This window comes from Diceros bicornis, chromosome 21 (genome assembly GCF_020826845.1).
Source record: "Diceros bicornis minor isolate mBicDic1 chromosome 21, mDicBic1.mat.cur, whole genome shotgun sequence".
Classification (NCBI taxonomy): domain Eukaryota; kingdom Metazoa; phylum Chordata; class Mammalia; order Perissodactyla; family Rhinocerotidae; genus Diceros; species Diceros bicornis.
The window spans coordinates 26,904,735-27,048,913 of NC_080760.1; the positions used below are offsets into that span (position 1 = coordinate 26,904,735).

The 144,179-nt window shown below is 40.9% G+C and overlaps 1 protein-coding gene across 4 annotated transcripts; it reads right to left on the reverse strand.

The window, feature by feature from the left end:
- Positions 1 to 537: 537 nt before the first annotated feature.
- On the reverse strand, positions 538 to 107,602 carry SYBU (syntabulin). Of its 4 annotated transcripts, none has more exons than XM_058564807.1 (8): positions 107,565 to 107,602; positions 68,688 to 68,768; positions 66,776 to 66,980; positions 45,265 to 45,462; positions 12,091 to 12,193; positions 5,406 to 5,609; positions 3,815 to 3,964; positions 538 to 2,376 (listed from the first exon to the last, which is right to left on the reverse strand). In XM_058564807.1, the coding sequence occupies exons 2-8, from the start codon at positions 68,709 to 68,711 to the stop codon at positions 1,272 to 1,274; spliced, it is 1,989 nt and encodes a 662-aa protein (XP_058420790.1). In that variant the 5' UTR covers positions 68,712 to 68,768; positions 107,565 to 107,602; the 3' UTR covers positions 538 to 1,271. The 4 variants fall into 4 exon arrangements, with proteins under 4 accessions (XP_058420790.1, XP_058420789.1, XP_058420788.1 ...); XM_058564806.1 differs by lacking the exon at positions 107,565 to 107,602 and adding an exon at positions 69,290 to 69,311 and having other exon boundaries at positions 66,776 to 66,977; XM_058564805.1 differs by lacking the exon at positions 107,565 to 107,602 and adding an exon at positions 69,290 to 69,311.
- Positions 107,603 to 144,179: the final 36,577 nt, after the last annotated feature.

Sequence of the window (144,179 nt, forward strand, 5' to 3'; positions counted from 1 at the left end):
GAAAATCAACTCAACTTTCCTGAAAATTACTCAACACATCCTTACTGAATAAATATAGGGACAAACAAGTGTATGGGTAATTTTCAAAGCAAACAATCAAAGCTACTTTTATTCAGAAACAATGCTTTTTAAAAGACAGAGAAGGAAATCCTTGACTTTAATAATTATTTTTCCCTCTTGCTCATTTCTTTTTTTTTTTTTTGTGAGGAGGACCAGCCCTGAGCTAACATCCAATGCCAATCCTCCTCTTTTTTGCTGAGGAAGACTGGCCCTGGGCTAACATCCATGCCCATCTTCCTCCACTTTATATGGGACGCCGCCACAGCATGGCTTAACAAGCAGTGCGTTGGTGCGCAACTGGGATCCGAACCCCGGGCCGCCGCAGCGGAACGTGCGCGCTTAACCGCTTGCACCACCGGGCTGGCCCCATCTTGCTCATTTCTTAATTCCATTCTTACAGACCTCTATTGATAATGATGCAAGTATCTGTCATCCATTTAGTCTTTCTTATCACATATAGAAATAAAACCACAGAGATTATTTCATTGGAGGATAAAACATTTATTTAAATGGAGACACTAATCTTTATTTTCATCATGCTGAAGTGTGTGGTTACAAACAATTTCCAATGAAACACTATATATAATAAGCAAAAAATAAGTTAATACATTGTAAACTTACATACAGTTTCATCAATTAACAGGTTTAAGAACAAACAAGCCATTTTAAGACTTTGGAGCTACATTTAGTAAAAATTGCAAACACTCAAACCTTATCAATCCCAAGTAAGACATTAAAGAGCTAGTCAAGACTTCTTCAAACCAATGACACAAATACGTTTTTATTTTTGGTTACAGTCCCCTGCGATGCACAAGACCACTGGAATGCTGGAACAATTACACGTTTTAAAACGGCACAAAGCAAAGCAAGGAGATAACATGCCAGCCTTACAGAAGCTGTCTGGAAAGTGCAAACCTTGCATTTTCTCTTCCTGAACCACTAGGATAAGAACGGGTACCTCAGACGACACGGCAGGGTCACGAGCATGCTTTCTATACCACACTGCTGGGACATTTACTTGAACCAGGTCTCCATGCCTTTGAAGATACCTCCGGTTTTAAACAGTGAACAGGCTTCAACTAAATATAGTGCAAATCAAATACCGAGGAGCAAAACGACAGAATAGAGACCGCCATAGGTTGACCTGCTGTTTCTCCACCTGGCACAACGCCACACGGGACAGATTGGCACACGGAAACAACAACTTCTATTTAGGTTTTGATGTGGAAGGCGGTGCGGCGGAGCGAATGCAGGGCGACCACACAGCAGCCCCGGAGCAAGGCTCCGATGTTGTAGACGGGATCTGTGCCCCCTCTCTGAGTACTGAACGCCCACAGAACGGTGGGGACCACAGGGGCAGCCACAGCCAGGAGATCCACCAGGAAACTGCTGCTCCAGTACTGCCTCCCGACGGCCCCCCGGGACAGCCGGATGATGCCATCCAACCTTTCTTCCGTGGAGACTGCGAAATCCAGCTCTCTCATGAGGCGGTTTTCTTGAGCTTCCGTATCCACCGTGGTGTGTGGGGTCTCCACAGGAGACAAAAGGATGGCTGAGTTTGGATTCCTTGGAGTTAAATCAACCACTAATGCAGAGATGGGTTCCGGGAAGCTTTCTGTCGAGTCAGCCACAGACTCATCAGGGGATGCTGAGCTCGAGGGACAGGGCTCCTGGAGCTTGAGCACATACTGAATGAGCTCCGAGACTGCAGGGCTGTAGGGTACCACGTCGGTCTGCACGGCTTGCTCCACCACCACACTGCCCTCCTCCTGACCCACCGCCATGGGGAGCATCTCAAGGACCTTTGCCCCAGGGGTGGAATGAAGGAGCTCCAGGTCACCAGCCCCTGTGGTGGTGGCTGTCACCATCTCATCAAACAAACCTGTGCCGTCGGCCAAGCCATCTCCCACCAGCAGCTCGCTGTCGGCCCCTTCCTCTACGCTCTGCTCTTCCAGAGACAGCCCATCTGCCATCTTACCAAAAGGGGTGTTTAGGGTTAAGCTTTTTTCGGGGGAATCACACGGAAAGTCTAAACACAATTCATCCCTCAGAGAGCCACTGTGTGCCATCTCCATGCTCTGAAGTAGAGACTCCAACTTCTTGTTTTGAATGTTTATGTCCACAAAATATTTCTGAATGCCTTTATCTTTATCAGCCAAGTTGGTCCTCATAGTTTCGATGACCTGTTTGAGCTGTTTAATCTCTTTCCTGGCTTCCTTGAGGGCCAGCTGGGCCTCCACCCGGTGGCACTCTTCCTCAATCCAGTCTTCTCTCATGCGGGCCAGCTGGGACTTCAGCTCCACAATTTCCGTTTCCCTAGAGTGAGAAGACAAGCGCGGTTAAGAAAAACGTTGACTCTGAACCAGGCAGCAAGCAATTCTGACACACGGCCAGGAGCCCACGCTTTTCCACTTGAAACAGAGACGTTAAATCAGCTTTGAAATTCTCTTCCTGGGCAGGTATTAGCCACGAACCTCCCCCCCCTTGACTGTAAAATAGCTAAACTAATGATAGTAACTAGAATCAGAACAAAAAACGCTATGCTGTTTTTTTCTTTTTGAGTGCTCACTATCTGTCGGACATTGCACTAAGTACTTTACAAGCGTTATCCTCTACTCAATACTTAATATTTGAAATTTTATTATCAGAACACATTAGAGTCTTTTAGCCTGCTTTTATCTCCATAGCCTACCCTTTTGTATGTCTACAGTTTGTGGAAGGAAAGTCCATCTCACTTTTAAATACCTATCAAAGACAGAAGGTAGACTGATAAATTTTACCCTGGCAAAATTGTTCTGGTCATATTCCAATGATAATTAAAAACACTTTTTAATCATAACAATGCTACATGTTTCAAGGACTTTGTGAAAAGTTGATCATGCTATCTCCTCTCAGAGATGATGATATTGGATCCATCACACACTGAAGAGAATCTCATTTTCTCAGTGGATATGAAGTTCAGGTAGGATCCTGATATGTGTGAAGAGATGTTGTTAGTATGGCTTCTTTACTTAGGCTCGAATATTCTCCAGTTTCCCTGCCTCCCCAAACCTCCCTCCCATGACTGCTCAAACCCTCCCATAGACTCCTCAAATCAGACTTCCAGAAAGTAGGGTCTGACTCACCCTCACAGCCACCCTAGTCAGAGCTCTGCTTGTCTATCTCAAAATGTTCCAGGGGAAAACCATCAAGCAGAAAATCTGGCTGGCCGCAAGACGTCAAAGGTCTTTTCTCTCTGAGATAAGATCTCTTGAGCATGGGCTGTTCTGTTTTGTTTTGTTTTGTTTTTTTACCTTAACACTTGGCCAAGAATAACGAACCTCTTCCTTCAGCACAGAAATAGCCCGCGGGAATCACAATGCACACGGCCATCCACTCTCTCCCAGAGATAAACAGGGCTTAATCGAGGCCCAGTGTGTGTGACCCATTCTGCTGGGAGTACAGGATTGTTCCTGCAAGTGTTCTTGAGATTTAAAAATAGTGACACACACACTCAACTCTTCATGTCAAAGCTGTACACACTCAGAAAAAGCAGAGGGTCTCCCTGTAACCTCAGAGGGTCCCCTGAACTCCTGAAACAGCCAAATCACGTGGGATTATGAAATGGCTCTTTTCAGAGGCTGATTTAAGGAATCTGACAAAAATTAAGTGAAATCATGTTTCTTCTTTTCTATTTTTCTATAACGTGGGTTCATATTTCACTTATGGAGAAAGAAACCGTCCTAAACCACAGCGTGCAGGGAAGGCGCTCCACCTTTCATGAAGTCGGCGCTCAGACTCCTTCAGCTTGGTCTTCAGGTGTCTCACGGTCACCTCTTTCTGCTGCAGAGGAGTCAAATACTGCTCTGGATTTGGGGGTTTGACACCATGGTTTTCACCACAGGACATGTACCTTCCAGACCGCCTGAAACAATCCAAGTAATGAATTGTTACTCTCTCTATAAAAAGAAAAGCTAAGGCACAGCTAACAGCTTGAGAAGGAAGGGCAGCTGTGTGTTGGGGTCTTAAACCTCAATAATGTGACCTCACTTCGGAAGGGGGACTGTAACATAGCTGCTGATCTCAGGACTGTTCATTACTTGGAAGACTGGCAAGGCGGGGTGTTTGTGGAGGGGGTGGGGACAGTGGGGAGGGAGGATTTTCTACGGCTTAGGAGTGATCTCACACAAAATAATGCCCAATTGTCCACGGGCTGCCTGTCAGTCCAGAGCCACATGCTGTTATATTAAACAACAATGAGTGGGGGCAGGCGGGAGGGAAGGGTGGGAGTGAGATGACCTAACTTTCCACACAAGGCGCTACTGCCTCAAGATCCTGATTGTTATTAGCTGAAGCCAAACTGTTCTGAAATCAATCCTTGGCGTGAGTGTGCTGATCTGGTGGAAAATTGCCTCCTTCTGAAGAGAAAAGGGCTACTCTACCCTCACCAGAGCATGTTTTGTGAGAGAGGCGCCCAGTGTTCTCCAAAACTTTCCCAGCTGGAATCCTGGCCCCTCTCTGGCCCGGCCAGGAGCTGGGCATCCCCGCTGTAAGAGAGCTGACTAAGGAGAACAGGACGCCCAGAAGGAAGAAGACTGAAGGAGGAGGGCTGGTAGCTCCTTCCCCAACTCTGGACCAATCCAAGCCACTATGCTCGCCCTGCTCCCCTTGAGCCTGCACTCCATCCAGGACGGCCTATGTCCAGTTTCCAACCCTCCAGACCCCCTGTCGTGGCCCGTTTGGATGTGTATTTCTTCTTTCTACCCCCCTTAACCCCACTGGGACTACTTAATTCCTTCAGATCTCATTTCAATTTCACTTCGTCAGGGAGGCCTCCTCTGATCCCTCCAGACTGAGCTGGAGCCTCTCCCGACCTTTTACAAACACATATAGCAACAGGTACTTGCAGCATAATCTTAACATGTTTTTGTCATTAGATGACTAACGTGTTTCTTCTCTGGGCGGGAAGCACAGGGACCATGTCTGCTGTTCACGCTCTATTCCCAGCGCTTTCCCTAGTCCCTGGCACAATGTGCCAATAAACATCTGGTGTCTGAATGAATGAATGAACACATGAACGCTTCTTCCCTGTTCGGAGGGAAAGGCGGAGGACCCTCCGACTGCCGCTGTGCCATTTTCCTCCCTATCCACTCACTACGTGGCTTGCTGCACCTTAATAGAAATTGTGGCTCACATTCCCTCTACAGCCCTTGAAGGATTAGCTTAGTGTGGGAAAGGAAAGAGAAATGTCTTATTGCAGAATAAGGCAGGGGATCAAGAGGTGCGTAACTTGTTTTTGTTTTTTAAAGAAAGGCTTACAAAGTAGTACAAACTAAACCACAAATTGGGAGATGACCAGCACTCACCTCATGATTGGGCTGCAGTCACTTCCCTTGTAGGAGCCCGAGTTGCTGCTACTTGGGGAAGAAGGTGCATAACTGGGATGGACGTTCACGGGACTCAGCTGATTTCTGCACAGCATGGACAGAAGGTCCTTTTCCCGGGGGGACGGTGGACTGTTGCCAGACTTGTATGAGGAAGCTCCATTACTCCGCCCATGGGGACCTCGACTGGGAGAAAAGCAAGGAAAATGTTAAAATCTTAGGGCTACCGGCATCCAAATGCTAATGCTTTATTCCTTTATAAAGCTACTTACTACTAAGGAAATCTAATTTACAGAGTTGAAAGGGGCAAAATAATTATTAGTGCAAACTGTCCTTCTGAGCAGCCTTCTTCCCGCCTGCCCGATATTTTCTCTCCTCGTGTCATCAGCACAGGCAACCTCTTCCTCTGCTGTTCTTTCAGACTGTTTCTGACCATAAGGCTTGTTTTGGATTAAACCCAACTGCCTGCTAAGAACACAACCCATGTAAAATATTGATCTGGTTTAGGTTCATTTTGAAGATGTGGTTTTTGTTCCAGTACACCTGTTTCAGTTTAAAAATACTTGGGTTTGGTTTATGTTGGGATAAGAAAATTAGGGTGTTTCATTTGGAGGATGGGGGAGAAGGAGGTGGCCCATGAAGAATGAGGAGAAAATAGGACAGATAAACATAGTGCACATAATGTATCAATCTATAATTTTAACCACCTGTTTTTTTCTTTTCTTTCTATCCCCAATGACTCAGCACAACCTTTATCCCTTAACTGCTGAAATGTTCTAACAGCCCCCTCTTCATTTCCCAGCCTCTTATTTTGTCCCCTCCAGCAAGGAGGCTGACCCTGTGGCTGGAGTGGTCTTTCTAAAATGGAATTTGAATATCACCGCCCTCCTCAAAGCCATTCAATGACTCCCCACTGCCTCCAGAATAAAGGCCAGACTCCTTCACATGGCCCACAGGTCCAATCCCACTACCTGGTCCAACCCGTCCTCTGCCACCCCTCCCACTTCCCTCCAAATGCCAGCATTCCAAACGACTTACAGTTTCCTGACGATCCATGCTCTCCATCATCTTTATACTTTTGAATTTATCATTTTCTCTGCCTAGAATGTTCTCCTTCTGCTCGCTACCCTAAGACGCAGGATACTTCCTACTTCGAGACTGATGGGAACCAACTCCAATAAGCCTTCTCTGGATTCTTCCTTCCCTAGGCCGATGTAGGTGCCGCTCCTTGGTTCTCCCTAATACTCTGTGCAAACTTCCATCCTGGGACTTTTCACACCGCATCACAGCTGTATACGTCTTTCCTGCTAGACTACGGCATTCTGAGGGCAGGAACACAGCCTGTTCTTTTACATCCCCACGACTTCCTGGCACATGCCAGGTTTTCCCTAAATGAGTGCAAAATGAACAAACTGGGTTTGGGTCCTGGCACTGCCACTGACTTGAACTTAGGCAAGTAAGCCATTTAATATGTGAGGATATATAATAACCTTTCCTGCCTCCTTCCTCACAGGGTTGATGAGAAAATCAAACCCAAGAATGCAGGTGAGTGCATTTGATAAGCTGTTAAGGGCAATTCAACTGCAGAGTATAATTACAGGATAAACTTGTTTGGATTTCCCTGTTAATCTAGTTCCAGAGATTTGACACCCACTAGTGTAAGGAAGCATCTTGAGAATGTTGAAATTACTTAAATAGGATAACAGTCCTATGTCAGGAGTATTTCTTGACGACATTACAAGAAAACAAAAGGGAACAAGATACCTTTCATACAGCAGTACTGCTTTTTGACAATCCTCTCTTTACAATTTTATTTTATTTTTTTGTGAGGAAGATCAGCCCTGTTCTAACATCTGCCAATCCTCCTATTTTCTTTTTTTTTTGTGCTGAGGAAGACTGGCCCTGGGCTACCATCCGTGCCCATCTTCCTCCACTTTACATGGGACGCCGCCACAGCATGGCTTGCCAAGCCGTGCGTCAGTGTGTGCCCGGGATCCGAACTGGCGAACCCCGGGCTGCTGCAGCAGAGCGCACGCACTTAACCACTTGCGCCACCAGGCTAGCCCCTGCAATTTTAATTATAGCTGTATCCAACCAACACATCTCGACGAGAAACATGTGTAAATGTAAATGTGAGCATGCGTGTGGGTAGACTTGGCTCCAAAATCATAGTTACTTATTTAAAATCAAATACAATTTCAGCTAGCTGTCAACCCAGTAAATCACACATAAATGAAACATCATCAAATTCTAAAGTTAAAAAGTTCTTTTCTTTTGAAATCATCCAAATAGATTCTGCTTCCTTTTCCTGAGAAGGGGACACTTTATACGGAACAGATGGGCTGATGGCTTTGTGACAAACCAGCTTCCGCAGCCCAGTGGTGGGGAGGACTCCACGAGAACTGAAAAGAACATGTACTCTGGCTTGGATTCACTTCTCCATGCTTCACTTCTAAGTCTGGCACCAACCGGCCTGACTATTTCTTAATGTGACTATGAGAAATATGGAGGATTAACCATTACAAGTTAGGAGAGAAAGTAAAGAGCTATCCTAACTCTGACCTGGTTAGAGTTAACCTTCACTGAGGACCATCTGTGACCCTACCTCTGTTCCAGATGCCTTATGACCCTTGTTTCACTTAATTATGACCATCATGCTATAAAGCTGGTAGAATTATTACCTCCCTTTCACATTATGTGAAGTACATAAAGTACTCAGTAAAGTACTCAGTGAAGTGAAGTAACTGAGGCTCAGGGGAAAAAACTGGTCCCAGAACACACAGCTAAAGTGGGATTTAAATCCAGGTCTTTTATCTCTCCAAAAACGTCTCCTACTTCACATAAACGGAATATACTGTTTTAGGCTTGTAAACAGGTATGTTAGGTACCGGTTATGTATGTGGTTATTACCTTGTGAATTCACCACCGACTTCTTCAGTGTGGTACATGCACTAAGATACAGATTAAGTTAGATGAGGATTTTGTAAGGACTCATCTGCTATACAAAATAAACACTTTTCAAGCTATTAAACATTACTAAAGTACAATCAAGTCTTCAAATATATTTCAGGAAATGAGTTATTAGACTACTTGTAATAGCTAACTTTAAAAAAAATAAACTACATGCTTAAAAGTATCAGTTCTGTTCCTTATATTTAGTTTAGTTTAAATGCTAACATATATGGATACAAAATCATCATGGATAAACCATTTTCAAAGGAGAAGCCAGAATTCCATGTTGGTCATGGACGTGAACAGGCAAACCCGATGCTCCCCTCCTCAGCCCACCCCAAATCCCTAGATCTGGTGGACAAGAAGAATGCAGTGCTCAGAGGAGACAGAATTCTGCTGACCCCGCCCGCTTCCGCACACCTGAAGACAGTAAATGGAAAGCGAGAGAAAGACGTGAAGAAGGGAATCTCACAAGGGCCCACGTGAATTCCTATTCCCCAGCCACTGCCCTTTACTTCAGGTCACATTACTGTCACCATCATCATCAGCATCATCAGCATCACCATGATTATTGTTATGGGCTGAACCGTGTCTCCCTAAATTCATACGTTGAAGCTCTAACCCTCAGTACTTAAGAATGTGACTCTATTTGGAAACAGGACTTTAAAAAAGGTATTTAAGTTAAAATGAGACATTAGGGTAGGCCCTAATCCAATTTGACTACTGTCTTTCAAGAAGAGAAATCTGGACACAGACAAGCACAGGGAAAAGTCTAAACGGAAAAACAGGGACAAGACAGCCACCTACAAGGAGAGGAGAGAGACCTCAGAGAAGCCAATCCTGCCGACACCTTGATCTCGGACTAATAGCCTCTAGAAGTGTGAGAAAGCAAATTTCTGTTGTTTAAGCCACCCAGTGGTAAGTCTGTGGTACTTTGTTATGGCAGCCTGAGCCAACTAATATGATGATGATTACCACATTCATCACCACCACCACCACCACCATCACCAGCAGCAGCAGCAGCATGCCCAATAGTACTACTTTCACCACTACTGACTAAAACAACCATTTATTGACCCTTTTACTAAGTTCTGGGCACTGTGTTAAGCACTCATATATATCAGCTCATTTAACTCAGTGAAGTAGATGCCATTATTACCCCATTTTCCAGAACAGGAAACTGAGGCTCGGGGCGCCGGGTCTTGCACCTAGTAAATGATGGAAGCTACCTCAAGCCCAAGTCTGTCTGACTCCAAATCCCATGCATATTTTTTCTTCTCACTTCTATCTGCCTCCGATCAGATTAGGGTTTTAATTTAAGTAAGAGAATTCCTCAGAAATATCAGCAGAGTTGGCCTTTCTATAAGAAGAGATCATTGGTAAATCTTTAAAGTTTTATTTTTAAAATCACCTGTCAAAAATATTCTCACCAACTCCACCTGTCCCTCATTTCTCCCACCCCTTCACCAAATGTTCCCGCTAGCCTTCCTCCCAGGAGCTAATTCTCCACTGAGAAAACTCCTTTATTACAGGAGAAACGAGCCAACGAAAAGGATCACAAATTATTACAGTTAGCTGTGGATACCTGGCCCATCTAGAGTCGTCCTCAATGCATGGTCCTGTAGAACACACAGATTACGTGAAATGCCCAAGATATTCCAACACCGCAATCTACTGATGGTACTCTGTGCCTGGGTCAGATAAAAAAGACTGAGGGAAACGGATAAAACATGGCCAATTTCAGTTTTCCATCTATTAAGCATATATCTGATTTGCACAGAATTATATTGAGCTACTTTACGTTTAACATATCAATTTTCAATCACTTAGAGAAAGCATGGATTCCAGACTAGGATATTTTCTCTAAGTCACTCAGTATTCTTGACATTACCTTGGAATTTAAACACAAACACAAATTTCTTTGAAATGCTTCATAAAATTGGCTTGCTCGTCAGGCCATTTCTTTTTTCTTTTACCTCTCTGTTCTTGGATACCTGGTACCATGGGTATGTGCTAATTTCTTGAATGGGTTAGATAAATGGTTTATTCTCAGAGCAAGCCACATCTGATTTATAGTCATGTATAATTATACATATTTATATATACATATAGGACTGTGTATAGTCAGAGTCTTGTAGAGAATGTTTATAGTCACGTCCTCTGATCCCAGAGGCACTTTATTTCCAAAATAGATGGTGTTTGGGGATAAAACAATTTTGCTCTTTCACTGTGGACTTCACGCTTTTGTTACAGGTTTGTCTGGCTTCAGCTTTGTTTATAACAATAAAACTGCATTGGGGGTCTGTCTCAGGTCCCCTTCTAAACATCAGCCAAACCTCCTGCTCATCCAAGAGAAATGGGAAATAGTTGCTTGCTGAGTCCTGGAAATGTAAGTTTCAGAAATGCCAGTTTTCATTTTTAAGAAACTGAACAGGTTTTCTTTAGGCAAGGACCTTAAAAATCATGTAGTCCAACCCCCTTTTTATAGATGTGGACACTGTGGCCCAGGACAGTCCAGTGACTTGCCAGAGTCTAGAGACAAATCGTCCCCAGGCATCTGTGTGGCCCACTCCATTGCTCTGTTCAGGCTGGCTCAGAGCTCACCTCATCAGAGAGGCTTCCCAGAACCAGCCCATCTAAAATACACCACACATCCCATCACTCTCTACATTCTTTCCCTGTGTGTTTTTAAAATAATTATATTATTTATATATTATTGTCTTTCTTTCCCTGCGAAAATGAATATAACTTTCCCAGAGTTTTGTTTACGGCCATATCTCCAGAACCTGCCTCATAGTAGATGCTCAATAAATACTTGTTGAATGAATAAATAAAGCCACTGATGGTAGCAGAGAATCCTGTGGCATACAACCAGTCCCACCAAACGTGAACAGTGGCTCCATTTCCCCACAGTCCTGCTCTCCCCCAATCCAAACAGCATCAATGGCGAACATTTGTTGGTGCTTGCTATCTCCCAGCACTGACCCCACACTTTACCTGTATTAACTAATTTAATCCTAACAATAAACCCTACGAGGTGGGTATGACTATAGCCCTATTTTACAGATGAGGAAACTGAGGTATAGAGAAGTTACTATTAACCAACTTGCTCTGGACCACACAGCCTGTTGGGGGTGGAGCTGGCATCCAAACCAAGGCAGCCTGGCTCCAGAGCCCACATACTTAGCTATTCTGCTCTACTGCCACTTTCCGTGGCGGCCACCCATGCCTATAACTTTATACTTTCTTCACTCCTTCCTTAAGCGAGCACTGGGGCGGGGGTGGGGCACAGGGTCACTACGCTTCTTTCACAAGGACAAAAAAGAGGAAGCTCAGGTAGAGGAGAGAAAGGGTGCAGTCAGAGTCTCCACGGCTCAGAGATGATGGACGTGAAAGGGAGGCAGCGGGGGAAGTGGGAGACTACTAGCTCCATATCCAGGTGAGTGCATACGCGAGTGAGGGAACGAGACGGAGGAGTGGACACAGGGCCAGGGACTGGATGGACGCAGCCATGGCTGGACAAACAGGCCAAGCCACGTGACCACAGCAGGGAAAAGTACCAATTTCAAATCACTGTAAACAAGAAACAAAATCCACTCGCTAACAATAAAATACGAACAGACAGTCATCCAGGGGGTTCTAGAGAAACAGAAAGCACAGGTGAGTCACCTGTGTAAAGCATCTGAACAATTCCAGAGCAGGAGACAGTGCCTACTTGCGTGAAAAAGAGGAGCGCTTGCTTCCCGCAGCAGACATATGGACCTCAGGAGCGGAAATGCTGCCCGTGCTGCTCGAGGAGCTAAAATCGGCTTCACTACCTGAAAAACAACAGGGGAGAGAGAAGCGTGAGGGAAAGGAAACCTGAGAACACGCTGGCCAGCCCCTGCCTTGCGAGGTCCCTGGCGCCTGCGTTTGCACACACGCCGTAACTCAGCAAGTGGCGAGATTCCAGCGCTTCCAGGCTCTCAGTGTTTTCCTCCAAGCAGACAGAGGAGGCGCAAACACAAGCACATCACTTCATAAACACAGCTTAGGAGCACAGCAAGGCTGGTTTCCTAAAGGTGCCGGTTTTCCAGCAGACTATCAACAGGGACCCAGGCGAGGGGAGAAATGCACGCCTCTCCCCGTGTCAGGCGCGCCCTCAACATGGGCGTGCTGGCCCCAAGTTTAAGCAGCATGAAAAGCATACTTGTCAGTCCAAAAGTAGTTTTTCCAAGACAGTTTATCTTTGGGCTTTTGTAGTCCGCTAGCCATACTTGAATTGGGCACGTTAGCGTCTGGAGATAATCAACCAGCCAGAAGCATCAGGAAGAAAGCCTGGGCTCCAGATAAATGCTGGAACCGGCACTATCTGATTATTGACTCTCTCGGACTGCAGCTACCGTTATTCTATAAAGAACAGAACCTTAACAAAAAGCAGGAAGTGAACACTTCCAAACAGAATGAAACAAGTTTGCGGTGACAGTGATGGAACCTGTGAATTATACTGAAATTTGGAATTTGAGTTTTGGGGGGGGTGGAAGGATTACCCATTAGTTTACAGAGATCACAGTACATTTTGAGTAGAGGCTAGAGTTCAGTATGTAATTAGAAACATGCTGCGTGGTACAGTAATTAATACAAATTTATTTTTAACAAAAAACCCATAGTTCTGAAAGAGTAATAATGGAAATATTTCATGGGTTGCCTGGGGAAGTGAAAGAGAGTGGAAGAGGCAAGAAAGAACAATGGGATGAAGAAAAAGAGGATCTTTTTTTTAAAAAGATGAAATTCTATATGCTTTTGGAAAATAAATCTATGTATACGATTTTATTTGACCTTGTCTCTCAACTACTACAACACAATTTGTGACTCTTCTGGTCTAGAACCCCGAGTCAGCTCACATTTCTGAGTTGAGGAAAATAAGAATGATCTAAATTTCTTGAGTTTCTAACAAGCAGTGAACAATAATTATCATCATCATCATCATAACTATTTATTGAGTGCCTACTGCATTCCAGGCCCTGCAGGAGACACCTTCTATTCTTTTGTTAATCTTGACAACTTTGTAAGGCAGATATTAATCTCACTATTCTACTATTGAGGAAACCAAAGCCGATCTGCCCAAAGCCTGTGGGCAATGAATCCCATCCAGAACCAAATCCCTAGGCTACTTCTACGATACCACATGGCGTCCTCAGGAAGGCAGTGGGTTCCAGAAGAGGTTCCTGAATAAACTATACACTACCATCTCCCTCTCAGTCAAGATGAGCCACAGGTACAAGATGCGGCCAGACCTGCCCACTGGTGAACAGATCTTCTCACTCATGGGTCATATTAGTTTGGCTAGAGGGGTAGGTAGCCAATGGTAGAGAGAGAAAAATCCCTTCTCCGCCTTCTAGGATCTCTCAAGAAGTTCAGCCTCTTCTGGGAAAGAGATCAAGAATGACCCCTTAGCACAGATGACAGCGGTGAATCCCAGCTCCCAGCAGAATTCTGGGAAGATCAGAGTGGCGACTGATCAGGACTGAGACCAGCTATTCATTCTGAATTTCAGAGACTTTGTCTAATGACGTAATGAACTCCTACAAGCTCCCTGAACTTAATTAGTTGCCTCTGAGTAATGCGCTGGCTAAACTGTAGCATTTTACAATCTCAAGGATTAATGATTGCTAGTCCTCACAACCTAATTCAACCAGCCTTGTCTGCTAGTAAATTACCAGGTTGGTGATTAAACGATAAAGGCAGACGATTCTAAAAAATAGATTTTGTGGTTGCAGCCACCAGGTTTGAGACATCATTTTCTAATGTAAAATTATTACGCTGAAACACCCAATTGCCATTCCTTAAAAGATGTACAAAAACTCATCAATTATAACTCACCTGCCTGCATAAAGACGGAAATCATAGAACCGAAACAGACGAGTGCTGAATATCCATTGTTACCTCATGATGCCTTTGATCTGTGGTAATTATGTACTCTGAACTGAAGGGACAACTTTGTTCTACATGACCGCTACTGGAACTCGATATATTGACTCTTACGTATGCGCAGGGCCAAGGTCACTGGTTCCTCTGCTTTTCTAACTTATCTCCAGCACATCTGAGAGAGCTGAGAAGACTCATTCCGGGTACCCAGCAGCTGCGTTCAGGACTCTGAGTAATATGCTAGTGAAAAGTGTACAGGCTACTTCCCAACTATTTCAGTTTCTGATTTTAAAAAATATAAACTATTTCCAGTTTGTTTAATGCAATGTCAATTCAATGCACTCTTTTTAAGGGCTACACAGAAAAGTCAATTTGACTACATCGTCTGATACACTCTCTCCGTTTACTAAGCAAAATAACTAAGAGGAAGGCGGGAGACCTGACAACTCCCCATTTATCTATTAGCTGGCAACAAAGATACAAGGAAGGAGAGGCACTCAATTTGTTTCCCTTACACAGTGGATGCAACTAGGCTGTTGTGGGTGCTGTAGTTCAATGGCCTTTGGGGTTACTAAAATCATACAAAGAGAGTCCCTAACCTAAAATATGAGCCAGGCAGCCCGGGGTTCAAATCCCATCTCTAAGGCCTACTAGATGGAGGCCTTTAGGCACGTTACTTCACCTCTTTGTGCCTCAGTTTCTTAATCTCTGAAATGGAGATAATAATCATAGCACCTGCCTCATAGGGTTATTGTAAGCAATGAATATACATCTATCTATCTTAGAAAAACACCGGGTCTGTTGTAAGCTCTCAATAAACGTTAGCTGTTATTATTATTCTGCAGGGGTTAAAAGGACAACTTTTATTATACTATACATTTCCTTCGTAGAAAATAGCAATGATCTGGAGGAAAAAATGTAGTCTGTAATTCCATCACCAAAAAAATAACTGCAGTCAACCTTTGGGTATACAACGATTCAGCATTCATACTTAATACATTATCATGTAACCTAATTGTTGTTCTTTTGCTATGTGAATTTCGTTTTATTAAATCAATAAATATGTAGGCTATGTCTAATTTTTCTGTTATGAGTAACAAACACTATGTGCCAGAAACCATCCGAAGCATCTTTTACATATTAACTCATTTATTTCTCATGACAGCACAGACCCTACGAGCTAGGGACAATCATCAGTCCCTTTTACAGGTAAGGCAGAGAAGCTGAGTGACACACGAGGTGACAAAACTAATGAGGGGAGCCAAGACTGGAACCCAGGCTATTTGACCCCATGTTCTTAAATGTAGGCCTAACGTTCAACAGATATCCTTGGGTGTACAAATTTATATACTTGTCTGCTTATTTCTTTAGAATAAATTCCTAAAAGTAGAAGTTTTAAAAGGATATGCTCAATTTAAAGACTTTTAATACATATTCCATAGGGATTTTTTGGATGGCATTAGCCTAAAGCAGTTTTGTGGTCAAGGTGTTTGTTTGCCCCCATCTGCTTATGTGCAGACACCTGATTGGTAAATCTCTGACACCACAGGAAATACTTTGACAAAGCATGGGAAACGGTATTTGGCCATTGAAGAACTGTGCTTGAAAAGCTGAAGGGAATTTAAAAATATGCATATCCAAGTCATCCTCATCAATACTGTCTTCGTTCCTTATCAATATTGTCTTCGATCAGCTGCTTCCGGGATTCCAGGACTGAACAGGGAGGATGAACTTGACGGCCTTTAAGATATCTTGTGGCACCAATGTCTTGGTGACTATGCATCCTGCAGGGGAAGACATTTCCCAACCATCAAGAAGCCATGCTCACTGGCCTCCAGGAGCTCTGGTGGTTTTTCACTTGGTAGGATTGCTGGATTCTCTTGAGAGGTGTTAACTTTTGTTAATAACGTTAGGATAATAATAAGCATTCTGTGCATGTGGTGGTAAGGCTGGAAATTAGAGAAGGAAGGAAAAACAGAAACAAAAGGAGTATGTGCAAAAACTGCTAGCCCAAGGCATTTTTTTAAAACACTGCCTGCGCTCTGGTCTCTTAGGATGTTATTATTTTTGCCTGCTTTCAGGAGACTGCAGAGTCCTCAACACATCAGAACACTGCGGGACTCTGAGAACAGAGCAATCCTGCTGTCTACTAAGCTGTATTAAGCCATTCTAACCACCAACTGAAGCAACCCCAAACCTTCCTTTATCCTTTGTCACCACAAAGCTATCAAATTAATTCAGTTTGACCATCTATATCCCCACCTCAAATAGAGGCAGCAAATTAAAAAAGAAAAAACACAAAAAACAGTCCCCCAGCCCTCCATCCTCCCATCCCCTCTCCCCACACACAGATACATGGATCTTTTATTTAAAGGTCTCAAGGGAGAAGAGAGGAGCCATTTTCACTGAAGCCAAGCAGAGCTATTTAGGAGCAGCTGGAGCAGTGGACACATGTAATTACAGAAGACACTATTAAAAGAAGCTACTCTAAAGTAGATTCAGTAGAACTCTTAGCTGCAAAGCTTTGGGGGGCCCAGCCAACGAATCCAAGAAATGCTTCGCAGCCTAAAAAGGATTTTTGTTTCAGTTTTGCAAACTATTCCCTGAAGCCCCTACAGGTGATCATCTCTGCAAGGGAATATTTGATCAAAAGATCAATCAGTATATATTATATAAATATATATACAGGTTTTCTTGCATTTCAGAAGTCTTTCTGAAAAACTGTAAATATCATTCCCATTTATATCATAATTTGAGAAAGGATTCATCTTCATTATGAATGATGTTTGGCGGATGGAGCTGCCATAAACTTAAAAGCATATACATATAAACATTTAAAAACAAAAGGGAAGTTCAAATTTAAAGTATTTAGAAGTGAATAATTTTGTACTGATAAATATAACTACATAAAAATAAAACTGCTTATGGGAAAACAGCAAAGTCAAAGACAAATAATAAACTGAAAGAAAATATTTACAACATGATAGACAAAGGGCTAATCTCCTTAATTTACCAAAATCTCATACCAATTTTAAAAAAGAAAACCTAACAGAAAAATGGGCAAAAGACATGAACAGGCAGACAGCAGACAAATAAAGAAAAACAAATGACCAATATACATGAAAAGCCACACTCTCACATCATAACATTAAAAATGTAAATGAAAACAAGGAGATTTTTTTCATCTATCAGACTGGCAAAAAATTCAAAAAATCAAAGTTTGATAATACTGGTTCTGTCAAGATCTCGGGGAAAAACACTCCGATAAGAGTTAGTGAGATTGTGAGTTGATACAACATGTATAAAAAAGGAAACCGTACTGCTAGGAATTTATTCTGCACATTAACATCCAAAAAGACAACCTAATTGTCCATTAATAACAACTGGTTAAGTCGGGTGGTATAGCAACGTAGGAGAATACCCTGCAATCGTGAAAAGGAGGACATGAACCTGTGTGTGCTGAAGTGAAAAGATCCAGAAGACCTGTTATTAGATAAGAAAAACCAGATGCAGAATAGTGGGTGTGGCATATCTGCTTGCATGTAAATAAATCTTTAAATAATACACAAACTGCTATATGCATAGAACATTTTTCCTGAGGGATAAAAAGAGATTGGTTAATAGTGGTTTCCCTTGGGAATGGGACAACGGAGCTATAAAGAGACTCTCATTTTCATTTTCTATCTTTCTGAGCCATTTGGCTTTTCTAACCATGTGCTTATTACTATTATAAAAAAATACAAATAGGAGTACAGTGCAAGTATGGGCAATTGGTTTTTTCTTTAAAAAATCTGAATGTTTTTAAAGGAAAAATCATTTTATAATAAAAGTAATCGTACCATATAACGTAGTATGAAGAGGGCTTTGGAGTCAAGCCACTTGAGTTTGAATCATGGCTCTTCTACTAACTCTGTGGAGCCTTGGGCAAGTTATTTACCCTCTCTCTGCCTTAGTTTCCTCATCTGTAAAACGGGGATGAGGATATTAATAGCAAGTATCGCTAAGGGATTGTGGGAATTAGGTGAAACATGCAAAGCAATTAGAATGGTGCCTGGCACAGAGCAACTACTCAGTATATGCTAGCTATTATTATTTCTGGCTAGCACTACTGGTACAGTAGCTGGAAGCCCAGAAGAGGGTCTTCAAACATCTTTCCCTTAACAAGCCTCACAATAGGAAACGACTTACCCCACTTAAATCATACATGTTTAAATCACTCTTTACAAAGGGTCGTTTTCCCTCAATCATTCTTCACTGGAGAGCATGTTTCTATTTTTTACCGTGTGTGTGTGTGTGTGTGTGTGTGTTTGTGTGTGTACACAACAGAGTATGTCTAAACATTCGAGGTCCTAAAACAAACTCCCCATGGCCTCTTCCAAAAATCTCTAGTGTTGCTTCTAGGTTAGAACCCTGCCTTCAGAAAGCCACAGGGAAAATGCACATAGGTTTACAACAGCTGTCTTCTTAGCAGAGGCCAGTCCCCTGAGCCAGGTAGCTCTGAAGGTCTGAGAAAGGGAGGGAGGAAGTGTGGGAGAGGAGGCCCAACAGGACAGAAAGGGTCAAGGACAATTCCACCTCGTTCACTCCTTTACCTTGGGCTGGCTGACCTACCTATTTTGGCAAAAATACAGGCAATCCACCTGCTACCAAGAAAGTGGATGAAAAACATGATAAACAAAGAGGGTGTAAAGAAACTTCTATAAAGCAGGAGGGGGCCGGCCCCGTGGCTTAGTGGTTGAGTGCGCACGCTCCACTGCTGGCGGCCCGGGTTTGGATCCCGGGCGTGCACCGACACACTGCTTCTCCGGCCATGCTGGGGTCGCGTCCCACATACAGCAACTAGAAGGATGTGCAACTATGACATACAACTATCTACTGGGGCTTTGGGAAAATAAAAATAGAAAGCAGGAGGAAGAGAAAATTCTGACCAGGACAAAAACCTTATTAATTTCTCACAGGAACCCAGGATACATCTAGTCTCTCTCTGCTTCACCCCCAGCAAAAATTAAAACTATGCATTGGCCAACCTTAATACAGGGAAGGAGAATGGGTGCTATTTGGCTTTGTGAATGACCATCCAACCTCCCTTGGCCTGCTCTCATTAGTAACAAGTAAATACAGGTAATTTACCATCGATGGCCAAAAGAAGAATGTTAGAGAAGCCATCAACTGATTCAACCCAAGGCCAACGAGATGCCTCTGGTGTCCTCCAGCACCACTGCCATGCACTACCCAGCATCACCAGAAAGGGGTGCCAGCTGCAAATTCATGCACCAACAAGCTCTACCTACAGAAGGCGCTATAAAGCCTGGCTCCACCTTTCACTAGCTATGTGTTCTCAGCCAAACGTTTTTAACCTCTCTAAGCCTTAGTTTCCTTATTTACGGATATATGTATATACACATATATATGTATATATATATTTTTTAAGGTTAATTTATTGTTTAACAGAAATTTATTGAGCGTCTGCCATGTGTCATGTGTCAGGCCCTGTTCTAGGTGGGATGATTCCCACCTTGCTGTTGTGAAGTTGAAATGAATGAAAAGTGAAATGCTTGGAAAGTGCTTGACATGCTCATAAATGTTATCCTATAATTATTAATAATGCAATGATTCCTAAACCTTCCTGTGCATAAGGATCACCTGGGAAGTTGAATAATGGTGCAGATTTCTGGGCAACACTCACAGAAATTTCAGTTATGAAGGTCTGGGGGAACCCAGGAATCTGCATTTTAAGTAATTACCGTGGATGATTGTGCAGCAGGTGGTCATGGACCACATTGTGAGGAGGAGCTCCAAAGATAAAGTGCATACGGAATCTCTTTCCAGGTCTGGTCAAATTGCTTTCTTCAATGGGAAGTGGAAGGTGAGTGAGCAGAAGTTAAGGTGCACAGACCACCACCAAGAGGAGTTAGTTCAAGGGCAAAGTACACAGGAGAGAAGAGTTGAACATACAGAGTGACCTGTCCCCTCACAACTCTCCAGAAGCACTTTCTGGGCTAAATGCATTCTCAGAGGATTGGAAGGGGAGATGGGGACATAGAGAAGGCACAGGCTGTTCAAAACCAGGCCAGTGCCAGCCAAACTCAAGTGCACTTGTAAAGCTAGTAGGATACTTAGCAGTTGATCCATGGTTTGAAGTCCTCATGATCCTGTTTTAAAGAGGAGGGGCTGACCAGTTTGGAGTTGGGGGGTGTCAACACCATTCAGCAATCCAGCATACTCTCCATTTGGGTTATCCCATCAGCCCTAACCTGATGCCTTTGGTGTGGTCAATGTGTCCATGGGTGACAAACTGAATGGTACCAAAGGAACCACACAAGCATGTATTGTCTCCCACAATGAATTAGCATCAGTCAAGAACTCTACGGCAGGTGGGCTCGAGGCTGCCTTCCACTGAACAGATCTGGGAAGGGTCGCATCCATAGTGGCCATGAACTTCATCCTTATTATCTTGGGGGCCTGGTAATAACGAGTACAAATCCTCCCTGGAGATTTTTCCAGACTCTAACCTGTTCCTTACCTTTGATTTCTTGTCAAATTTACTGAACTGAACTGGATTTCTGCCTCTTTAAAGAAGCTAGCTGGAGAGCCTGCTGCTTCTATTTCAGGAGAAGTGTTTATGCAGTGTTCACCAAAATGAGGTGCCTGCCCTCCGTGTCTGGCAGGAAAACCTAAATCAGAGAAAAGCAGCCCTCGAGGTGGTGGTGGTGGGTTCGGAGGAGGGGTGTCACTACGGTGGAGTTAACAGAGGAGGAAGGAGGAAATGAAGGGGTGGGAGAGAGAAATGGGGACCGACATGCCACCAACACCAAAATGCCAAGGCACAGCCAGGACTGACATCTGTGATTTTAAGTCCTGAATATAAGGGAGAAGGAAAGGACGGGTCTTTTTTGAAGTCACTTTGTCTTCCACTCTCCTCGGTGAGGTGGTGCTGTCTGTCTTTCTAGGAAAAAGACGACATCATTTACATCTCGCTGCAGAGACATGAGACTCTAAAACAGCGTGTGTGTGTGTGTGTGTGTGTGTGTGTGTGTGTGTTTTTAACCTCATTTCTGTCCTTCAGCACAGTGTTTTTAATTGACTCTTAAGACCTAACAGCCTTAACTGCCTCCCTTCATCCTCGTCACCGCCTTGTCACAGCCTCCAGGGCAACCGCACAGTGTCTGCTCTCCACTCACAGGTGCCTGTCCACCCTCTGCAGCAGCACCGGGAGCCACAGTCGACACTGCAGTCGCGTCTCACACCTGGCTCACGCCCTTGACTTTCTCCACAGCACTCACCCTCCCCTTCACGCCACTGAACCTGTCTGCCAGCAGAGGTACCTCACCGGACCTTGTCAGCGCTCGGCCACGCTCCACCTGTAACATTCTGACGGCCTTTCACCTTGGTTCATGAATGATCTATCTCCTCTCTCTTTCTCTCCTGCATTTTCAATCTCCATGAAGTTGTTTTTCTTTGCTTTTTACGAGATAACATGGTTTGGTAGCCTTAGTTACTGGCTGTGTGACCTTGGGAAAGGCACTTAGACTCTCTGTGACTCACTTTCTTCTATGAAAGGAGAATGATAATATTATCTATCTCATAGAGTTGTTGTAAGGATTATGCAAGTTAATATATGTAAAGCATGTAAAAAGTGGTGCCTGGCACTCAGTAAGCACTTTAAAATATTGCTATTATTTTTATTTTTCTTCTCATGATCAACCTCTCTGAACCACATGTGGGTCCCAACACACGTGAGGCCAAAATCAGAGAGAAGGACTTGGAGCAGGGATGAGGAAGGGAGGTGAGGCTGTCTCACGGGTATGAATGGCAAGCAAGGATTGAAAACAAGCATGAAAATATACAAAGAGAAGATGGTTCTGACAGAGGATAGTCAAGATTCCTCCTCCTCCCTTTAGATTATAAATCAACAAGTAAATCCTCAGACCTGGGCTGTATTGACTGAACTCTCCAATATCATGGGAAAGCCTAAAGCATATTAAACAATAGAGAGCTAACCACTGAACCTTCCCATAGGGTCTGTGGGTCACAAATAACGCACCGTGGGAGACAACATCTCCACAAGTGTGAGACTTCATTGGTTCATATTTGTATGTCCCACAGCTCTTTGCACACCTCAAAAATGTACAGTTGAGACAGGCTGATCCTGCCCTCAGAAAAAGGCAAACGTCTTAGAAGGGACATAAATTAGGTGCTAAAAGAGGTCAACAAAGGGAAATACTATTTCCTGCTGGAAGGATTAAGATTCCATGGAGGAGGCTCACTGAACTAGCTAGTTTTTGAAACTAATCACGACTATTCCAGACTGTAGCATGAAGAGCCGTGAAGACAGGCGTCTGGGGTGAAGGGAACAGCGTATGGAGAGAGTAGTACTGGACGAAGGAGAAGCAACAGCAGAGAATGAGGCAATAAAGGCAATTTAGAGGCAGGCTAGTTTAAAATCCTTCTAAGCCACAGGCCCCAAAGTTTGTGACTGGCAAAGTTCTAAGCTTCTCATACTGGACACAAGGGTCTTTATTTTCTAAAATTCCTACCTTTGCTTCTCTGAGAAAACATATAAATGTGTTACCTTTCTCTGAAAACTGGATATCAAAGAAAAGGAAGCACATGTTTTTCCTACCCCAGTGATACACAGCCATAATGGTGTCTGAAGTGACTACCGACAATCTTCAAGGGTCTACAATACTCTCCCTAGTGAACTCCATTTATAAGCTGGACCGACTGAGATGAGAGATGGGAGAAAGTGGCAAAGACTTCAGGTCTTATGTTGCTGTGTGGAAACCAAGCATGCACCTAGGGAGTGACATTTCAATATTTTCTCTGCAACCCAGAAAGCTATTTTCTCATCCCACCTCTTTCAATGTACGTCTCAGATGCACAAAATTGGAATCAAATTCCTTAGTTCTTGACACACTCTCATTATTGGTCCAAGCAAGACTATCTTTATTTCTTTACTGACTGGTTTGTTTATGTATTTATGTTTTTGTTTATTTCTTTTCATTTGATATTATAATAGATAAACCACTACCCATCACAAAAACTAGAACATTGATGCTAACTTACATCTACCTCCTCATTCTATCCCCTTCACCACCTCCTTTCTTTCATTTTTACAAAGAATTCTCACATCTCTATGTATTCCTAAAAAGTATATTTTCTTTTGTATTCTGTTTTACCTGTTTTTCACTTTTTAATAAACAGGTTATCATGATATATATAATTTGGGAGGACAATTTTCACTCAAAATTATATTGCTAAAATTCTCCATATAGTTGTAGTGCATTTATTTGACTGCTATGTAATATTCCATTGTATGACTTATACTGTAATTTATTTCTTCACTCTCCTGATAAGAAAATGAGTTGGGTTTATTCCAGTTGCTTATCTAGCTAGATTTTCCATTCTGATAAACATCTATTCGCATTTCCAGAGGCACAAGTCTCCCTAAGAAAAAAAAGCCAAAAGAGTAAATCCACTTTTATGTAATGTATTCTGTAGGCAAAAAGAAATGTTCTGTGAATCATTTCCCTCTCATTGTTATGGAGAATCAAGAGTTAAAAGCAACTAGAATCTCTGCTTTATCCCAGCCCAATTTTAGGACCCAACATGCTTAAGGTGACCATTCATCCTAGATCATTCTGACTAGTCTTAAAAGATAAGAATTACCTGATGTCCTCTGGGTTTTGCTTGGGTCACTCCATGACCTTGCCCCTTAGCCTTGGCAATGAGATCAGCCCATGAACTTGAGAGGCTGACCCAGAGTTACTGGATTATGCATATAACCTCGAGGAAGGAGAAAACCCTTGTCCCAGGTTGGGGAGGAAGGGAGGTGGCTGGCTTCCTTGAGAGTATGTGCTGGTGCCCAGAACTTGGTTCAGCACCTAGTTCCAAGGTCAAACGCTGGGTCTGAGTCAGACGTCAGGGAAATACCTGGTTTTAAACCAGGCCCCATTGTTTTGGAGAAGGGGAAGCAACTGTGTAAAAGTCTCTATACTAGAAAGCAATTGTCCTGCTTTAGAAACGTTAAAGCCAAAGTAAAGATTTCTGTCTTTTGATTTTCATCTAAGCATCTATGTTAGAGCTGATATTCTGTCACTTCAAAGTGTCTTTGTGAAGTTAAATAACTAGGTTTGCAGAGCAGGTCAGGTAATTTTAGGGTAGATTTTAAACCATCCTCTGCTCCTAAATTCACCAACCATTCTTCTCACTCCTCTAAGACCATCGTTCTCAAAGTGTGGTCCCAAGCCAGCAGCAACAGCATCACCTGGGGACTTGTTAGAAATGCAGATTCTCAGACCCCACCCCGGACCTCCTGAGTCCGCAACTCAGAGGCAGGAGTGGGGCCCAGTAATCCGGTTGTAACAAGCTCTTCAGGTATCTGAACATTGAAGTTTGAGAACAACTGCTCCAAGACACTCTTTGACTGGGATCCCTCATAGAGCAGCTTCCCGAGTGGCTGCCTCTGAGAAACAGAGCAGCAGGCTTGACTGTGATTTAACATATAGCTGCACACCATGGTACCCATTCTGGCAATCATTTTTACACATTTCACATTCGAAATGAGTCAATTTCTTCATTACCTGGCATAAATCGGAGTGTTACTAACCATGCTTCATGGAACTGACAACACATATTTAACAGCTGTGGTTAAGAGCAGGCTCTAGCATCAATGGGTTCCGAGTTCAAATATCTGATCTTTCATTTAATGGCAGTGTAACCTCAGACAATCGCTTACCCTTCTCTACACCTCACTTTCCTCGCTCCAAAAAGGGATCAAAAGAGGCCTATCACAAGGGATCCTGTAAGAATTAAATGACACAATGGGGACTATTGCAAGTGTGCGGCAAATACTCATCATTAGTATTACTGGCCTACTTACCCATATGTTTGGTAGGCGTTGCTAAACACTAAGTTTCTCTAAGCATCCTTGCACATGGGCGTCATAAATGTGTTTAAGTACTGTGACAAAAAACAAGGTGAAGTGTTTATTACATGACTAAACTCTAACATGAGTGATAGATTTATTACCCATTACCTAGCTTCTCTCAGTAATGATCAGAAATGACTTCCTCACACGCTGTTCAAAGCACTTTACATCTATTCTCATTTAATCCTCACATCAAGCCTATGAGACAGGTACAATTTTATTTCCATTTTCCAGATGCGAGAAGGAAGGAACACGTAACTTGTTTGAGGTCACATAGCTCGTGAACGGTGAAGCTAGGATTGGAAGCCAGGCGTATCAGCTTGAGAAATATCACAATAATAAACGCGTCAAAATATGCCTTCAACACTGAGAACGCACACCCGCGTGAAACTTCAAGAGTTGGGGAAATTTTGTTTTCCCCATAAATGTTTGCTTGCTTGCTCTTGCAGAGGGCGTACTGAAATCTTCGAAAATTCATTTACAAACAGTTTGCAGCAGGGGTCTTAACAAGATTATCATCACTCTGCTCTGCTCTGCATCCCTTACTGAGAGCGAACAATTAGTGAACACAGACCACGCTAGCAAGGAGACTGCTCTTTTTTTAGCACATTAACCCTCCGGGCTGAGCCATTCACCTATTTTCAACAGAGATAATAGGACTGAATCTTCATTCTTAAATGAAAAGTTAACATATTGTGAGTACACTTAAAAGAAGTATTGCCATTTAAAACACCTAACAGAAAGGGGTCTCTCATGGTACAGTCTGAGGACCACTTGCATCAGTGTCACCTGGACTATTTGCTGAAAATACAGATTCTCCACCGAAACCCCAGATCTGCCGACAGAGATTTCTTCAAGTTATTCCCACATTTTTACAAATTGCCCAGGTGATCTTTCATGCACACTAAAGTTTGAGAACCACTACAATAAATCGTTCTTGTTTTCAATATTTAACTATAAATTACAGCCACCTGCTCAAATCTGTCTGTTTAGTAACGCTGTGATCTGTCTGCTTCTTCCCATCCTGAATGCTCCACGCCAGGCCAGCATCATTTCTCGCCCAGAATTGCCGAAGCAGCCACTCACTGTGTCCCAGCTGCTTGGCGTGGCGCTGAGCACTCCATCTTCCACGCTGCTCCAGAGCATAAATCTCATTAGGTGATTCCTCTGTTGAAACCCTTTAATGGCATCCCGTGTCCTTAAGGTAAGGTTCACACTCCCTGGCATGATTTACAAGCCCTTCACAATCTCTAACCGGCCACTCCCACACCCCCAGCCAGGGCAACCATCCACTCCTGTATTCACACACGCTGTTCCTCTGCCTGGGTGATTTTCCTGTCCCTCTGGGTCTGGCTAACTACTACCGGTTCTTCAGGTCTGTTTAGCTTTGACCTTTTATTCCTTCAGGAAGGGGTTGGCTGCCTCTCCTTTATGCTCCCATCCCACCCACAATTTCACAAGCATTTATCACATTGCATTGCCATTTTCCAGCACACCGTCAGCTCCTTGAGGGCTTGTTCATCACTGTATCCTAGGGTCTAATGTAGCCTTTAGCACACAGTAGGTGCTGTCGCCTTGAAAAATTTCACAGCATTAAAGGTTCCTCCACTCTTGGTCTTCAGCAATGGCTCCTGGAAAGGCTCTCTACCGAGTCACCTTCCTCTTTCTCTCCCTTTAGGTTGGGTTGACAGACCAGTGTTATTTACAATTAGGATAAATATTCCCTCCACTCCTACCTCCACCCTATATGCCCATATCTCTTAAAACTCCAGTTTTCAGCCCAAAACTTAGCACACAAAAACCATGCCGCCAGGGAAGACCTCTGTCTTGTTCATCACTGTATCCCCAAAGCCAAGCACAGCGCCTGGCACAGAGGAGACTCTGAAGAATATTTGCTGAATGAGGAAGGAAAGATACCGAAAGAACTTACAGATGTGATTGTGGAAACAGTACCACTAAGTCTTGAGAAATCACAACGGAAGACAGGTAGCAGGCTAGAGATGGACAAAAAAGTGTACAGGTTATCAAAGCAGAGAAAAAGACACATTCTGAAGATCTGCTAAGTTTGATGTTGATCTCCAGTAAAACTGTAGAAAAGGTCCCTCAATAAGGCAAGTCTGAGCAGCAAGAGTTCACTAAGAACCAGATATAAAAAACAATTCTCACTTCCTTTTCTGACAGAGTTATGACTGCGGGCTGCCACATCAATCACGTATCTGGAATGCAAGAGGCATTTAGTCAAAACATTTAGGATAGTCTTATGAACCAGGCTGACGTGCGCTGGACGACAGCACAATTCAGTACCCAAAGGATGTTGACTAATGGATTGCCTGTCAACCTCAAGGGAAATCTCTAGTAACATGTCACCTTGTTCTCTTCTTGCCCTTATCCTATTTAACATGCCTTATTGACAACATGAATGAAAACATGGAAGGCATGGGGTTGACAGCAGACTACCGATTACACAAACCTTGAGGGGATAACTAATACAACGAATAACAGAGTCAGATACTAATGTTACTAGCCACTGTGTACTGAAAGCCTACTCTGTCAAGAACTCTACATCTGCTATTTCCTTTCATCCTTCCTCCCAAAGACATCCTCCCTTTCATCCTTCCTCCCTTAGACAAGGAAACTGAGGTTCTGAGTGGTGATGAGCCTTGCCCCAACTCACAGAGCTAGTACACAGCAAGGCTGGCTGGTTGTCTGAGTTCAGGGTCAGCTTTCTTCTTTGCCTACTTTGCTTGGTAGCTTGTGGTCAGAACTTAAAAAGATCTAAGAACTGGACAGCAAGATGATAACATGCCATTTAGTCCATTTCAAATATGTGTTGAGCCTTACACACACTCAGGCACTGGAGGGGAAACACGGAGCAGTACAGTTCTGTGCTCAAGGCTCCTTTCAGGAGGAGATGAGCTACAGAGACAAACAACTAGGATGTGAGGCAGGACATGATGAGTGCAATACAGAGAGAGGGGTACTAAGGGAGCGTGGAGGAAGAAGGAATACTCTCAGCTGGGGTGAGCAGAAGAGGGCAGGGAATATGTCACCAAAGAGATGCCACTTGAGAGGGGACTTGATCACCAGCGAGAATATGAACAAGTGTTGGGGGTGCAGAAGTGAGCAGACCTTAGGTGAAAGGGATGGCATGAACCGAAACATGGAGGAAGGAAAACACAGGGCATATTTAGGATATATTGAACCCCTTGTTTGGCTGGAGTATAGTGATCAGAGGAGAAAATGCAGCCAAAAAGGTGAGTTGTACCCAGAGAGCTGAAGAACGTGAACGCTATGCTAATGAAAATATGGAAGGCATGGAACGTTATGCTAAGGGTATTCACTCTGAAGTCAAGAGGGAGCCATGACGAGTTTTGAACGGGGCGGTAATATGAACAGAGTGATGCTTTATGGAGACTTCGCGGCAGCAACATCTGGAGGAGGGTCTGGAGGCTGGAAGGAAGGCAGGTAACAGAGTTGGGAGATGGGCCTATGGGTAAGCAGGAAAGAGCCCAGACTGCGGAGTCCCTTTCCACATAGCTCTTAGGTTCACAAGTAACTGCATGGGTTCAAAATCATTTAAAACTCCAAGTAAACAAAAGGATTTAAAACAGGAAAAGCATAAAGTAAGGTAAACATTAAGAAACACTTTCCTCTTATGTTGCACTCTTGACTGCAGTGCTGCCAACATAAAAGAACAGTTGAATAGAAATACATGTTTTTCGTACAACCAAAGAGCAGAAAAACAAAAGAGGAATTATCTCAGTCAAATGAAAGCAAAAAGTCCCTCAAATTGCCTGAGGACTATGTGAAAAATTAAATAATCTAATCAGAATGGACTGAGATGCTCCAAGATCAATGCTAGATTTACCACTGTGTAATCTTTAATGCAAATATTTTTTATTTGTGAGCATAAATATCAATAAAATAAAAACAAGCTGGGTAAATTCTGGCAATTTCTGACATCTGTACAGAGAGTTAGAACAAAAGCAAACAGAGCAGTGGAAGGCCTAGTGGGGTCTGTGTTAATTCAGACACATCTTTAAAGTGAGAACCTGGGAGACAGGGAATAATGAAGTCACATGGGAGTGTTTCCAGGAGTAGGCCTGGCAGCACAATGGAGAGAATTCTGGATCAGTGGCCGGGCTCGGAGGAAAGCAGGTGCAAGGCAGGTTGAACAGCTCCTGCATTCCGCCCCTGAGACACCTGTTCAAGGCCCACGGAGCCTAGCACCCGCCCAGGCAGGGGACTTCACCTGGGACGCCACGCTCCCACTGTGGCCTTCCAGAGCTGGATGCGCGCTTGGGAGAGACAAGGCATTCTGCAAACCAGCTGAGCTTCCAGAGGCAAGCTCCAGCATTTCACTTCACACCATTGTTTATCAATTGAAAACTATTTCTAACTCTCAAGCTTCTGAACACCATGTTTTGAATGTCTCCCCGAAAAAGTTCTCTACTTATTCTTGTGTGGTTTATAGCATTTAAAGAGAATGAAGCATACTCACGATTAGATTCTGTCCTGTACACAAATTATGCTCTGCATTTCCACGGACTTGTTTAATGGAACCTTCCCCAGGATCTCAACTCAAAGTAACGTCTGGCACAGAGCACTCGTTCCCAGGCCAACCCTCTGCTTGCCCAGTGACTCTGCCCCACCCCCTACACAAGTTAACTTTTAAATTCAAGTGTACTCAGTGTTCTCAATTCTCTCCACCCCTTTCCTCCCCACCCCCTAATGTTCTCTGAAAAACCAAAATGGGATGGAAAGGCCAAGCAGACCATGACAAAAATATTAAGGCCACTCTCTGGAGGATCACTGGAGAGTGTGTGTTTGCATGGCAGTAAAATGGAGGGGATAAGCAGGAAATGGTAATTTGGAAATATCCCTAAACAATTAAATAGTATGTGACTAATTTCTGTAGCCTACACCTATAAGCACCCCAAAGAGACAAAACTAACAAGGCTCAAAAGGAACAAACCCACTAAAGTTGAATTCTAATATGGCCTTGACATATAGCATCACAGAATTATCCTGTAGGCTCTGGGGCATATCCATTCATTCACAAACATCTGGTGAGGATCTACTTAGTTCTCGCACTGTGCTAATTATGGAGAACATAAAAGCAAACAAAACAAAGCTCCTTGGAAATTTTACCCTTGTGTTCCAATATATTTTTAGGGACACATACCTAAAGTGGTAAAATTATTTTTAAAGTGCAAGGAAATGATAAAACACACATTTCAATATAGCAGTTACCTCTGGGGGGAGGCAGAGAATGGGATCTGGGAGAGCACACAGGCAGCTTCAGTGGTGGGAATTCTTAGAGTGGAAGGTGGGGTCACAAATGTTTTCTTTATTATTATACCGCATAGCTTACATATACGTCATATATATTCTTGTTATGCATCATATCTTATATATAATATTAAAAAGAATAAGGGAAGCAGCTAAAATGAATTTAAAATAAAAGATAAAATGGTTAAGAAAGAGAGAGGAAAGAAAGAAAGAATATAGGAAGGAGAGGAGAGGGGAGGGGAGGGGAAGGGAGGAGAGGAGAGGACAGGAAAGGAAGGAAGGAAGAAAGGAAGAGAAAGAAAGAGAACATGGTCCACGTCCAAGAGAGTCTCACACCCTAGACAGAAAAGAGTGATCTAAAAAATAATTATTAAATATAACATGGTAACCATAACAATAGAATTTTTTAAAAATTCTACGGGAGCACACAGTATTTAAATTAATAGCAACGGCACGTAAAGTTCAGATCCCCAACCGTCTTTACACTTAAAAACCTGGTTTTACCCTCTGTAAGTGTCAATACAGCATTACTCACCCTGGGACACTTTCCAGACTCCCAAAGTCTGGACTCATGGTCCTCTTCTGTGCACTCACGGGACCCTGTACTTCCCCCAGGAACACACCACAGATGTACAGGGGGCCCCTGGTTTACCACTGTATCCCAGTGGCTGGCTTGCTGCCTGGCACATCAGTAAATATTTGTTGAGAAAACAAATGAGTAGCATTACTGGGTTCAGTTCTGTTAAATGGTGGCTGAGACTGAAGAGAAAAGAAGGGTGGAAATGTTAAGTTGGAGAATTCCATCCAAAACTCAAGAATGCCCCAGGTTTGCACAGACAAAAACCCCTTCACTGTCCCTGATAAGCTGGGCTTGGCAGGATACGAGACGATGGCACTGCCTCCAGATCCTAAACCACTGCTCTGTATGCACTAGAGCTTCTCAGCCTGTGGCTCGGATCCTTCACTTCTTCCACCAACTACACAGGGAAGAGCATTGGATGTCAGGCAGTAACTCAGTATCAGGTTTAGGCACAGCCTCCATCTCTCAAGAACAGTCAGGCCGCCAGGAGTCCCAGCAGAAATCAGATCTTCCTGGCAGAGGCTTGCAGAGCCTGTCTATCTCCGCCACAGGGGTGAGTACAAGAAGCCAAAGACTCAGAAAGATCCAGTTTCCCTGAATAATGTTGCCGCCACACAGGACAAGGGAGCATCCCTCCCTCTGATGAAAAAAGACTCAGCAAATACAACTGTTAACTGAGATCTCAAAATGCTCCTCAGATGTTGACAAAAGGCTATGACCCACAACGCATGACAGCAGCACCAAGTATCTAACAAACACTTGACAAATTGTGCACCATTAGAGCATGAGCCTGAATGACTAATAACAATGGAAAGAAAGTGGGGCATGATTCTGCCCATAGACCAGTATAGTATAGAGAAAAGGTCACCACGCTAGTGGGGATGTTGCTAAGGATTTAATTTTTGCCTTGAAACATTACAACGGAAGGCTTATTCTAGCTAGATTATCTGAGTGATACTGCCTCTGAAATCATGTTTAGCAAAATACATTTAGCTATATATTTGGACAGACACTGATTCCCAAGTTTCCAACCTCTAGACACCTCATTTTAAATCACATCCTACAAATGTCCTCCCCTTTTTCCATTCAAGTGAGTTGGTAGAGTTCTTGTTGCACATGCCACGTTCTTTCCAGGGCAAACAGATGGAAGAAAGAGAATATGCCAGAAAGAAGAAATGGAACATGAAAATGACATTACAATAAAAATGAAGCTGCAAAATATAATCTGGGTCAACTCTTCATGTGTTTTAAAACCAGCACCAGCAGGCTCTGCACATATGGCATTGGTTTTATATTTTTTTTGGCTCAGATGTCACACAGAATTAGTGCAAAAGGAAAAATCCCAGCATGGGGTCTATTTTTATACAGATTAATCAATCATTTCCCAACTCTTCCTCTCCCATCATTCCCCAAATGTTCAACTTAATGAAATTGCTCTCTTTTCAAAATATGTCATTTACTGCACTCGGAACGGAAATCCTTTCAGAAAACGAAGTGAGCTTAAAATTTGAACCTAGATTTTTAATTGTCACATTTTTAATGAAAGTTATAAATATTAACTAGACCTATGCTATGGCCTAGCCCTTTTTATCTTATATATCCACTGTGGAATCCTATATATTCATTAGTGGCAGCAAAATTAATTGGCAAACATTTTATTATATATAAGTATAGCCATTTAACAAAAAAAAAGCCACGTATTTGAAAAGAGAAAACTATTGTATATCTCTCATTTTGTTAGCTACATTTTCATGTACATTGAATGCCATTAATTCTCACCAGGATACCAAGCACATAGTTAGGTTCTTAGTATTTGATAGGAAATCCGATAGGCTGAAGGGAACCAACCCAAAGATGTGTTCAAGCTATTAGCTGCAGCCTCACTGGACCACAAGGCATTGTAGAAATGATGATGATGATGCTTATAATAAGAATAATACAACAGCAGCTAATATTTATTGTATGTCATGTGCCACTGAATTTTCAAAGCAGGCTTATGTCATAGGTACTATTATTATTCCACTATACGGATGAGAAAACAATTTTAGAAAGGAGATTCAGGTATTTTGAGGTCGAAAAAAATCCCATGCTATGCTGGTTTTCAGAGACGGGCAGGAGAATTTATTGCAGACACATTGAGAAAGGGAAATGGGGCCTTATACTACTAATGAAGTGAAAAACTTTGGAGATAGTGTCATCAACATTTGTTTCCATTGGTTCTCCAAAACCATGATCACTAAAGAATTCCTCACGCACCCTTTTCTGGCTGATGTTCCTTTCATGGATGGAAATTATATCATAAAATATTAAGGCAATGACCTAAAGTTTGATCTCAGTGACAAAGTTAGAGTAGTCACCAGTACATTCACATTCACAAAGGGTGGTACCTTTTTACCAATTTGGGCAATTAAAATTGAGCCATGACTAACAGTTGGAAAAGACGACACCACACTGGTTGTCCTTTGCCGGATGGTCAGTCATGAGTACAGAACATAAGAGAAATTTACAATCCAGCATAATACTCTGTGCTCATACTTTTAAATGATTAAAAATGAATCTCTCTTATACCAATACACTACGTTTTACTTTTTTTTAGAGCTGCTAGATGCTAGCTATCTACTGCGAACAGTCTAAAAATCTAAATTTTACACAGTCTTCAAGTTATTGAACTAGAGCTGGGGGTTAGCATACGTATAGTTTTTCTTTTGTTTCTACTAATTAATGTTCACACCACAGGCATTAATCATTTGCCCAGCAGATGAAAATCGCTTTAAAATGACACGTGTATTTTACAACATTGCAAACCCAACCCTTCTGCTCTTGGAAGGTAGGGTAAAGAGGTAGTGTTAGATGGAATCAGTTAATGAAATGAAAACTCTTCCACATTCCAATTCCATGGATATGAAGAGTTTCCAAATTTCTGCTGAATGCCACGTCAGAAAAGTAAATTAAAACTGGTCAGAGAGATGTGCTCTGAATACTTTCCATGGTGAACTGGCAGACATGAGCACATGAGCAGGCTCTCTCTTGATAATACATTGCGTCTTGGCCTACACAGAGGCCCACTGCAAACTCTGTGCAGTGCCAATTAGCATTAAGTGTTCATCTATTCCCATAGCACCATTCGGTAAAGCCAGGCTTTGCATTTACAAATGCAGCATGCAATGCTCAGAGTTAGAAGAACATTCTAAAATGTAAGCATTTGTGGTCATTCTTTTTCATTTTGGCTTCGAATTGCACAATAGACTCACAAATGACAAGGGGTATTTAAAACAATATATGTGTGTATTTTTAAAAGTTAGTTATAGGGGCCGGCCTGGTGGCGTAGTGGTTAAGTTTGCACGCTCTGCTTCAGCGGCCCAGGGTTCACAGGTTCGGATCCCAGGTGCGGACCTATGCACCGCCTATCAAGCCATGCTGCGGCAGGTGTCCCACATACAAAGTAGAGGAAGGCGGGCACAGATGTTAGCCCAGGGCCAATCTTTCTCAACAAAAAGAGGAGGATTGGCAACAGATGTTAGCTCACGGTTAATCCTCCTCACCAAAAAAAAAAAAAAAAAAAAAAAAAAGTTAGTTATAGATTCTGCATTCAGAATCTCTGAAAGGCAGAGTTGAATATTTGTTTTCAGACTACATTTTTGGCCTACCACAACTAACTTTACCCACACACATACACAAAGAGCATATCCTCTGTGGTCCAATATAATCATTTACTTACTGTGACTAATACTACTTACTTAGAATGTAAGTTCCGTAGACTTTCATGGCAAACACTGCCTCTGCCAACAGCCTCCCACCACAGGCTGGGGTATGTCTTGTGCAGAATTACAGTGTGTGCAGCTCATCTCTCAGTGGAGTACAGTCTCAGAGTGGGGTATCCATGGAGACCGAGCCTCCTACATGTGCAGGGCAAGGAAGTTACTCTGCCCGGGCACCATAGCAACAGGAGGAAGAAGGGAGCCTGGCCTATCAGAGAAGAGCACAGGAGCTTCTCCCTGGTGACTGCAGCATTTCAAATGCAACCATTGCCCTCATGAATGGACACAAAGCATTTAAAGAAATACCAAATTGTCATAGAAGTAAATGCCTACAACAACAAGGCTAATCCTTTGACAATGTTGGAGCAAAACAGTTAATTAAGAGTCTTTCTACAATGATTTTATCCGAATGGGCAAGAAAGAAATTGTATCAAAATCCCATATATTCCTAAATTTAAGGGCAAGCATGTGATGCTTTGAGGAAAACGTTTGGTGCACTCCATGAACTCCAGCTATTTAAATATGCAAGGCTCACAGTGCTGCCCAGGAGAGAGGAACAGGCGAGATCCGTTGTTCCCAAGGGAGAAAATGGAATCGAGGGCTCTCTGGGACAACTGTTGGCATATTCCTTCCAAATAGGAGTTTGCTTAGAGTAAATACATTTTATTAAGCTTTCACCAAAGCCCTCCATTATATCAGCATAATTCTTACTAAGGGGGCATCTGTGATAAAACAGGATCAATGCAGACAAGATGGTGAGTGGGCATTCAAATGCCTTAAAGTTGTGCTATTTGTAAACTTTCCTCATTTCTCATTTAATAAAAGTAATGAGTGATCATTTATTGAGCACACACTGTATACTAGGCAAACACCGTCCCTACAAATACAGCTTTCTGCCAAATGCTGACACTGATTTTTGCAAAGATACAGGATGTGCGTGTTTCCTCTCAGTGCTGCGCAGTATTTAAATGATGCACATGCTCCGCTATATACCTAGCATATTTGATGACTCTCACAGTAACCTCAAAAAGCTAAGTATTAATTATTTCTCCGTGTTATGGAGAAAATATTTCCTTATGTTACCAAAGAAACTCTTTCACCCACTAACAGCCCTTCCCTCCACTGCTCTGCAGGTGGCCTGGTCCACCCTATTCAATGTCTAACCTATAGGTGAGGTACCCTCCTCCCACAATTATCTCTCAGAAGGGAAGAAATTCTCTTATATTAGTCTTTCCAAAGCCTCTTATTATGGAGCTCTCTTTCATAATAGCTTCTTTGAACAAAAAGTGCCATTTGAAAAAGACATCAGTCTGCATTGATCTCAATCAGTGCTAGTTTGGGCTGCCTTCGGAGGTCAACTGATGGGATGGTTTAAGATGAAGGGGGCCAAGAAATTCAAAAACAGATTTTGTAGTTATTCCTGTGGTACGACTCCTCCAGCCTTTTAAAGATCACTTTAAATAGTGATGCAGTCAATGGTTAAGTTGTAGAGATCACAAAAACCCACACTCTTTGCTAAGTGAACTCCGGAACTGAACAGCTTTGGATAGCGAAGGATACTCATATACATCTACAGGAAAACAGAAAACCAGCTGTCCCCAAGCTGTACAGGATGTTGTGACTACCTGCTAGTTGCCCTCCAGTGCCCACCTACATTCTCTCCTTCTTCCATAATAACAGGTGCCTATCTGACTAAGATGTCCTGGGGTATAGTTGGAAATGACATGTGCCACTTCTGTGTCCTGACCTTAAAATGACTGGATGAGTGTCCCCTGGTCCCTTTCCCCTTCCTTCTCCTCATAGACGACAGTCAACCTGACACAGCTGCCAACAGGCTGAATCACCCAAATACCTATGTGCTGTTTAGCAAGAGACAAACAAACTCCTGTCTGGTTTTAAGCCTTGTATTTTGGGGTCTCTTTTTACAGTACCGTAACCCATAACCTCACAGTACTTGTAGACTTGAAAAAATGTCCAATGAGAACACTAGACATGGATTCAAAATTACTTTCTATCTAACAAATTGGGCAGAAGAGAAGATGATTCGCTCTGGAAAAATTAGATGAGTTAAAAAGTGGCTCTAGGGATGAGAAAAACTGAATAACATTTTTAAATTAATTATGAATTAAAAAAGTCAATGTTTCTAAATTAATAATAGAGTATAAATAAGTATGTTTAACTAACATAAATAAAAAACTCATCAGATATTGACTATTTCATCCATATCTCTAAAGGTTTACTCGAGTTAGCAAACAAAATAAAACATTTTTAAATCTCATTAGGAAAATGGGGGACCTTATATTTTGTCATATACATTCCACCCATACACTTTTCACTTTTCACTGCCTCCTTCCTAGGCTAAGCCATCTAAATTTAGTGTTCCTGCATCCAGTCTCATCTCTTAATAATCCCAGCACCACCAAGTAGCCAGAAGGATCTCAAATGCATAAATCAAATTATGTCTCTGTTCTTAAAACCCTCCAATGGCTGCCCATTACTCTAACAATACAGACCTCACTCGCTACCACTCTTTTCCCCTCCTAACTCACTGCTCTGCCCACCATCCCCCCTAAACTCTCCCCAAGTGTGCAGGAATATGGCTAAGTTCTCAGCTCAAATGTCATCTCTCCAGACACCGCCCTGCCCCACCCCCAAGTTGCTGTCTATAGCATTACCTTGTTTTACTTGTCACCATCTGAACTTATCCTGTCTGCTTGTGTATCAGCCATCTCCCCACGATCAAAGCAGGCTCCACAAGAATGGGCATCTTATCTGTTTTTTCATTCCTCTATCCTTAACGCCCGGAACAACGTGCGTTAGCAAAGAGCAATACTCAGTAAACACTAGTTGAGTGACTGAATGAAAGCTAGTCAATGCACAGCCAAGATTCAAACCTAGGTTTGGCAGAAACCTTTTATATGTGGTGAAGAGAGAGTTTCCTTCCTTTCCTTAGACTCTTACATAGATATCACTTTCCTGCAATGCCACACACATTCTAGTCTGTGCATCTGGGAAGGTGAGCCCACCGCGGCCAGGTTCCTGAAGCTGAAACATCACCTCATTTAACCAAGGCTGGCATTCATGCTGCGTACTGCCGCCCCTTGGCAGCTGTCGGATGCAGGCTTGGGTGGCAGAAAATTTTAACTCAGTGAATTACCCAAATCAACACACTTTATTGTTCAACACATAACTTTTTGTCAATAATCCTACTGTACACCCAAATACCACACAGCAAATTATACTGACTAAGACAGAGAGGTCAGGCCATTTACTTATCCCTCTGGCTCCTTCCTTTCAGCGGCTTCCTTCTGCTACCAGTTGCTTCACACAGAGCCTCAGAGTCCTCTCCCTCTGGGTTCTGGGCCACTCGACCCTCCTCTTGCCTCTTCAGGATGTGGGAATGGCTCCAAGCTGTTGCCAGCAGCAAGTACTTCACCAGACCTTGCTCAATCTCCTTAATCATGCCCACACCTTTGCATACAGACAGTCTCTTCAATGAACTCTCCTCAGTTAGGGAAAAAAAAAAGAGCCCAACCTAAAGCATATACCTGCATGACTCACAACTGTTGGTTCCTAAGTTTGTGTGTAAAAGAAGTTTCCAGGTTTTTTCTCTTATGGTGGCAGTCGATAAATATGTTTAACAGTTGCTGTGTGGCCCGCTGGAGCATCTGCTATGCATGAGAGACCTATAATGCTTTGTTCTCAACACATCAGAGCACTTAGTAAGCATCTGGCAGGCCCCCAAATTGGTGGCTAGTAACGCCGTACATGCAATAAATCCTGTTAGACCCAGGACTGGGATGGCAGTTACCTTTGGGAAGAAGAGGAGTATAATTCACTAATTCTTAGGGAGAAACCATTAAGGGACCATTTGGCAGTATTACATTGATTGGGTGCACCATCAAGAGCACAGATGGGAGGAAGGCATGAGAGTAAATATGTAGCCCTGCCATAAAGATAAACACTCAAGTCCACTCATCACATTTAAGCTTCATTTTACTGGCCTGGGCTCTCTTGGGGACAGGTAATAGACTATACAAGAGGCCACCACAGAACATTCTCGCCTGTATCCTGGGTGAGCATTCTTTCTCTCAGGGTGGAAGTTTCAGAGATCCATTTCAGTACAAATGCAACAGCTGTTGTTTAAGTTGACAAAGTCTAATGATCTCTGTTTACGGAAGTATTTGTGATATGCAGGGTGGCACATAAAACATTCTGACACGTAGAGAAAGGACTAGTTCATGATTAAGTGGAAAACACTAAAGACCTTAACGTTGCTTTGATGCTCACATCCTCATGGTTTATTTTACGGATTTGCATCCAAACAGCCTCATGTGTTCAACTTTCTGTATCTCATTGAAGTTACGCTAAGGTTCATTGATTTTATTATCATCAACAGCTAGCATAACCTACATATGGACCATATCAGCTAATTTATAAAAATTAATAAAATTTTTAGGGATCTAGAAACGTTGAAGAAAAATAATTCCTATCTTATATCAACACATCTTTCTCAATTGTCACCTCCTTGATTGCAACTAAAATTACTCCCTTGAAGGCAGACCTTAAGACCAGTGCAATGGTTAAGAGTTGGGAGCAAGACAACCCTGTTTAAAATCTATTTACAAGCTCTGTGACCTTGGATGAGTTACTTAACCTCTCTGTGCCTCAGTATCCCCATGTGTAAAACAGGGGATAATGATAATGATATTCCTTTCTCGCACTGATGGTAGGATTAAACGAACACAGTGCTTGGAATTTTGCCTGGGACAGTCAGTGCTCAATAAATGTTAGCTAAAACATTTTTAAACCCAATTTCAGAGTGTTATCTAAGCCCCCAATTACATCTAGTATATCCTTCCAGATATTTTCATAAGGATTTCAGTATCCAAAACACATCACAGCCTTCATTTGAGGCGAGGCTTTGCTGCTGCAAGACCTTTGAGTGTAACTTCAAGCTGTTAGAAAAATAATGCCTTGCCAAGAATGCTGGAAGTTTCCATATAACCAAAACCTCTTTTAGCACTAAAATTTTAATTTTTTCCATTCTATGAAAATATTTCTAAAATGCTTAAGACATTTTTCTGCCCTCATACACACCATCTTCTGCCAACTCCACCATCACAATGACTCAGTCTGTTTCTAGAACATTAATTTACTGCACTAAGTGCTACAAACCATTTAAACACTGAAAAGGCCACTATGCTTTTTAGTGGTCTTTTGTCTGCTCTTTCATATTTTCCCACTTCTTTCCTCATTGTCAAGCCATCAGCTGTCATTTCGTACTCGTCTGTCCTCTATAGCAAATACCTGTTCCATTTTATGAGAACTGGGATATGTCACGCTAGAATTTTGTTTCAAATAGAGTTTTAAGGATTTTCTTGTAAAAAAAAGTGGAATTTGTGACATCTATTTTAGGAGCTAAAATGACCATTATTAACATTTACTGAGGAATTACTTTGTGCCAGGTCCAATGTTGGGCACTTTAGATTCATTAGACTATTTAATCTTTACAACAACCCACTTTACAGATGCCAAACGCAAAGTTTCACGATAAGCAGATGAATATCACACAGTTATAAAGTGGTAGTATGAAGATATCAACCTAGGATGCTGGACTCCAGAGTCTGGTGCCCCGCCCCCCACTAACACACACACTTTTCTTCCCAATACAGGGCAAGCTGGGTAACCTGTGTAAGTCTAAACTCGAAACTCTCCTCTAGGAAGCTGAAGTTATCATCAGAACGGCCTCCCCAGGTAAGCTGTCTAGCTCTCCTTTATTTCACAGAACTAACTTTGAATGGAACACGATGTTGTGGCAAGCACAGGAACATCTGTAGGCTATCGGCTGTGTGTGAAAGAGCCTCTATCTATTAAGGGAACCAGTGTTGACTAATCTCTAACCTGCTTGGTGCCTTCTGAGTCTTCTACCAAATGCCTCTGAATGTGGGAAATAGTCTTTTTCAAGTAACCAATCCTCACGTATTGTTGTGAGGTTATTACAGTTCATCTGGCCAGGTCTCCAGTTTCAATAGCCAGGGTGGAGTCCAATGACAAGGGAAGACTAACTTAGTTTCAATGCTGATGGAATACGGTGACAGCTTTCAAATGCAGATTTCAACATTTCAGTTTCTAAATGTAGATTTCTTTGAAATTATAGTGACCCTAACCTTTGCTCTTACCTATCTCTTTAATCGGCAGGTGTTTTTTTTTTCCCTTTCACATTTTCCGATTACTTGTTTAAATTGTGTAACTGTTTCCCCAGCTCTCCAACAAACCTTGTGGAGAAAGAATTTAGTACTTCTATTCGTAAAACGACAACACTGGCTCCTTTTCTTCCTTGGATTAAGATACTCCCCAAGTAGTAAATCAAGCATTAAAGGAGGCCCAGGAATGTCATTTAATGTACCAGAGCAATAATTCAATTAGGCTTTTCCTTTCTGGGTAAAAAAAAAAAAAATCTCATCAGGAAAACTGCAAACTAAATATAGGAGCACCTGGGAGAAGGAATGTTACCACTGCAGATTCCTCAACAAGTACCCAGCTGGAACTTTCCTTCACTCCTTTCCTTTTAATTTGTACTATGGCCCCGATTTATCCTACAGTATTCTGCCTTAAATTATATGCTCACTAAGAGCAGGGATGATGTTGAGGTCATCTTTGCCCTATCTTTCCGACGCTCCTCCCACACTAAACATAATTCCTGCACAATGTGTATGCTCTATTTCTCATTTAAGTATTTATTGGCCACTTACTTTATGCCAGACATCATATTAGGCTCTGGAGATTCAGTCTTGAATGTCTGCTGAATTGAGTTGTAGATAAAAGGAAAACATGAAAACACAAAGTCATCCAACTGGACTGTAGGGATGAATGTTTTCTGTTACTCTTTGGTGGCAATTTTTAATTAAATATGCATAGGCCTTAAGTGACAGAAGCCAAAATGACAGAAGGCTCACCGCCTCCAAGAAGTTCTACAGTGAGTGCTGCCTGAAGGAAGGGTGATCAAGCTGTGTGTGTCACAGTGCCAAGTCGGAAAGGGGCAGGCTTGGTCAGCTCACCTAAGCCCTTCCCGAATCCTGTGACATTACTTCCCTTCTCCTTCTGCATCACATACTCAGTGAACATTATTAGCTCTGTATCTGAATGACTCATGAGGCATTTCAATAACACCTTTCTGAGATGAATAGCAGTTTTCCAGAATCTAGAACAAGTGACCTAAAATTAAATGGGCTTGGGTTGTTTAATGTTAAACGGCCCCTGAGCATCTGTAGAAGAGACACTAATTGCCTGCTATTTTAATAAACTGGTATTGGTCCTAATGAGTCGATTTATTTAAAAAAAGTAGAGCGCGCATGAGGAGCTGAAGACGGGTTTGGGCTGAGGAGAGCCAGTCACGGAGGCTACGGAGGAGGTGGAACACTTTAACTCGAGAGCAGCATCTTTAACAGATTATGTCTCTGCATTTTATAAATTTTGGAGTCATCCAGCTGCCTCGTTCCGGGATATCCTCTCTTCAGATTTATGAGACTGACAAGTTTATTCTGCTGAAAGTTCAGAGAATATAGGTCATGGTACAGATTGTTCTAAACACAAAGAGCTTACTGTATAGAATTGGGTCCCATTCAAAAGCTCCAGCAGCTTTTTCAGTGACGATGTTAGGAATTTTAGGCAACTAAGAAATAAACTTTAGGGATTCCTCTGACTTTTGTTAAACGCAAATATATAAACAGATTATGAAGTAAGGACTGTTTAGGAGATGTCTGCCTATGAGCAATTAAATCAGAAGCAATCGACGAAAGTAGTATTTCAGGTTCTGCCTCTGGGCAAAAGTCATTAAACTAGGATTCAGAAATCCTAATAAAGGAGATCCACGAAACCTCAGAAACACAGTATGTGATTTTTTGTACACATGGGTATTGTTCTGGAGCATGGGTCCATGGCCTTCAAGATTTTCAAAGGATCCATGAATCAAAACAGCATGAAGAACAATTGTTCTTGTTTTCTTCTTTCCTTCTCTCCTTCCTTCTTTCCTTTCTTCCTTCCTTTTCTCCTTCCCTCCCTCACCTCTTTCTTTTCTTTTTTGTCTGCATTTTCTTCATGAAGACCTAAGGCCTTAAACATTCTCAGCAACACAAGTGGCTGATCTTTAGCAAGTAAGTACCCTTGTTCCAGGATTAGGGACTTGTTTGGTGTGAATTCTGTACATACACATAGGGTTTTAAGTCTTATGTTAATAAGTGATTATTCTTATTATGATTATTGAAACAAGGAAGGGCAATGATCATGTTAACTCCCATTTAATCTTAGTGTTTTCTTGCTGCACCACACTCGTCTCCTGTTTCACAGTTCCTTGTATCATGACCACTGTAAAATGTTTTTGGAATGAGGCGGGGGCGGGTGGATAACAAAAACGAAATAATTTCAGGTTGCATTCAAATCCTACAATACCTTCACAATGAAATCTACTTTTTCTTTCCAATCCATGAAGCTAACAGTCTTTCCTGCACCAGTTTATCTTCTCAATCCCATAGCCTGCCTTTGCTGTTGAGGTCAACAAATGTTGATTGAGCCCCCAATATGCACCAGACCCTGCACGCTAGGAAGACAAAGAGGATGACAGGGCTCCTGCTCTTACATACCATATGTTAGCGAAATAGATTCTACTGGTGATTACTCCCTGGTTAAAAGAAAATTGAGAACATTTTTCCCAAGAAGATACACAAATGGCCAATAAGCACACGAAAAGACAATCATCATCATTAGCCATCAGGGAAACGTAAATCAAAAGCACAATGAAATACCACTTCACACTCACTAGGATGGCTATAATCAAAAAGACAGACACTAACTGTTTACAAAGATGTGGAGAAATGGGAACCCTCATACATTGCTGGTGGAAATGTAAAATGGTGCAGTTTGGCAGTTCCTCAAAGAGCTAAACACAGGGTTATCATATGACTCAGCAATTTCATTCCTAGGTATACAGCCAAGAGAACTGAAAACATGTTCACACAAAAACTTGTACATGAACATTCAAAGCACCATCATTCATAGTAGCCAGAAAGGGAAAACAGCACAAATGTCCATCACCTGTGAATGGATAAGCAAAATCTGGTATATCACCACACTAAGGCAAGATGTTAATAAGACAGGAAGCTGGAGGTAGTGGTGGTGAGGGTGTGTATGTACTCTCTGTACACTCCACTCAATTTTTCTGTAAGCCTAAAATTGCTCAAAATAGAAGTCTACTTTAAAATGTGGTATATCCATACAATGGAATATTATTGAACCATAAAAAAGAATGAAGCACTGTTACATGCTACGTTGATGAACCTTGCAAACATTATGCTAAGTGGAAGAAGCAAAACACAAAAGGCCACAGATTGTATGATGCCATTTATATAGATTTGCATCAAGATGACCTGTTCTTTTCCTTTTTTTTTTTGGTGAGGGAGATCAGCACTGAGCTAACATCCGTGCTAATCCTCCTCTTTTTGCTGAGGAAGACCGGCTCTGAGCTAACATCTATTGCCAATCCTCCTCCTTTTTTTTTTTCTTTCCCAAAGCCCCAGTAGATAGTTGTATGTCATAGCTGCACATCCTTCTAGTTGCTGTACGTGGGATGCAGCCTCAGCATGGCTGGAGAAGCAGTGCGTCGGTGCGCGTCCAGGATCCGAACCCGGGCCGCCAGTAGCAGAGTGCGCGTACTTAACCCCTAAGCCACGGGGCCGGCCCGACCTGTTCCTTTTCTAATTTGTGGGCACTTTACACGATACCACGTAATATCTTTCTTTTTTTGTGTGTGTGTGAGGAAGATCAGCCCTGAGCTAACATTCACGTCAATCCTCCTCTTTTTGCTGAGGAAGACCAGCTCTGAGCTAACATCTATTACCAATCCTCCTCCTCTTTTTTTTCCCCCAAAGCCCCAGTAGATAGTTGTATGTCATAGTTGCACATCCTTCTAGTTGCTATATATGGGAAGCCGCCGCAGCATGGCCGGAGAAGTGGTGCATCAGTGCGCGCCCGGGATCCGAACCCGGGCCGCCAGCAGTGGAGCGTGCACACCTAACCGCTAAGCCAAGGGGCCGGCCCCGGTACCAAGTAAAATTTCTTAGCATAATTTGTGCTAGAATTAATTACATAGCTTAAATGTCTATTAGTCCATCCAGTTTACATTTCTTCAACTTTGATATTTTTTCTGTCTTTATAATGCAAACATCACTATACTTACTCAATTATTAACAACCAGTACAGAAAATATTCCACACTCTACCCCACTTCCTTTAAAAAAACAGATGTTCCTGGGTACAGGGTATAGCATTACTGTTCCCTGCCTTGGTATACAGGTGTTTTGTTTCAAACGTGAAATCACTCCAGTCACATGGCTCTGGGAAAAACATGAAGAACAAGCACACTCACCTGGCTTTACAAGGCCTGACTTGGGTTCTTTTTTATATCGAGCTGACTGGATGCTTCCTTCACCAACCATTCCAATTGTACATTTCTTTCTGGTAAAGTCTTCATCACTTCCAGGGCAAAAGCCAACAGGGCTGTTTCCAGCATCTGAGGGTGTCTTCACAGGAGACACTGACTGGCTACTAGGACAGCCTGTGTCATCTGGAAGACAGGAATCAATAAGTGTTTGATGATGAGGAGGAAATCAATGACAGCAAAGAGAAGCCAAGCAGTGACCCATGCACAGGGGTGCTCACACACACGTACTCGGCCCGTGAGGCCCCAGGGGAACTCCTGTGGATGACTCTCCTTTTATTTTCCATATTTTTGCCAACCATGTTAACAAATAAAATATCAACTATCATAAAACGTATTTTAAGGCAAAACTTTATGAGCTTTTTAGATCACAAATATTTCTGTAATATTCATGTTGTCAAAACCTAAAGCTTTGTCTATTTTAACACGTTAGGTAGTATACTTTTGGGCCATAACTGTCCACAGATTTTTGATGGGGTTAGTAATAATAAATTCACCACAGCAACTCAGGATCATTAGTGTGAACTCTTCAGAGTTGTCTGTGTTAGGAAAAAAGTTACTTGAATATTACTGACCATATCCAGTTTTTGATCACTTAGCCCATCAAGTGGTTAACAGAGTTTGACAGATAAGAGATCTGGCTTTAGGAATTCAACAAAGCAGAAAGAAATGATCATGTTTCATTATCATATACACTCAACCAAAAATATATCAATCAGATATTTTGTGATCTGGGGTAAACCGGTAAAATGAAAATGATATTCAAATTAGAAATGTTCCCTTAAATTTCAAGTTATAGATTATTACCATGGTCATTATTATAAGTTAATATGCACGATATGAAGTGACTGTGTAGATGCTTATCAAGCAAACAGAAAAGTCATACTGCTGACTCCTGTTAAGTGCTCCATATTTATTAAATATTTACGATGGTTGGTTAATTCACTTATACTTTGATGAAGAGAATTGTACGGGAATTAATGCAAATCAATATTACTTAAAAATATGTCTACTCAAACTAATCAATTAGTGGTAAATTTTCATTACTAAATAATTCTTTATTATACGGAAATATCTGGATGCCAGTGTTACCTTAATAACTACTTAGACAAAAAAATGAACAGACATTTAATACAAATAACTTTTAGGACTACTACATTTTTACGAACATTAAAGGAACTAAAATAATCTGGCATCTATGAAAAGCTACCTTAAAACTCCACCGCTTGAATGAAGACAGAAACAGAATTAGGCCTGAACAAAATATACTGATTGCCTGAATTAAGACGACTAGAATCCATCTAAAAAAGAATTGCCATTGCTTCATTTTTGGCCTTTATTTCAATTTCTATTATGAAATATTCCAGTTCCTGGAACAAAGTGAACTTGGCACTGGTAAAATGATTTATTTCTCTTAATGTCCTTTTTTGACTTTTGGACATATTAGTAAACATAGGCCCTCAATGGTCATTTCTGGAAATGAATGGTTTTTAGTGCACTGTTCACGCCTGCTGTCTTTGCTGCTCTTTTAAACGTGCTATGTTCTTCCCGAACTCCTGAGGAAACGTTCGCCCTGAATCCCAGTGATGAGAACCCTCTTGGCTGCTACTGCTTAGCTATTTCATCACTTACTGTCTCTGCCTTTCTCTTACATCTGCATGTCCCACACTTCAACCCAAAGAAATTCGAGCTCCTCTCTAAAGGTGCAAAGCTGCTAATTACTCAGACACGTTCCAGCACCTTTACAAGGCTCAACAGGTCTGCACATTGCCTCAGGAGAGCCTCTCTTTCTTGATTGCTATCCCAAAGCAGATAAACCCAAATGAACAAAGACTAATCATTCAAAATTACCTACTGCCTTTAAAATTACTTCCTTGGGCCGGCCCCGTGGCTTAGTGGTTAAGTGCACGCGCTCCGCTACTGGCGACCCGGGTTCGCATCCTGGGTGTGCACCGACACACCGCTTCTCCGGCCATGCTGAGGCCACGTCCCACATACAGCAACTAGAAGGATGTGCAACTATGACATACAACTATCTATTGGGGCTTTGGGGGGGAAAAAAAAAAAAGGAGGAGGATTGGCAATAGATGTTAGCTCAGAACCGGTCTTCCTCAGCAAAAAAGATGAGGATTAGCATGGATGTTAGCTCAGGGCTGATCTCCCTCACAAAACAAATAAATAAATAAAATAAAATAATTTCCTTATGAGTCAGCTCCACAAATTATTTCTTTTGAAAGAGAGAGGGCTCAAATAAACAAAAATCCATGTTTCAGATTCTCTACCCTAAAAAGTAATTTTTCATGAAAACTCTGACTCAAAGGCACAAAGTTAAATAATTTCCAGTATTGAGAAACACTGTCAAAATTATACTTTAAATAAATAGAAAGCAAATGTGTTTTGCTTGATTCTATTACCATTTTGCTAGAGTTAAATAAGAAATAATATGTACACATCTTGACATCTTGTCTTTAGTACTAGTAATTTCAAGGCTTAACTGCTAGGGTATGGTTAAAAATTGGGAACTAAAATTATTTACAGGGGTAGCAGTTTAGAAAAGGCAGTAGCAATTCTTCACCTGGAATGTATGCCTCACCTGTCATCAATATTTACAGCTAGTATCTCCAGGGATAGGGATTAAAAAGATGAATACCTAAATAAATCTGTAACTTCAGGTGCCTGGTATAGCATCTGAATCACTACATAAACTAGTGTTCACCCAACATCTCTCTTTTTTTTTTTTTTGATGAGGAAGATTGTCCCTGAGCTAACATCTGTTGTCCATCTCCCTCTTTTTGCTTGAGGAAGATTGTCCCTGAGGTAACATCTGTGCCAGTCTTCTTCTATTTTGTATGTGGGATGTCGCCACAGCACGGCTTGATGAGTGGTGTGTAGGTCCACGCCCAGGATCTGAACTCATGGACCCTAAGCCACTGAAGTGGAGCACGCAAACTTAACTGCTAGACCACTAAGTCAGTCCCCACCCAACATCTCTCAACTGTCTAGTGTTGCACTTCATATTGAGGGGGAAACAATAGGAATATAAGACTTGGTCTTTCATTGGTTAAACAAATATGTATCCAGTCTTGGCACTGAACCAGCCCACAGGCATTATACCCAGTCCCCATACTGACGGAGCTTGAAAATAAGCAAAAGGAGTTGGGTAAATATCACTTACAATGCACAGTTCCTGTAAACTGGCAAGCCTGTTAAGGCAAATCCATACCCAAGAAAATCTGTGAGTTATCAGAGAAGCTTGGGACATTTGCCTGTTTTGTCTAATGGGACCAACACTAACAAAGGAATCTAGTTTTGGAAAGGGCAGGGCCACTAATGTTCCTACCAGAGAGAATACACTTTAAGTTACGTGAAGTAAGACCCAAGGAAAGGCAACAGAGCCTCCTGTACCACAGAGTCATCTGGTCACCTGTGGCACCTGAGGTATTTTCCTCTGTGGAGCACTGGAGAAGTAGCTATTTTTTCAACAAGTCTTGTTTAGGGCCTCTTCTCCCCACTGTCCCTTCCCTCCTCCTTCTCCTGTTTAACTTCATGGCCACAGTTGGAAGCAGATCAACAGTCCAGATGAAGATAATACTCCCTTCCAAAATTCCATGTAAAACATTCTTAGTTCACATTTACCCCAAGATTCTAAAAACACGGAAGCCAAGTTGATGTTCTTCAGTTGTTCATGTCTAACTTTAGTATGTGCCAAACTACATGTGGATCAAGCACATATGAAAGAGATTTATCTATTAAACCTGCTTCTGTTAAAGCCTTTAAACGTGCCTTCTGTTTCCTGCTGCTACCTTGACTGCTGATTTGTCCTGTACAATCCATAGATTCATATACACGATATTCATCATTATAGCTTTTACTAGTTATGTTAGTATAAAGAAATTATCAATGACAAAAATTTCTAATATGACACCATGAGGAAACTATTTCTGGGCAGGAACTTGTAGAAATCTTGAATGATCTACCCAAAAAGTGTTGGGTATTTCAAATTTCCAAAATGCCTGAGAAAACTAAAAACATTTCAGCTTGACTTGAGCATAAGAGAAGCTCTGCTCCAAGGCTTGAGGAAGAGAGTGTGGGAGACTGTCTATGGGAGAGGGAGGAGTTTGTTTTAACACACCCACACACCCACACCCCCACCCACCCCCACACAGCCAGTTCTTACATAGTGGAGTCTTTACATTTCCTTCTCTATTATTCATGGTTAAGTACAACTTCATTTAAAAACAACCACAACAGGACCACATTCTATGTTTTACACAGTGTGATCCCTCTGAAAGTATAGGATGACTTCCTTCTGGGGTCAAAAATTGTCAATCCCACTTAGATGGGCTCAGGATGGCCCCTGGTGGGACTCGGGTAAAAGCGACCCCCATTGAAGCCACATCTAAAGAATCACCATCTATCGCAAAGGTGATGGTGATTTACACGCCCTCCTTGATGTATATTAAGGAGGAGGTTCTTTTGCTGCTATTCTTGTTCATTTGCTTTGAACCTGTCAACACACAGGATTGAGGACAGTAGAGAGAATGCTCACAGACCAAGGAACCTCCAGAAGTTGTGGCCCATCTAAAGGGCTGTAAGAAGTATACCTACCAACTAGTTTCTAAATTGTTGTTAAGGAAAAAAAAAATTTAAGGTCTATAAAGACAGATGGGAGAAACAAGCATCTATTATAATTTTGTAGCCTGGAAGTTGTTAACAATTGACTTTTTAATCTATTTTTCCTCTCTCTTAACAATACAAACTCTTTGAGAATATGGGATATACTTAATAATTGTACAGTTACTCTACTTACAATTCTGAAAAAGGTGTGTGTTAAGTATCTTTTAAAATAATTTGTATCTTATTTTAAAGATTTTATTTATTTATTTATTTTTCCCCCAAAGCCCCAGCAGATAGTTGTATGTCATAGCTGCACATCATTCTAGTTGCTGTATGTGGGACGCGGCCTCAGCATGGCCGGAGAAGCGGTGTGACAGTGCGCGCCCAGGATCCGAACCCGGGCCACCAGCAGCGGAGCGTGCGCACTTAACCACTAAGCCACAGGGCCGGCCCTGTATCTTATTTTAAATGCTCTAAAGGAACTTGCTAAATAAAGGATATCTGTTGTTGCTACAATTTTCACTTAATTTTTTAAATTATAAAAGTAATAATTTTTAATGTAGAAGAGTACAAAGAAGTAAAGAAAAAAAAATAAAAGGATAATATTTTCCTACAATTGTAATACCCAGAAAAAACATTTAACAGTTTGGCATATTTCTTATTGATCTTTTTTTTTTTATGCATATGGTTTATTTGCTCACTTGCTTTGTGTGTTGTTAAAATTTCAACATACATTATAAACAGTTTCATTACTCTATTATTGAAAATTTCTCCCTGGAACCTGTTAGGCTAGAAAGAAAGAAGCTATTAAAGACTAACAGGAGCCAACACGAAGGGGCCCCCACTGGCCAAAGATGGGATAATTTAAATATCAAAAACAATGACAAATGGGGGCCGGCCTGATGGTGTAGCGGTTAAGTTCACGCCCTCCACTTTGGCAGCCCAGGGATCGGATCCTGGGCACGGACTGACGCACCGCTTGTCAGGCCACGCTGTGGCGGCGTCCCATATAAAGTAGAGGAAGATGGGCACGGATGTTCGCCCAGGGCCAGTCTTCCTCTCACACACACACACAAAAAGATAAATGTGGCTAACTAATGACTCTTGGACATATTTAAAAATCTATGACGTCACAGTTACACCAAAAACATAAAACTGAAGAGAGAAAGAAAGACTCCTTTCATCCAAAAGAATCCCAACCCACTGGAGATTATTGAGAATGACCCAGGGACCAATTCTTTATATTGAAATTTGGCAATTAAAAGGAAAGAAAGAATTAGCATATATCCTGATTGTACAAACTATTCCTATACAAATTATATTTCAGTATAATTGAAATCCCTCATTGATGTTGAAAAGTTTTTCCTTACAAAAGCATTCTGATTAATGAAAATAGATGGAATGATAGCATCGAAAGTTACTTTTTTGCAATTATTTCTAATGAAATAATTGATTTAGGGAACAAACATAATGGATGAAACCATCAGACAAAAGGCTGATAGAGAGTTTACAGTGGAGGGATCAGGCCTTACTCATCTGTACCCACTGAGTATTCTTAGCTTCACAAACAGTGGGACAACAGACATTGTGTACCTTCTGATGGGATGCAAGATGAAGCACATAGCATCCTCCATAAAGTATTCTTCTTCTTTTTTTTTTTTTGGTGAGGAAGATTAGCCCTGAGCTAACATCTGTTGCCAACCCTCTTCTTGTTGCTGAGGAAGACTGTCCCTGAGCTAACATCTGTGCCCATCTTCCTCTATTTTATATGTGGGATGCCTGCCACAGCATGGCTTGATAAGGAGGGCATCAGTCTGTGCCAGAGATCCGAAGCTGTGAACCCTGGGCCGCTGAAGCAGTGTACTCGAACTTAACCACTATGCCACCAGGGTGGCCCCTCCATGAAGTATTCTTGCCACAAAAAATCTAATCTAATTCAGCTTTAAAGCCAACGTCCACCTTATAAAATATATGGAGAACAGAGGAATGAGTTAAATCATGGGTTGGCAAACCACAGCCTGCAGGCCAAATTCTGTTCTCTGCCTGCTTTTGTAAATAAAATGTTATTGGAACACAGCCATGCCTAATCCTTTACATATTGTCTACTGTGGCTTTCAAGCTACAATGGCAGAGATGAATAACTGCGACAGAGATCATCTGGCTAGCAAAATCATAAATATTTACTATCTGGTCCTTTACAGAAAAAGTTTGTTGGTCTCTGGGTTAAATGATACCACGAGGAAGCAAACAGACACTTTGGAGACAATTGGGGCTATTTCAATGTTCTCTGTCATACCAAGGAATTATGTGAACTGTGTTAGTAATGAAAATGGCACTATGATTATGTAAGAAAATGTCTATTGTTTAAAGAAATGCATCCCGAGGTATGCAGGTAGACATGAAATGACATGATGTCTGGAGATTTGCTTTAAAATGCTTCAGCAGAGTTAAAAAAGAAAAGAAAAAAAGGGCTTGATGTAGCAAATATGACAATATCTTGCTATTGCTTAATCTGGATAAAGTGGATAAGCGGCATATTGAGGTTCACTGTAGTATTTTCTCTGCTCTTGAGTATGTTTTTAAAAGTTTCAAAATATTTTATTTAATTTCTTGAAAACATTATTTTAAATTAGTATTTGAAATAGACACGAACATAGTGTTTTAAAAAATCAATTCTTTCTTGTAGGGTATTTTGGGTTGTCTCAAATTTTCTCACTATTATTGAAATTGCTTTAATAACACATTTTAGAGATAAATCTTTGGTCAAATTTTTGATTATCTCATAGAATCTATGTCTAAAAGCGCAATTACTCAAACTTAAAGGAAGTTAGACACAACTTACATTTTCCTAATATTATTGTATGAGAGTATTCCATTTATTAAATTCCTGCCAGTATTGAATACTATTTTGTTTGCATTTTTGCCAAGTTAATAATGAAAAATGCATTTCTGATGTTTTAGTTTGCATATATTTAATTACTAGTGAGGCTTAATGTCTTTCATTTGTTCATTGGCCTTTTGTACTTATTCTACGAATTGTCATGTCCTTTGACAATTTTTCTATTAAGGTGTTAAGGGTGTCTTAGTGATCTCTAAGAAATCCTTAGACATGAAAGGCATTAGCCTTTTGTCGTATTTCACCGAGTCTTTTGTTTGCTTCTAATTTATAATATTTTTGATATTCAAACCTTTTTCTATTTCTAGTTGTCAAATCTCTCCATGTCCTATGTAATTCCTTCCAATGCTTTAATGCGTGGAATGTCCTTCTTTACTCCAAGATCAATTAAATATCGACTTATACTTTCTTCAAAGTCCAAGAATCATCTCTAAAACTTCTGGTTCATTTTTGAATTTAGATTTCAGAACTCATTTGTTTTCCAAAATGCTGAACTAAACAATTCCAGAAAACGTACTTAAAAATAACATCAGGCAGAGAAAAACGTGGTTTTGTGCCATAATGTCTTCAAACATTCAGTTATGGTTTAATGCTGCTCAATGTTCAGTTGCATAATTTGGAGGAAAAAATCACTGCTATTTTAAGGAAACCTTACTTTAAATTATACGGAAATCTAGTTGATTCTCATGAATGACAGAATCATTTACAGACTACTTATTTGTTCATTCATCAAATATCTATTGAACATCTACTATGTGCCAAGCACTGCTATACATATTATTATTCTTATTGCTCCCGACACTGACATTTTTGAAAATAGTCTGATGGAGACAGATAAGATGTCACAGCCTAAACTCATGGTTAACTTGAACCCTGTGAAATTCTCACCACAAACCATTCAAATGTACTGAAAGGATGTAGGTAAGGTAAGTAAAGTAACATTTATTAAGGAGCCAGCACGTGGCAAGAACACTAATTTTTATCATATAATTTTAATAAGGTTTTACTTTATAGGTAGGAAAACTGAGGCCCAGAGAGGTTAAGAATTCCACTGTCACACAGTTACTAAGTAATTGACTCAAGATTCAAATTCAGGTTTGCCTGACTCTAAAGTTCTTGTTTTTCTCACCACCACAAGCTAACTGTTTTCTAAATTTTTCTATGTTTGTTCCAAGAGGAAACAGCAGCAATTCTGGGAATGCTCAAATTAAAAACAGAAAAAGGAAATTGTTAGAAAGAAGCCATCCCATAATAAACAGACCAGAAAAATTTGAGGCAAGACACTCTTTCTGGTTGTTTCTAGTTTTCCATATTCCTCCTTGAAAACAGTAACCATATAATGCTTGCCATTCAGATAATTTTGCATTCTGGGTTTTCAATAGCAAAATTTGAACTTCTATTCTTTCACCTAATTTTAGCTTTTTTGGAGGGAGTATTCGCAAGTCTACAAGTCTCTATACTAATTTTGCTTCAGCATTACACAATGTGACACTACCCAATCACCAATGCTAAAGTGTAAGAATCTCATCCATCCATCCATCCATCCATCCATCACTCTTTTCACAAATAATTACTGATTTCCTATTGCGTTCCAGGTAGTCTTCCAGATATTAGGGAGGTAATGAAGATCAAGACTCTAAAATCCTTGTCCTTAAGGAGTTCACATTCTAGTGGTGAAGAAAGAGAGTTAATAAACAAGTAAAAAAAGCACATAGAGGGCCGGCCCCATGGCTTAGCGGTTAAGTGTGCGCGCTCCGCTGCTGGCGGCCCGGGTTCGGATCCTGGGCGCGCACCGACGCACCGCTTCTCCGGCCATGCTGAGGCGGCATCCCACATACAGCAACTAGAAGGATGTGCAACTATGACGTACAACTATCTACTGGGGCTTTGGGGGAAAAAAAAAGGAGGAGGATTGGCAATAGATGCTAGCTCAGAGCCGGTCTTCCTCAGCAAAAACAGGAGGATTGGCACGGATGTTAGCTCAGGGCTGATCTTGCTCACAAAAAAAAAAAAAATACATAGAGAAGATATTTTGATTGTGATATACTGTTACTGAAACAAACTGGGTGATATTATATATAGATTGACTAGGTGGGAGGTGGGAATGTACTTCATTAGACAGGTTGTCATGGAAGGCCCCGGAGAGGTAACTTGAGCTAAGACCAAAAAATGACACAGAATTACTCACAGAAAAGGCAAGGAAAATTACTCCAGGCAGAGGGAACAACAAGGAGTTTGGTGCACTGAGGAAAGTGAAAGGTGGCCAGGAAGACGCACCGCTTCTCTGGCCATGCTGAGGCCACATCCCATATACAACAACTAGAAGGATGTACAGCTATGACATACAACTATCTACTGGGGCTTTGGGGGAAAATAAATAAATAAATAATTGAAAAAAAATTGAAAGCATTAATTTGTGATAATGAAAAAATAGAAGATCAAGGATGTCTTCTAGGTTTTATGCTTAAACAATGGGGAATATGATAGTCATTTATGAGTTTGCAGGGGGTGAAATGAAGAATTCTGTTTTTGATGTTAAATCTGAGGCACAAACTAACCATGACATTGGAGATATCAAGTAGGCAGTTGGATATGTGAGCCTGAAGCTCAGGGGAGATGCTGGGGAGCATCACCATCCCACAGGTGAGGAATTTAGAGATTGGAGCCCTTGGGGAGGGCAGGAAGAGAAGAGGGCCAAGGACTGAGACCTGAGGCACTGTGACACTGTGAGGACAGGGAGGAGGCGGAGCCAACAAAGGTGACTGGGGAGTGACTTGAGAGGCAGGAGGAACACTCAGAAGGGTGGGACCACAGCAGACAAGGAGGAAAATCTTTCCTAGGAGAGGGGCTTGTTCAACTGTGTTGAGTGCTGCTGAGAAGCCAAGGCAAATAAGGGCAGACAAGAGAACGTCAGATTTGCCAAAGTGGTCACACACGTGCTTGATGAGGGCAAATTGTGGCGACAGGATTTTAGAGTTTTGCTGTGAAGAGGAGCAGAGAAATAAGATGGCAGTTGCAAGCTACTGAGGGGTCAACGGGAGCTTATTTTCTCTGAAAGATGAGCATATTCGAGCATATATGTGTGCTGATTGAAATGAGCTTGTTAAAAGTAATTTGAACGAAGCACCTCCACTAAGACATGCAACCTACATCTATAAAAATGAAGTGGAGAGTGGAGTAATTATTTAATGAATGTCTCCCTGGTTTCTTGGAGACAAAATAATCATTTCACACACAAACATTCCCAAGATTTCTGAGCTATTTTGGAGCCTCGAGTGCTCCCATAAAAGTCATTCTGGCGCAGCCCTTGGCAGTAAAGGAGGACCTGAAGTGAAGTGAGGCAAGTCTCCATTTCTTCATAGGACTGATGCTCTCTGAAACAAGGGCCTCCACTTGGTTATCTACCAAGCGTCAAGTTGTTTGATTTGCATCAGCAGCCAGAGGAGAAGGAATCTGGAGGGAAAATATCTTGGTCCAAATAGCTAATGTAGTGTGCGTAACAAGGAGATCTGATGAGGGAGGAGGTGATGATGAAATTGGGAAAGAGGGTGGCTCTATCACTGCCAGAAGACAGGTGAGCCCTGGCAAGTGGGATGAGGAATTCTTCTCTCGCACAAGCTTTTATTTCTCTTGTTCTTTCTTTTGTAGGATTATGATCTTTCCAAAATAGGCATGTTACTAATACTTCTCACCTTTCCTCTCCTTAGCAATATGTTTATTTGCAGTTTCTAAGCCATGCTTTTTTAAAGATTTTTACAGTTATTTTTTTTAAGGTTCCTTGGTGAGAAAAGATAGAAGAGAGGGAGGGGGGAGTGGGAGGGACATGAACAGGAAGGAGAGAAAGGAAAGAAGAGAGACAGAGACACACACCGAGAAGCTATCTCTGAATCTCTTGACAACCTTATAACAAGGACACTCCAAACCTCTCTAAGGACACCTGAATTACAGTTAGCTCTTGTAGCAATGTAAATATTTTTTCCCCCTCCATTCTATATATTCTCACATTGAGAATCTGAAGATAGCAATGGTCAAGATAAAGAAAGGGATAAAAATGGAAGGAAGTTAAGGAAAAAAACAATGCTCATTATCCAGTTTATGCAAATGCTACATTTGGGGTTGTTTCTATTTGGAAAAAAAAGAATTGTTTCAGATAATATATGTGTATCAAGGTATTCATTTTAAAAATGGAAAAAGAAAGGAGACAGAAAAAGTAGAAATATGCTCATAAAGAGTCTAATACCAGTGACATCCATAAAATAAAATTCTGAATTTGGAAGTTAGCTTCACAGATAAAATGTCCATCCACAGAAGAATGGCTGAATAAATGATGGCCCCCCCGTAGAATGGAACACAAGTTGTCATTACAATGAGTGGGGGGACTTCCATGTACTGACCAGCAATGACAGAAACAGATAATACCCGGAATACACATCCTTGGAGGGCAGGAGGCCTGTCAGTATGGTTCATCGCTCTGGTTCAGCTCCTAGGATAGCGCCTTGCCCACAATAGGTGTTCAATAAATATTTACTTAACATATGAACAGAAAAGATCACAGATCAATACAGCATGATCTCACTTTGGCAAAAACCAAAACAAAATAATCCTATAAATGTGATTACATCTGCTCTGACATATGTGTTTGCACATTGTTATTATTTTTGAATTTAAAAAATATAATAATTAGCATTAAAGAAAATATAATCCTTACAAACATCTCAGAATAAATAGAAGGGTAGGTTACTCACAGGGTCTCAAGAATTCTGAGGGTTAGGTCAGCGTCTAACAGGAATCCTATCTGCACGGGCACCCACATCAAAGGAAAGACAATAAAGACTGAGCTGGCCAGGAAAGAGGAGGAGCCCCAAGGAAATCCACACGGAGCAGGGAAAAGCTGAAGGTTGTGTTTCTATGGGGATGGAGGTGAGGGCTGGATGAGCCCAATGATGAGCACTGGGGTGCACTGGGAGGCTTGCTTTGGCTTCCCTAAAAAGAGAGAGCAGTCAGCAGACAGGCCTCCTCCTGGAGCCAGAGGAGTGTAACCCCAGGCAGCGCAGTGCTGGGCACGAGGACTACCTAGCAGAGTGGGAGCAGCCAGGTCAGGAGTGTCTGCTCCAGCAGAGGGAGGGCTGGACTGTGTCTCCAAAGTGGGAGGCAGCCAAGTCAGCAGCAGGGCGGGTTTGGGGCAGTTACTGTGCCCAGGAGCCAGCAAAACCACTTTACAATACAGGCACACCCAGAAGCCTTGTGTACCTGCCCGGGTCTCCCGGGGGTCAGTGGGAGGAGACTGGGGCTTTCTCACAGTAAAAACAACCTAGGGGTAGGGCAGGGCGGTGGCTAGTGTCAGGTCAGAGTCCTGGGAAACCTGGGTATGCGGCTCGGCGCTAAATACCTTCTTGACTCTAAACTGGGCTTCTGGTTTTTCTCACCGCTGCACTACTGGGAAATAAGGATTAGGAAAGAGAACTCCTTGCCCTTCTCCAAAAATGCCCTGCACTTTTAGGTCTCCATGCTCTTAACATTGATCTCTCCATCTGCTAGGCCAGGTTCTGCTTCTCAGATTCCTACACAACCTTCAGAACCTTGCTGAAGTGCCAACTCTTGAGTGGAGCATTTTCTGATTTCCTTAGCAAGAGATCTCTCCTATAGCTACCCACCGCCCTGGGGTCACGGTTCTATTACAGAGCTCACTCTTTCCGACACTTAGAGATGCTGAACTCCCAGGACAGAAATGTCTCCTTCATTTCATAAACCTATTAAATTGAGTCCTGGGTACTGTTCTAGTTGTCTTATTCGCCAACTACTAAGAGAGTGCCCTGCTCTCTCTTAGTTCATTTTCGTAATTATGGCTTCTACCAAATTCTAACAAATACTTACTAAGCAGCCCCCGTGCGTCAGGTCTAGCGCAGGGGACTATACTGTTCCTGCCGTCATGAGCTTACAGTCTACTGGGGAGTCAGGTGACTAGATATGAATTATAAAACCAGGTCACTTGGTAGGACACAGGAAGCAGAAAGAGGGGCACCTAACCTAGACTTTGAAATATCTATCCTTCAGCTACCTATCCTGATCTATGAATATATTTACCGACATCCACCTAGCCTTTCTTTTCTTCCTACATGTGTTTTTGGTCTACCCTCAGTCTTGTTACAAAGCTATCACTTCTCTACTATTTTTCAATCTCTCTGTTTCCTTCTTTCTTTATTGTCTATTTCCCCTCAGCCTAAGAACCTTATCAGATATCTGTCATTTGATAAATACTCTATCTTGACTATAAATGCAACACCTGTTTTTATTCTATTTTCTCTTTCCCGTCCTACTTAAGCTTTTAAAAAAAGTTGTTCACACTCTATTTGTCTCCTCGCAGTCACATCTCAGCCTGATGCCACTTGGATTCCATCCCCACAATTTTCTGGGGCTGTTTCTGCCTAAGACCACTGATAACCTAGTGGTCTCATCCCTGAGCACTTTTTATTGCACACTCGCTGCGACCTCGGAACCTGTTGGCTACTTTCTTCTCGAACCTTTGTCTTCCTTTGGGATTGGAGACACTGTCGCTCCTGGATCCCTCCTTCCTCTTTGAATGTTCCTTCTCAAGTGCCTTGGTTTCCTTTTTCTGCCTGCTCTTACTATATTTCAGGTTCTAGCCTTGGTCCTCTAATCTGCTTCCTCCATGCAGTCCCCTTGGGTAGTATTATCAACTCCCTTCGACTTCAGTTACCAACATCTCCGACTTCTCTTCAGAGCTCCAAACCCATACCTTTATCTCACATGCAACAAAGCAGAATCTGAGCTCATTAACTTGACTCATTGTCCTTCTCCCCGGTCCTGCTACTCCATTGTGTTCATCCAGTGGAAATGTAGATACAATCCTTTCCTTCCCCTTCCCCTTGCAATTGGTGGCTAAGACCCAAATGGTCTAGCTGCCAATCCCCATACATATCATTTTATCAGTCCTCACTTAGACTGCCACAACGGTCTTCAAATCAGGCAGGCTCCTTGCCATCATTTCCTGCCCCCTCCCACCCACTGTGGAACATATAATCAGAAAGACTTTTCTAAATTATAAATCTGGCCATAACTCTTTCCTGCTGAAACCCTTCATTGGCTCTGCAAGATCTTTAGGAATTGCAAAATGGCAGCCCATGAGCCATACCCAGCTATTTATGCATGCTATTTGGCCCACAGAGTTAGTTAAAAAGCTGAATTTTTAAAATTCTAAATACCACTAAAAGGGGCACACACTGTCCAGTTCTAGAGTCCCCCCTATTGTCATCTATCCAGGAGGCCTCACTCTACAATACTGGTCTAGTTCCTGTACAGATCCTTGATCTCAGGATCAAGTCGTAGCACGGCATACAAAGCCTTTCCTGATCTGGCCCTGCCCACCTTGCTAATCTCATTTCATGCTTTTGACTCAGGTCTGCTGATGCCAGGGCTCATATTTATCCACTACACCACGAATTAACGTTACGTCTTTGAATCCTTGGGCTCATGAAATGTGAGAGGCCGACGCAGATAATAAACGGAGCAACAAACTCAAATTACAAGGACGGAGCGTGTGTGGAATGGGTGTGTGAGGAGTGGGTGTGTGTAAAAGGGACAGGAAACACAAGTGAGGGAAGGTAGTCGTGTGGGAATCACATCCAAAGATGTGTGTTATCCCATTTATTCCAGTGCCAACGTTAAGGCAGTAAAATAACTGACTTTTCCAATCCCTGTGTTTTATTCATCTTTGTAGCTTTAGCACAACTGATCCTTAGCAGGCATTTAATAAGTGCTTATTGGATAATACATCTTTGTGGAAGCTTGTAAAAAGCTGAATGTCCTGCTACTCACAGGCCAGTTTCTCTTTTTTCTACCTCTTTCAGTGTACCCACTGGGTGTTCAGGGTACACTCATGGGGTACCCAGGATATCTGCTTTCAGTGTACTCCAAATCACCCCAACACCAAAGAAAGAAAATGCAGAAGAATTAAAAGTATGGCAGAGGGCCGGGCCCGGTGGCGCAGTGGTTAAGTGCTTGCACTCAGCTTCTGCAGCCCGGAGTTCACCAGTTTGGATCCTGGGTGAGCACCGATGCACTGCTTGTCAGGCCATGCTGTGGCGGCATCCCATATAAAGTAGAGGAAGATGGGCACAGATGTTAGCTCAGGACCAATCTTCCTCAGCAAAAAGAGAAGGATTGGCATTGGATGTTAGCTCAGGGCTGATCTTCCTCACACACACACAATATATATATATATATAAAAAATAATAAAATAAAAGTATAACAGAGATAGTAAATCCAGAGAGAGGATTATACAGGAAAATAAAGGAAAAAAAGGAAGGAAATGTTTTCTCCTCCTCTTTACTTTTCTATCATTGGAACACAAGTTAAACCCATTATGTAGATATAAACAATATTATTGCTAAGACTAACGACATGGGAATTGTAAATATAGAGGGAGAAGCTATAATTTCCAGAGAATGTGGAGGCATTTTGCTTGTCCCATGCCATGGGTTTGAACAGCTTGGCTGGCCACCACTTCTACTGTGTTTGATCCTTGTTCATCTTGTGATGTCACCTGGGGCATACCCCTCCCATCCCTCACACAAAATCCCCAAACACACCCAGACGACAAAGCAATAAGGTTCTGACTTCAGTAGGCATAAGAATCATCTGGAAAGCCTGTAAAATATGGATTCCTGGGTGCTCCCATTCCCAAATGATAGGTTGGGGGGGGCCAAGACATCCACATTGTAAACAAGTTTTCCTGAGGATTAAAACAGTAGACAAACACCATACTCTGAAATTGAGAAACAATATCACAAAGATGAGTATTTTAGAACAGAAAAGATTTTCATGCGAAGTACCATAATTTGCTCTCAGGCACAGTCCAATTCCATTGTGATCACCTTTCACAGCCCCCACTGCTAAGTACTTGTTATTAAATGGCAAAAAATTTTGCTTGTCCTCCTAACTGCAGTTACCACATCCTCAAAGAAATATTGCCTACATACTCTTCATTTGTAACCTATTTCATTAGGTACTTATTTCTGTGGCTGAGGCAGCTAAGCCCTTGAAATACATATTATGCAACAGTGCCTAGGTCCCATATTCATTAAAATGATACTAAAGTCTTAGGGTCTTTGTTGTTTTCTTCACAGCGGGTTGGCAGTCATTCAATTATAGTGTAATTTGGTACTGCAGCTCACTTCACTTTAAACAGTTCATCTCAATTCTGATCATTATGTTCAAAGGCTTCCTCTGTCTAGATGCCAAGTTTCCTCAACTGGACAAAAGCACAGCAAAAATATTTGTTTGGCAAGGCCTGGCAAATTTTTGGAGGCATTGTCATGCCGCGGCAAGGCACTAGTCAGGTTGTAATTTGCCTTAATTCTTCTTCCCACAAACAGCAACAATGATTACCTCTAGGCCACTGGCACTCAAAGATGGATTTCTTCCCAGCCACTGTAAAAACCAAAATACGTTCTGCAAACACCTGACTCAGGTTCAAACTGCTCAGACTTAAGATTCTGACCATTTAGTGTATTGACCTGGGACATGTTTTTTAATGAGTTAAGTCACAAACTTGCCTATGTTATCTGTGTGTGCACATTAGAAACACGGCAATAACTCAGAGAAATCACTCGTCTCCCATAAAACAACCAGTGTTCTATACTCATAATTTGTTCCACCTGCCATGTTTACAAGGCACCCCAAGGAGAACCAGCTTAAAATCCAGCAATCCATCTGCTTCCCAGTTCTAAGGGGTAATTATTGCCTCAACTAAGCAAAGAAGAATGCAAAACAGGCGGCTAACCATGTCAGGTGACTGACTATGGGACTGACTTCCTCACTTAGCTCATCAGCTCTTCTAAGAGCGGTGGGAGCTGTGGTATGATGACAAACACAATTCACCATCAACAAAAAAGGGGGAGAAAAAGAGACAGAGGCCTCGATTCAATGGGCCACCCAGGGCACAAATGGGTTTTATCACTTCTCATGGGCATGTTAAAACAAGAAACACGGGGTAGGGGGCGGGGAGGGGTATAGGTGACCTTATGCCAAAACACAGGTTAAAAAAAAATGATTAAAAACAAAAGAGGGAACATGAAAGCAGGTGTTTTGTTTCTATTAACTTCCTATTAAATGTACTTCCTTATGTATTCTTTTTTTTTTAAGAAAGCATTAGTTAATATTTGCTAAGAATATACAATGTTTTCCTGGCCATGCGCACAAAATAGGGCTTGGCCTCCAATACAATATAAACTTAACTGTGCCCAACCAAAGTCTCAGTGACTAAGACTGGATACAAACTGTAAGAAATAGACTGTTTTTACAGGAGAAGGAAGTCCAAGTGCAAAAATATATGCTGATGAAATGCACAAAACAAATGCATATTTTCAAGGAAATTCTGCTAATAGAGCTCTTTGGGGACACACCCCAAATGAATTGCAAAAGGTCACACACAACTCCCTCCCTCTGAAATGAGATAGATACAACATACAAATTAGCATATAGAACATCAAGTCATTAAATGTTCCTTGTCAAGTCTCCTGTGGGAAAAGAGGGGAAGGCAGTGGAGTTCGGGAAGGAATAGAGAAAGCGAGTAAAAACGGACAGGTCACTTTGAAAATAGTTCCCAGTCTTTTAATTTTACAGATCAGTAAAAGAAAATATGAGAGTGAGGGTAGGGGTGCCTCTACCCTCCACATCAACACAAAGTTGTCATTTATTTTGCCAAAGTATAACCACCATCCGCTATCATAATTTTTTATGATAAGAAAGCCAGACTCTCAAAATAGAGGATAATCCTGTATATTAAAGTAAACTTAACTTTCTGTAAACTCAACTTTCTGTAAACTCACTACGTTATCTTTCTTTTTTTTTTTTTTTTTTGTGAGGAGATCAGCCCTGTGCTAACATTTGCCAATCCTCCTCTCTTTTTGCTGAGGAAGACTGGCCCTGGGCTAACATCCATGCCCCTCTTCCTCCACTTTATATGGGACGCCGCCACAGCATGGCTTGCGAAGCGGTGTGTCGGTCGGTGCGCGCCGGGATCCGAACCGGGGAACCCTGGGCCGCTGCAGCGGAGCGCGAGCACCCAACCGCTTGCACCACCAGGCCGGGCCCTACATTATCTTTCTTTTACAAACGAAAAATATCTTAGAACATATGATGCTCTTCACAATTAATACAGCCCTTGATACAGATTTGGGGAAAGAGTCTTTAGTTTGCAGTTCTGAAAATGTAATTTTCCAATTAAATTGCATTAGGTTTGAGTAACATCTTCCTCTATAATTTCACTATCAGATAGTAAGAATCCCCCTAACTCTGAATGTCTCCTTTCACATTAGTAAATGTGATGATTTGTAAAGATGACAAACTAATGCAGAATGATCCCTGTAAGGTTATGAAGCTATGGCAGCAAGAGACATCTCTAAATTATTTTAGTTTTGTTCTAGCAGAGGATGGCATTTTTAATGTTTGCATGTACCCTGGTCTCTGACTTAACTGCCATAATTAAGCAACCAACACATATTCTGGCCTGTGTTAAAGTGGCTGGATTAAAACCAGCTATTTCCCCCTGCTGGTTGGACATGTTTTACATTCTCTACCTCACTGCCTACAGCTTTAACGCTCCCCATAGTACCAAACCCATTTATTTCCCATCCACCGACTGACCTCCTAAAGCATCATTAACACGTCCCCAAAGGCCCTGCTCCTGTCAGTTTTAGTCAGCACAGCACTCAAAGCCATGGTGAGGTTTACCACAGCTCTACAGGAAAGGAAAGCAAAGAAGAAAAAGGCACCAACCCAAACCTTGGGGGATTGCCAACACAGGAAGGTAAGGCCCAGGAACAGAGGGAATCCTATCTGGAGACAGGATGCAAGGCTACAGATCGAAAGGCAGGTTTATAGCCACCCATAATTAGATGCTTCTGCCACTCAATTCTCAGCTAGTTAATGGCAGAAGGATCAATATCTACTTTCGAGTTTCATGTACAGCATTATGGCCTTAGCGGGAGACTGGTCTCCTGGGAAGAAAGGATGACCCAGGAAATGGGTCTTGGAAAGCATGACTCATAACCAAAATTAATAATTTCATTGGTCTGCCAAATATATTTTCTAAAATATATTTGGAGTTTTTCTTTTGTTTTGACCAACTTTTTCTTTTTTTCTGATAAGACTACTTACCCTGAAGTCAGCCACAGAGAAAATAATTATGCGGAGAGAATATCAGGAATGAATGTAGAATTGAGTTATGTAAACAAAGCCGTGTCAGTTTGAAATGACTTCCCCTGGGTTCACCCACATGCAACCAGAGTGATTCCTGTGCTCCAAAATGGAGTTAAAGTAAACAGCATTACACTCTGCAAATACGCCTCTAGGTTCTACAGACCTTAACTGCTTCAGCTTGTCAGTTTTTCTTTTGTTTTCTTCCTGGGACAGTATCAAGCAAACCATCAGTGGGTTTCAATTTTAAGCTAGATTCGTATAATTCAAACAACAAGCAATAAGTTTTAAAATATACTATTTTGATGCCATTATTTTTCAGAACCAAGCAGAGACTCTGAGGCTTTACAGAGAAAAAATAAAAACTAGGCAGCACAGTATTTCTAATGTATAACTTATGGATATAATTATTTTGTGAAAGTATATAATAAATCTAAAGCTGCACTTTAAAAATATAATGGAATATTGCACCCTGCTAAATGAGGGCCCTAATCATAGCATCTTGATTCCCACGTCCCTTCTCATACATGAGTTAATCTTCAAATTACATTTTCCCTAAATAAGTTCTAAAAATTGTCCATTATGAAACATTCTTCATTAATCATAAGACAGTCACTCCTTTAAATTTTACCCAAATTCCTAATACTTCTCAAAGAATACAAGTTCTTCTACGTTATGAGCTTCAATGGCTTAATCAGGATCTGTCAAGTGATCACAGTGGCACCTTCAGGAGCTCTAAAGAGATTTGTGCCTTTACCAAATATGCTCACAACTCCAAAGAAACTTCCCTTAATCGTGCCAAAACTGACATCCATAGCTCTTCGTATTAAGAACCATTATTTAGCGGGACTGACCCAGTGGCCTAGTAGTTAAGTTTGGCATGCTCCGCTTCAGTGGCCCGAGTTCAGTTCCCGGGCAAGGACCTACACCACTAGTCGGCAGCCATGCTGAGGTGGCGACCCACATACAAAATAGAGGAAGACTGGCACAGGTGTTAGCTCAGGGAGAATCTTCCTCAGCAGAAAACAAAAACAAAAAAAAACCCCATCATTTATTAAGCACCTTTATAACCCAGGCACTGTGCTAGGAGTACATTTAGCTAAGTGGTCTCATTCAATCTCACAGCAACTCTACAAGGTAGGTATAATTTTATGGATGTAACAACTGAGGCTTAAGGAGATTAAGAAACCTGCCCAAGGTCACACAGCTTATATAAGGGGCACAAAGGCCAGGGATTCCAGCTCAGGCCTGGAAGATTACAAAGCCTGTGCTCTTCTCTCTAAACTACAAGGTCAGGCCAGCCCTGGGATATAAACCTCCTTGATCTTGACCTCATTCACTAGGAGTTGCTTTATCTCTTGGGATTCCAGAAATAAAAGTACACAGGCTTATAAAGGTTGCAAGCTAATGCATCTTCCAGATTTAACGAAGGAATACATTTTTTTAAACAGTCGTAGAAATAAGAAGTTAGATTTTACATTATAAACTATAAACTAGAACAACACATAAAAACAGGTACGAAATTCCATTGGGTTGAACCATATGAAACTGCTATATTTGTAGGTCAAAACAGCCAAAAAGGTGCAACCTTATACAGTTCACCCTAATAACAGAAGTCTAGTTCTAGGCTCTAAGGGGCCCACTCCAGGTCCATTCACAACGCACCCACAGTGCACACACTTCGTGCCTGCACGTGGCTTCCCGTACCTGAGCAGAAGCTGTTGCTGCTAACGGTCCTCGCTGAGCGCCCAGAGCTGCTGGGGTTGAATTCTCGGCTCTCTTCCTCAGAGAAGGGAGACTCAGAGGCTGGGGACACTTTGTGCTGTTGCTGGGGCAGATGTGGCCGAAGAATCAAACGGGGAATTCGGCTTCGGGAAATCTCCTTCTCATGATGCTGTGCTCTCTGCTCCTTCTCAAAATGGGATATCAAAAAGAAAACAAAAGGAAACTTGTTTCCCCCTCTTAAGTCCTGTCTGCTCCTTCTGGGCTCAGTTTCTAAGAAATCACATTTCTGAATATTGAATCTTCACAGAGGAGTCCTTACCTCAGCTGTTGAAATGAGCTCCAAAACTCTTCTACTGAGCTAACCCTTCTATTCTACTGAGGAGCACACACACATACACTTTCATGCGCTAGCAGGAAGGCCTTTCCACTCCCCCCTGCGATTCCTAACTCACCTTCCCACCCTGGCTTTTTCTATCGCACTCAAGGCTCTCTCAAAGCTCTTTATTACTCACAGAACACACCGGCTTATTACTCGATTTCCTCTAGACTTCCATTTTGCTTCCCCTGAATTCGCTGTGACAATGTGACTTCTGTTTTCCTGTCTCCTCACAAAGTAGACCCCTCTACCTGGAACAACTCTTTCCTGATAGATCGTGCATCTTATCTTTCAAATGCCTCCTCTTCCGGCCAGGATCTTAATTATTCATTAATATCCTGGTACACAAGGCTTGTTGCCAACAGAAAACCAAACAAAAATCCAATACCCGGTAAGATGGCTCCGCCTTGTACATCATGGTCAGCTTTTGTTCTCCTTACAGGGCACCCGTAACAAGAGATTTTTCTCTCCTTAAAAACACAGCCTTAAATACAGAGAGCCATCTCTTGGTTTAAAAAAAATGCATAAAAAGTAATATTTTGCCAATGATTCTTCAATTTTTAAAGTGCTTTCCCAATCATCATCTCATTTAATCTTTACAACCCAGACCATAGAGAGAACACTGATTTGTGTCCCTATTTACAGATGAGGAAACTGAGGCTGAAAGAGGTACAGATGCTTAGCCAAGACTGTACATCTTCTAGAAGCAGAACAGGCCTGAAGTCCAGTGCTTTTCAGGGCCACCACCACCCTGCCTTATGAAAATGGATTCCTAGGAGAAGCTCTTTGCAGAAAACCCACTGCTCCCTCCAACCTCGGCAACTGGAAAAAGGCTTCCTATTAGGTAACAAACGTTATTTCTGAAACACGACCTCCTGCTTATTTCCACGCTGCTTACCAGGAAGGGTCGGTGCCAAAGTAAATGCCTCTGGGAGAGCCGCTCAGCGCAGGAATTAAAGGGAAAGCCCCAGCCGCAGGGAACTGCTGAGGTCGCTCAGGCACCCACCCTAGCCAGGGGCGAAAGCCGCGCCCAGCCTCTGGATTAGTTTTGCACATCAGTCACCCAGCAGGTATCACATGTCAGCCACTCCACTCGGCACACTGCAGACCCTGAACCAGTGCCGGGTCGCTGACACGCTGGAGTCCTTATTTCTGAGTCACCAATACATCAAATCCTTCTTATTCGCATCACACGCACAGCACATCAATTGAGAGCTAGATCCCAAATCCCCAATTCCGGGAGATGGGATTAACCTTCCAAAATCAATCTTCTTAATCCTCGTGTCAACCCCCAAAAGCTTTTCCCCCAGGACCACCTCCCCATCTCCCTGGTCTCATCACCTGAGCAAATGCCCCCTCTGCCTTCCCAGCATCCCCACCACCTCCTTGTCCCCGTTTAGCCTAACTCTAAAGCCACCCCTCCAGCTCTCACCTGACCCGCTTCTCGCCCCCCAGCGCCCACCTCCCCTCTCCCTCCCGGACACTGCCACCCGCGCCCGCACGACGTGCCCTCCTTACCTTCGTCTCCCGGAGGGGTCCCATGGCGCTGCTGCCCGCCGGCTCCCCGCGCCGCCGCTGCCGCCGTCCAGGAGGAGGCACCTGCGTGCACCGGGGCGAGGAGACCGCGCTGAGCGCGCGCCGGCTGCGGGCGGCGGCTGCTGCGGGCTGACGCGCCGCCGCCGCTGTCGCCGTTCGCGCTCAGCTCCGAGGGCGCCCCGCCCCGGCCGGACACGTGGTGCCGCCGCCGCCGCCCGCGGCCGCTCCCGGGGCGCCGCCCCCTCCCGCGACCTCCCTCACCTGCGGCCCCGGGGCGGCTCCTGCGCGCGCCCCGCCCGCCCGAGGTCGCCGCCGGCGCTTCCCCAGGGCCGCGCGCCCCTCCCTCTCTGCCGAGTCCCACCCGAAGCGGGCAGGCGGAGGCTCGGAGCATCTCCAGCCGGGAGGTGCCCGACACCCTCTTTTTGGCACCTGGTATCCGGTGTGAAGGGGGTGCACGTGGGATGGAAGAGCTGAGAAGAGCTGCGACATCATGGAGAGCCAAAATGGAGAAAGGGAAAGTTTTTCCCTGGCGGCCCCTCCCTGCCCTCTCGGTTTTAAGTCAACATACAGCTCCGCACAATCACCTCGGCTGAGAGAGACGGGCGCGTCCCCTCCACCCGGACCCCAGCCAGCCCAGTGCTGCAGGGCGGACACAGCATCTCGGCTCCGGGATCTCACACGCTGCGAGTCTCCTTGGGGGATTCGCATCAGAAGGGCCTGGCGTTGGCAGCGCAGCGCCGCGGGAAAGGAACGCCAAGGCCGCTTCCCGCGGGCTTGGGGAAGCCAGGCTGTTGAGGGCGCGAGCAGCCTTTTCTCCAGCTCTGCCCCGAGCCCGGGAGTGAGCCGCAGCTACCCCCCTATGGGAAGGACGCCGCACCTGAACCCAAAACACCGGTTCAAGGCAGCAGTCCACTCCCTTCAAGCTGAGTGCCTCTATGCCTCAAGTTCTTGACCTCTCTGAACTTGAAGTTGATCCTCGTTAAATTGAGCGATAATAATAATACCTACCTCCAACGTAGCTGGGAGGGTTAGATGAGGAAAACAAAACAGCTGTACACAGCTGATTGGACAGAACTTTCCAAAGGGCAATTAAGTCACGTCCAGGTCGTCCATTCAATATTTGCTGAGGCCTCTTACATGACAGGCAGAAAAATTTGTGAGGCAGGCACATCTGCTCAAAAAAAAGCTCAAAAACCTGTCCAACTGAGGACGTAGGGATCATCGGTTGGGTCATGGGCCTTGATTTATTACACTTACTATACTTAAATCTTATCTGGTGATGGAATTTAACATGTATAACAACTTAGATGCTCTTTATTCAGAATTGGAGAACATTCTAAGTAGTAACGTAGATGGGGAACAGTCTGATCCTTACATCCCTATGTCCCACAGGGGAGGACTATGATCCTTGAAAATAGTATTTGAACCTCCACCATCCCCATTTGCCTGCCCTCCAAACAGTTTTTTTCTGAGTCTTCAACTCTCAAGTCTAGGAATGTAGGGTGCGAGTCTATACACAGCATGAAGTCAGAAGATTAGTGAAATCAATTTGCCTTCTTCCTATACCCTAAAAGAAATTTTACTCCATACATCTTCATGCCTTTTCAATCTACTTAGCTCTCTTAAGCAGTGAGGTTGGTAATCTTAGGATTCTTTATTTGGGGGGAAGGGGTGATTAATTCATACTTTCTATAGCCATAGCTGTCTCAGATATGGACTTCAGGAAAGTAATGGTCCAGGATGATTCCTACAATCTTTTATTTCCAAAATTATGAAGCTGAGGACATGCACTGTGAGATAGGAATCAACTGTTAAGGTCAAAAGGTGCTTCTGAGTTCCCCACTGAGAACTGAGAATTGAACTTGGGGGCTTAACAGCAGGACCACCCTCCACTGAGCAGCCCAAATCAGAACCTCAGAGTCATTGTTGACTTCTTCGTCCTCACGTGGCCCCCACGTAGCAGAAACCACCAAGTGATCTCCATGCCACTCTAGTTATAATGTCTTGAATCTGATGACTTCTGTCCTCTGTTGGACTCCATTATCTTCATTTAGAGTCTAAACCACAAACATCCTGGATTATTGCAATAGTGGTCTGACTGAGATTGTCTTGCTTCCAATCTTGCCTCTTATTCCTTTCTCACCAGTTTTTCAATTTTTCCACAAGGCCTTTCTGAAAGGTCAAATCAAGCCATGCTTCTTCATTAAAACCCATTAATGACTTCCTGGTAGTTCTCCAAGTAATATTCAAAGTCCCCAATGTGGCACAAAGGCCTTTTACGATCTGGCCTTGTTTACCTCTTGGTCTCATTTCTTGCTCCTCCTCTTCTATAGATCCCCCCTCCCTCAGCACCCCACTCCCCCACCCCTTCTACTCTTCGCTCCACATACAAATGGATATGCCTCAAACTGTAGAACTTGCAGTTCTCTGGAGATATTATGTTTTCTTTTTACCTCTAGACTGTTGCACATGCTGGTCCATTTTGTCTAGAGCATTTCTTGCACCCCACCACCCATCCTCCTCAACTCCTAAAGATACATTGTTTCATTTGAGAAACAGCTTCTTCCAGGAAACCTCCCCTGATCCCTTAAGGTCAGTCTTTACATACTTCCAGGACACCTGTATTTAATTTACTCCAGGAGAGCTGTTATGATCTTGTATCAGAATTCCCTATTTATTTGTCTACTAGGCAATCAATATATAATAGCCAAACGAACGAATGCATGAATGAGTGAATTCTACAACCCCATAAGGGGCCCATCAGTACAGCATAAAAAACAGACATGACTTCTGTTTTGAAAATGACCCAAATAAAGCTGCCTCCAGTATGTCTTTGTACGTGGTGATGGGGTGTGTGCCTAAAAAATCCAACACGTGTTCAGTGAAAGCTTTTACTGCAGAAGTGCAGGCAGTGAGAGACTGTGTGGTAGCCTGTTGTCACCATAGCAACTCTGCCAGGGAAAGGCTGATGAGCTAGTGTTCAAACGCCTCTTACCTCTATACTTTCGGAACCCAAGCCTGTTTTCCCGCTGTTCTAAAAGGCAAGTTTTACAAATGATAATATCTATGTTGCTTTAATTTCATTCAAGTGTTTCTCATGTCATTAAGAGAAATGTCTTATAACGTTTGGATTATACCATCAAAGAGATATAATCTAATACAGCATATTATATTCATCTTTCATCTGCTTGAAAACATTCTCATGCATCATTTTCAGTTTCTACTTAAATACTTATTTTATTGCCTGGTTTTGTAATTTTGTGGCTTTTCCATTAGAAATGAATGTAATGCTGGTTTTTAGAAAATATCAACTGCTTTAGAAGGCTAGAACCTTTCAAGATTATAAATAATAGGCCTGGGAGGGAACAGGGGAGAGAGAGTATTGTAGACTGGGGGAAAAGAAATGTGTTTATGTAATTATCCCGCCAAATCTGGGATAAATTATTTGATTCTTTATGTGAAATTTGTAATTAAATGATTCATACCTTTCATTTGCACACAACTTTATATTTTCAGAGCTCTTTCACATATATAATCTTGTTTGAGCCTCACAAAAATCTTGTGAGGTGTATGTGGCCAATCCTTGAAAGCAGATAAGTGATAAAGGACAGGTTTTTATTGATAGGAACTCCCCAGACTGTGAACTTCACAGAAAAGACAATACAAATGCACAGCCAAAGAGAAAACATCACCACACAACCGAGACACATCGCGGTCCCCACATCCGCTCTTCCTCATGGCTCACCTGCGTACGCTGGGGCTTTCTCGCACTCAGTCAAGGCGGACAGAGCACCAGCTCTTAATCCTAACAGCTGTGTGAGCCAGCACTGCCGTCTGTCTCAGTGACCCAGTGTTGAGAGATCTGCACAGCAACAAGGAGCAGCTGACGTGCTTTACAACACGTCATGAAGAAAAGAAACTGCATTCTGGGGCATCCTGGGATTTTTTTATGATGGGGTGGAGACCCATATTTTTCTTACTAGGGAGAGAGCTGCCCGTTTTCCCGTATGAGTGTGTGTGAGTAATCAACCCTCCTCTTATTGTACGTGGGTTATTCTATGGTTAAGAGGTTTTGAGGTTGTAAAACTGCAATGAGTAGAATTCTGCAAGATCACTCCCTGAGGAGGGGGCCCAGAGAGTACCTGGGTCAGAGAGGGGAGGGGGTCACTTGAGGCAAAACCAGCTAGAACATTCATTGGGTTCAGAGTGTGTCAATTATCTCTGCTCTGCAAATGAGTTTTCAGTCAGAGGCATCTCTCAGATAAAGCACAGGAATTAAGGGAAAGTCCAAATGAGGAGGCAGAGGTTGGGGGTTGGGGGCTTTGAAGGATGATAAGGATACAGTCGTCTGCTTGCCTGATGGGGGAGCAGACACGAGGTAATCCTCCAAAAAGGGCATCTGCTGTTTGTGGCCTTTTGTCCATTTGTGAAAATAAGGGAAGATACTAGCCAAAGACATAGGTATGGTGATCATATTAAACAAACTGGGGACGGACACATGGTTGGACAAGTAGGTGTATACCTATTGCGACAGTGGATTAGAATGATTGAAATTAGGATGCTCTGGAAAGTGAGTGTAAAGGTTGCCATCCAGGTAGGAGGAACTGAGTTTTGACATTTATCTAATGACTAGACAAGACAGGGAGATGTGTGGGTCTTACAGACTTACAGAAAGGGCAAAGAAAGTTATCTATTATAAGTAGACAAGGAAGGCCTAAATCCAGACGGTGAATACTGGGCCTGAGAGAAAAGCACCTTCCTTTCCCAAGAGACCAAGAGACCAGGAAGTATAAGGAGGGCAGGGCAGTTGAAAGCTGCCTGAAACCAGCTGGGTAGCTACCTAGAGAGAAGACAGGAGTGGAGGCCAAGATGTGGCAGGGGCAGAGCAGTGACCCCAGTCTGGAGGCTCCAAGCGATTCCTTCAGCGTCCACAGCAGTCTAGGCTTAGAAATTTATAAATTTAAATTTATAAAGAAATTTATAATCTGGGTCCCCAGAAAGCAGATTGGTGGCTCGGTGTGAGTTACATTAAGATAAAAGAACCTGTTCTCCATTTTATCATTTATTTCCATGATTTTGTACCTGTCTTCCCATCAACTTTTCAGTAAAACTTTTTTTTAGACTTCTGCCTTTATTTCTGCTAAAAGCTGGGAGGAAAATAGGAGGATTTTGAGATTGTCTACTCGAAGGACATGAGCAGTATTACAAAATGGAGCAGAGCACCCCTAGAGACCAACTACTATGACAGCAGCTCCAGGAGCCCAGGGACTCCAGGGGACTGCGGGGGCGGGTGTGTGTGTGTCTGTATCTCTGCAGTTGTAGAGCTGAGGAAAGTTTTTTGTTTTTTTTTTGAGGAAGATCAGCCCTGAGCTAACATCCATGCTAATCCTCCTCTTTTTGCTGAGGAAGACCGGCTCTGAGCTAACATCCATTGCCAATCCTTTTTTTTTTTCCCCCCAAAACCCCAGTAGGTAGTTGTATGTCATAGTTGCACATCCTTCTAGTTGCTGTATGTGGGACGCAGCCTAAGCATGGCCGGAGAAGCAGTGTGTCAGTCGGCACCCAGGATCCACCAGTAGCCGAGCACGCGCACTTAACCGCTAAGCCACGGAGCAGCCCCTGAGGAAAGTTTTTATTGCTGCTTTGTTTCCACCTCCTAGGCCACTCCTGTGAACTATTTTCCTTGATCACTCAAAATCTTGTGACCTAGTGAGTAAATCAGCCCTTGCTATGTAGTTGTAGTTCCTCTCTGATCCATGGCAGAAAAATCTGTAGGAAGATAAATCCAGAATTTGGGAATCTGGCCTACGTTGTTTCATCTGCCCATGTATCCTCTCTAGCTATTTCTAGAATGCCGTTTAATCAGAGGTAAAAAGGTACTTTTTAAAAAAAAACATAACTTTAATATTTTTCTTTTAAAAGTATTAAAACCATATCATCAAAATTTTGGAAAATAAAAGAAAAATATTACTCATCATCTTATTGGCCCTAATATCAATTATCCGTATTCCTTCTGTTAGCATTTTTGGCTCGTCTACTGTGCATCAAAAATAGCACTGTTAAAATGAGAACAGGATTCCAAGTAACATATGGCATTTGGAGCCACTGACGCCATCACATCTGGCTGTTTCTGGATGGCTGTGGTAGGCTAGCATTTCCCAGGAAGTTACTCACCTCTGTTTGTCCTCTGACTGGGCACTAATCTGAGATAAGAGGCTCTCAGTCCTCCTTAACAATGCTGACAAACAGCTAGGGCTTCTGCCAGAAGCACAGAAGCGCAAGGCTTCCCAGGTCCCCGGCCCTGGTGGCGACTATACCAGCCAAAAGTTTCAAGAAGAGTTGCTGGGTCGGGGGGGGGGGGGGGGGGGGATTAGCAAATTCAAGACTGGAGAAATGACCTCAGCTCAGAGGCTGGTAGAAAAACACCTGTGTCCCTTTCTATTCAGAAGCCCAGCTACAGGCTTACCATAGTGTGATGTTAATTCAAGGAAGAACAGAAAGTGAAATGAGTTTCCCAAAGTCTGCCAAGAGATCTGTGATGAAAAAACGTTGTTTAATAAAAGACATAGATTCTCAAGTTTCATAGGCCGGGATTTGCCGCTTTGTGACTGTGAGACCTTAGACAAGTTGTCCAACCCCTCCAGAACTCAGCATGTGATAAGTGCATGTTCAAAATAGAAGGAAGGAGAGAAGAAAGATCAGGTCGCACTAGTTAATGTCTTCGGGCAAATTAACTTCTCTGATCTTCATTTTCTCACCTATAAAATAGGCTTAACAACAGTAATTAGCTCATAATACTGTTGCAAAGATTAGACAAGAATCCACGCAAAGCATACCATTTATGTGTGGTACGTGGTTAGAGCTTAATAGATATCCTCTCTTCCCCAGGATCAAACTATTACAACCACCATTGCTGCCTCCTGCTTGCTTGTTTCACATTCCCCATCCTAAAGATTTTTATTTTAACTTTTATTAAAGGGAAGCATTAACTTTTCCCCAAATCAATTCTGAGATATAAAGGAACTGAATTTCTCATTAGAAAAGATACTTCTCTAAGAAAAGACAGGATTTTTCTTCCCAAAGGTGGATCAAAAAGGTTAGAGGAAGAGGCATGATAAATGGCCAGATACCTATCATTCATTCATTCATACATTCATCATCCATCAATGTTAATTTCATTCCTATTCTGAGTCAGACACTCGCTCAGACACGGGCCCAGGCACTGGTTCCAGAGTATGCAAAGATGAACAGTGTTTCTCGTCCTCAAGTATCTCACAATCTAATTAACAGAGACGTGGGCATGGCCATCAGCTGTTCTGCACCATGACAGATGAATGCCCTGAGAGCTTGCCAGCCTCTGAATTAGACTGGGGTCTGAGACTTCCCGGGGTGAGTTTTGAGATGAATTTTGAAGGACGGATGAATAGGTCCTATTATAATTTTGGCTCCTTCAGAGTTCCTTTCTCTTTACCTTTCCTCTCCTCTCCACTCGCTCTCCTTGCCCTTCTCCCACCCCCTTCTTTCCACTTGGCGAGACTTCTGCTGCCCTACATACTGGTCCCCAGTGGATTCATGCAGAGAGAAGCTCTGGGTTTCCCCTTGAATCTTTACTGTCTGACTGTAACCTTCTGGAAGAAAGAGATTTTGTCTCAGAGTTTTGATTACCTAGCACAGCAACAAGCACAGTACCTGGTGCTTCAATCGATATTTTGTTAATATTTTGTTAATTATTTAAAATTTCAAGAACACCATGTTATACTGCCACCTATTGGTTCATTAGTGAATTTTTCTTCTGACAGATAAAGTAAGTCTTCATAACAAACCTCAATAGTACCTTTATTCAAACTTTCAGCACTTTCAGAAAGCTTTCAAAATTTAAGGCTACACATACCAATGAATAGAATCAATATTCAGTGGGTATGGGATAAGGAGCATGTGCTTTGTGGTCTGACAGACAATGGTTCCAAACTCTTTTCTTCCCTTTACCTGCTAAGCCACCATAGACAAATATGGTAAGTCATAGTTGTAAGTCATATTCAGATAGTCCCTACCTTGTATATCCCAGGTCTGTTTTTTTAAATTAATAGACTTTATATTTTTTGAGCAGTTTTAGGTTTACAGAAAAATTAAGTAAAAAGTACAGAGAGTTCCCATATACCCCTTTACCAAGATTTATTATTTATCTTTGGCCACAATCCATTCCCTAACTGATTAATTAGATGTAATTATACTCTACTTCTGAAGAAGGTGAAAATAAGTGCCTATGAAATGGATCTACACTCCTTCCTCTTCCTCATACCCCCTGCCTGTTTTGTCTGCCTCCAAGGTCTTCTAAGTCTCCATGGTGGACTCAACACCAAGACTTCTGGATCTTTCTTGCATAGTCTTAACAACACTACCTCTCCTCTGACCTGAAGTTGAGCACGGGGGGAAGCCCCACAACCCTGCAGATGAATGATAGCGCTAGCACTGGCTCTCTACCTGCAGTGGGGCCTCAGTGCTGCCTGGCAATCATTTTATGCCTGTTAGCATTCTCTCCTGTTCTCCACGGGGTCTATTTGAAACCTCCACACTTCAAACCTACCAGCCCACCACTTCCACCCTCACGCTGTGCAGATGCCCTAATCTCCTGACTGACAGACAAAACAGAAGCTATTGAGAGAACTCTCTCAATCTCCTGCCTTCAAACCTACAGATTCATCTACTTCCATCCCATCCTTTCCATTTCCGCCCTTTAGAATGGAAGTTGTCCCTTTTCTGTACAGGTGTTAATTCCTTTACCTGGGCTTTGGATCCCACCCTTTTCTACTTCTTAAGGGAAATTATCTCATCAGTTAGTCCTTCTAAGTCTCTAGGTTTCTATTTCTTTATCTGTAAAATGGAATAATCACAGTACCTACCTCACAGGGTTATTGTGAGCATCAGAGGAGTTAATATACGTGAAGAACTTGCAAGAGCGCCTAGTGTATATTAAGCATTCAGTGAGTGTTAGTCTTATTAGCTATTATTCTTTTTTTAATAACTTTAAACTTCTATCAGACACTTCATATTAGCATTTAAACATGCTGAAACCTTTCCCAACTAAATAAATGACTCTCTTCAACTCTCGTGTCTTTCTAGTACTACCCAGTTGCTTCTTCCCATTCACCATCAAACTTCTGAAAAAGAGTCAATATTCACGTCCCACACCCTCCTTGCCCCTTCACCCAGCCCACTCCACTCATGTACGTGTACCAGCCATTCTGTCAAGCAGCTCTTGCCCAAAGTCACAAATTACATCCACATGGTTTAATCTAATGGCTAGTTTTCATCTTAATCTTGACCTGTCATCAGCCTTTGGCATCAACACTCCCACATTTTTGAAAACTACTTTCCTTCTGTAACACAGCCCTCTTGTTTTTCCTACTTCTCAGTATCCATTCAGGCCGTTCCTTAAACACTGGTGTTCCTCAGCCCTGACCCCCTTATATCCTACCCTCCCTCCTTAGGTACTACCTTTCCTTCCAATGGTTTTAGTTACTACTTACAGTCAGCTCTTCCATAAATTCTACTAATCCACATCTCTTTTCCATGACTATGCCATAATCCATCTGGATATCTCACTATATTCCAAATGGAATTCATCATATTTCCTCTAAAAGCTGATCTTCCTTCTATGTTCCCTAAGTTAATAAATGCTATCATCATGCAGACCCAGAAAGCTGGATGACATTCCTAACTCTTTTCTCGCTCACCTTTACAATTAATTGGAACCTAGATACTACCTGCTCGACCTCTTAGTTATCTTTAAAATGTGTGTTCATTTCTCTACCAGCTCTTCCTGCCTGGATTTCTAACCTGGCCTACAGACTCGCTCCCTTCAGTACATTTTTAAATAGTGGCCCGAATAATTCTTTAAGTGCAAATCTGATCATCCCCCATCCTATCCTGCATCCTTCCTGGCCCCAGTTGAAACACTTCAACGCTCACCACTGCCCTCAAGAAAAAGTTCATACCCTAATGTATGGTTTACAAGATCCTTCATGATCTAATCCTTGCATTCCACTTTTGACCTTCACAAATGTTCTTTCTACCCAGAACACTCTTGCCAATCTCAAACCTCCATCTCTCACCACCACCATCTATTTCCTATTGCCCTTAGGTGTATGCATTGGAAAATTTGATTTATCAGAGTCATGGAATTTACTCCAGTCTTGAGCCTGAAATAGAAGAGAATGATTTCTGGCTTTGGAAATGCTTTCTGCTGGAACTATACAGGTGTATAGTATTATGGAAAGAAAGTCATATTAAAGATATGATGAACATAGAAGCCGTGTTAGCTTTTGGGCTTGTAACATGAGTTGAAGAACAATTCAAAAGATTTTTTTTGGTGATCAAGTGAAATAATGACTTTCAAATTGGTATAACCTGAAAAGCTTCTGCCAGAGAAAATACATATGTTTCATCCTGTTTATTATAAAATATTAATCTTAGCTTCATTATTTTAATGGACTCACTTCTCTTGAGTGAGAATTCAAGGAATTCTCTTTGAAAAAGTATTCCCAAGATTCCTTATTATAGTTTTTTCTCTTGCTTTCCCCTACCACTTATTTGACTTTTGGTATTAAAATAGAAAACAATTCTGGATGAGCATTTATTTTTTAAAAAGACACATTTATATTTTTAAATATTCATATAGTTGTATTGCTATTTTTTATTGTTATAATAAACTCAGGAAAATGCAACTTTTGCCAATTTTGCAATTTGAAAAGATTTATAATAAATAGTTACTTGGCCAAGAGAATACCAGAAAACCCCACAATACAAACACTTTTAAATACACTTGAGAGCAGCCGATTTCCTAATGCTTGAGATACTAAGTAGAGAAGTATGAGTTTGTTAAAACCAATGTTCTTATATCTGCCATAGTAAACACCTGTAACTTCTGCATATAAATTACTAACTTTTTTTGCCTACATTAATGTCAATAGTTCTCTCCACAAATCTTAATTCAGTAATATCTCTATAGGAAAGGACTGTGAAAGGTTGCAAATGCAAAATAAATATAGAATTAAGAATCTTCTGTTTTTCATTTTTCACTTTTAATTATGCAGTAATAGATATCTGAAAAATATTATTTTAAAATATTCATGGCTAAACACAATGGAGATGAGCAAATAATAATTCGGCAGTTTCTGTATTGCTCACCTAAGAACTGCCTTCCAGAGTTATACTTTTACTGCTGCAAATCCTATCCTGTGAATTCCAGACTTTTTATAAATAAGTGATTTTATTTATTCAACAAATATTAGCTGTGTACCAAGAACTCTGGTAAATATTGGGAAACATTTAAGTAGTTTGCCATAGTAGTTGGAATAGGTGTGATTTTTTATTTTACTCTGTGCCCTCCTACAGCACCCTAAGCAGCATCTGGAGTATTGTATGACCATGGAGCATAGAGATAGAATGATGACCTCCACCCAAATATTAAGCCATGTTTGGGGCAAGTTTTAAATAATAAAATAAAAGATCATTTTAACTCTTATAGGTCTAATGACATGACTCATTTAATATTAGTATGGAGATACTTCAACTTCTAGCTTTAAACTATATTTTAGGATAAACCAAGAATAAAACAAAAACAGAAAAGAAACAAAAGAATCCTGTTTATTAATACAGAACAATGCTGTATTTTTTTCTTTAAAATTGAGAAATGTGGTCAAGTGAAAACCAAGCAAGTCTTTTTTTCCCCTTGGCTGAATCCCTTGAATTCCTTTTCCACAGAGCGCTGCTGTTTCTATAAACATTATGAACTAAATGGACACACAACCCCTTCATGGTAGGAAATGTACTCACTTCATTTTATTTTGCCCTAGTAGCTGTATTATTACACTTTACTACAGACCAGCCACTTCTCCATAATTTACATATATAGCCAGAGATAATGGTGATTTGCAGAAGAGGTTTGAGCAGCAAATTCTATCTTTTTTATCAGAAGGAATATGGTTCTCCTTCAAAACTGAGGTTTTCTGATGGTCTTTTGCCAAAAGGTAATTTGTTTGTTCTGGTGAGCTTTAATCAGAAAAGGCTGACAGCAGGTCCATAGTTATATACTCCTGGCATTGGGCCTTTCATAAAAATGTGCATTAGATATTCAAGCCCTTTCTCAAGCATTCTATTCCTGTAACCTGACTTCATCCTTTCCTTTCCACTGCTGCCACTGAAACTGGAAATGACTGCAGAATACAAATCATATGATAAATATTTGGGAATTTGTCTTTGTAGTTTTTCAGCACCACTGCCAAACTTCTGGCCTAGAGAGCTGTGTGAGGCTTTTCAATCTGAAACCTTTGAGCAATTCTATTCTCTAGCCAACTGGGAAGCAATCACGTGATTTAATTGCAGAAGCCCTTCAAAGGGATTAATAAACATTTCAAGTTCTTTGAATGCATATTCTTTTAAGGCTTGCTTATTTGTTGGTCATATATTCATATGTAATAATTTTAAACACTGGGATGCATATTCTTTATGGAGACCTCCAAAATGTGATACACAGTTTTTGATTGCATTCGTATAAATGAGGGTTCTTTCCCTAAAATTTTTAATCACAGTGCTATCCCCCATTTAGTCTGATCCTTCTGAGAGATGCTATCTTTGAGTTTCTTTCTGCATTCACCAGTGAAATCACTGAGTGCATCGTACAAGCATTCACCTGCTTGACCTCTTTCAAACTTAATAATTTAACATTTGGCAAAGCTATCTTACCCACACAGAACATATACATCATTTTGCAATCACTAGCACTTGTGTTTTCAGACCCATTAATAAGGATGGAAAAGTACTGAGCTTGCTAAACAGTGATCATTAGATGTTTGACGACTTTTCCAGTGATGTGCGTGAGCCTTATATTTACTTTCAGAAAGGCAGTCTCATGCAAAGTCCACTCCATGATGGGCTTCTAGTTGGGCAATGAGAGAAAATTAGCCAAGGGAATTTCCATTTTGGCCATTGTGTAGGCAATAACAAATAACTTGACAATCTGCTGCCTCTTGTTTGCCCCAGCACCTACAAGACTACTACTCATGACTGCCAAACTGAAGTTCTCCAGTGGAACAGGGGTGGGGACTTTTCAAAGCTGATAGCTCTTTGTTGCATTTCATGCCTGTTTATTTACATTGTCTTTTTTCAATGAGCAGCCCACAATGTCCTTGACAAAAGCAGCTCTATATTTCATAATGGCCCAATTTGAATTTTTTCTTTTGTACACAGAGAACAATGAATTTTACCAACCACAATCCCATCGCCAGATTCACAGGTGGTCTTCACCTCCACCGGCCATTTTTTAACTCTCCCCACACCAAGACCCATTCTGTTGTTCCCTTCTACTCCTGTTTTTCACTTAGTATTTTCCCTCTTTTCCAAATCTTATAGCTCTTTTGCAGTTTCCTGTAAATAGGTGCAATCTCGTGAACTGTCAATATGAGAAGGGAAAATATATATTTATTATTATCAATTAGTTTTAGAAGTGGGTGGGTTTTTTTTTTTTTTGAGGAAGATTGGTCTTGAGCTAACATCTGTTGCCAATCTTCCTCTTTTCTTTTTTCTCCCCACAGCCCCAGTATGTAGTTGTAGGTCCTTCTAGTTCTTCTATGTGGGATGCTGCTTCAGCATGGCTTGATAAGCAGTGAGTAGGTCCACACTCAGGATCCCATCCAACGAACCCAGGGCCGCCCAAGTGAAACACACGAACTTAACCACTATGCCACTGGGCCGCCCCGAAGTGGGTGTTTTTGTAAAAGTTTCTCAAGTCAGTTTTTAAAAAATTATATTGATAAGATTCTAAGTACATTTGTCATGTGAAAACAGAAATGCTGTATGGAAAAAGACAAAAAATTAATTTTGCTTCTATATCAACCTGAATGTTTATGAATCAAGCTTCCAATTAACCAAATAGCTCTCATGATATGATTCTAAAATATGCCTAATTCTCAGCCATCTTCTGGCAGGATCCATTTGCCTTCATTTATTTTAATATGAAATATATAGAAAGACATCTTTCTACATTGATTTCAAATTTAAAATAAAACCAGAACCATATTTTTTGTTTACAAATCAAAAAAGTAAAAGCTCTTTTTCTTGTTAGCCTAAGAAGTAAGCTGGTCCACAGTTATTTATAAATTCTTCAATTTTTTTCTATTTACAATTATAATAAATGACTTCCATCAGCACCATGGTGAGAAGTTACAAGTTATTTTAACATCTATTTCATTATTATATATATTTATGGACAGTGTACTTAACTGTGTCAGTATTGTGTCTTATTTCAAATAATCCATTTGGGGTTCCCAGCTGTTGTCTGATATTTTAATATTCACACTGCCATTTTTCAATGCTAAGGTTTATTTTCCATAGCTCAAATGAGAATATATTTCCAAGTATAGTGTGGCTAGCCAGTCTAACTGGTTGCAGGATTATTATCTACCCAAGCATAGGAAAGCTTTTAATTCAAAGCTAAAGAAAACAATAAAGTGAATGACAAGAAATGATAGGAATTAAAAATAAGTTAAAAGCAATAACAAAAATAAATAAGACACTAATTAATATCATTTTCTACTCGACAGGATTAAAAAATATTTTTGACATTACCATTTGACTCTCATCTCCAAATTATCTCTCACTAAGCAAATGTTGATGGAATATTTATTCTGACTCTGATACTGCTTTTACTTATGAGAAATAAAAGGGAGGTCCTCTTTCGACAGTGAAAAGAGCTGGAAAAGACATGAATTGCTGGGTGTTATCAAAGGAAATTCTGGAAACATACAGAGAACATGGATCTGTCCACGTATAAATCTATATTGGCTAACTCTGGAAATACAATGCAATTCTCGATATCATATCCCAAGAACTGCAAGACAAAACAGGAGAAGATTTAAGCTAAAGTGATTAAAAGGAAAAGGGGAAACTAAAATGGAAAAAAGGAGTGAGGATTTTGCATGAGGAGACTAAATCTACAAGGATTCTAACCTGAGGGAAAAGGCTTAGTGGGTTTTGGACAGAAGTGTGTACACCATACAGTGTATAGACCTAGTGATCTCAGACTCGTCCACTCAGCAAATGCAGGAATATGAGTATTGAGGAAGCACCTTTGACCCTTGAGAAAGTTAAGACAAAGTCAGTGGTCTCCAAAGTGCAGAGGAGCTCCTTGGCTGGGGTAGTGAACAGCTAAAGAAACTATTGGGTGTGGAAAGGAAATGCTAGAGTGGCAATTTGTAAATAAAAAATATGATATTTAATATATGGAATGAAACCAGTGCCATAATTTAGCTCCTAAATCAGATGTCTGGCACCACCGAAGTAAATGCAGTGAGAATGAGAACCCCATAATGCAGGCTTAGACAGTGGGGCCCTCTCATGTACAGTGTATTCTAACAGAGTGCAGTTTACATGTACCCGGATAACAGAATAGTTTTAAGTCAACCAAATGCAGAAATGGCTTCAAAAAATGCCCTGCAGAAGAACTTCAGATTGAAATTCATGCTGATAGTGCAAGGAGAACCAGAAAATGACAGAGCTGCCTCCTCCCCCAGTATGAACTCTTCATTAGCTACACTAGCAAGTGAAAACATTGGAGAATCAGTTACATATACATACTAAGGGTGCACGCTCAAAAACTCTTATAATGGAGGTGTGTGATCAAAGAAGTTTGTAGAGCACTGGTCTAGGGTCATATAACATGAAATACAAGTATGCATGCTTATCAAATTCATTACCTCCAAGAAGTAATATCTATTGAAAAACTGCAATCTTTGATATCTCTGCTGTGTTCTCTTCTCTTGAGAACTTTTGATTTCTCTGTGATACTGTCAAATTTAGATCTCCAGCTCGTCCAAGGTGAGGTCTTTAATCTCCAAATCTCACCTGGACATGTCTACTTGGAAATACTCTTGTCCCAAACCCAAACCTTATTTCAAATGTAAGTCATTATTTCTTATTTTCCTCAAATTAGCTCCTCATCCCAAATTTACCTGTCACCCTCATTTCTTTAGCACATGAGTCAGAGAATAACATAGAAGTTAAGAGCATGGGATTTGAATCCAGGCTGCCTGGATTAACATTTCTGCTCAGCTGTGACTTTGAACGAGTTACATTTCGTCTATGAATTTGTTTCCTCATCTATAAAATGGGGGAAGTATTACTTACATCAATAAATGCATTATGAAACTTGGGAAAAATCTATGCAGAGCACACAACACACTGTCTGGCACAGAGCAAATGCTCCTAAACATTAGCTTTTATTATTTTTCACCTGTGCTCAAAACCCTGGGGTCATTTTTGACCCTCTCAGCCACATCTTTTAATCTCCTGTTTCTAGTCAGTCACTGAGTACTGTCTGTTTTCCTCTCAAAAGCTGCTGCTGGTCTAGTCCCACAGCCACTGCCCTAGAGAGACACGTATCCTTCCAACTTAGGCTAAAGCCAACAGCCTCCGACATGGTCTTCCTTACGCAGCCTCTGCCCGACTCTAATCTATTTCCAGACTAGGCTATATGAGTCTAATCTTACCACAGGATTCATGTCATGGACCCTCTCCTCGAAATCTTCATGGGCAATCTGATGTCTACCAGAACATAATGTAAACCATGCCTCTTGCTTTAATAGTCTTCAAAGTTGGCTTTACTTTGCAAACTTCCTTGGTTATTCCAGCCTGCTTTCAGTTTTTCTTCTCTGAACTAAAGTCTATGTTCCACAGAACTTAGCACTAACTCTCCATTTGTTTTCTAATTTTCTGTTTGTCTTTTCTTCTCAACACCAAAGGCAAAGAAACACATATTTTACTTTCTTTTTACCTTCCCAAAGCACCTGGCCCCAAGCACAGTAAACAGTTTGTAAATACACCCTTGCTGATCAGTTGATTAAAATATTTTACAATACAGAAAAAGTCATGGATGATATTTATCAAGGGTTATTAAGAGAAACTTGGATCCTGAGATAAACTCTTGATTTTTTTTTTTTTGTGAGGAAGATCAGCCCTGAGCTAACATCCACGCCAATCCTCCTCTTTTTGCTGAGGAAGACCGGTCCTGAGCTAACATCTATTGCCAATCCTCCTCCTTTTTTCTCCCAAAGCCCCAGTAGATAGTTGTATGTCACAGTTGCACATCCTTCTAGTTGCTGTATGTGGAACGTGGCCTCAGCAAGGTGGGACAAGCGGTGCGTTGGTGCGCGCCCGGGATCCCAACCCCGGCCAACAGTAGCGGAGCGCGCGCACTTAACCGCTAAGCCACGGGGCCGGCCCTACACTCTTGATTTTTAAGGTGGAAATCAAGAAAACATGATGTTTCTTGTTTCCTAACATATATTGTATGTGTTCATACACTTCTTCTTCAACACGATGTTTAATGCCAGTATTAGGGATTCCACAAATATTAAGTGAATTACACCAGGCAATAGAAATATAAAGAGGCATAAAACACAGTCTCTCCTCTGTCTCCTTCACTCATATCTTACTTGAGGGGGAGGTCAAGTTCATAAAAATATTTGAATAAAACAAAGGAATAGAGACAGAGATAGGACTGACTTTGATAGGGACAATAAAGAATAGGGACAGAGACAGGATAGTCTCTGGGTCAGACCTAACATGACATTTCCTAGATATCGTCTATCATGTTTAACCCTTACAACTGGCTTAAATATTCTAATTTTGGTTAGTCAATGCACGTGTGCATAGTAGTAATGAATCAATTAGGCTTTGGAATTTGGTCACTGAGAGCATAATTTTGAAAAAATAAGTTATAGTTAACATATGACCAAACTAATATTTGATGGAGGTGCTTTTTTTTCCCACAGTGTCATTTGATTACAATTAAAATATTTCTGGTGGTACTTTGTGTGTGTGTGTGTGTGTGTGTGTGTGTGTGTGTGTGAGAAGAGATCAGCCCTGTGCTAACATCTGCCAATCCTCCTCTTTTTTTTTTTTTTTTTTTGCTGAGGAAGACTGGCCCTATGCTAACATCCATGCCCATCTTCCTCTACTTTATATGGGACGCTGCCACAGCATGGCTTGCCAAGCAGTGCATGGGTGCGCGCCCAGGATCCGAACCCGCGAACCCTGGGCTGCCGCAGCAGAGCACGCACACGTAACCACTTGCGCCACTGGGCTGGCCCTCTGGCGGTACTTTATTATTCATCTTTGTTTTCCCTTCTCTGTAGTACGCTTTTTAAGTTCTCTTTTTCACTCTCATTTTCTCAGTCTTCTATTTGACCCTTAGCTTATAGTTTCCAGTGATTTTACTCCTTTTTCCCTCAAAGAGATACCAGAGGGATTTATTGGCTTTGTTTTGTGTTCCTGATGCTATTCCATACTGAACGGGTTGCAGGTTGTTCTGTGCTTCTACCACTAATTAGAGTTTAAATCTGAAAGTATTGTGCAAATGTGAGAGATATAGGGTTTAGCTGACTGTAATGTCTAATTAATATTGCTATTATCATTAACAGAACTAATACATATGTAGTATGATCACCTAATATATTAAGCTAAGTCAACAGGTAATTAGCAGTTTTGCACAGCGCTGACCAAGATGATTTCTGGCTTTAAACAATCACATATAATATGTGTTAGGAAACAAGAAACAAAAATTTGAAAATTTAAGTAAAGGTATAAGATTTATGTAATGGCTCAAATTAAGAGAAAAAAAAACAAAATAGCATATGCCGATTAATGGTATATGCATTATTTCTCAAAGTGTGTTGCTAGTGGGCCAGCCTGTGGCTTAGCGGTTAAGTGATCATGCTCCGCTACTGGCGGCCCGGGTTCGGATCCCGGGCGCTGATCCAGGGCACGCACCAACACACCGCTTCTCCGGCCATGCTAAGGCCGAGTCCCACATACAGCAACTAGAAGGATGTGCAGCTATGACACACAACTATCTACTGGGGCTTTGGGGGAAAAAATAAATTAATTAAAAAAAAAAAAGAGTGTGTTGCTAGTAACTCAGTCCTGTGACGTGCGTGGAGAAAAAAAAATGTACTCTATTGTCAAAATGGACTGGGAAATGCTGTATACCAAATGGCTCTTTAAAACTTCTCAAGTCAGATTAAGCTATTAAGGTCCCTAAGAAATCCTGCAATAAGGATACCTACATGACTGTGTTTGGCTCAGTCTTTACCTAACTTATTTAACCATGGAACTTTTTTCTCAGAAAACGTTAACTCTGGCAGTCCCAGTGTTAGAAGAAACATTCTTCTGGAAAGGCCAGTATAGATTAAGTGCTAAAAAGTTCAGAAGTGGCAGAGGCCACTTGCAGTTGCGGAGAATCATTATGAAGAAGGAGTATTTTGAGGTAGATCTTTAAGACAGGTGGAGATGAGGCAAGGGAGGCATCTCAGACAAAGGAAATATTGTGAGCAGAAAAACACAGAGGAGAGAGTGCTAGGTATTCAGAGAAAGGTTTGGAAGAACCTGTTTGGGGGAAGCAGAGGGTTCCTGTAGGGCAGAAATGGGAAAATGGGGTGTTAATATTATGAACATGACACTACATAGTAGAATGATTAGCAAACTATGTATTCACGTGCATTTCCTATCCTATTACCATAATTTCTTAAATTCTTATTTGATAATGAAACTGACTACTTAATTAAAACTTGAATGGTCTAGGCCAATGCCGTCCAACAGAAATATACGGAGCTACAAATGTACTTTTAAATTTTCTAGCAGCAACATTAAAAAAAGTAAAAAAGAAACAGATAAACTTTATTTTATTCAAACCAACATATCACAATTTTATCACATCAACATGTAATCAACATATAAATTATTGAGATTTTTCTCTTTTTTGGCCAAACCTTCAAAATTTGGTTTGTATTTTAGACTTAGAACACATCTCAATTCAGACTAGCCACATTTCAAGTGCTCAACAGCCACGTGGCTAATACCACCATATTGGACAGCACAGGTCTATATATTAGCATAAATTAGCTGGATAAAGCAGTCAATTTGGATAGTTTTCTAATAACTTTAACCATGATTGAAAGTTTTAAACTCCTTAAGATTAAATAGGTAAGGGGCCAGCCCGGTGGTGCAAGTGGTTAAGTGTGCGCCCTCCACTGCGGCAGCCCAAGGTTCGCCGGTTCAGATCCCGGGCGCGCACTGCCACACTGCTTGTCGAGCCATGCTGTGGCGGCCTCCCATATAAAGTAGAGGAAGATGGGCACGGATGTTAGCTCAGGGCCAGTCTTCCTCAGAAAAAAAGAGGAGGATTGGCATCAGATCCTCCTCATACACACACACACAAAAAGATTAAACAGGTAAGACACATTAGCTTTACTGGTTTTTGAAATTTATGCTTTATTTTTTGGCTGGGTTTGAAATAGGCAAATTAGGTGTAATTATAGATTTAAAGTGAAACGCTCTGTTTTCCCTCCAAGTCAGCTAATTAATGTAAATAAATTACTTTCTTGCTCTCTTTTGGCTTTCTTTTAACTATTAATAAGTTAGGAAAAGTCCGTGGATTTGTGACAGTTAAACATGAAGGCTCTACTACATATGCCAGCTGATTTGTAACCATATACGTGCTCTAGGAAACTATCAGGTTTTTAAAATTTTAAATGATTCCTCCTGCTGGCGCAGTTTCTTCACACTTCATCACATTTCTAAATAAGTGATCATGTAACTGAAGATTTCATGTCCTGAAGGCATTACACCAATACTTCCAAACGCTTCTACTTAAAATACAAATCAAATATTCACACTTCCCATTTTGGAATCCACTAAGGCCGTTTTGGGGGAGGAGAAACTAGAAGCCTGCTGTTCTGTTTTTGTTTTCTACAAGCTCTCTTTACCGAGAACTTGTACATTTCTTGCTAAGTTTCCAAAGCACATTTAATACCCGTCAGAAACTGAGTGAATATGGCACATTCTTTAAATGGAAGCTCTAGAAAATCTGCTGCTTTAAAAATGGAAGATGAACGCCCACTACCCACTGCTGTCCTTTTGAGTAGAGAGCTCATCTCTAATTGACCAACGTGCACAAGGAACAGGAATGGAAAACATCCAACAACACAAGATAGTCTTTGAAAGTTCATGGCTTTATTCCGGGGTTTCTGAACATCAAAATTATTAACATATTGGACTGGATAATTCTTTGTCGTGAGGGGCTGTCCTTTGCACTATGGCATGTTGAACAGCATCTCTACCTCTACTCACTAGCTGCCAGTAGCACCCCCTCTCACGCATGCCCACCCAGGTCTTGAGAAGTCAAAAATGTCTCCAGACATTTCCAAATGCCCTCTGGGGGACAAAATTGCCCCTGATGGAGAACCACTGCTCTACTGAAAAGAAAATTATAGATGTAAATGAAAATTATAGATGTAAAATATATTATATAAAATTATACGTGTAAAAATATAGTATGAGCTCTAGTTTCAGAGGACAAACTCATGAATATTATTAGCTACATCTGCTTTTCCTAAGAGCTTGCAGCCTTTGGAAAATGGATTATATTCACATAATATTCTCTTGTGCCCCACCTTCTCAATCTCAATGATCTTGTTTCAGCTTGTCATCTAATTTCAAGTTAAATACCCTACTTCATTTTTACCTGGAATTGGTATACCATATTGATAATGTCGACTTTCATACACAATCAATTATTACATGTAACAGAGAGTGAAAAGATGTAGTAGGTTGAAACCCCTTAGTTGTATGTCAAGGGAGTTTATTGAAATTGTTTTTATAATGACATATATTCCCTAAACAAACAAGAAGGGCACTAAATCCTCACTACCACCAATTTGGTTTCTTTCAGTAGTACCATCAAGAAGATGCAGTAATTCATATTTTAAATAGCACCTAAAACCTTTCCAATCACATTAAATACCATGTGTGAATAAAATGCTTCAAAGCAAGATTTATATTTCTCTTTCTCTTTTAAAACAGGTCAGAAATCAAGCATCTTCTACTTAGTACAGCCTATTTCTCGTCATATGTAAAATTTGGAGCATTTAAGAATAGTAAAAGCATATTCCATATTTTTAAGCTCATACGTTTATTTTGAAATGACAGAACAGGCAGGGAGATGTGAGATGAGGACAAGAGACACAGTAATTTCAGAGGCTAGGCTGGCAGCGCCTGGGTCAATGAATACAAACTTTGTTCTCTACTACCCTCTGGTGGTTTGTTAAAAAAAGTAAGAGTTAAAAAAAAGCTTTAAAGAACCTTTGATCTAATCCCTGATAGTAGCAACAGTTACTATATTGGTAAACACTATACTAGGCTTAATGAACATTCTCTCATTTAACTCTTAACAGCTGCTTGAGATGGATATTATGACATCTGATAATTAAGGAAACTGAAGCTCAAAGTGTTGACGTAACTCATCCAAATTGATGTATCTGGTAGAAACAGCATTCAGATTCATACTTCTTTATGCCAAGGCTCCAGTTCTTTCTGTGTGTTTTACTGCTTCCTGAGCAACTCTTTTTTTTATGTTTTCATATTCATATTTTTTAATTATATAAGTTTCAGGTGTACAGCATTATAATTTGACATCTTTATACACTATAAAGTGATCACCACCAAAAACCTAGTTGCCATCCATCACCATACCGTTGACCCCCTTCACCCGTGTCACCCGCCCCCAACCCCCTTCCCCTCTGGTAACCACCAAGCTGTTCTCTGTATCTATGAGTTTGTTTTTGTTTTGTTTGTTCGTTTGTTTTGCCTTTCTAGATTCCACATATGAAGGAAATCATATGACATTTGTTTTCTCTGTCTGATTTATTTCACTTAGCATAATACCCTCAAGGTCCATCCATCTTGTCGCAAATGGCAAGATTTCTGGCAACTCTTCATTAGAGCTGGCCTGACACCACGAGGCTTGTAATTCGAGGAAGCTAATGGACTTTTTGGCAAAACAGTGGAGCCTTGTCATATTCTCATTTAAATTAATCAAATTCAACTATTCAATTTGAGAGAGAGGGAGAAAGAAAGAGAGAGAGATTTTTAATAGTGTAGACATTTTCTAGCTTAAGCCTGGGAGTTGAAATGGGAGATGCAAATCTACTATTTATTTCTCACAGCTCACTGAACCATGTTTCTAGCGTTTACAAGTACAAATATTTTTATACAAAGGTTCTAATTATAAACCAACAAGTTCATCTAGTATTTAACTAAAAAAAAGTGACCTGTTCTGATGACAGAAGGAAACAGGCTAAATAGTGAACTTATCGCCAATTTAAAGAATTTTCAAAGATAATTTGAACATTATTATTATTATTTAATTTGCACACTTTCTTTAAAACCTAAACCCAGCATACAATGTGATTCTACCAGCTCTGTACGTGTGTTGGTATGCTAAGAGAATAGGGGTAAGGGGTGTTTTTGAGGAGGATCTCACGCCACAATTTTCCAACAAGAAAAATGAAACCAAAAAACATATTCTTCATGGTACCATTTAAAATAGCAAAACAGTATCTTGCTCTTTCAGATCACTGCTGGCAAAGATGAATACATTTTAGAAGTTCTCAAGATAAATACAATTCAGACTCAGCCAGGGCAAAACTGAATGTGTTTTATTTTCAAATTGAATAGTCCTTCAAAAAAGTTACAGTGAAAAAGATTGTGCTGATAACTCAAGCTCAATAATTTATAACTTGAAATTCCCCTTTATTTTTATTATGTATATTTTGTGAAAAATAGTAAATATGTGTATTTAATTCAATTACATTAGCACTTAGATACAAATGGATTGAAATCCATCCACATGTCAAATATTTGAGTGCCGAGGAGACATTGAAAACAGAGCAAAAATTTTACCGGGCAGTGGAAATGCAAGCTTATTTCCCTAACTTATTTAATTACTCTATGAAGCAACACACCTATGAGAAGATATTTATTGGCTGTGGCATAAATACCTATTAAATTTGATTGAGTAAATTACATTTGTGCAGTATTATTACATAAAACATATCAATGTGTTAAATTTCACGTTGAAAACATCTTATTGTCATTTCTGATGAAATACCACATCAAGTTTTATTCAATCAGCATTTCTGCAGTGCAAGTTAGAGATTCTACTAATGAAAAGCTTCTTTGGGTTGATTCTTTCCTCTTCCCACTTTTCTTCCCCAACCTCTCCAAAAGAACACAAGGCAGCCATAGGTTATCATTCATAACAGTGAAAAACACATTCATTGATTTCATAGTTGCCATATAAAGGACATTTATTTGTTAGCTTTAATAAGTGCTTTTGGTTTCAGCTGTCTTTGTGTTAAGTAATATTGACTGAGCCTGGATCCTAGCTGTATATGGAAAACATGGGAAATCCATACAGGCTTGTGCAGTCAAAGCACATTAATCTTTCAATAACTGACGAATGCTTATCATAGGTACGTTTATTTTCAGTATTAATGTAGAAGATTAGTGGGTTTAGGCTAAATGAAGGAAAGATTAGTGATAGTCCCAGAATTATGAAGAGACCTCTAATAAATAAATAATTTTCATGATGTAGAAAGAGCTTCTGTTATTGGCTATTACCAACATATATAAGTATGCATCAATATGCCAACAAAAATACCAAAGATAAACACTAAAAACTTAAAATTCTACTTTAAGGAAATTTTAAAAATCAAACTTTTCATATTTACAAAAATAAAATTCCATAAAAATATGCCTCCAATAATATTACCTTATACACTTTAGTTTTACAAATAATTTTCACGCATACTAGCTCACTTAATTTCTAAACGCCTCTTGAACTTTACTATGATGTTTTTCCTATAATACTATTTTTGTGTGTGTGTGTGAGGAAGACTGGCTCTGAGCTAACATCCATTGCCAATCCTCCTCTTTTTGCTGAGGAAGATTAGCTCTGAGCTAACACCTATGCCCATCTTCCTCCACTTTGTATATGGGATGCCGCCACAGCATGGCTTGATGAGTGGTGCATCAGTCTGCACCAGGGATCCAAACCTGCCAACCCTGGGCCACCAAAGCAGAGCGCGCTTTGCTTTAACCATTACGCCACTGGGCTGGCCCCCTATAATACTATTTTTATTGAGCCTATTGTGTAATTATTTTTTGGTTTTGTGAATACTATTAAATGAAGATATAAATGGTGGTTCACTTCTGTCATAACTGTTTAGATATAATATCTTTAAATGAAATTTAAAATTAAAGAACATTTGTTTTATCTCTGCCAGGCTATCAATTTTTACCAAACAATCCTGATTCCTTCCTTTCTTTTCTTCCTCTCTCTCTCTTCCTTCCTTCTTTTCTTCCATATATAATATCATTTTGGGAATATAATATAGTTATATTCTCTGTTTTTCTCTAAAGAAATGAGAGAGAGAGAGAGAGGGAAGAGACATTGCTTTACTTTATGTAGGTAACAAAGGGAATCTTAATACAGGATTTCTCCTCTCTGCGCTCTAAGAAATAAAAGAATCTACAGGTTCTTTTTAAAGGACTGTTTGAGACAACACGTCTCAAATTATAAATCTTCTAGATGAAGCTACTTGCTTTCTGCAATTTATAGCATAGTAACTAGGTATGAAAATCCTAACTTCAAATGCACAATGTTGGTTTTTCCTCCCATAATAATTCTTTTTGATAGAGTGAACTCAAATTTATATGCAGAAAACCATTCTTTATGGTAAAGTCATATTAAGTTCAAGACAAATTTTATTACAGATTTCTCAGGTTTTCTCCTTATTATCGGTGTGGCTAGTGTTTTCTTAAAAAGAGAGAAAGGCTATATGAGTGCATATTTCATAAGCTTCTTATTCATTATTCATACCATTAGAGAGAGAAGGAATATATATACACAGAGCATTCTCTCAGATGTGTCCTCTGAGAAGTACACTCAGCCTAAACCTCAAAGGGTCTCTTTCGGTGGGGGCTGGAGGGAAAGAAGCTCAATGAAGACAGCAGACGGCCTTCCTCAGATATATTCTTATAGTAATGCTCCAGTGGGTTCCAATTTCCACTGGAATTTAATTTTTGGCCACATGAATTAGACCGACAGCACTTTACCCTAAAATAATTTTGATTATTTTAGTGATTACAGCATTTGAAAAGTTTCAAACTACGTCGTTTTGTTCTATGGGTTTCAGAAATATTATTTTCTGAAATTTGAAAATAAAACAATCTCTAATTCAATTTTGGGAGGGTTCATGTCACTTATTTATTTACTCATATAAATTGGATTCATGCTTCTTGCAAGAATGTACAGCTGACTTAGGCCTATGAGTTAATTAACATGCACTGACGATGCTGTGGGTACTTTATAAATATTTAATTATAAAAATGAGGAAGCATTTTCCTCCCCTACTTGAATTAAAAAGGAGTTGGTAGTGTAAACCTTTTTGAAAAACTCATTTATGAAGTCAAAAGGAACTAACAAATTGGGTGCTAACATGTACTACGTAATTTAAGAATAGAAATGAAAAGCTTTTTCCTTAATATCTGCTTATATTTTTTTCCTGAACCATATATATAATTTCAGTAATGAATGAAATAGTAAAAAGAAAACAGAGAAATAAAAAGGAATTTTAGAAGTAACCTCTTTCCGCATCTTACTTTCACGTATATCTGAGACAGAGTCATAGCTGTTATCTTAGGAAAATATTTACTGACATTAATAAATTAAGTTCTCATGTAGCTGGTTATAATTATTAGAAAGAATGTAGCAAAAGGAAGTAATTTTAAGGTGGCTGTACATTTAATAAATCGTAGTTGAGCAATTTAGAATCTGGGGTCTCGATATCAATAGCAGTTGTCTAACTCCAATTTTACATACAGCATCAGATATTTTATACACAAAATACAAATTAGCAAGAATTCAACTGAAATAGAAAAAGCATAAGTAATTTCTGTATTGAGATGTATAGCTTGAGGTTCAGAAGTTGTATGATTAAATGATAAATATTTTCTTAACAAATTGAGCTGTGGACATGGCATCCAAGAGAGAATGGGATTGGGCCAACCCGGTGGCTTAGCGGTTGAGTGCTCGCACTCTGCTGCTGGTGGCCAGGGTTCAGATCCCAGGCACTCACCGACGCACCGCTTCTCCAGCCATGCTGAGGCTGCCTCCCACATACAGCAACTAAAAGGATGTGCAGCTATGACATACAACTATCTACTGGGGCTTTGGGGGAAAAGAAAATAAATAAAATTATAAAAAAAAAAAAAGAGAGAGAAAATGGGATTTTCTGTGTAATTAAGAACATGTCTTTTGGCATTCAGTGGATTGCTTCGGCAGTAGTCAGCCATTATCAACAATTAAATTGGCTAAGATCTCAGAGTACACATTGTGGAACTCTCTTTCTCTCTCTCTCTCACTGTTAAGGAAGATAAAGAAGAAAAAAAGCTAGAAATATGTATTCAGTTGGATAGAGGCAAGTGGTATACATATGAGTTAAGATTTGAGTCGGAAGCCTTTTAAAGAACTTGTGTTAATAAATGACAATGGTTGTTCACAAAACTAAAAAAATTTAGGAGGGGCCGGCCCCATGGCTTAGCAGTTAAGTGCGCGTGCTCCACTGCTGGTGGCCTGGGTTTGGATCCCGGGCGCACACCGACGCACCGCTTCTCCGGCCACACTGAGGCCGCGTCCCACATACAGCAACTGGAAGGATGTGCAACTATGACATACAACTATCTACTGGGGCTTTGGGGGGAAAAATAATAATAATAAAAACAGAAAGCCCCAATAAAATTTAAATAAATAAATAAATATAAAAAAATAAAAAAATTTAGGACACTTTAAAAATAATATATACAAGTTAATTCCTGGAAACTTTACAAAAAATATGAGAGAACTCAATTTTTTTTTTTGTTTTTTTGTGAGGAAGATCAACCCTGAGCTAACATCCATGCCAATCCTCCTCTTTTTTGCTGAGGAAGACTGGCCCTGGGCTAACATCCGTGCCCATCTTCCTCCATTTTATGTGGGATGCCCCCACAGCATGGCCTGACAAGCGGTGCGTCGGTGTGCGCCCGGGATCCGAACCCGGGACGCCAGCAGCAGAGTGCGCCCACTTAACCACTATGCCAAGGGGTCAGTCCCAGAGAGAACTCAATTTTAAATGATTTCTGCAGTATACTTGCCACCATTACCAAAGTAAGGATGCATTTTAGCCATTTCCTTTTCCTTATTTTAACAACATTTAGGCACATTAATAAACCTTGCATTTTCTGCATGACTTCCTAGTTACTTCGAATTTCCTTAATTATTTTGAAACGAATTACAAAGAAATACACATCATGTTCCAGGCAAAGTTTTGAATTAATCCACTTTAAAAAACAGAGAATCAACCCTACACGTAGGACATAATAGCTTTTCCATACCCATTGTCTAAAGGTTAACCTGGGATGTTTTCTTTTTTTTTTCTTTGTGAGGAAGATCAGCCCTGAGGTAACATCCTTGCCAATGCTTCTCTTTTTGCTGAGGAAGGCTGGCCCTGGGCTAACATGTGTGCCCATCTTCCTCCACTTTATATGGGATGCTGCCACAGCATGGCCTGACAAGTGGTGCGTTGGTGCGCGCCCCGGGTCCGGAACCCAGGCCGCCAGCAGCGGAGTGCACACACTTAATGGCTACGCCACGGGGCCGGTCCATTAACCTGGGATTTTTTTTTTTTTTTTTTGTGAGGAGGACCAGCCCTGAGCTAACATCCAATGCCAATCCTCCCCTTTTTTGCTGAGGAAGACTGGCCCTGGGCTAACATCCATGCCCATCTTCCTCTACTTTATATGGGACGCCGCCACAGGATGGCTTAACAAGCGGGTGCGCACCCGGGATCCGAACCGGCGAACCCCGGGCCGCCGCAGCAGAACGTGCGCACTTAACCGCCTGCGCCACTGGGCCGGCCCCACCTGGGATGTTTTGATGTTAAAATAAGCTGAAGAAGGAAGGGGAAAACTAACTTAGATTAAGCATCGGCTGTGTCTCAGGCACCATGCTAGACATCTGAACATGCATTATCCCATGAACCCTTTTAGCAACCTTCCAAGTAAAGTAGTAATCTAGCCATTTGTTCTAAATGAGGAAACTGGCCTGGGTATTTCCCCAACTGCAGGCTAAGATGGGTCTCAGGGACAGGGGAACTCTGATAAGCATTGCTGAATAACTACTTTTTATATGTAGTTGTAGATAAATTGAGATATGGAAAAGTAAATTAAACACTTTTTAAAATTCTACTTTTCCATACCTGACTCCAAATACATCACCATTTAGATAAAACATCTTGCTTTACATTCTCAAAGCTAAATACATTTGCACCCCTTTGAATATTATTCGCCATGCTCTGTTGAATTGTTGAATTAACCTTGCTACCTTACTACTTATCTCGAAAGTAGATAAATGACTCCAGTATCTGATATTGCTGCCCAGGGTGGAGAAGACAGCAGTTTCAGAGGACTTTTAAAAATCATGCAGAGAGGGCAGGCCTGGTGGCATAGTGGTTAAGTTCGCATGCTTTGCTTCAGTGGCCCAGGATTCACAGGTTCAGATCCCGAGCTCGGACTTACACACCGCTTATCCAGCCATGCTGTGACAGACGTCCCACATATAAAGTAGAGAAAGATGGGCACAGATGTTAGCCAAGGGCCAATCTTCCTCACCAAAAAAAAAAAAAATCATGCAGAGAGATAGTTCTTTCTAAGGCAGTGGTTCTCAACCTCGACTAAATCTTAGAATCACCTGGCAAACTACAATGTGTTTATGCCCAGGGCCTGCCATGTGATTCTAATGTGCAGCTAAGGTTAGAAAACATTGCTCTTTTAGTTTCTATCCACAACAAGGGCACTATTCTTTTGCAATTGCTTTGCTATTGCACCCACATGACCTCAAATAAGATGAGCTTGGGGCACCAGGTGGGTATGAGGAATTAGGGACAGCACAAGTATGACAGCTCTCTATGTTATCAGCAATGAGATAACTCGGATAATAACAATAATCATCATCTCTTTGGGATAGATTTCTGAACTTCTGCAAAAACAGGATAAGCCTTACTGGAGAGAAAGCTGTCTTAGGGCAGTGGGCAACCCTTTTCCCCCTTGCTGAGGTGGGAGTTTAGTTGGCATCCACTTACTGTCAACTGGGATTGGAGCCTATAGGAAAACAGCTATATTTAAATCCAGTTTCACCCGCAAGAGTCTCCATCAAGTTGTAAACTAGATTATTAAATTCATAGTAGCTATTTTTGAAAATCTACATACTAGATACTTTAGCAATAAATAATAAAGCATTTCTACTAAACAGCAGATATGACACTTTAATCCTAATCTGTGACAACTCCCAACCAGGAGAACACATATAAACTCTCACAGGCCACAGAAGCATTCAATTTGTACAACCTCAAAACAGCTAAGATACCACATTCAAATTAATTTAATTAAAATGCCTCTATGTCAAGAGCATTATTTCTCAGTTACATTCTAAAGCAAAGCCTGCAGTATAAAATTATCCAGTCTGGAATAAACTCTGGATAGAGACTCATTGAAACTCACTCACTCATTCAACTGCTGTCTCGCTGGCAAGGGTCAGAATGGCTACATGGCACTGGAGTTAGCAGCTCTCTCCTTGTCAGCCAGATCAAGATGCTCATAGTGAAGAACACAGGAAGTAGTTTTGTATGGCTGGATAAAGGAAAGCTGCCTTCTACTAAAGTGACAAATTAGGGTTAATTTTTATGACACATTTTTAAATTTTTTTTGCAGGAATCGTAAATCAGCCAGTTTAAATTCTTTGCTGTTTAAATGCTCACTTGGAAACAAATTTTCTCCAGATCCCTTCCAACTCCAAAACTAGGCTTCTCTGGAAAATTCAGCAACATTTTACAAAATGTGGTTTAGTTAACTACATCTTTCTTAATATTTTTCTGACCAATCTTTGACAAAAATAGAACCCTCTAGCAAAACAAATATTCCTCCCTCATCACCACAAGCAAACTTACCTATCAGGAAGGAGAAGTAATCAAAAATCACTGTCTCAGGCAAGTATAAACAGCTATGTGAGGCTTCCGTTCTGGAGCCAAGGGTTGGAGACTTGTTTAAATGAACCCGAGAGTTAGATGGCTGTGGCTTCCCTCTAAAGGAAAACCAAAGGAATCTGCACTGGTGTGTAGTGTTTCCGGGCGCCTCCCTTTGTTCTAAATAGAATGCTAATGCTAAAATCGCAGTTTGCATTACTGCTTGCTCAGGGAACGCTGATACAGTCTGACAAAGTTTTCGGCTTAAATATCCTGATGGGGAGAAAATAAGTCCCAGAGATGGAGCCTCCCTTGTATACTAATAAAACAAGCCACATGATGAATGTATAAATCCGATCAGTTGGAAGTTTGTGGTCACGTTAATATTATTACAACTCGTTTGGAAAATATATTAGAGCCATTGAGAAAAGAAATTTTCCACTTCTTGTGAATGTCCATTAAGGAAGTCAAGGGTGTGTGTGTGAATTTTTTTCGCCTCTTTCTTCTCCCTCGTGTGCAAAATTTTCACTGGCAGATAAAAGCAGGTAGTGTAAAAAGAGAAAGAAATTCCTTAGGGCAGTGAAATATAGATCAAGGCATAGCATAATGGGATGAAAAATGTTATGAAAAAGTTAAGGCCATGAAGAGAAATAACAACCCTAATAGTGTAATTTATTCATGTGTTAACATGATATGTTTTAAAGTATGGGAGAAATTTAATTGCAGATCATTTTTAACACTGTTTCTCATTGTACTGGAGGAATATAAAACAAATCAGAGAGAGAAAGCATTATTATGGGCCCAAGAAAATCCAAAATGAAGAGTTTTTGGAAAACAAATAGAAATTGACAACTGTTCAATATTATTTCTGTCGGTATACCTTAATAAATAAAGGAAGTGTAAGAGCAAAATGATGCAAACTTACAAGCTGTACTTCAAATACGTTAAAAATTCAGTCTCCATGTTGCACATTATCCAATACACAGACTTGCAATGTGTGCAAATTTTTTGTGATGTTGATTATAAAGTTGAACAATACATTCATTTCTAAGTCAATATTTGTATTCTTATAGGTCATTAACAGGAATAAATATCAATCCTTTTTTCCCCCCTCTATCTGACCCTGTAGTGGGGCCACTGAGGAAAAGCCAGTTTCAGTACCATGGACAAAGCACCCAAAGCAGTCAGCCTTGCTCTTGGGAGCAAGAAAAGTTCCCCTTAGGTTAAAACATAAGAAATAACTTTATAGTTATTTCTTCCATTTTAATATGTTTTAAGGACCAAATGAATACTAAGGAATGTTCAGCTGGATAATATAAAGTGTACACTTTCAAACCCCTTCTATCTTGCAGAAAAACATAATGGCCCTTTTAAAGACATGCATCACTGTGATAAATGTATTTAAGTGTCATTAGGTTTAATGGCTCCTACTCACTCAGGCTATTATACCTCACCTTTTAAAGTTAATTTAATGTGTATTAATGGTGTTAAATTGATGAAATTATGAATTGAGTTTCCCTGGGTACAGGTTAAACCAAAGAAGAAGGGAGAGGACAGGTTAATATTACCTTCCACCCCACTCGTCATTTGTACTACAAAAGATGTCAGCTCTGCCCTTGGGAAAGAAATGCTCACTGTTAGTAAGTTGAATTTAAATTGACTTTTATGATTTTAAACTCAGGGAACTGTCTTTGGTTGGGTCACCAAAGGTTTGCAGTTTTCTTCAGGGAATAAGAAAATATGTGCACTTCTAAGATCAAACTCACATTTTATTCCATAGTTTCAGAGAAATAGATAACTTGCCACTTCCTTCCCTTCCTGTATTCATCTTTCAGATTCAACTTAGAAGGTCATTCAGGATATTCTTATTTTGTAATCTCTCCTTCACATCATCACCATGTTATCAGACAAAATAGTGGTATTTAATCAATTTAAAATCTGAGTTAAATATGATAATAAACACTATTACCATTAACATGAAAAATTGAAAAACCCAAGGTTCTGTTTCCAGGAACACTTAATGCAACAAAACTTTGGTTCATAGTATCAGGAAGACTGGAATCTAACTTTGAACTATGACTTGTAAAAATAGTAAGAATGAGAAAAATATTCACTTTAATTATGTTTGAAAGAAGAAGAGAAAGAAAAGTATAACACCTCATTACTTGTTGCAGTTCATTTAACACTGATGGATGACTAAGGGAAGACAGAACCTTGCCGCTACTCTTTCACTTCTCTATCAAGTAAAATGATCTCCAAACTAAAAAGGATGGAATAAAACTTAGTAAAGGACACTAAAGCTCAGGCCAAGTAATGCTACTAGCTTCCTCTAAGGCATTTAGTTCATTTGATAGACAAATTATGTCCTGGGCTTTATAATCTCACCTTTTACAAATAGGGTTATGATCACACTGTTAACATCTTTGAAGAATCTGGAGATGAGGAGAGATACCAAGAGGGTGGAAATCTACAAATGAAGCATATAGTTCTGATTTTCAAAAATTAGAGAGACGGAAGACTCTCTAAAACACTGTTTGATGAGACTGAAATGAAATATTAGGCAATATTCTGGCACGAATTCATAAAAAAGATGGTTTCTGAGCACTTAGAGAAGAAAAAAAGTGATTAAATTTAGAGATCAGCTTGTGCTCCAAAGAATAACTCAGCAAGACTGGGTTCATTTTTTTTTTTTTCAAAGTAGGTTAAGACTAGCCAGTCTGAGAAGTGGTCAGGACAGAAGACACAAACTCAGAAGTTTACATAGACCAGGCAATTAACACAAATGACCTAAGTGGCCCAGTGTACTAGCAAATGGAATGGTGATAGGCACTGTGAATAGAAGAGGTTGCACTCCAGCTACCACTCCTTAGCTCTAATTGATGTTATTTTCCCAGGGAAGCCAGAAATCTGGGATTTTTATGTGAATCCTCTTGATTTAAAAAAAATGTAACTGAGGGGCCGGCCCCGTGGCTTAGCGGTTAAGTGCGTGTGTCCACTACTGGCGGCCCAGGGTTTGGATCCCGGGCACACACCGAGGCACCGCTTCTCTGGCCATGCTGAGGCCGCGTCCCACATACAGCAACTAGAAGGATGTGCAGCTATGACATACAACTATCTACTGGGGCTTTGGGGGAAAAAAAGGAGGAGGATTAGCATGGATGTTAGCTCAGGGCTGATCTTCCTCTCGAAAAAAAAAAATTTAACTGCAATCTTTTATTAATTAATACTCCCTTGATTTTTAAAACAAAACAAAATACATCTGTAGACTGAATCTTGTCCATAGGCTGCCAGCTTGGGACACGTGGCAAAGCATATGGACCTCTGTAAGGCAGCTGGCATGGTTTCACACGATGTCATTATTAAGAACCTCTTCTGGTTGGGTGACGGTAGAGACATTACAATTAGGTGAATTCAAATTTAATCTCAATATAAGGATAACTGGATCTTCCCAGCGATGGAATGGGCTGCCCTTACACTAGAACTACTCACCTTAACTACAATTTGGCAATTCACAAGACCACATGGGAAAAATAACCTGGAGCTGAATTTTTAATTTAATGTTAATATTTTCTCATAAATGAGAATACACTTACATGTATATACACGTCTTTCTTTTATTCACTCATTCATTTGAAAATATTTATTAAAAATATACTATTACCGGGGCGGTCTGGTGGTGTGGCAGTTAAGTGCACGCGCTCCAATTCCGTGGCCCTGGGTTCGCAGGTTCTGATCCCGGGCGCGCACTGACGCACTGCTTGTCAAGCCATGCTGTGGCGGCGTCCCATATAAAGTAGAGGAAGATGGGCATGGATGTTAACCTTGGGCCGATCTTCCTCAGCAAAAAGAGGAGAATTGGCATAGGATGTTAGCTAAGGGCTGATCTTCCTCTCACACACACACACACACACACACACACACACACACACACAAATGGATTAAAGACTTGAATATAAGACCCAAAACCATAAAACTCCTAGAACAAAACATAGGCAGTATGCTCTTTGACATCAGTCTCAGCAGTATCTTTTTGAATAAGATGTCTCCTCAGGCAAGGGAAACAAAAGAAAAAATAAACAAATGGGATTACATCAAACTAAAAAGCTTCTGCACAGCAAAAAAACTCATCAACAAAATGAAAAGACAGCCTAACAACTGGGAGAAGATATTTGCAAATCATATGTCTGATAAGGGGTTAATACCCAAAATATATAAAGAACTCATACAACTCAACAACAAAAAACCAAACAACCCAATTAAAACACGGGCAAAGGATCTGAACAGTCATTTCTTCAAAGAAGAAAAACAGATGGCCAACAGGCACATGAAAGGATGTTCAACATCACTAATTATTAGGGAAATGCAAATGAAAATCACAATGAGATATCACCTCACGCCTGTCAAAAAGGCTATTATTAAAAAGACAAGAAATAACAAGCGTTGGAGAGGATGTGGAGAGAAGGGAACCCTCATACACTGCTGGTGGGAATGTAAACTGGTGCAGCCACTATGGAAAACAGTATGGAGATTCCTCAAAAAATTAAAAATAGAACTATCATATGATCCAGCTATTCCACTTCTGGGTATTTACCCAAAGAACACGAAAACACTAATTTGAAAAGATATATGCACCCCTATGCTCATTGCAGCATTATTCACAATAGCCAAAGTTCGGAAACAATGTAAGTGCCCATCAACAGATGAATGGACAAAGGAAATGTGGTGTATATATATATATAATGGAATACTACTCAGCTACAGAAAGATGAAATTTTGCCATTTGCAACAGCACAGATGGACCTTGAGGGTATTATGCTAAGCAAAGTAAGTCACATGGAGAAAGCCAAATATCGTATGATTTCACTCACAGATGGAAGATAAAACAACGACAACAACAAACACACACATACTTATAGAGATTAGATTGGCAGTTACCAGAGGGGAAGCGGGGAGAGGGAGAGCGAAAGGGCTAAAAAGGCACATTTGTATGGTGACTTACGGCAGTTAGACTTTGGGTGGTGAACACAAAGTAGTCTACACAGAAGTTGAAATATAATGATATACACCTGAAATTTATATAATGTTATAAACCAATGCTACCTCAATAAAAAAATTAATTAAATTAAAAAAATAAAGTACTATAATATCAAACTAGGAAACTGACCTTAGTGCAATGTGCGTGTGTAGCTCTATGATACTTTATCACATATGTAGATTCGTATAACCATCATCACAATCAAGATAGACAGCTATGCCATCATCACAAAGATCTCCCTCGTGCTACTCTACTCCTTTACAGTCACAGACTCCTTCACTCCATCTCAAAGTCCTGCCAATCACTAGTCTGTAAAGTTACTCTTTTATGCTTCTTTCTTTTTCTTTTTTTTTTTTTTTTGTGAGGAAGATCAGGCCTGAGCTAATATCCATTGCCAATCCTCCTCTTTTTGCTGAGAAAGATTGGTTCTGGGCTAACATCCATGCCCATCTTCCTCCTTTATATGGGACGCCACCACAGCATGGCCTGACAAGTGGTGCATCCTCGTGTGCCTGGGATACGAAGCTGGGCCACGAGCAGCGGAGCGCGCGCACTTAACAGCTACGCCACAGGGCCAGCCCCTATGAGAAAGCCACGGGACTGGGTGTGAAGAGATGGCTGGTTCTAGGTTTGCCACTGGCTAATTCACACCCCTGGACAACTCTCTGCCAGCCCCAGTAGCTCATCTATAAAAATGTAAGTTTGGACTCTGTTTTTCAGGAAACTACCATTTAAGAACTCATACAGTTATTTGGTCTCAATTATATCACTTTAAAGACTATTAAATGCAAACCAAGTTAATGAAATATGATTTAAATATATGATTTAAATATATGGAGATCAACAAGGATTGAACAGTGTGCTTTAAATGTGTTCTGCATGAAAATAGTGTCATTACCAAATAACTTAAATAACCAAAAGCTGCATTGTGATAATATATCTCTGCTCTAAAACCTACAGCAAGTAAAAAAATAATTTCACTTGGACCCATCTCTCAAGGGGACAGGTGCTACTGTTCTCCCAAATGTACAGGTGGAGACACCTTGGCACAGCGATTACTTCTTTTGCCCCCAAGGGCACCTTTTGGGGAAGAAGCAGCAAACATCTCTAACATGTGCCTGGCCAAGTATCTGAGCTAGCAGTGCTGCAGCAGAAACTGTAAGTTGAAGATTCTGAACTGTGGGCTTCAAATTTGGCCCTTTTCTGAGAAGAGAGATTCAGACACTGGAGCTGCTCTTTGCTTCTGCTGCCCAGGGTCTGTGGTCGGGGCCAGAGGACCTGCAAGGAACCTAGCAGTGGAGGTGCCTGCTTTCCTTGACCTCACTGCTTGTTCAACACAGAAGAACATGATAAAAACAACAGGAAAGCAGCTTTCCCCAGGTGACTCCTTCCATTTAAAGCTTTAATAATCTTTTCCCACGCACCAGTTTAAGCTTACAGATCTCTTTCTCTGTACAATTTACCCATTTTACTTTTTTTTTTGGTGAGGAAGATTAGCCCTGAGCTAACATCTGTTGCCAATCCTGCTCTTTTTTGCTGAGGAAGATTGGCCCTGGGCTAACATCTGTGCCCATCTTCCTTTACTTTATACAGGACGCCGCCACAGCATGGCTTGATAAGCGGTGTGTCAGCGCCTGGCATGCGAACCCGCGAGCCCCAAGCCAAAGAAGGGGAGGGCGCCAACTTAACCACTACGCCACCAGGCCGGCCCCTACAGTTCACCCATTTTAAATTCAAACCTGTTGATGACACCCAGAATGTTTTGAGCTCATCAGCTGAGGCCTTCAACAACACATTGTTGAAAAATAGGTCCTCCCTCCTCACCTGAAACAATCTGTATGAAAAATCCCCAAGGAAGTAGAAACTCGAAAAGTGTCCTCCGGGGACTTTGGCATCCACATCTTTGGAGCGATCTACTGAGGCTTTCTTTTCGGATACCGTAAAGTCGTTACTGAACCTTCCTTATCAAAAGGCACCATTTCTAAGCCCCACTCCCGAGGACAATTAGTAAAGGGCGACCCAAAACCACTGGCCTGGTCAACCTTGCCTGTTGCAACGAGACGTCCAGCCCAACCGTCTCAGTCACCAATCAATCAGGGACGCTGTCCCTCAGTCTGCCTCTACTGAGTCTCCCTTTCCTGGATACCCCCAGGCACTGGAAGGGGCCTTCCCGGGGTCCCGAGCGCCCATCTCGGCCCTCATGGGACCGCAAGGATCAGTCACCCTTCCGTGCCCGGGGGCACTGACAGCAGAGCCCGCGCAGACGCCTGGTCTTACCCTTTCTCTGCCAGAAGGGCCCCATCGCGCCGTCCAGGAGGAGGCATCCACGCGCGCCCGAGTGGCCGTGGCCCCGCTGGGCCGGGGTCGGGTGCGGACGAGACCGGGCGCCGCCGCTGATGTGAGCTCAGGCTCGGGGAGTCGGGCCCGGCCCGCTCCGCCCGCGCCAGCCCGGGTCGGACACGTGGTGCCTTCGCCGCCCGCACGCTCGGGTCCCTGCGGCCTCTCGGCCTCCGCAGCCGCTGGAGCGCGGCCGGGGCTGCGCACGAAGCGGGGAGAGAGGCGGGGGACCAAAGGGCCGGCACCAGTAGGTGGGGCGCAGGGACGTGCCCCGGCGAGGGCTGCGCGCCAGGGGTTCCAAGGTCCTGCTCCCGGGGCTCCCGATCTGCAGGCTCGGCCCCTGTCGCCAGGGCCCCAGCAGCTTGAGCTGCAGGCTCTGTTTCCCGAAGCCGCGCGGGGGCGGCGCATTGCAGAGGCTCAGGGTTCCCGCCGGTTGAGGGAACCGGCGAAGGGGGGAGGATCTGCGGTGCGCGACCCCCTTCTCGCGCCTGCCCGGATCGGGCCTGGGGCCGGAGTCCGCTCGCGGTCTTCACTCACCCTAGTTAACGAAAACGCTGTCCCCGCGCTGGTGATGCAAACCACTGCAAACCGCAGCGTGGACCTGAGGTGCCCTTCAGGCCAGTCTCTCCCTGGGAAAATTCCTCTGGCGACCACAGCCTATCTGTCTGGGGGCAGCTCAGGAGGCACCGCCCAAAACTGGAGAGGAAGACTGACCTGCAGCCACAAGTTCTTTCCGACTTCACCTTGGGCGCCTCCTAAACAACGTGCCTCTGTCTGAATTTCCTGATCCTGGGGATAAACGTGGCCATTTACTTTCTAGCTCTCGGGGGAAAATGGCGATTGGGTTTAAAAAAACAAAATAAAATACTCCAGACTTCTTTAATAGCAAATACAGTGTAGATTAATTTGTATTGACTTTAAGAAAGGCTGAAGGAAACCTCCGAACTGGAAAGAAAACGGTTCTAATTTGTTAGTCCAAATGCAAAACTAATTCTTCACCCCCACTGCTGCTTTTCTGGGAAAGTGGGTTTTTGAAGAGCTGAGTGGGAAAATACTTTCTTTCCTCAGAATTGCCAGAGTGCCAGGTGGCCCCGTCAAGAACATTCAGCTTTGCTGAAGAGCTCCATGATGTACCTGGTTGCATCCTCCTGCCCCACCACAGCTAAGGGTCGAAGAGCAGCCACCACAGTCAGGCTAAAGGCTCTTCCAGGTGAATTTCTTATGTTACTTGCTTACTCTTAGATTAATCCTCATATTTACCCTAAAGGGCACTTTCTGTACAGAAGACTGCTTCTGGAGAACAGCATCCCTGCCCTTACGCTGACCCTCTTCTCTTTTTCCTGGCTCCCCTTCTCAGGCTATGCGTGAGAGTTTAGCACACACAGTCAGCTTAAGGTACAACCGACTTCTCTTTGTGTGTTTGAGAACTTTACAGTGCAAAGTTCATACAGTTGAAACCCAGCAGTCTTAAATTATTTATCTTGGCACATATTAAATGCATGAAACATTTTATTCTGTTGTTCCAACTCATTTTCCTCTGGTCATCCCTTCTCCTACTTCTCTCATCAGAGGCTCAGACTCTTAGGTTTCTTCTCTCTGGTGTTTTCTAAGTCTTGGAAACCCTCTCCTCCATTAAAAATGCAGATTCATAACACACTGGAACCCCATCACAACGAAAATTCTTCTTTCGCCAAATCTTGACATTACTAGATATTAGTATGTACCTTGCCCCCTCGCTCCCATTCAAGGTGGAACCAGTGAGTTTAACTCCCTCAACCTTCAACAGGGATAACCCCACGCCTTTGGCGTCTCGTCAGATCTGCTGTCTGCACCTGCATTTCCTTCACCAGCTATCTCATGGTCTCTTGGGACTGTGTCCTAGGAATTTGGTTTTCTCTCTTCTTTCTCTCCAGAATCCAAGCTTCAAGGCCCTCTGCATCAGATATTCCTGGATTATTTCTTTTGAATCCCTCTTAGTTCTTTATAAGATTGTTGTAAAGCTAAAAAAGAAAGTGCATGTAAAGTGCCATGGAAATGTAAGACTATTGGGTTTAAAGATAACCAGTCTCAAGCCCTTGCAGTTTTATAGCTTCCTTTGAAACAGGGATTCCAACCCGTCTGGAAGGAAATGTCATTAGATTTTTATCTAATGGGAGAGTGTGTGTGTGTGTGTGTGTGTGTGTGTGTGTGTGTGTGTGGTGAGGTGAGGTGGGATGGGGTGGTGTGGGATGGGTATGAATGTGGTAAAATGGGGAAGAGGGTTGGGTGATTTGGTACTGACGTGGAGTTCCTGAGTGGGAAACGCTAAGTGAACTAGAAGACGGAGGAGGAGGAGGAAAATCCTGTTAGGAATAGTTTTCATCAGAGTGGGCACAGTGCTGGCTGCTGTGGAACAAGAGGAGGCGCTTGTCCCTAGGAGCTTAGTTTCCTACTCGTTGTCCATATACGTCCTCCACAATGCATCTTCTATAAAATGACCTTCAGAATTAAGAATACAAAAATTTCTCTAGACAAATATCCGAGCACAAACTGCTGAACTCAGTCTTTCCTGGACATGTTACAAGAATACAGTGTATTGTAGAAACTGTTGTAGAATTCATTTTGGGAGTAAGGTTTAAACCAGGGGGTTTATAGAATCTTGGAGATGGAAGGGACTTTAAAAGATTATCTAATGAAGCCTTTGAGATGTTGCATCAATCGCGCTTCCTCAGTTCTTGATTCCCTGTTTCTTCTGTCTGGCACCCAACTCCTTCTCAACACCCATGTTTCCAAGCCAGGACTCATTCCTCTTGGCTGCCAAAAAAAGTCTTTATCTCTTACCTACTTGTTTCTTCCTAGATTCTAGACTAGAGAAGATTCTCTTTTGATTTCTCTAGACTTGAGAATAATGTTAAATAACCAGCTCACAAGTTGGAAGGTTCCAATGGTGCCCAGAAGCCACATGGTCCTATAAGAAACCCAAAGTTAAAGGAAAACAAATTCAGTTAAAGTGATTGCAAAGAAATGCCAGCCTTTCTTTTCTAGGGCTAAACTGTAATTGTCTTGCACTAAGAATATTTGAAGTTTAGTTTCTTCATTGCTTTTATCAAAATATGTAGAGCTAGTACCTGTCTGTAATTAATTTATTCATTCAGCAACATTTACTGAGTACCACATTCCAGACCTACCTTGTTTTTCCTTTTCCTCTTTCCATTGCCTTACAGCTTGTTTGTTAAAATGTGATTAGATTGATATGTTTCTCCTCCAAGTTGCCAGAATGGGGAGGAGCTCACATTTGCTGAGTGTGTATTATATACCAGGCACTAATTTACACCATCTAATTTAATTATTACATTTTTCTTAAGAAGTAGTTATTCTTAGTACACGTTCCTGATGAAGAAAAGAAGGTCCATGACTTGTTTACAGTCACAAAACTAGTAAATGGTGGAGTGGAGATTTGAACCCAAAAATTTTTGATTACTCTGTATTCTTTTTCATTGTGGGGGTTTTCTGGAGGCCATGCCTTTACTCAAAGAAATAAATCAAATACTAGACACTATTGCAGGATGGACAGGGAGTAGATTTGGTCATGTTTTGTGCTCTCAACTCAAACATGCCAGTAGCTTTCTCTTTTCCTATAGAAAGGGCTGGGCTAGAGTCTAACCAAAATGCTTGGGAATACTGGAGAACCATGTTAGATTCCCTTCAACTACACATATGAGATGAATATATATTAAAAAATACTCTGGAGAAAATTATTTTATATGACTATAAAAATACTTAAAGTATTAGCCAAGCCAACAACTTTTATTCATAACAGATAGGTTTAGTGAAATGAGATGCATGGTGAATTTCAGCAACTCATATACCCTCTCTGAGCCTGTAGTTCTTCCTCTATAGAACTAAACTAAGTAATAAACTAAGTAAACTTCATCTGTAGAACTAACACAGAAGTAATAATTATAATGCTCCAGCAGTCCGAGGTGTCATAGGAAACAATGGAAGCAAAAGTTCTTTGAGAACTGTAACTACATGTACATTATTGTATATGACAATAAGAAAATAACTAAATGGAAATTACATAGTGAATTAAGTGGAAAAGGAATTTTTTTTTTTTTGGTGAGGAAGATTGGCCCTGAGCTAACATCTGTTGCCAATCTTACTCTTTTTGCTTGAGGAAGATTGTCACTGAGTCAACATTTGTGCCAGTCTTCCTCCACTTCATATGTGGGACGCTGCCACAGCCTGGCTTGACGAGTGGTGTGAAGGTCTGCACCCAGGATCAGAACCAGCGAACTCCAGGCAGCCAAAGTGGAGTGTGCAAACCCAACCACTAAGCCACCAGGCTGGCCCTTGGAAAAGGAATACTTTATAATTCAAAAAAGTTTTGATCACAGAGTCATGAAGTTTTAGCATAAATGGACATTTTATAGATTATTTAATTTCCTGCATTTTACAAATGAAGAAACAAATGCCCAGAGAAAGGAAATTGTCTACAGTCAGATCATGTCCTTAAGAATAATGTTGAAAATTCTAAAATAAGAAAGTGGTACCATAGGACTAGGCAGAGTCAGTCAATAAATATTTGAGTACCTACTATATATCAGGCACTGTTTTAGATGCTGGGAATGTAGTGGTGAACAAAACAGTTTGCATTCCTTCTCTGCAAGATCTGATATTCTAATGGAGAGAGTCAGACTGTGTATATATATGCATATATACATATACATGGATTGTGTATATATATGTATGTATGTATCATATGTGAGATAATATTGGGTATAAGAGTGTGTGTGTGTGCGCAAAATAAAGAGAAACCAAGAGGCTATTAAGGTCATATTTTTAGGCGGGGCTTTGACATTAAAAAATCACAATAAAATCTACTGAAGGGAATTGGAAGAACAATATGAAGATTATGTGGGTCTCCCAGCTGTCAGCAAGTGTTAGAGTCAACCTCTCAGTCCAGGCACCTGACCCAGATTATTGCTGAGGAGACCCCACCTGGAGTCTTACCCCTTTGGAGCAGGACACAAGCCTGAAATATTTGGATAATTTAGCTGTACAATGAGCTAGATGTGATAATTAAATGAGATCTTAAGTTAGTTCCCTTGTGGTGGAAATGCCAGTGGTCTTTTGGAATGGTGTCTCAACCATATCCCTTAGCATCTTACTCGAGTATTTCATGTTCTCAATGAATTCTCTTCTTCAAAAAAAAAGTTGTTTCACTACTAATATGCTAGCCAGTGTTAGATGCTAGATATGCACAATCCCTAATCTCCCAAAGTTTAGATTAAATGTTTCTCCTACGTGCTCCCATAGCACTTTTAATTTCCACTGCTAAAATACATAACATATTGTGTTATAATTGCCTGTATCTCCAACTGAAGTGTAGACTCCTGTAGGACAGGGCTGATTCACTATTGTATCTCTGTTGGTTAAACCAGGGGCTGGCAAACATTTTCTGTAAAGGGTCAGATAGTAAACATTTCAGGATCTGCAGACCATACAGTTTCTGTCTCAACTACTCAACTTGCCAACATAGTGTGAAAGCAGCCATAGACAATATGAAAATGAATGGTTGTGACTGTGTTCCAATAGAACTTTATTTACAAAAAACAAGAGGTATGTTGAAATTTGTTCACTCTGGCTTGGCATATGGTAACTACTCAACAGATTTTTATTAGTAGTGGTGGTATGTTAATTTTGTTGAATTAATAAGTGAAAATCTAATGAAACATGATATTTTCTTTTGTGGATCTTACATTCTAGCAGAGATTAAAACAATTACAATATAGTGTGAAAAGTCCTGTGCTGGACCATGTGCAGTGTATTATGGAAGCCCAGAGAACAGGCATGGTATGAAACTGGGGAGGGGATTAGAAAAGGCTTCCTGGAAGAGGTAGATCCTGAATTCTATTTTGACGAAAAAATAGAAGTAATATGCAGAAGATGAAGGGGAGAAAGGGTGTTCTAGGCTAAGGGAATAGCACCAGTACGAAGGCTGAGAGGCGTGGAAGTCCATGACACATTCGAAGAACTGCATGTAGTTCATTATGGGAATTTTAACTGTGGAAGATGGCGTTGCAATTTAGTTCCTCCACCTGTGCTCTAACTTCCTTGTCTGTTTTCCTTGGGGACCAACGCCATTTTTTTTTCTTTATTCTCTCTCTCTTACTGGTCTTGCACCTTAGAGGATAAACATGGTCAAGTGTTTTCTATATTTAAAACTACTATTTCCAGTTCTGTTGTCACTACTTGCACCATCACCATCTTAGCTATCACCACCATCATCACCTCCGTCATCGCTTACACCACAACCTCCACTACCAACAGCGTCTTCACCACCACCTTTGCTACTTCTGCCACCTCCACCATTTTCATCACCACCACCTTCATCACCTCCAAGACCACCACCACTGCTCCCCCCTTCACCTCTGCCATCTTCGCCATCACCTCTGCTACCTCCTCCACCACCTCCACCACCATCACCACCATTGCCGTATCCACAGTGACACCTTCCTTTTAGTCCTCCATCCCTCTAAATCAGTTATGACAATTCCCTATTTCACAGACAACCTTCTTGAAAAAGTAGCATGCACTTAATTTTTCTGCTTTACACTCTCATGTGCTGTTCAGCCAACTACAGCCTGGTTTCTATTCTCATCACTCCATTGAAATTGTTTGAAATAAAGTCACTACTTACCACGATCATCATATTGCCACCATGGACCATCATATCATGGTCCATTCAGTGGACCATTTGGCCCTTAACTTATTTGACCTCTTAGTGGCATTTGAGTCTGTTTGGGTTTTGTAATGCTAAAACCTCGGGTTGCCTCCTAATTTTCTGTCCTCTTCTTTTTAATCTTCTCTAAGGGCTATTATCCAGTTATCCCTTAAATGTGGGAGTTTTCCTTGGCTGTCTGCTTATCTTACAATCTTTAGTCAACTGTGTGTGTAACCTCTCATATTCAGTTCCTACATCCAGTGAATAAGAGCAAGGCAATTTGCTGCAAGTGAGTAAGAAGACTTGGGCAAAGAGATGAAAGTTTGACATAGCTGCTGAGAGAAATGAGAAAGGGAGCTGACTAAGACATGCCGGGCAGAGCAGGGAGCCCAGCTGAAGTTGCAGATCTTAAATTTGTGGTGTCCTAAAACCACTCAGTTGTAGATTTTTTTCCAGCACCCTAAGAATAAGAAAAAAATTGATTAGGTGCATATGTGGCTAGAAAAGGGGATAGAATCCCTAAATAAACTTCCTTACAGTCTTCACTGGGACTGTTCCCTAAAACTGAAATATCCTCAAATAGTTGAGAGGGTACTGTTATCAAAAAGCACTGATCTCTACCCATTTTGTAGTTAAATCAACACATCCTTCTTGTCTGATGTGAGAACTCTTTATTCTACCCATCCTTCATTTTCAAAGATGTTGAAAGGTTTATATTTATTTTTTTAAAATTAATATGGAATAAAGTTAGATTTGTCTAGAGCCCTTGATGTGATCTTTGTAGACTTTCTTAAGATGATTTTTTAACACCAAATCCTGAAACAGATAAAATAAATCTGATGTAAACATCTGGAGCTGTTATCTGATCCCCCCAAAAGGGGCTCCTCTATATTTTCAGGACTGGGTCTAAACCAGTTTTATTTTTAACCAGAATCCGTATTTGACTATGCCTGGATAATTGCCTGGCTGAATTCATATATGTTATTTGGTGTTCTAGTTCATCTTGCATTTTCTGTTGCAAATCCTTAGATATATTATTTAAAATGATTTAGTCAGAGAAAATTATATTTTGGGTAAAATCCAAACATTTTTACATAGCTATTCATTAGAGGTCCCCTGTCTGTCTCTCTAGCCTCAACCTTCCATTTTCCCTAACCTCATGACATATGCCCCAGCCATACTGAATTACTTTCAAATCCTCAAACATGCCACACCCTCTCTCACCATCTTATCCTTGCACATGCTGTTCATTCACAGTGGATTACATTCTTCCCTAGCTAATTCCTGTGAATTCTTCAAAGCTTCACATTGGGAAGTCTTCCCTGACACCCTAATGTTAATGGTATCATAGGACTGAATACATTGCATTGTGATAATTCCATCTTCGTTGCTCCTGCTAGACAATAAGATCCCTGGAGACTCTGTTTTTGTCCTGATATACCTAATGCTTAGCACAGGGCTTGACAATTGAAAGCATTCAATAATTGTTATTTGGCTGAATGAATGAATGAAATTACTCTCCATGTTGTATTTTTCTTTTTAAATCACATTACTCTGACTTATTTTTGTCGTATGTCATAGTTTCTTGAATATAAAATTCTGTTTTAGTAATATTTTATATAAACATTGTTTCTCAGTGTTTTTGCATCTTTGTAGTTGTCTAGTATTATTCATCAGAGATCTTGTGCTATTCCTGCTCCCATGAGCTTCACTTCCTCTACTTTCATGCATTTACTTGCTTCCACCTACAGGCCTAGATTGGTTCCTGCTGCGGCAGGAAGTATGTAAGAAGCTTCCTGCCAGAGACTGAAGATTGCCTTGGAATCAAGCTCTCCTTTTTGCTGGTACCTGGTGTTTGTTCTTCTGCTCATCTTACTTGTAGATCACCTGGTTCCTGCTGACCTGCCTGGGCTTTCAACCAACCATCTGCCTTGTCTTCCGGCTTTGGAAATCTTCATTTGGTCTGTGCCTTCTTGTCTGTCACTCATCTGCTGTTTGCTCTGACTTTCCATGCAGGCACTGATTTCTTTTTCTTCTTGGTTTCTGACTGACTGCAAAATCTTGACCTCTGACTCATCTGTGTGTTTGAATTATGGAATAACCCATATGATTGCTGTTTCCTCACCTCACCTAGATCCCTTCCTCTGAATATGCCTTAGCTTTCTTGGTCTTAGATGCATGCATTACTATCTTTAGCTACAGGCTTGGCTCTGCCATATTATTTATTTTGAACAAGAATGCTATTTCCATTTTCTCGTATTGTGACTATGGAAGCTGAAGTATAAAGATTTATAAACTCCAAGTCAACTACTATGTTATTTACGGTGTATAAACAAAACATATACTCTAATGAATCTGAAAGGAGTGTTGCATCTATCACATACTAAATAAGTGTTCTTCATTGTGGCTGTGCATCAGAATTGTCTGTGGAACCTAGAGTACATGCATATGCCTGCCCCCATCCCATAGAGCCATTGATTCAGAATATTTAGGTAGGACCTTGGCATATGTGTTTTCAAAATTTTGCGATTCTTTTTGATGGACAGCATGGGTTGAAGTTGCACAGCACGGCTACACTAATGATTACCTAAATATTATGCATTAGATATGACACTGAGTATCTCAAATGTTAGAGGACTAATAAAAGCCAAAATTATTTGTTGTTAACTGTATGCATCTTGTTTCTCATTTAATTAACCTTCAGATTAACACTATGAGCTAGGAACTGTCCGTATAGAGGATGACTGAACTTAAGTTGAAAGAGGTTAAGTTACTGGACCAAGGTAACATAGCTAATTGCAGAGTAGGAATTTAAATTTAACCTTCCTTATGCTTAACCATTGTGCTGTAGGGCACACCAATAGCTCAGTGATCACAGTCACCATAAACAGTATCTTATAACTATTATCAACCCATCGTTTTACTACCAGAGTTAGTATGTTCAAAACAAATCTGATCGTCTTATTACCCTGCTTGAGAATGCCCACAATCTCCTCATTGGCAACAAGATAAGTAAATTTTCTCTGTCCTGATATGAAATATCCCTCACAATCTGTCTTGCGATTCCCTCTCTAGTTCTGTCTTCTCCATCATTTCGTGTATACATTAGTCATGCTGAATTTCCACATTTTTGTAACACACCAAACTCTGAAACAATGAAATGCCTTCGTATTTGGATTTGAGGGTCATTGGAAGAACACATCAGTTCTCCTTTCCAGATTCTGAAGCAATTGAGGAAGAGCCATAGGAGACAAGGATCAATAGATCCACTTTATTATGAGTCAAGTGGAATTGGAAGAGGCACCTTGGACCCAGTGTCTTCCAGAACTGAGCTTACCCACCTGTCGCAGATGAAATAGCTGGATAACTGTAGGCCTCCCCTAGGGACGGAGGAAGCTGGGGCCGTCAAACCTTGGAGGAGCGCTCCTGCTGACTGTTGGGAGTGGAGCCATGAACTGAGGCTTCACGTGTTAATGAGAGGATCCCCAATCCCGTCAATCCCATCAGCCATGATTGCATGTAGGGTGGAATGAGTGAGAGATTGAAGGAATCTCCCCAAGATCTCTGAGAGGATTGAAGTCCCTGTTTATGATCTGAAATAAGAATTTGAAAAAAGAGAGTGGATGACTCCCCCTATACTTTTTATATGCAGTTTTCCCTGCCTTGATGGCCTTCTCTGCCTACACCACCAGCCCAAGTGTTGCTTCTTTGAAACCTTTCTGAGTTCTATCATGCAGAGCATCTGGCTCCCTCTCTACTCAATGCATTCACTGCATACTTCCTATGATACACTTATCCTACAGCTTATGCATTTATATGCTTCTCGCTGCCAAGGACTGGGAGCATTTCTGAGGCAGGAACCTTGTCTCATTCATTCTTGTAACCCCCAATGCTGGACACAGTGCCTGGAACATTGTGTTCACTCCTCACAGGCCTTAAGATTGCTCCTCCAAGGTATGACAGCTCCAAGCTGCCCTGCCCCTATAGAGGTGGCCTACAGTTATTCAGCTGCTCTGTGACCAGCACAGTACCTGGAACATCACATAATAAAGGTTGAGTGAATGATTTAGTTACAGCAGATAATTCTACATGATGAAATTTATTGGCTGCCATTTTGTTTCAAACTGTTGGACTAAACCAATAGTAAAAGATATGTATTTTGAGAATAGACCAGACTTGGGTAAAATCAATCAAATATTACCATGGAACAAATAGAAAGAATCACTCAAATATCAAAAGAATCACTCAAATATCAAACAAAAACTACTGAATTGGGAATCTCTAAAATTCCATGGGTTATACAGGGTTAGTCTTGCAAAATATATTCATATGCTTTCAAAAGTGCTGTTTATAATGCTATATAACTGATGTGAATGGTCACATATATTTTTAGACGTTAGCTCTTGGGAGATTTATTTGTTTGTAAAACTCACATTCTATTAAATGGAAGCATTAAGCTTTTCTTGCAAATACTTATGGCATGTTATCATCTTCACAGTCAAGCTGTACAGCTTTCCTCATATTTCTTTTAGACTGGTATTTTCTTTGAAAAGTTGAAATTTCTTGGGTTTCAGGAAGTAAATTGAAACTAGTACACAGTCTCAAGTGTTGCCACGTGAAACAATCAAATTAAACAAATATTGAAATGGACTATAAACAGATATATTCCTGTGTCTGCGAATCAGTTTAATTCCTCCTCTGGTCCTCTGAACTAGTGGGTGAAATCACAGGAGATAGCAGGTCAGCACACTTTATTTTTTTTTTTGTGAGGAAGATCAGCCCTGAGCTAACATCCATGCTAACCCTCCTCTTTTTTTGCTGAGGAAGACCGGCTCTGAGCTAACATCTATTGCCAATCCTCCTCCCTTTTTTTCCCCCAAAGCCCCAGTAGATAGTTATATGTCATAGTTGCACATCCTTCTAGCTGCTGTATGTGGGATGCGGCCTCAGCATGGCCGGAGAAGCGGCGCGTCGGTGCACGCCCGGGATCCGAACCCAGGCCACCACTAGCAGAGCACGCACACTTAACCACTAAGCCACAGGGCTGGCCCGCAGGTCAGCATACTTATACTGTACATTTGCTCCTCCAGGCACAGACTAGACAAATTTCTTTTTTTCCTCCAGAAAATTTCGTTATATTTTCCTTCATTTAATACTAAATGTTTAAAGAAGAAAGTAAAAATGATATTAGAATTTTTATTTTCTTGAAGTTAAATATGAAAGAATGTCAGTAATGTCCAGTGCATGGTATATAAGAGACACTCAATAAATTGTTGCGGCTAGTCCTGCTTCCCTACAGATTTGTCTTCAAATTTTTAGTTCTATAAGCTCTGAGAGGCCCATATCCACGCCTTATTAACCTTTGTATTGCTTGCATCACCTAGCACAGTCCCTCACACACATGAGATATACTAAATTTGGGTGAATAAATGAGTGAATCAATGAATTAGAGAATTGAATGGGACAACATGTATGAAAACAGCTTGTAAATTATAAAATGCTGTCCAAATAGTAAGGGATTAATGTTATTGTTACTAAGAGTAATTTTTAAACTTTTTATTGTTTCCTTTGCATAAGAGACATTTCCAAAAAGATACGCTAAGGTTAATGTCAAAGAGCGTACCATCTATGTTTTCTCCTAGGAATTCTATGGTTTCACATCTTACATTCAAGTCTTTAATCCATTTTGAGTGGATTTTTGAGTGGTCTACTTTCATTTATTTTTGCATGTAGCTGTCCAGTTTTCCCAACACCATGTGTAGAAAAGACTTTTTTCTCCATGGTATGTTCTTGGATCCTTTGTCAAAAATTAGCTGTCCATAAATGTGTGGATTTATTTCTGGACTCTCAATTCTGTTCCATTGATCTGTGCGTCTGTTTCTGTGCCAGGCCCATGCTGTTTTGATTACTATAGCTTTGTAGTATACTTTGAAATCAGGGAGTGTGATGCGAGGACCTTTTTTTTTTTTTTAAATCATTTTATTTTATTTTATTTATTTATTTTTTTGTGAGTAAGATCATCCCTTAGCTAACATCTGCCAATCCTCCTCTTTTTGCTGAGGAAGACTGGCCCTGGGCTAACATCCATGCCCATCTTCCTCCACTTTATATGGGACGCCGCCACAGCATGGCTTGCCAAGCAGTGCGTCAGTGCACGCCCAGGATCCGAACCGGCGACCCCCGGGCCACTGCAGCAGAGCGCACGCACTTAACCGCTTGCGCCACCAGACTGGCCCCACAAGGACCTTTTTTTTTCAATCGGCCATTCAGATATTCTCTTCTATGAAGGGCTGGTGCAGGATTTTGCATGTTTTTTGATGAAGTTTCTCTCTTTTTAAAAATTCTGTAAGAGTTCGTCACATATTCTGGATATAGGTTCTTTGCCAGATATAGATATTACAAATATCTTTTGTGTGAACAATTTTAACCTGCAGTCCATTCAGAGTAAAGCCACTTCACAAGCACCAGCTACTGGTGCTGTCAAGCTGGCCTACAATAGAATCCCCTGAGTAGATTTTACAAGAGACCAGCTCTAAGCCCTCATTCCTGAGCAACTGAATCAGAATCTCTGGGAGCGGGAACTGGCTCTACACATTGTTCGCCACTGTATCCCCAGTGCCTAGTAAGCAGTATTCTTGATAGTGAAACAGATATTTAAAATTTAATCTTTAGTTCATGGTTCATTCTTTCAGTAAACTATGTATAATATAATTTAAATGCATATTCTCATATGATTAAAGTAAATTACACAGTTTATAGGACTTGATAAATAGGGAAAAATAAAAATTTATCTTTGCATGTTTACTCCATATTCATTATTATAATAAAATAAGCTTTCCAATACAATGTTTAATAATATCATCATATAAAATGAAAGAACTTTTTAAAATTACTTTGTATCTTATTCCTCATAAAATGATGACATGATTTAAAACATATTTAAGGGACATTATGCAATTTTATATTTTAGCAAAAAAGGTTTATAGGTCAAAATCCATTGGGGTATGTTGCTTTGGAGGGCCAAATGGGTAGAAATGAAAAGGCTCAGGTTGTGGCTTATGATTAAGAATACGGGGAGAGAGCTGCCCAGCAATGCAAAGACTCCTTTCAGGAGGCCATGAACAACCCATTATGAAGAGTAATCACACGGAGTGTGAATTTCCATTTGGATGGAAATTTCCACAGTGAGTCAGATTAGACGACCTCTAACAGTGCCTTGCAGCTTTAAATTCTCTATACTTTTTGCAACGTAAGACACTTGATATAGTACAAACACAATTCTTTCCCTGGAGGTGAAATCCTCCCAGACTCATTCCTCTTGATAATCTTGCCCTGGATGCAGAGGCACACACCAACCTTCGGGTTTTGGAAGTCACCCTTTGAGGGAGATTTCACCAAAAGGATACTTACTTGTCATTGAGTTAGCAGAGAGGTTCTTATTACACTTCCTTCTTCTTTTTGGTTTTATTCTTGCTCCGTATTTTTAGGGACCTCCTTCAGCTAGATTCAAAATGTTCTGCGAAATGGAAATGTAGTTGAGTAGAAAGCAAGATTGACACTAAGAATCCTCAATCTGCCATTTATGAAGGCTAATTTGTTCAACATTAAATATAAAAAGCTCTGCCTGATGGTTACATTATAGCCAGTGGGGTGTCTTGTCAACCAACGTGCTAGGAAACAGGTTTATACAACTCACTCTTTTCGGTAATTATTGCCTTTAAGTGAGAGCATCCAAGCACGTTAAATGAGACAGTTCATAATTGTCAGATATTAGTATAATGGATTCAGCTAAAGGGATTTTAGACATTTGTGCCAATTTGGTCTTCTGTTCTAGAAGCTGCACATTGCATGGTATGAACCTGCTCCTTGAAATTGGATAGAGGGCGATAGAGTGACTGGACACCTAGCTTTAGTTATGAACATTTCCTGACTCATTTGCCACCCAACAGCACATCACTGGCTTAAGGCAGGCCTACCTCTAACAAACAAAAATACCTGTAGGAAATCACTGACTCCAGGGTGCACTAAATCTGGACCTTAATTCTCAGGCTGAAAAGCCCACAATCAAAAATATTTTAAATTAGCTTCTTAGCGGCAATTTTTAGTCTTATGTCAGGAAGTGAGCTGTTTCTGAATTCCCAGGGTGTGTCCTGAACCGTTCAGCATATTGTACTGGTACCTAGGATTGTCAAAGTTTTGGTATGAAGAAACGTGACATTTCCAGTTACTTTTTCCTTTTTTTTTTTTTTTTGTGAGGAAGATCAACCCTGTGCTAACATCTGCCCATCCTCCTCTTTTTTTTTTTTTTTTTTTGCTGAGGAAGACTGGCCCTGGGCTAACATCTGTGCCCATCTTTCTCCACTTTATATGGGATGCCGCCACAGCACAGCTTGCCAAGATGTGTGTTGGTGCGCGCCCAGGATACGAACCAGTGGACCTCGGGCCACCGCAGCGGAGCACGTGCACTTAACCGCTTGCGCCACTGGCAGGCCCCCAGTTACTTTTTCCTTAAGTCTCTAATACGTAGGGTGTGTACCCACGACAGGCAAACACACCAGTTCTGGTAGTAATACTCAGCATGTCAAGGTTGGGCCTAAATTTTCACACCTTGGTGGGGTTGGCATGTTATTTACAGAGTTAGGAACTTTTGGAAGAGCTCTTGTAATATTGCCTCAGGAACATTTTGGGAGATTCCAGGGAAAACATGATTATTGTGATAAACAGATACCCGAGGCACTTAGGGATCTCTGACCTAACTTCAGAGAACTTTTGGATGGGGACAGAACCTCCCTGGTGTGAATCATTTTAAAATTCTCCTTGGTTATAATTGTGTCTGGAAGTTCTTTTTTTTTTTTATAATTTATTTATTTATTTACTTCCCCCCCAAAGCCCCAGTAGATAGTTGCATGTCACAGCTGCACATCCTTCTAGTTGCTGTATGTGGGATGCGGCCTCAGCATGGCGGGAGAAGCGGTGTGCCGGTGCACGCCCGGGATCCGAACCCGGGCCGCCAGCAGGGGAGCGCGCACACTTAACCGCCAAGCCACGGGGCCGGCCCTGGAAATTCTTGAGTATGATCAAGTTTTATTCCACAGCCATGCCCAGATCTAGTATGGACTAACCACATTTTTTTCCATCTTTTAAAAAGTACTTATTAGTTTACATAGGTAATACGTGAATGTATTCTTGTGTGAATATAGCAAATATTAAAGGAATCAGAGTATGCATTTTTTTGCTATTTGCTTTTTCATTTAAAAATAGAAATTAATTATGTTTAAACCAGAAACTATAAGGATTTGGGAATGCATCCCTGTTTACAAACCCAGAACTGTAGTTTTCCAAAGGCCTGCCTCACCTGTGGCCCTGACTGTAGTATTTCATTTCACTCCCCATTGTTCTTCTCATTGTCTCACAGTCCAGCTGCATCAAGAGGAAGAACATTCCATTCAGTGCAACAATTTAGAGAGCCTCGCTTGACTCTTCAGATTAAAATATACATAAGATGTTTGAACCGACAGGGTGAGAAAATGGAAAGACTAATAAAGATTTCAATTAAGAGCACAACAGTCTACATAGATAGGCTACCTAGGCAGCAAGGGAGTATTTCTCATAGCCTCAGAGATGCAAATGGGATAATTGCTAAGAAAAATGGATCCATCTGACCTATTATCCCTTATTTCTGCCAAATTCTAGCAGCTTCCCTAACCCTTCCTTTATGACCACTTGACAGCCTGGCAGAAGGCAAGAGCTCTTTCCTGCACCAGTTGAGCTTGATTGCATACAATCTTCTGCCCCCAGGGGTTCTCACCCCCCTTTGATCAGGAGAAATCGTCTCCTGCTTATCCTGTCAAGCCTCCCAGGCTGCACAGTGAATAGGGGAGAAATCTCGTTTTAGAGACAAGCATTTTCTATGAACTCTATTAATCAACAAAGCAGCCGGCCTTTCACAGAGGTCACATTTCCAGGATATAATCACCAACTTCTTGGGTGCAATATAAGGCCCCTGCCGGGGTCCACTCTTTCCATGTTCGTCAATGTGCTTATTTCACCATAACTGCTTTCTCGAGGGAGTCGGAGATGCTTTCTGCACATTTTAATAAGCCTGTCATCCGGCCTCATTTTTTTTTCCCTTAGTCTTTATTTCTTTTCTGATTCCTTTCTTTCATGTTGTGAGCCACCTGTGTTTGGAAGGCCAAGAGGATACAGGGATTTTAAAATGTCATCCAGAATTGATGAAAATCCGTTGTCTTTCATTCTTGACACTTAGCAATATTGCATTTTCTTGGTTTAACAGGATTAAAAATATTTTGTATCTGTATTCCGAGGAAAAATTGTATAGTTGGACATGGAATTTCGGTATGTTCCTAGATAAAGAATAATCTGATTTTTCCTGAAGAATTGAAAAATATGTTAAGTATGGTTATAATAAAGAACATTGCAACAAACATCCCTGTGTAATAAAAGATTTCAGAGACTAACCCAAAGACCCAGCAAATTTGAGATTCCATAGTTTTGGTTTTACTAGAATTCATTATAAGAGCTAGATGATCTATATATAGACACAGTGGTTCTAACACTAACATTTTTATTTTTAGGTGTTACTTAATTTAACAGTAAATACTGAGCTTGGTATTCACAAAAATTTGGTTTTTATTTTTAAGAACAGAAAAAAAATAGATAAAGCGGTAGTCAGAATATTTGATTTCATTTCTATTACTCATACCATTCCATATTTACTAAATTTATACTTAATTTTCAATAGGTTTAATTATTTTTTCTCACATTAGAGTTTGATTTTTTATACTAAATTTACCCTGGGATTTACTATAAAAGGATAGTAGAATAGGATTTGATTTTATAAATAAGTTTACCTTGGGATTTACTTTGTAAGGACTGTAGATTAAGGCATATTTCAATGAATTTCAACTATCCATTGACAATTTTTTATTCTAGTTTTTTCAGATGGCTTTTGTTCATGAATGATGTCTGTGACTAATGCTCCCTGTAGCTTCACCTACTTAAATTAATCTGGGTCTTTATCCTTTGTAAACATATGTATGATCAACTTCAATCAGATTTTATGAAAACAAAGGAAAGTATTCCCCATCTTTTCCCCAGAGGTTTACAAATGATATGCATTGAACTAATCCAATTGGGCTAATATGATTATTTTTGTGTGTGTATGCAAAAGGGCATAGATTGCTCAATAATACATGAGAAAAGAGAAATTACTATTTTTCTCCCAGCTTCTTTGCACCTGGATCTGTAGGAGAAGGTGTTTGTGGGCTAAGAACCCATGTAGTTGCTAACCCCAAGACTTGTCCTTAGGAATGATGCTCTCTCTTCCTCCGGAAACGATGATATATTCAACTCAGACAGAGAAGATGATGCTTTGGCTCACTTTCACTCACACCTCTTTTTCTAGCAGTGATGAGGTGCTTGTAGGCACAGACTGAGGCTCCCACCTGGCCACCAGGGTGGCAGAACTAAGGCCTGGGTATCCAGGCCAATTGCCTGAGAAAAAGACATGCCTATGTCGAGGCTCAGTGTGGGTCTATGAGGCTGCCCCTCAAACACCTCCATGGGGTGTGTTTTGGTCTGTTCGGGCTGCTATAACTAAATATCTCAGACTGTGTGGCTTATGAACAACAGAAATTTATTTCTCACAATTCTGGAGGCTAGGGAGTCCAACATCAAGACACCAGCAATGGTCACATTCTGGTGAGAGCCCTCTTCCTGGTTCACAGCAGGCACATTTTGCCTTGTCCTCACAAGGCAGAAGAGGCTAGGGAACTCTGTGAGGTCTCTTATAAGAACACAAATTTCATTCATGAGGGCTCTACCCTCATGACCTAATCACCTCCCAAAGGCCCCACCTCCTAACACCATCATCTTTGAGGGTTAGGATTTAACATATGAATTCTGGGGAACACAAACATTCAAACCATAGCAGTGTGCTTCCTTCCTCAGCTCTACCTTTACTCACTCGTGTTCCCAAAGCTCCTTCCTTGGTTCTTCTCTTTTCATGCTACATAAACTCCCTGGTAATTTCACCAAAGCCATGGTTTTCATCATCTCCTGACAACTCTAAAAAATATATCCCCAGCCTAGACGCTCTCCCAAGATCCAGCCTCAAATATTCAGCACTCTATTGGATATTTTCATTTGAATATACTACTGATTTCTCAAAACCATCAAGTCCCAAGAGGAACTAATTATCTTTATTCTTAAACTTTCTTTTGTATTTCTTATCTGATGGAGTGACACTATCCAATTGCTGAAAATGGAACCGTAATGTATTCTTTCCTCTTGTCATCTCCTGCATTCCAGGTCACTAAATTCCGTTAGTTTTGTCTCCTAAATTTATCTCAGATTTGGGCTGGCCCCGTGGCTTAGCAGTTAAGTGCGCAAGCTCCGCTACTGGCAGCCCGGGTTCGGATCCCGGGTGCGCATCGTCGCACGGCTTCTCCGGCCATGCTGAGGCCACAGCCCACATACAGCAACTAGAAGGATGTGCAACTTTGACATACAGCTATCTACTGGGGCTTTGGGGAAAAAAAAGGAGGAGGATTGGCAATAGATGTTAGCTCAGAGCCAGTCTTCCTCAGCAAAAAGAGGAGGATTAGCATAGATGTTAGCTCAGGGTTGATCTTCCTCACCAAAAAAAAAAAAAGTTTATCTCAGATTCCTACTCTGTTTTCCATGACCACTTCCACTACATTAGATCAGTTAGTAAGTTTCTTTATTATTTTGTGGATGAATGAGTGGATAGGGAGATAAGTGTTTTTCATAGACGTAGTAGACTCTTTGTAGGCTCGGTTAAACACTGAACATATTAACACCCCCATTTTCCTTCTTCTTACATAGCTTTTGTGAATATAATTTTAAAACACTGTAAATTAGTTTGAGTTTAAAGACAAGCCATTTGCCTGTTGATGGTATGTACTTTACATCAATTTATTGTTCCACTAGCAATAACAAGTTTTTAACAATCTGATGGGAAAAAGCTGTATTTTATTCTCTTTTAAAATCATAATTTCATTATCATTACTAACTTCTAGCATTTCCAAACATTATTATTGCTTTCTATTTTTATTATGTGAATTACCTGTTCTCATGAATTTTTCAGGATAATATAATAAAATTTAAATAATGTTTCTATTGAGTTGGACGAGCTCTTTATATATTGAGCATATGAACCTTTTCTGCGATGGTGGTACATGTGTGGTAGTACTTTTACTCTGCCATTTGCCTTTTAATTACCCTTTGTCATTCAAAAATATTTTGTATGTAGTTTTTATGTAGTCTTCTGGTCTTTTCCTTTATGTCTCCACAACATTGTCTAACTAGTCTCTCTCCTATAGACTCTTTGCCCTTACTCTGGACTCCAGCTTGTCCCAGAGTTATCTTTTTGCAACGCAGATCAGCCTTGTTACTTCTTGCTTAAAATCCTTCAATGGCTTCCCATTGTCTGTGGGAAAGTTCACATTGATTTTATCACAACAAAGAAAGTCTTTTGTGATCTGCACCTTGCTGTCTCTCTGACTCAGAGTCTACCACTTGCCCCCACCACGTTAGCCATGTTAACCCAGCACTCACATACCCCCTCTGTGCAGCTCATGTCAGAGTCTTTGTACACAGTCCCGTTTGTCTGGAACGCCCTTCCTCTTTCCTTGTCCTCTTAGGGAATTCCTACTTATCATTCCGGGCTCAAGCACAGTTGATTATTCCTTTCTTTATGCCATCATAGAATGTATATTCCTCTTTTGCACTGTTTTCCCGATTTTTGCTGTAACCATGTACCTGTAGTCTTATTTACCTAATAGCTTTCCTTAATATATATCCATTCTTAATTCAAATAAAACTATTCAAAAAGGAAATGTTATATCTCTACTGTAAATGGAGATGCAGTATTACTTGCAGTAGATATTAGAAAACCATAAAAATAAAAACATAACTACTACAAAAATCAAACAATGCCCCACATAAAATCATCTTGCACATCAATGGCGAGACACATACAACCTTCTGGAAAGCACTGCTCCATTGTACCGCTTATCAACTTACCCAATGGTAGACTTTTAAAGAGAGAGATTTTCTGGAGAAAATTTACAGACCATCATACAATCCTATCTTATAAAAAAGACATATATTTGTAAAAGGGTTTAAACAAATCTTTAAATAATCATGTTTATTTCCAGTTACTGTCACACTAAAAAGTATTCATCTTAACCTTGTACAAATGTAGCAAGTCTTGGTTGACTGTACACTGACTGAATTCCAAACAGTGTGATGGAAAGCTTTAAAAGTGCTTTTTAGCCCATCTTTCCCATGTCCTTTGTCTTAATCGGGAGGGCAAGTATTAAATACAGATAAAAGAAAATGAGATCAGCAGGGCCATGAAAGTGGGATGTTGTGCCTCCGGGGGCAGATGTCCTTATGGAAAATTCTGTCAGGCTGAATTTGTCAAATTATACGGTAGGTTGAATATGAACTTAGAATAAAACACAGTATTATATTTAAATTTAGGAATGGTCAAGGACTATTCCTAGGCGAGATTTAATTACATGTGTCATCTGACTTTGTGGTACTCCATAGTCACAAAGATCTCAAAGGGATCCATTATTTATCCTCAAAGTTTAAATATACAATTCACATTACTTTTCATTATTCTCTTTTTCTTTTCATCCCTAGGTGCTGCTTTGTACATTTAATAGAAATGTAGTAAAAATAGTCTGCATTCAAATGCTTTTATTATTTGATTTGTTAAGAACAAGACAGCACAGAAGCTGAACATTTAATAAGTTGACAGCTAGAAACAAAGAAAATTATTATTTAAAACTTTTCAAATTTGTTACCATTCTCATCCCAGGGTTATAAAGTACCAATTTCCACTAAATGCATAAAAGTGCTGCCAATCCTAGAAATTTCGGAGGGAATAGTAAGCATTAACTGGTAGTGTAAAAATAGAACTTTGTGACCAGTAATGAAGGGGTGTTTATTTCCTACATTACTCCAAAATATATAATTTTAGTTGTTCCTTTTCAAATTACAACCGGATACAAAAACCTCTTTTCATTCAGAAAGGATGTTATTAAGTTTTCCTTAAAAAAAAAAAAAGAAAAAAGCAGCTGTGTGCAGGCAAGTCTCAAAAATGGACCCAAAGATGAATGCAATAGCTTATTATCATGATTCTATATTTTAATGAGATGAAGTTATACTGTTTAATTCTTTATCCTTCAAGCTGATTTTGTTACCCTTCACCATTTGTGATCCTAGACTGTGGGAAAACATTTAGTTTAGGCAAAGCTGAAATTGCACTCATGAGTCCATGAGCTGTTGGGCTGATGATGGCTCTCCTTTTGTTCTATTATCCCATCTGTGATTTCAGAGTTTCTCTAGACCTTTAGCTGAAGTTAGAGATCACACGCCAGTGAGATCCCCTTTCCTTTTGCAGGCTGACATCCTCAACATTTGGCCGCTGAGTTTTGTTGAATCTCACATGACTGCTCTCTCAGAGAGGTCAATGGGGAGGATTCAGGGCACCCATAATGCCTGTCCCCTAAATCATACACAACATGTGCTTTTTTTCCCCTATGGAGGGGTTCCATAGCTTCCAGAAGATTCTTCAAGGAAAAATTAATTCTTCAAAATTAATTTTAAAAATGTTGAAAACTGCTCTTGCAATGCCTTATTTTGTTGTAATTTATAGTCCTAGAGCAACTGCCTCCACATTATGTAGACTCTAAATCATTTTACAGTGAAATTGGTAAAATCTCTTTTTTATGTTATGGTACAATATACATAACACAATATTTATCATTTTAACCATTTGTAAGTGCATCATTCAGTGGCATTAAATATATTCACAATGTTGTGTAACTATCATCTCTATCTATATATAAAATGTTTTCATCTTCCCTAAGAAAAACTCTCTACCCAATAAAAAATAACTCCCCCTATCTTCCTCATCCGAGTCCGTGTTAACCTCTATTCTACTTTCTGTCTCTATGAATTTGACTATTTTAGATACCTCATATAAGTAGAATCATACAATAATTGTCCTTCTGTGTCTGGCCTATTTCACTAAGCATAATATTTTCAAGGCCCATCTATGTTGTAGCATATATCAAAATTTCATTCCTTTTTATGGCTGAATAAATATTGTATTATGAGTATATACTACATTTTGTAATCCAGTCATCTGTTGATGGACACTTGCGTTGTTTCCACTTTTTGGCTAATGTGAACAATGCTGCTATGAACACTGGTGTACAAATATCTGTTTGAATCTCTGCTTTCAATTAATTTGGATTTATATCTAAGAGTGAAATTGTTGGGTATACCTCTTTTTTTTAGGTTAAAAATCTAAAGTTAGTTTCTTCTTTTCACATCAAGAAAAGTTTCTGCCACTGAACTATTCAAAGTCAGTTGTTATTCCCTAATCGGTTTGCTATATGTAACTCCTCTGATATGAATCCTCCTGGGTGGTCTCCATGATCATCCTGTTTTCAAATTACAAGTACTTCTCTCATGTTCTTGCCTGTGAAACACTTGGAAACAAAATCCATCATAGAAGAAGATAGTTTCTTTACGATTTATCTTGAGTATAGGTCTCATAGATCCTATTCTCTTTCAACATTCTTGATTCATAGAGAATTTTTCACTCCATGCAAAAGATATCCTAGACATTATTTTTATACAATTTTTCAGAATTTATTTTGCAAATTACTTGAAATGGCACCTGTCACTGATGAACAGGGATGGGAAATGAGGACATGTCATTCCCCTTGTGGAAATGATTATTCCAGACACGGCGCTAATTTGCCAACCCGAAAAAGTCAGTTCTGTTTATAAGGACCTTGACATATCCACAGAATTGAGAATTTTAAGTAAATATCATGAGTTTGCATTTGCTGTCCCTGGGGTAATTGCTTAATACAAGCTCCTCCAGAGCTCTTTATCCTCAGAAATCATGTTAAAACAATGACATTATCAAGGTGTTGGAGGATGGGAGGCCAAAAAAATTGAAGATGGATTTACAGTGGGAGCTCATACTGAGGGATTCATTTTCATAGAGATATTTTGTCATTTCTCCTAAACTCATCCTTATGTCCATCAGAGAGGCAAGAGAGAGGCAATGAACATATTCCTTTGAGACTCATTAATTATCCTAAAGAATGTGGTAGATACTGCCGGTTAATTGGAATGGAAATCAAGTCATCTCAGGAAACTGCAGCTCCTACATCACCTCTTTTACTCCCTGCTCTCAGATTTGCTCTGGATTAGCTCTGGTTCTGTAGGTTTTCCCCTATTCTGGAGAAAAACGGGAACACAGAATCGAAGATTTTGAAGGTGTTTGTACTCATGTGTTTGAATTCCATCTGCCAAGTGGATTTCTGGATCCCAAGTGAGTTGTTCAGAGACAGTGAGCAAAATGGGGCCATGGTTCAGAGAACTCAATTTGGGAGTCAGACCAATTTGAATCTGACTTTGAACTCTGCTACTTATTAGCTGTGAGTCCTTAGATAAGTCACTTAAACATCCTGAGCTGCAGTTTCCTCATCTGTAATACATTTTTCATAACACCTTGTATAATTGTTATGAGAACTAGACAGAATAAGGTTTGTACACTCCTGTTATTATTGAGTGGCTGCTTTGTGCTCATCACAGTAGTGAATGCTTTATTTTTTTATTTTATTTTATTTTTTTGGGAGGAAGATCAGCCCTGAGCTAACATCCGATGCCAATCCTCCTCTTTTTGCTGAGGAAGATTGGCCCTGGGCTAACATCCGTGCCCATCTTCCTCTACTTTATACGGGACGCCACCACAGTGTGGCTTGACAAGCGGTGCGTTGGTGTGTGCCTGGGATCCGAACCCACGAACCCCAGGCCGGGCTGCTGAAGCGGAGTGCACGCACTTAACCGCTGTGCCACTGGGCGGGCCCTGTGAATGCTTTAAATACATGTTATCCCTAGTTGGAACAATAAAAGTGTCAGGTGAGTATTACCTATGCTTTGAGTTATCCATCAGGCAGATTACTCTAAGAGTTTCTTAACAGCATCAAGTCTCACCCCACCCCCACCTTCAATTCATTCTCCAAAATATAATTGTGGTAATCATTCTAAGATGGAAGTTTGATTATATTATTTCCCTACTTGAAATATGTCAGTATCATCTTATTGCCATCAGGACTATGTTTAGACTTCCTGGTACAGCATTCTAGCGTGATTTGACTTCTGCCAACTTTTACCCATTTCTCCTGCTCCTCCCATGTATTTGTCCTCAGGTACAGTCAAATATATGAAGTTTCACACATGCCCTGTTCTCTTCCACAACCCCTCCCCTTCTTTTCCAGGGTAACATGCACTCTGCCTTGCTGGCCAGACAAATGTCTGGAAGCCTTTCTTGATACCTTCACATAATGTCACTGTAAGTTTTCTTGACTGCAGTGGACATAAAGCTCTGGCTCCCACGGAGTAAGAACTGTCTTTCATTTTCTGAATGAAAATATTAAGCATCGTTCCTGGCCTTTAGTAACTCTCAACTAATATTTACTGTATTGATGAATAAATGCATTCCAGTCCTTTGAAAGTAATCAGCATATCTCCCCATGCCTCATGCCCTGAAGTTTTTCTTCTCCACACGAAACCAGAGACACAAATCTAGTTTTCCTTACTAATGTACCACAGTAGCGACTCAGCTTCACACAGGATAAGTCAAGCTCGGCTTGTGATTCAGGTGGTAAATTGAACATATGGGTTTGTTTCTCCTCGCTCTCAAAAATCCACTGAAATGATGGTAGAAAAGTGAAAAGGGTAATACAGTCCCATGAGCACAGAGAACTGGAGGAGGGACATCAATACACCAAAAATTTTAACCAGTTTCAGGTAGACTAAAAATCGATAGGCTCACATTCCTGGTTAACGCAGGAAGGAGGGACTCACGGCTCAGTGCACGTAGGATAAAACTATAGTGGCGCAGAATCCATTTTTTCCTGATAAATCTATCAGATTGAGCAGTGGGAGGAGGGGCAGAAATCACATGACCAATCTTGGTCACTAAGAACTGATGACCAGCAGCTCCCATTGGCTTATCCCACCCTCTCCCTCTACTGCTGTGTGTGCAGTGCTGGCATTTGCCCACAGATTGAAGCCAGATAGGTATCTTCCAAAGAAATAGAACACCCTTCCTAGGAAGAACAAGGCTTCTCAGATGGGGATTAGCACTCCTGATTAGGATGCTCCTTGTCTTGGCTTTTGGGGGTGGGACGGTTGGGGAGCAGTCTGCCTTCCTGCTCCCTGCCTGCACATCCCAACTGAAGCCTGTAGTCACTCTTACCCACATAGAGTTCACACTCATTTGCTCTTTCATCCACAGGACAGCCCTGTGATGCCAGGTCCACGCATTGGTCAACCATCATTTGTAACTATGAATAGGTGACCAAAATTCACTAGCCTTTTGAGGAGGTCCAGAAGTATGAAAAAGAAGCACGAAAGGAAAAAACAGAAAAATTATTCTTTAAGGAAACAGAGATAATTCACAGTAGGAGAGAACACTTTTAAGTAATTTTGATTTTAAGAGATATTGTACTTATAAAACAAGAATAGACTGTAATGAAAAGGAATGGGGAACAAGCAAGGGTTTATAGAAATAAAAATAACAATAATTGAAGGACTGGAATAAACAGTCAAGGAGCTTCCCAGAATGTAGGACAAAAAGACAAAGACACTGAAAAATATGAGAAAAATTAAAGAAAAAACATAGAATATCAATACAGAAGAGTACACATCTGAATAATAGTTGTCAAAAGGAAACACAGAAAATGAATAGATAGAAATAATTCAAGAAATATAAGCAAACAAATAAATAAGAACACACCAAACCAAATCAAAACACAACCCAGCTTCCCAGTGCTGGCAAGAGATGAAAATATTCAGATTGAAGAAGAAAACTGAGTCCTGAGCAGAATGAATCTAAGTAGACCTTCATTTCAACATGCCCTCATGATGTTTAGAACACCACAGATAAAGGGAAGATCTTAGAAGTCTTTCAGAGAGAAAACAGATTATCTAGGACAATGGAAAGGGATGGCACAGTGGGAAAAGGATGGAAGATGGAGGGGGTAAAGACGGGGAAATGTACGGGGTTATGTTGTTAATTGTATGTATAGCTCACCTACTTTTACAAATCAGGCAACTGTGATATGTTTCTATCAAAAGATAATCAAGACAGACGGTCTCTTCTCTCATGGTGCTTAAATTCATCATATACCGGAGGTAGTCTACAAATACTACAGATACAGAGTCTAAAGTTGATGAATCAAGAAAAAGACTTTTTAGGCATATTATAAAAAGCATAAACAGAAAAAGTAAAATAACTAAAAAAAGTGATTCATGGAGGTTGAGGAGAGGAGTGGAAGGAGTAAGTGCAAAAGTGCCAGCTTTTAGGGGCTGGCCCAGTGGCGCAGCAGTTAAGTGCGCGCACTCCGCTTTGGGGGCCCGGGGTTCGCAGGTTCGGATCCCTGGCGCGCACTGTTGCACCGCTTGTCAAGCCATGCTGTGGTGGCGTCCCATATAAAGTAGAGGAAGATGGGCATGGATGTTAGCTCAGGGCCAGTCTTCTTCAGCAAAAAGAGGAGGATTGGCATTGGATGTTAGCTCAGGGCTGATCTTCCTCACAAAAAAAAAAAAAAGCTAGCTTTTACATCTTTTAGAGTGAGGCATCACTAAATAATGTTTAAAGTGGATTGATTGAGAAATAGGAATAAATGTGCGTTATTTGGGGTTCAAGGTAACCATCAGAAGGATGAAAATCAGAAATGGTAAGCAGCAGGTCCTTTGGCCTTTATGAGTGGGGACCAGGCCGTGGGAGGGGAGTTGCCTTTTTATCCTTATCTTCCTGAATGGTTTGAATGTGTAGGCATTATTCTTATATGAAAAAAATCAAAGTTAAAAAAGCAAAACAAATGCCTTTGCAGGGCCTGTAAGTACTTTCACATCTTATCCCTAAGTCTTTTTTTTTTTTATAATTTTACTTATTTTTATAATTTATTTTTCCCCCAAAGCCCCAGTAGATAGTTGTGTGTCATAGCTGCACATCCTTCTAGTTGCTGTATGTGGGACGCAGCCTCAGCATGGCCGGAGAAGCGGTGGGTCCGTGCGTGCCCGGATCCAAACCGGGGCTGCCAGCAGCAGAGCGCGAGCACTCAACCACTAAGCCACGGGGCTGGCCCCCCTAAGTCTTTTTTCAATTTTGTCTCCTGCTGCTCCCCTCACTCCCCTCCCTCGCCCTGAGTCACAGAAACATTTGAGTGCTATTTTGTCTCTGCGTCTTTCCCAAACTATTTCTCTGCCTTAATGTTTTTTCCAGATTCTCCCCAGTCAACTCCTTTCTTTAAGATGCCACTCCCACATCTTCTCGTGAAGTCTTTTCTTACTCTCAGGGAGTTAGGTCCATGGCCCTTGGAAATCCCTCTATTAGACCCTTAAAACACAATGTTGTCACTGTTTGTTTCTGCGGCCATTATCCTCATGGCTATGAGCTTCGTGAAGGTAGGAACTACGTCTTATTCACGTTTGTTTCTCAGTGCCTGGTCCTGTGCCTGCAATCAAGAAATGTGGGTTGAAAGAATGAATGAATGACCATGACATTGTTTTGTACTTCCTTGCAGTTTGGACCTCCCTCCATAGATTCTGCTATAGTTGGTTTATAGTTCTCCAGACACAGTCTGAGTATATAGAGGGTTTGGCAGGGAGTAGGCAGATTACTCAATTCAAATTATTTATTTAAAAATTTATTTGAATAATAATACTAACAACAACAATAATACAGTTTATTGATTACTAAGTGATCGTCACTGTGCTATCAACTGTGTGGAGATAATCACGAATTCTCATAGGCATTCTACAAGGCGGCTGTTATGTTCTCCACTGTGTCAGTTTCCTATGGCTGCTGTAACAAAGTATCCCAACTTGATGGCTTGAAACAATAGAAATCTATTCTCACAAAGTTCTGGAAGCCAGAAGTCCAAAATCAGTATCACTGGGCTGAAATCAAGGTGTCAGCAGAGCTAGCAATACTCCTTCTGGAGGCACTAGGGAAGAATTCATCCCTTGCCTCTCCCAGCTTCTGGTGACCACTGGCATTCCTTGACTTGTGGCTACCTCACTCCAAGCTCTAGTGCTGTGCTCACAGTGCCTTTTCGTCGTCTGTGGCAAGTCTCTCTTGTAAGGATACAAGTAATTGCTTTTAAGGCCTACCTGGATAACCTCGCTGTCTCAAAATCCTTAACTTTATCATATCTGCAAAGACTTTGCCATATAAGGTAACAATCATAAATCCAGGGATTAGGACATGGATATCCTTCTGGATGGGGCATTTTTCAGTCCACCATACCACACTTTACAGATATGGAAACACAGGGATTAAGTTCAGTTACTCAAGGACACCCAGGTATTAAGCAGCAGAGTCTGGATTTAAACCTGCATCTGTTTGATCCTGGAGTCTCTCTGTCTATTCCGTCTTCTTTTCCTCTATCCCTAAATAATGAGTAATACCCTAAGACCTTTGCACTGCTGTTTCATTCTGAATCAAGGTTCAATGTAAAACTCCTACGTTCAGGACTGAAAGAGTAGGCGATACCGAGAGAAACTGCTGGTGACACACACACTCTAGGTTACTGCAGCATTCGCATTGATTTCCTTCATTGCTGAAGCAGGCAGCAAGGCTGTGAGGAGGGAAAACGGATGGGGACACACTCCCCCGGGGATGGGTCAGTGTGGCATTACCTTGGCTGCTGCTGGCCCTCAGCTGGTGTGTCAGGGACCCCTGCGGGCAAGATTTCCTTCTGCCTAGGCGGCTGGAGTCGCTTCCCAGTCTGCGTGTTGCAGTCTGCACAAAACCCAATCCAGAGTCCTCCTCTGGAGATGCAGAGAGGTGGATGCTCCGGCTCAGGGGTGGTATGGCGGCCCAGTGTTTTTGCTAGAATTTCTACGAGGGGCCTGAGGACTACAGCAGCTAGGTGTATCAGGTCCCCTGGCTTTTATTTAAACCCAAACAACTTTTTACATTGCTCACTTTTTAGGTGTAAACATGTTTTCCCCTTTTCAAAAATGTTTCTCAAAGACATTATGTTCAAAACCAAGGTTTACTTAAATACATTTGTTTTATTTCTCAGGAACAATGTGTTTGTGTTTTAACAAAGTGGGGTGAAAACACTCTGTCAAAACAAGTTCTCTGGAGGGGATTGCTGAAGTAGCTTTGAAAGATACTTAAATTGCACAAGTTACAAATGTTCACATTCAAACATTACAATGCAGACAGGGCCTTTCTTCCTTAGAGGCAAAGACTGGGAATGGTGAATAATTTGGGGTGCATCCTTTCAGGGTTCTGTTTATGCTTTTTAACTGACATATCTAATATATTTATTTTTATTTGCAATAAATGAGATCATATTTTGGCTACTTGCTTTTTACAGTTAACAATGAACCTTAGAGTTTACAGGTCAGAACCTATAAAAAATTGTATAGTATTCAAGAAAAATGGATATGTAATACCATAATTTATTTACTCTCTTATTGGACATTTAAATGTTACTTTTTTTATTATTAAAACAATGCTGTAAGGAGCATTATTTTACATGCAATTTGAGTGTTTGTACAACTATAAATTTAGGAGTGGATTTTTAAAAGTAGCATACTCTTTTGACTACACCAAAAAAATGGAAAACTTGGCACCAACCCAGATTTGAATCAGAGGAACTCTTCTGAGATCTCAAAGGTTTTAAACTCTGCAGCCTTAGTTCATACTATGTTCTAAAGGAAGTCTTGTGGTAATGTCACCCACTAGATGCCCAGAGGAAGTCAAAGGTGGGTTTGGAAGCAATTAACTGTTTTTCCAAGTTGTTTCTTTTCCTTTTGTATGTGAAGGAGATGTAATCACCAGCCATCCTGAAACTGATCAAGCCTCACCCCAAGAGCTATGCCCATGACCTTTGCCTTATTTTAACACAAAGATCTCTCCAGGAGGAGCTTAGGCCTCCTTATGTGGAAGCCTGTTCTCCAACTGAGCCTGTGCAAGCGAACACCCGCCTCTCCCTTTTGAATATTCATTCCCCAACCAAATAAAAGTTCCTCTTTCCCTTTGTACAGGGATGCAATGACTTTGGAAATGATTCCTCATGGCCTCCTATTTGCTACAAGTACACTTTACTTTTTGAGACAACTTCCACTGGTGTAGAGTCTTATTTAACTCACCAGGAGGTGAGCCCACTTGGTTCGGTATCAGCAGCTGTACTTTATCAAGAGGATCCTTGAGAAATATCTCTGAGAATTAACTTTCCAGTCCTTCCCATGGGCCCATCATTGCCCTTCAAGCTGATTTTAGTAACTCTTCATGTTACTATAACTTCATATTCCTGCAGTTTCCTTTCAATTAAGATTTTGTTTGGCTGCATGTAGCACACTTGACTGTAGTGGCTTAGCCAAATGGGTTCAATTTGCTCACACAACAACAAATCCAGAGGCCATCATCCAGGGTAGGCATGACAGCTCCATGACAAAACCAGAGACCTGGGCTCCCTCTGTTTTCCTACTCGACCATCCTTTGCATGTCTCTCTCATCCTCATGACTGCAAAATGGCTGCTCTGCCTACAGGCATAGCATTTGCATCCTAGACAAGAAGATGAGGGAGGCTATGGGCCAAGGACAAAGACAAAAGATGAGACTGTCATTTTTGAAAGAGCTGTCCCAGAAGCCTTAAGCAGTGACCTCTGCTGACATCTCATTTTCCAGAACTGGGATACATTGTCATTCCTATTTGCAAGGATTCAGGGGAGATAAGCATATTTAGCAGGGCTCTTTGTGACCAGACTGGGTTTGGTTAATAAAGATGGAGGGAAGGACGGAGACTGAGTAGAAACTAGCAGTGTTTCCCATACTTAGCAATTCAGGTGAAAATATCTTGAAAAAAGCCGTAAAAATGAGGAATACTCAATACTGATTCTGTTACAGGCAAAGAAATTAAAATGCATGGTATATATAATGCTGTAACAATAATATTGCAAATAAGAAATTATCTGTAATTCTATCTTCCTAAAAAAACTACATTTCCATTTTTCTATGCGTCATTCTGGTCCCACTGAATATGCAATCATAATTTTTATATACCTTCAATCCTGAATAAATTAAATTTTATATTCTTTACTTTTTCACTTAATATAGCATAAGCATTTTAATACCTCACTACCCAATCTTCTAAACATTCATTTAAAAGAGCTACAGTGTATTCCAGTAGCTTGATATGCCATTTATTTATTTATTTAAGTCTATAATGTTAGACATTTAGATTATTTCCACTTTTAAAAGATAATTTAGAAAATGTCACAAGGACCATTTTCTTGTATATTGACTTTTATTTCTTTAGGACACACATTTTATGGAAACATTTCAATAAGATGAACTACAGGTTGAAGCATATGAGCATTTTTATGGTTCTTGCGAAAGGAACCATGTTATTTTTGAGAAAAGTTTTTACTAATTTATACTTTTATTGTCACTGCATCTGTTTCCCTTTAAACATATTGAGAGAGAGAGAAAGAAAAAGAAAGAAAAGAAAAAAATAAAGAAAAAGAAGGAAGGAGAGAAAGAAAGAAGGAAAGAGAAAGAGAAATAAAGAGAAAGAAAGAAAAAGAAAGGTGACAGGTATACGATTGAATTAGCTCTGCCCTCTTGTGGTAAATCTTAAAATTTCAGGGAAGGCTTTTTCTGTCTCAAGGGCTTATTTTTAGAATGTTGTGGCGTAATGCTGTTCTCATCAGCTACCCATCTTTTCAAATAGAAGGTACAGACATCAGTATTAGTTGTACAGACTCAAAGAATAGGAATGATTTGGGCTTGAAGTTCACAATGTTAACAAAGAAATTACCTTACAACAGATCTGTACAGAAGCAGGTAAATTCTTGTTCTAGTTGTCAGGTACTTGTGGGTATTGCCTGGGAAGCAATCTTCTGAAGAGGACAGTCCTTAAATGATGATTTAAAGGAGGGAGCACATGCGGTTGAAGACTGAGAGATTTTTTTTTTTTTTAAATCCAGAGGAAACAATAGGGACCGTCTAGCCCAATTATTTTATTTCACAAATGAGGAGACTGAGGATCAGAACAATGAAGTGGCACAGAAGAAAGCAGAATTATTAGGTGATATGGCACCTTGGCAGTGCGATTTACATCTGTGGCATAAATTAGTCTGCTTAAAATCATTGAAATGGTGGAATTCAAAAGGCTCTTAAAAAAGTCCATTTCGGTCCACTCAACTTAGTGGTGGAATCAGTGCATCTGACCTAATACACACAAAGTGCTCAGCACAGTGCAGGAGCACAGCAACCATCTGAAACTGGTAACTCATAAACATTACTGCTAGATGCTTGGCCCGGTTCTGAGTGCTTTACCTAGATAAACTCTTTCAGTCCTCACAACCACCCTATGATGTAGATCCTATTTTTAATCCCATTTTATAGATGAGGGACCTGAGGCCTAGAGAGGTTAAGTGACTTGCTGTGGTCACACAGCTCTAAGGGGCAGGTCCAAGATTTAACCCCAGGAAGCCTGGCTCTGACATCTGAGTCCTTACTGTCTCCCTAACCTGCCTTTCATGACTCACCAGTGCTCAGGCTAGAAGCCCGTTTTCTGGCTACTACATGACACACTGTATCTTCTCTGTTATGTACTTCTCTGTCTTGTGCTGGAAAACAGGAGAAGGTCTCCTCAGATCTTTTTAGACGAGTAACAATGTAACTTTAGTGAGAGTCCATTTGTTATGAAAAGTGAAGTAATTGTTGCAACATAGGAGTAAATAATTTGTTTTCTACCTAGTCATAATAGTGGAGAAGGAGGTATGCCAGTGATCTTTTTCTTATCAATAGCAGACCCAGGGCAAGGTAAAGAGACTCCTTTTTCATTTAAAAGTCAACTAAGACTTGCTGAGTGTCTTTGTAGCAAAAGCGCTGAGGTTACCTTGATGAGTAAAGCACATGGGATCCCTGCCCTCAAGGAGCTTACATTCTTTTTTTGTGTGTGAAGAAGATTAGCCCGGAGCTAACATCTGTCACCAATCCTCCTCTTTTTGCTGAGGAAGACTGGCCCTGGGCTAACATCCTTGCCCATCTTCCTCCACTTTATATGGGACGCCGCCACACCATGGCTTGACAAATGGTGCGGCCATGCGCGCCCTGGATCTGAACCCCGGGCCGCTGCAGCAGAGTGCGCACACTTTACCACTACGCCACTGGGCCAGCCCCAGGAGCTTACGTTCTTAAGGAAGAAATGAGTATCAATTAATTGATCACAAAGGCAAATGCAATAATTGCTATAAAAAAAGAAGGATATATGAGAGAGTATAATAGCATGTTCCGTCTTAATATGGAAGGTTGGATAAGGTTTTCTGAGGAAGTAACAGTTCAGGAGGAAGAGCATTTCAGGAGGAGGGAATATGACGCCATTAAGGAACTGAAAGAAGGTGACTACAGCTGGAGCACTAGAGAGCAGAAGGGTACAAGGTGAAATGAAGTGTAGGTGATGGACAGATCATACAAAGCTTTTTGGATTTGTGAATGGTTTTGGTCTTTCCCTCAAGGGCAGCGAGGAAGGATTGAAGGGCTTCAAGCTTTGTGTGTGTGTGTGTGTGTGTGTGTGTGTGTGTGTTTCAGTCTTGCTATAGTCTGGATTGGAAAGAAGCATTGGTGAGAGTATGGCTAGGAGATGTCCTTCCAGTACTTGATGGGGAGATAATGTTTTGGATCAAAGTAGAGGAAATGCAAAAATGTAAGTGGATTTAATAGATATTTAGGAGGTAAATTTGACAAGATTTGCTAATGGATCTGATATGGCAGGTGAAAGAAGGGGGTTATCAAGGAAGACTTTGGGTTTCTTGGAATGCAACTCAATGGATGGTGCCATCCTTTATCGAGATAAAGAATATTGGACGAGTCTGGGGAATGGGATGTCAGAGCTCCTTTTTGGACTTCAAGTAGTAAATGCAAGGAAGTAGTTGGGTTTGTGAAACTAGAGCTTAAAAGAGAGCAGGGGATAAAAACTTCAGAGTCATTAAAATACAAATGGTTATGGGTGAGATTGCTGAGAGAGAGAGTATGTATAGTAAGAAGAGGGTCTGGATGAGTCTGGAAGAACTCTAACATTTAATGGCCAGATAAAGGAAGTTGAGCTTGCAAAAGAGACAGAGAAGGAGTTGAAAGGTAGGGAAAAACTAAGGAGTGGTGTCACAGAGGCTGCAGAAGGAACATTTTCAAAAAGAGGGGAGTAATCAACTGTATCAACCATACTAAAAGGTCCTGAAAGGTAAGGCTGAAAATGTCCACTGGATTTAGCTACATGGAGGTGTTAGATGATCTTAGCAAGAAAGTTTCAGTGGAGTGAGGGTGATGGAAGCCAGATTAGACTGTGTTAAGGAGAGAAGATAAGGAAAGGAAGATGGGAGAGTGGAAAGGTTGCTGAGTTAGTCAAGGTTCTCCAGAGAAACAGAACCCACTGGATATGTATATATATACGCATACACACTTGTCAGCCTCCATAATCTTGTGAGCCAATTCCTTACAATAAATCTCTTTAGTAATCTGTATAAGTCTCTATATATGTATATTTATATATAGACATCTGAGGTATGTTTATGCCTAATATAATCACTTTCTCTTTATATAAAACAGTCTCACTTTTCTCTCCCTTTAGTCTGCTTACAAAAAATAAATGCAAAGAGATATTTAAATAGTTAAAGGTAAACATTTTAATGGCAATCCTGAGCAGTTCTCAGTATATATACCATCATATGCAGGTCCCTGAATTGAATGAATTTAGGTTTAAATAATATTTTTATGTTCCATTTTGTCAGTTTGAGAAAGCAAAGGTTTACAACATAATTTTCTTATTAAACAAAATCCTTCAGTTGGATTTGCAGATCAGAAAAAATTATTTGGATTTAGTTTAGAGTCAATAAGTTTATGTACACTTATAAAGAGATTTATTATAAGGAATTGGCTGACCTGATTATGGAGGCTGACAAGTCCCAAGAGCTGCAGGGTGAGTCTGTCAGTTGGAGATCCAGGAGAACCCATTCCAGTCTAAATGTTGGCAGGCTCGAGACCCAGGAAAAGTCGATGTTTCAGTGAGAGTCTGAAAGCAGGAAAAAGCTAATGTCCCAATTCACAGGCAGTCAGGTGGGAGGAATTCTCTCTTGCTTGGGGGAGGGTCAAACTTTGTTGCTCTATTCAACCCTTCAACTGATTGGATGAGGCCCATTAAGGGGGGTAATCTGCTTTACTGGATTTCAATGTTAATCTCATCCAAAAGCATCCTAACAGACACACCCAGAATAATATTTGACCAAATATCTGGATACCTGGCCCAGTTAAGTTGACACTTAAAATTAACCAACACAGTTGCTGCTGAGAGGTCAAATAAGAGGAGATTGGAAAATATCCACTAGGTTAATTGACGTGGTAGAGAGATGCAGACAGAAGTCATGCTAGAGAAGGCTGAAGAGTGTATGCGAGGTGATGATCTATAAATGTTTCATTTGGGACATTTTGTTGTGAAGGAGAGCAAAATGAGAATGTCAAAGAGAGAGATGAGCTTGAGGGATTCTTTGTTTGTTTGTTTGTTTCTTAATGGTAGAGAATTAAAAATATTTTGAAGGAGAAGATCAACCAAAAATAAAAAGGATGATAAATATTACAAAGTGCTTGAAGAGGTAAGAGAGGATTAGATCCTTGAGTTCTTCACCTTTCTATCAAATCTCAATTCATAACCAATGAGAATATCCAGGACTCTTAGTCTACTAAACATTATTTTCCTCACCACCATCATTAGCATCATCAAGAGCATTTATAAATTTTCAAATGGCATAAGGTGCTCTAAAAAGAAACATCATTTTTATTCCTCTCTGCTCTGTCTCAAATCCTGGCTGGAAGGGACAATTCAGCCTGATCTGCCTTAGAGAGCATACACACAGCTGAAAGGAGTGCAGAGTTTTTTTGCTCATCTGGAGAAATTTCTGTTTTCGTTTTATTTACCAAGCCCACACCATGTTCAGGAATAATGAAGATCGTAAAAGTCCATTCTGAAGATGTTATAATTTCAAGTATGAAGGGTTGAGCTACTAGGGTTTTATGAACCTTTGTGCTCAATATTAAAAACATATATAAAGGTAAAATTTGCTTTCATTTTGTTTAATTTCTTTGCTTTCAACATTTATTGAAGAAGTATTTATGGAGCATCTACCAGATGTTAGCCTTGTGCCTGGTACTAGGAATAGAACAGTGAATAAGAAACACTTCCTGCTTTCAAAGGATTTGTAGTCAGGTGTGACTAGGATAAATACAAATAAAGAAGTCCCTTGGAAGTAGGCATTATTCATGTTGAGTATATGGCACTATG

What these genes read in the sequence shown, in the direction of transcription:
- SYBU (XM_058564807.1), bottom strand. Translation starts at nt 68,711, where the DNA reads ATGGGACCCCTCCGGGAGACGAAG. An exon ending in CAGCAACAGCTTCTGCTCAG is followed by an intron (nt 45,463 to 66,775) that starts GTACGGGAAGCC and finishes CCTGTCTTCCAG; the next exon opens with ATGACACAGGCTGTCCTAGT. An exon ending in CGCTCCTCTTTTTCACGCAA is followed by an intron (nt 5,610 to 12,090) that starts GTAGGCACTGTC and finishes CTTTTCTCCCAG; the next exon opens with TCGAGGTCCCCATGGGCGGA.